This window comes from Odocoileus virginianus, chromosome 14 (assembly GCF_023699985.2).
Source record: "Odocoileus virginianus isolate 20LAN1187 ecotype Illinois chromosome 14, Ovbor_1.2, whole genome shotgun sequence".
Classification (NCBI taxonomy): domain Eukaryota; kingdom Metazoa; phylum Chordata; class Mammalia; order Artiodactyla; family Cervidae; genus Odocoileus; species Odocoileus virginianus.
In genome coordinates this window covers 31,445,731-31,589,909 of record NC_069687.1, presented here as the reverse complement: position 1 = coordinate 31,589,909, position 144,179 = coordinate 31,445,731, and the positions used below count along the sequence as shown (strand labels likewise).

The window sequence follows — 144,179 nt, the reverse complement described above, 5'->3', positions numbered from 1 at the left end:
TTTGGACAGAGGAGCCTGGAGGGCTACAGTCCATAGCATCACAAATAGTTAGATATGACTGAATGCTGGGTGCATGGGGAGGCATAAAATTTATCTTTTTAATTCACAGATCTTTCAGGTAGAGAGGGGCTTCACTGAATGTATTCAGGGAAATGCCTTAGGAGTTTTGTTCATATCTGAATTGACAAAATCCTGGCTCTTAGTCCTACGCCTGATGCCTTAATGAGATGAGATATTTGTAGGTCTTTGGAAAGAATAAGTGTATTTTGCATATGGAAGGATAAGTTAGGCCATAGGTTATTAAGAACTTCCCAGGTGACGCTAGTGTAAAGAACCCGCCTACCAATGCAGGAGCTGTAAAGTGATGTGGGTTCGATCCCTGGGTCTAGAAGATCCCCTGCAGGAGGGCATGGCAACCCACTCCAGTATTCTTGCCTGGAGAAACCCTTGGACAGAGGAGCCTGGTGGGCTACAGTCCATAGCATCACAAATAGTTATACATGACTGAAGTGACTTAGCATGCATAGGTTATTAAGATAACCACTAATTCTATGCTCTCTTTCCATCACAAGATAGAATTTATCTTCTCTCCTCTTGAATCTGGGTTGGCATTATGACTTGCTTTGTTCAACATAATGTGGCAGAAGTGATGCTAGTTTAGTTTAGGCTAAAATTTCTTTAAGGATTGTCATACTTTGCTCTCTCAGTCTTGAGCCACCATGTCAAGCAGTCCAGATACCTTGCTGGAGAGACCATGTGGCCAGATCCTAGCAACTCCAACCATCTCAACCAAAGTACCAGATCTGATGGAACCATCTTGGAATGCTGCCTTAAGACGACCATGCTGTGAGGAAGCCCAAGTTATCATATGGAGAGGCCACTTGGGGGAGAATAAAGGCATCACAGCTGACAGCCCCAGCCTAGCTGCCAACTGAATACACCCAAGACAAGGATAGACGAACTGTTTATTAAACCTATAAAAATCATAAAAAATAATAAATCATTGCTCTTTTAAACCATCAAGTCTTGGGGAAGTTTGTTTTCTAGAAATAAATAATTGACACCATTGTGAGCTATAATTGGAGCATTCTAGACATACAGAAATATCTTCAGAGAGTCCCATCTGGAAGTTTAGTTAAACTAGCTATTTTGTATTAGTAGTTTTTTAAGAACTGCATCTCAGGATGACATCAGCAAAAACAATTCCAGGATGCTTGAGAATAAATAAATTAGAGAGTAATGCAGCCTAAAGAAAATGCCTCAATTCCACATTTTTTTTTGTAATTATGTCTAAACAGGAAAACTGTTAGAAAAATTTACTCAATAGATATTTCTCAATACCTACTATGAGTGTCAAGATAACCTAAGGAGAAAAAACTTATCTTCAGTTTCTAAGGAATGACAGGGATTTAAACACCTAATATTTGCCAGACTCACATCTCTTTCTGAACATTAGGTAGGTGTTACCTCCTCCTCTATTTTTTGGAAGAGATTAAGTAAGATTGATGATAATTCTTGATTAAATATTTGGTACTGCTCTCCAGGGAAACTGTGTGTATCTGGAAATTTTTGATACTGTTGTTGGAGTTTTTAAATTATTATTTTCATTTCCTTAGTTGTTAAAGGACTATTCAAGTTATGTCTTTCATGTTGTGTAAGTTGTGATAATTTGTGCTTTTTCAAAGAACTGGTGAATTTTATCTATGGTGTCAAATTTATGTGTAGAATTGTTTGTAGTCCCTTATCCTTTTGAAATCTGCAGGATCTGTAGTATATCCTCTACTTCATTTTTGTATCAGTAATTTGCCTCCTCTTTCTCTTCGTTAGTCTTGAGTTTGCCAATTTTATTGATCTTTTTTGAAGAGCCAACTTCTTGATTTATTGAATTTTCTCTATTTTTTTCCCTGTTTTCCATTTTATTGATTATTACTCTTTGTTGCTTCCTTCCTTCTGTTTGATTTTGTATAATTTTGCCCTTATTTTTCTAGTTTCTTGATGCATTTTATTCTATGGGAAAATATTACTTAAGGTTATCTTATGTGTTTGTGTTTCACTAAGTGTAGTATATATATTAGATATGATGAGCTAATCATTATATACTTTCATGTAACTCATATGCTTTCCCCATGTTCATGTGAAGCCTCAGAGAATATCTGAAAACAGTGGCAAAACTCACAAAATGTGTACATATTAAAAAAAAAAAAAGTCACCAAACCATTAGTACCAGCTAATACAGTATATCCCTAGTGTTAGAGAGGCCAGTCAAGATGAATCATACCGGTAACAGGAGCAGACTACCAGTGTTTTTTCCTGTTGCTCTAAAATTTTCCCCTAAGCCAAAACCTAGCAGTGGAAAATCCCCAGCAAGAAGGTTCACAGAGGAAGTGGGGTAAATAGGGGCTGATCACTTGATTTATCTTTCAATGGTATGTTTCTATGAATACAGTCCTCAGAACACAAAAGAATCTGAGTGTGTAAGGGCTCAGGTTAGCAGCCAAGCTACAGAAAGAACAAAATATGGTTCAAAAGGGATGCTTGGTGTATTTTCTTTTATTTGTACTGGTGTTCATTTGAAATTACTTGGTATACTTTTGAGGGAAACAACAAACCGCTCAACTGAATTTTAAAATCCTACAATTATTTTTAGAGAGGTACAGACCTGAGATACCAACAAAGGTCCATCTAGATGCCAACAAAGGTCCATCTAGTCAAAGCTATGGTTTTTCCAGTAGTCATGTATGGATGTGAGAGTTGGACTATAAAGAAAGCTGAGGGCCGAAGAATTAATGCTTTGAGCTGTGGTGTTGGAAAAGACTCTTGAGAGTCTCTTGGACTGCAAGGAGATCCAACCAGTCCATCCTAAAGGAAATCAATCCTGAATATTCATTGGAAGAACTGAGGCTGAAGGTGAGACTCTAATACTTTGGCCACCTGATGTAAAGAACTGACCCATTTGAAAATACCCTGATGCTGGGAGAGATTGAAAGTGGGAGGAGAAGGGGGATGACGGATAATGAAATGGTTGAATGGCACCATTGACTCAATGGACATGAGTTTGAGCAAACTCCAGGAGCTGGTGATGGGCAGGGAGGCCTGGCGTGCTGCAGCCCATGGGGTTGCAAAGAGTTGGACACGACTGAGGGACTGAACTGAACTGAACAGACTTTAAGAGCAAACAGGGACCCAGAGAGATTAAGTGATTTGCCCAAAGTCACTCAACCACTTCCTAGTAGAGCCTAAGCTCAGACTGCTCAACCCTGTTCCACTAATTGATCAACAAGTATTTATCAATGGCCTATAATACCTCAGGAACTGTTTCAGGTGCTTAGGTGTGAAAGGCAAAAATCCTTGACCCCATAAAGCTGGCAGAGGGAGAGAGAGATAATAAATAGTTAATGAATTAACAAAGTGAATCACCAAGTATGTTAGGTGGTGATAAGTGCTATAAAAAGAGAAAGTGGAGCCGAGCAAGGGTAACTGGGAGTGCACATGGGGTGATGACAGTTCAATTCTAAGTAGTGTGGTTGGGGCAGGCTTCATCGAAAAGACATGAAGGAGGCAAGAAGTTAGGCACAGGCATAACTGTGTGGGGGAGAACATTTCTGCAGAGTGGAGAGCATTTCTGCAGAGGGGAGAGCCAGTGCAAAGACCTTAGGGCAGGACAGGGCCTAGAATCATTTCTGAGATACACTGGCCATATTTGAGAAGTCATCTATTACACTATCTGCAACTCAGCTTCTAATCATTACAGAGCTATAGGTGCTAGAGTTTGGAGGGCTTGAAAAATTGTGCAGCCCAACCTCCCAGCCACAGCAGGAATATTCAGTAAGGTGGCCCTGATCCCTGCGTGTCCAGGCTGCGAATGGACCCCTCCAGTCAAGGAGATCACTGGCTCACAAAGTGGCTCATGCAATTATTTTTCCTCCACCAATGGTTAGAAAGTCTTGTGTTGAGCTGAAGTTTGCCTCCCTTTGTCTTTACCCTGTGATTACACTTCCACTCTTTGGTGTAACACAAAACCCTTTCCCATCCCTCTGCTAGGACAGTCATTCTTTTGTCTTCTTTCCTTCAATTGTCTATTCTTTCTGGAGAGTTTTGAAGTTTTTCTCTAATGCTTTCTAAACATTTTTCATTACTCATCCTTATCAGTAAAAATAATGGTGAACATTTATTCCCCATATATGGCTATTAACTTCTTCACCTAGTTAGCTCCTATTCCTCTCAAGACCCCCTTCTCTCCACTTCAACTAAGGCACATTATCCTGGTTTTTTTTTGTTTTGTTTTGTTTTTGTTTTGATAAGAGAAGGTAGATTGCTGAGGTTAGCAGAAATCCTTCGTTCAACCAATGAATGTTATTTCTTTGTCAAGGACATCTCTGAGGCAGTCTGGCAAAGACACAAGAATGTGGGCTCTGAAGTCAGATGAGCTGGGTTCAAAGCCATTTACTAGCTGGGTGGCCTTGAGCAAACCTCTCAACCTGTGGGGCAAAATGAGAAAAATGACTTCATCCTAGAGGACTACTGGGGCCATTAGAGACTACACACATTTGTTCAATAAATGGTAGTTGCTGGAATATTTTCTATCTAGAGAGTAACTTATCTTTCTTCTATACTCCAGCTCTACTGCTAAAAAGGTTCACAGCACACAGTCCTAAGCTGCTGCTGCTGCTAAGTCGCTTCAGTCGTGTCTGACTCTGTGCAACCCCATAGACGGCAGCCCACCAGGCTCCGCCGTCCCTGGGATTCTCCAAGCAAGAATACTGGAGTGGGTTGCCATTTCCTTCTCCTAAGAAAAGCTAATTTATAGTTTAAAAGGCCCTGAACTCTTTCTCCTGGGCTCTTCATGCACTGGCTGACCTTAAAGAAAGGAAAATCAAACCACCTGTCCCAAGTAGATTATCTGTCATGAGAAACACATAAAGCCAACCAGTAAGTAGCCATGAATACTAGTTACTTGGTGCAAGAGTTCTGAAATAAGGAGCCAAAAATTAATGAAAGAGAAAAAGTCTCATAGTGTCAAAATGCTGGAAAGCAAACTGCCCTATTCCTAGCACATGCTAGGAATTTCGTAGGAGAAAAATGCAGGCAGCACCACTGGCTATGCCCAAACACTGAGATGGGCCAGAAGCATGAGGCATCAACCCAGACGCCCAGAGCAATGCCCTGCACATGTGGAAGGTATATCAGCTATCCCTGCTGCCTTTCAGAAACTCAGATGTGAAGTCTATTGAGCCACTTTAAAAGATAGGCTCTTAGCAGTGATGACACAATGAAAGATGATGCATCTGCCAAGAACAGATGTAAATATTAATACTATTTCCTGGTACTACCAGTATTCTGGGCACTATGCATATAATATTATCTCTCCTGAAAAAATAACATATCCCATACAGCTTTGGTTAAATTGTCCCTCTAAAAAGCAGAAGTTAGGAATCTTAACACAGGATTACTAATGATCACTCCATCCTCTTCTCTTTTTCCTAACTGCCCTCCAACCATTTCTCCACTGGGAAGGTTTCAAAATCAATAGAACAAGTCTGAATTCAGGCTGGATTCAATCAACCTATATAAAATTGTGTGGCATTAACAGACATGGCAAACACTTGCCATGTCTAAATATCACCTTTGAAAGATAATGCTAGATTTAAAAGCATATTCATTCTAGAGTTTTCTATGTGGTGTGTATGAATTGGAAATTCACAAAGCAGTGATGTGCAAACATGAATCTCATTCTATTTTCACATCTCTGTGTGTATTCCTTTGAGTAGCCCCCATATTTTCCTACAACAAGAAAACTAAACTCAAAATAGTTCAGATCAATCCTATAACTTTTGTAGTTTCTTTTAACTGAAACATATTCTTTCTCCAGGGATTTGTATTCAGTCAAATCCAAGGATTATTAGTACTATAGTTGATTTTCATCTAGTGCCATTCTGTCTCAAGTCTTTTACTCACCATTTCCTTATGTCTGAACTTTAAACTCGCATAGTCCTCCTCCTGACAATTCCTGGCAGCCTTGGCCTCAGAAAGGGAAGGGTGAGACCTCAGGGCATCTGGCTGAATGTTGGTGATGGGAGTGGTTCTGCATCTGGTTGTGGTCCGTCCTTAGCTGGGTTCTGCTGCTTGTGTCATGTGTGTATATATATACATATATATATATATATATATACACACACACAGACACACACACACACACATATATATACACACACACACAGTATATATAAAATGGAATACTGCTGCTGCTGCTGTTAAGTCGCTTCAGTCGTGTCCAACTCTGTGTGACCCCATAGACGGCAGCCCACCAGGCTCCCCCGTCCCTGGGATTCTCCAGGCAAGAACACTGGAGTGGGTTGCCATTGCCTTCTCCAATGTGTGAAAGTGAAAAGTGAAAGTGAAGTTGCTCAGTTGTGTCCGATTTGTAGCGATCCGATGGACTGCCGCCTACTAGGCTCCTCCATCCATGGGATTTTCCAGGCAAGAGGACTGCAGTGGGGTGCCATTGCCTTCTCCAACAATGGAATACTACTCAGCCATAAAAAGAAATTAAATAATGCTGCTTGCACCAACATGGAAAGATCTACAGATTATAATACAAATGAGGTAAGTCAGACAGAGAAAGACAAATATCATGTGATATCACTTATGTGTAGGATCTAAAATATGATCCAAATAAACTTATTTACAAAACAGAAACAGACTCAGACATAGAAAACAAACTATCATTACCAAAAGGGAAAGGGGGTGGGAGAGGGATAATTTAGGAGTTTGGGATTAACAGACACAAACTACTATATATAAAACAGATAAACACCAAGGCCCTACTATATAGCATAGGAAACTATATTCAATATCCTATAATAAGGTAAATTATGCATGAGAAATTACCAATTTCATGATGCAGTCATTAAAAGTGATGATGGCAGAAATTAAGTAGCAACCTAAAAACATACAACCTCCCCAGAATATAAATTGTGTTTCTGCTATGACTACAACTAAGTTAAAATTACGTATGTATTCCAGCATGAACTGGAAAAATATTTTATTTTAAGATGGTAGAATCTGAATCATTTTAAAAATTTCATTTCTTCATTTATTTCAAAAAGCATGATATAGGCAGTGGCTTTGTGGTATTGACTATGACACAGGGTGAAAAATATCTTCTATATCCTCTACTAGTGTGTGTCTGTACACACACACACACTCAGGTATGTAAATTGTATTTCATTATATTTTCATTATAGGCTTCCTCGGTGGCTCAGTGGTAAAGAACCTGCCTGCGGTGCAAGAGTCCCAGGAGACTCGAGTACGCTCCCTGGGTTGGGGAGATCCCCTGGAGGAGGGCATGGCAACCCACTCAAGTACTCTTGCCTGGAGAATCCCATGGACAGTGGAGTCTGGCAGCTTACAGTCCATAGTGTCACAAAGAGTTGGACACAGCTGAAGCAACTTAGCACTCACACATAACATGCTGATATATTCATATAACAAATATATATACACATATATATGTATTTTTTCTAAAATGATAGTAACCATATCTGAAAAATAAAGACACTAGTGGTAAAGAACCTGTCTGCCAATGCAGGAGACATAAGAGAAAAGGGTTCGATCCCTGGTTCAGGAAGATCCCCCTTGGAGGAGGGCATGGCAACCCACTCCAGTATTCTTGCCTAGAGAATCCCATGGACAGAGGAGCCTGGTGGACAGCAGTCCATAGGGTCGCACAGAGTTGGACACGACTGAAGCAACTTAGCACACACAGCACAAAAAGAAAGGATTATTCATATCCTCACCATCCTAATTCAACAATGAGCAAGAAATCTAAGGATTTCTTTTGTATGCTTTTAGAGTTTCTCTAAGTAAATAAGAATTTTAAAATTTTACCTGAGTCATTCATTTTAAAAAATAATTAAAATAAAAATTACCTTGTTTCCATTGTTTTGATATTCATGTCTTGCTTTAAAATCATCAGTTTAGAAACATCTTCCATGAGGTTATCTAATCTTTCTCACACTTACAGAAAATATGGTACTCAAGCCATCTGAAATATGTTCACCTGCTCCTGTATGTAGTTATTTCCAAGAAAGGGAAAGATGAGATTTACTTCTATCAGTTATTCCTTCTGTGTCTGCCTATCTCTTCCCTGACAATGGTTGCCTTCTTTTCTGACATATTTGGGGAAAGGGAAGTATGTTTCAAGTCTACATCTAAGTAAGCCTGTGCAGCCTTTTCCATTGCTCCTAGGGTCATCTTGGGCTCTATTCACTCCACTATTGGTCATGGCCAAGAATTCTGGGATGCAATGCCAATTGATTTTACCAGGGGGTGGGGTGTCAGGTGGAGGAGGCTACAGTTCCTTTATGATTATGCAGTAGAATTTTACTGGATGTTCATTGGTTTAAGAAAAAAAGATAAAGAAGAGAAATTCTCCTCTTCTTCAGTTCAGCCCCAAACAGGAAACAATATTAGATATTACTCTTTTTATAAGTTCAATGTCTTCATTATCCCTGGTAGTTTCATGGCCAGGTCTGCCGCCATGCTGCTAGGAGCTGCTTCTCCTTTTTTTCTCTTCCAAGATCTCAGCTTAACATCGCAAGTTGCTTCTACTTTCTAGTTCAAAGCAATTTATGTATCTAACAACCCAAGGTTCTTCGTTGGGGACAGTTTTGCCTCCCCTGCCTCAGGGGACATTTGTCAGTATTTGGAGACTTTTGATTGTCATGACTTAGCATCGAGTAATTCTCTTGGCATCTAATGGGTAGAAGCCATGTGCTGGGCTAAGTTGCTTCTGTCATGTCCAACTCTTTGTGACCCTATGGACTGTTAGCCTGACAGGTTCCTCTGTCCATGAGATTCTCCAGGCAAGAATGCTGGACTGGGTTGCCATTCCCTTCTCAGGGGATCTTCCCGACCCAGGGATTGAACCTGCCTCTCTTACGTCTCCTGTGCTGGCAGGCAGGTTCTTTACCACTAGCACCACCTGGGAAGTCCCAGGTGGCCATGGAGGCTGCTAAATACTGTACAGGACAAGTTCCCATAACGAAGAACTACCCAACCTAAAATGTCAGCATTGTGGATGCTGAGAAACCCTGATCTAACTTCAGACCAAGCCAACCAAACCAGAATCAGGGAGTCTGCAAATCCAGATTCTGATTAAGCTGTTCTGCTAAGCAATGGGACAATCACATCAAGACTTCACCCCTAGCAATATAAAGAATCTACAAACATTCTTTAGCATATCTTTATTTGATTTTAGAGCAGTTAAAATACCCATAATTCTTTTAAAGTGAAAGATCAGTAGAAACATTTTTACTTTTCCTGTTCAAAAAAAGTCCTTTAAGGTTGGGGATATTTTATTTCAGCTACAATTGCGTCTAAACTGCTTTTCTTTTGGGTAAGTATAAACATTCCTTTTTCTGAAGCATTATTAGAAGAGATGCTGAATCGAGCATCTGCTGGTGGCAGAAAACCACAGCCCATGCCCATGGCTGGGTGGCTCTGCAGGTGCACAAGTCAGGAAATTAGTACTGTGGTTAAAATTGCTTATTTTTGTAGTTTATTTCACTTGGGTATTGTGCACGTCTCATCATGATGCTTGCCCTAGTGTATCATAATTTCCTCGTTACCTATTTGATTTCAGTATTCCATCTGCCACACTTCTCAACTGTTAGGTCCTTAAAGGCATCTTCAATCCCAGCTGGGCCCGTAGAAGACCCTCAACAATTGTTTGCTGAATAAATACATGAGCAGTTGCTCAGGAGAATCAGGTAGAAATGAAATAACAAAGTCTAAGTTTAGGTATGAGGGCTTCCCAGGTGGCTCAATGGTAAAGAATCTGCCTGCCAGGGCAGAAGACACAGGTTCAATCCCAAGGTTGGGAAGACCCCTGGAGAAGGGAATGGCAACCCACTCCAGTTACCTTGTCTGGGAAATCCCTTGGACAGAGAAACCTGTTGGCCTACAGTCCTTGGAGTCACAAAAGAATTGGACACAACTTAGTGACTAAGCAACAACAAGAAGTTTAGGTATGAAGAAGGACTTGCATTAGTTATGCACATGTGGAAAAGATACATCCTTAAAGTTCCAGTCACACGAATGCAAACTTTCACAATACTAATTCTTTTAGAAAGTGAATTTTTTAAAGCAATTTCTTTAAATTTACTTCCTCTGGTCCCATTTACTCAGGGAAACAAAATGGCAAGTCTAAAAACTAATGTATGTAAGCATACAAATGTATTTTAATGGTTTCTGGGACCTGTAATGATCTAAAAGTGGAGTACATATCTGAAATGAATAGAGGTCCCAACTCTAGAGATTTTGAACAATATAATATGAGGCCCAGGAAACCGGCTTTTTAAAGAAATACAGCTTGTGATTCCTGTCTAGTTCATTTGGAGTCTCATCCTGAGAGACATTCTTTGTAACAATAGCTCATAAACTGAGGTTTGCCTTTGAGCTATTGGAAGAGTTTTCTAAAAGGAAAGACAACAATAGCAATAGTAATAACAATAACGCATATTCTCAGACCTCAGCCTAGTGCCATTTACTCTCATTTACCATAAAAATGACTTTTAGGAGAAGCATGGCTGGAATTCCTTACATCTTGTCCACCTATGGTCACATTGGTCAGTTGGTCACGTTCTGGACTGGAGAAGGCGTAACTCCAACCACGGTTAATTTAAGTGGTCCAGCTCAATGAACAGGGGAACATTGAGAGGCAGAGTTCATTAAATTATGATGCAAAGGCAGATGCAGGCTTCCTAAAGGAGAACCAGAAGTGCCTGTGAGGGCTTTGAAATTAAAAGATGCTTGCTTATTGGAAGAAAAGTTATCACTGACCTAGACAGCATATTAAAAAGCAGAGACATTACTTTGCTAACAAAGGTCTGTCTAGTCAAAGCTATGGTTTTTCCAGTAGTCACGTATGGATTGAGAGTTGGACTATAAAGAAAGTTGAGGGCCGAAGAATTGATGTTTTTGAACTGTGGTGTTGGAGAAGATTCTTGAGAGTCCCTTAGATTGCAAGGAGATCCTACCAGTCCATCCTAAAGGGAATCAGTCCTGAATATTCATTGGAAGGACTGTTTTGTTGAAGCTGAAATTCCAATACTTTGGCCACCTGATGTGAAGAACTGACTCATTTGAAAAGACCCTGATGCTGGGAAAGATTGAAGGTGGAAGGAGAAGGGGGTGACAGAGGATGAGATGGTTGGATGGCATCACTGACTCAATGGACATGAGTTTGAGTAAACTCTGGGAGGTGGTGATGGACAGGGAGACCTGGTGTGCTGCAGTCCATGGGGTCACAAAGAGTTGGTCACAAAGAGTTGGATACGACTGAGCAACTGAACTGAACTGTGAGGGCTTTGTAGCTAGGTTGCTGTCACCGTTTATTAATTTCCCGTGCACACTCAGTCATGTCCACCTCTTTGTGACCCCATGGATGTAGCCCGCCAGGCTCCCCAGGCCATGGAATTTTCCAGGTAAGAATACTGGAGTGGGTTGCCATTCCTTCTCCATGAGATTGTCCTGACCCAGGGATTAAACATGTGTCTCCTGGATTGCAGGCAGATTCTTTACTGCTGAGCCAGCAAGAGGAGACCTTTATTAATTTTAGTTCATTTTATTTCACACTGCAGTTTTTACTTGGGCTTATTAAAATGTTTTATTCTTATTATGTTCAAAATCATCAGTAGGCTTAATAAAATGAAATGAAGAATTTTTTTTAAAAAGGGAGAGAAGTTGTACTTCAGTTAAGTAGGCAAGGGCTGGTAGAAAGAAATGAAGGAGAAACACATTAGAGTCTTCTTAGAAGAGTCTGAGAGGAGGAGCCCAGATGGTCCATGTCATGGTCAAACCTCAGGAACGGAAACAGCACTGAGGATAGTGAGACACCAGCCTAAATCCAACTCATCAAGAGTTTATCTGCCAAACTCCCAAGAGCCCTGGATCTTTCCACTCTACAAGGCTCCCCAAGATAGAAAATGAACGGTCAAGGATCACTTTCTAACCTCCAATTCCTTACTTACAATTCCACTGCACACTCTGCATCCAGCACAGCTCTAAAGAACACGGACTTTGTCTGCTCACTTCTGTCTTCAGTTTTTTAATTTCCCAGAGATGTAGTTCTTGATGTTTTGAATGAAAGAACAAACACCAAGTCCAACATCTCAGAGTCTCACAGGCAGGAAGAAAAATGTTGTTCCAAGCACCAGGCAATAAGTTCTAAGAGGGACAGCTGGAAAAACAGTACAAAGATCATGGTCTTCCGATAAGCTTTATTATTCTTATTTCTGGTATAAACACTCTTAATTTGATAAAAGTTGAATCCTGGTAACCACTGATAAATTTCTGTGTAAGTTTAAAGGAACAGAGGTTGTGATATATGTTAAGAGCAAAGGAAACTTGCAAATGCCTCATTAGAATGCTGTCATGTCTTTAACTCTGGACAAGGGAAACATCAAAATAATAATATAAACTTCATAAAACAAAAACCCATAAAGTCATGATTCATTCAAATACTTCATCTTCAGAGATTATTTATAACTGAGTATGTTGATATTACTTCTCCTAGAGTGGTTTTTTTAGAGACTTCTTTGAGAAGGTGTGAGAGAAACTTTCTTAAATAAAATGAAGATTTATTTGGTCAAAAATAAGTCCTTCAAGCCATTTGTGTTGTCCCTTTCCTTAGGCATTAAAAATTAGTTAATTTTTAACTTAAAAAAATTTTCACGTACATCTGTATTTCTCGGTTCTGGTCAGCAGCAAGAAAAAGATGAAGAAAAAGATGTGGTCACATCCCAAGCAGAGGATGCTGGGTATTTTAAGCTATGTAAAGTTTACATTCTTGCACTATTTCTTAGTTTATTACTCAGGATCCAATTCATTGTATTTGCAGATAATGCAACAGCAGCAAAACTGGCATATTATACAGGCTTGCGCTTAATCCTAACAAAATAAGACAAAGGCAAAAATTAGGCTTATTTTTCCAGGAGAAGAAAACATCTGGAGAAAGTATACTTAAAGGCATAATGAAAAAAGTATTAATTAAAATTGTTTGGTTATCACAATTTAACTATTTAGTATTAACTAAAACTGGTAGCATTCAGGTCTGAATAGGTACATGCGTGTGCGCTTAGTCACTCAGTCATGTCTGACTCTTTGCAATTCTATGGACCGTAGCCCTCCAGGCTCCTCTTTCGTGGGGATTCTCCAGGCAAGAATACTGGAGTGGGTTGCCATGCCCTCCTCCAGGGGATCTTCCCAACCCTGGGATCAAATCCACAACTCCTGTGTTGCAGGCAGATTCTTCACCTACTGAGCTATCAGGGAAGCCATCCGAACAGTACACGGGGTGCTTTTTAGGATGGCACAAAGGACCTAACATTTTAAAACATATTCTTTCCAATAGAATTGACAGTGTAGAGTCCTTTATGGGTTTGTGATTGTTTTGTCATATGAATTAGCCAAAAGTTAAAAGTTGTCCTAGGTTCTACTTCCAGAACCCTTTACAATTCCATATCTTCTTTTGGGAGCATTGGTAGCTCAGCTGGTAAAGAATCTGCCTGCAATGTGGGACACCTGGGTTCTATCCCTGGGTTGGGAAGATGGAGACCTGGATTTGATCCCTGGGTTGGGACGATCCCCTGGAGAAGAGAATGGCTACCCACTCCAGTATTCTGGCCTGGAGAGTTCCATGGACTGTATAGTCCATGGGGTCGCAAAGAGTCAGACACAACTAAGCAACTTTCACTTCACTTCACTTCTTCACCTGATAATGATTCAATTCTGAGTCCAACAGCTTGCTATTCCTACATAGCTGCTTCTGAGATACACAAGCATGATCTGTGTGAAACTCTAGAAGCTTCATCAATAAAACAGTTGATGAAGATCTTAAAAAGTCCTTGTGTCACTGAAAAGCACAAGAGAAACAAGACCCTCCAGACCACTTAGTCCATTAATTGAAGATTACAACTTATCATGGATGCCCTAAGCAGTCATCAGTCCTGGCTAGACAGTTAGATTTTTGGCTTATTCGTTCATACTGTATGGATCCTTGAAATACATATTTAGATTGCCTTAGGGTTTTTATCATCATAAAATAATGCAAAGAATGCAAAGAATGGGTGATTAGGCCAAACATTCTCAGTAAAGATCTACCCTTGAAGTTGTTGATTTTTGGCTTTTGGACTATGTTTCACTATCTTGAGGATTTCTTAGCTATATATTGAGCACATCTTCACCCCTGCCACCACGAGAGCATAAGAGAGTAACAGTGAGAGAGAGAAGACTAGCTCAACAAGGATGTTTATCTCATTTCTAGACTCAGGAGGCAATTTGGAAGACTGAATTTAAATGTCAAGAAAGTGCAATTTTAATCTGTTTCTCATTGGCTTAAGAAGGTAAGATTAAAATATTTTTAATTTGGATTTTCTACAAGTCTAGTGATCTCTACAAGTGTTAGTCGTTCAGTTGTCTCCGACTCTTTGCAACCCCGTGGACTATAGCCCACCAGGTTCCTCTGTCCATGGGATTTTTCAGGCAATAATACTCAGTGGGTTGCCATTCCCTTCTTCAGGGGATCTCCCCAACTCAGGTATCAAACCCGGGTCTCCTACATTGCAGGCAGATTCTTTACTGTCTGAGCCACCAGGGTGATTTCTAAATGTTGTTTGTTTTTTTTTCCAAATAACTGTATAGATTTCAGTTTTTCAGCTGTTAGATCCCTGCATCTAAATATTAACTAGTTCACAGTCTTGCATACTCTCTCTCTCTAATCTCATTTCTTAATCACAACTTAAAAGTAAGGAAATGGGACAAAAACTAGGCAGCAATTGCTGAAATAGATTTTTAATTATAGTCTTCTGCTTAACTTTTGTTTTAGTGCTACAACTTCTAAATAATCTAATGGTTTGGGGAACAGGAAGAGAGTGAAAAATTTTTCATTTCAAATCTCTTTTCATTTCAAGGTCTGAGTGATTAAAAACTTGGCTGCAGGTTACTGGTATATGTAAAGTCTTGAGTCTATGCCAAGGCAACTTAGAATGCAGTACGTGCTGGAATGTTTGAAATGTATTTCTATGTATACTATATGATGATTCCAGTCTTCTCTACATTTTCCACTTCCCCATGGATGACTGACATCTTTCCTTCCCCAGCTCTCAGGAGATGACCTTTATGTTTTCATGAATAGGTAATAAGAGCATTGTGAAAACACAGGGAGCCCAGCCTGGTGTTCTGTGATGGCCTAGGGTATGGGGAGGGAATGGAAGTCCATGAATCCATCCAGGAGGAGGGGCTATATATACATATATATAAGCTATGGCTGTGTGGCAAAAACCAACACAACACTGTAAAACAATTATACTTCAATTAAAGAAAAAAAAAGCATGATGTGCAGTCCATCTGCCTTCCTCTACTCTTAAAAAAGTTTTTTTTGCATCAGGTTATTAAGTAGCCAAGAGTATAAGACACTGTTGAGTATATCTTAAGATCCAACTCATTTTATCAGTATTCTGAGAAACTCTTTGCAACTGACTTGGCTGAGTTTTATTTTAGTGAGTAATTATCTATTTGTTTATTAGTTTTAGTCCCAATTCTAGTTTAATACATATTCAATATTCAATTCAATATATTCAAGTATATATATATTATATATATAAATAAATATAAGTTTTATATATATCTGTCTTTTATAGCCACAGTGGTTTGGAAACTAAGGTAGAGTTTATCTCATAGAAATTCTGTTTATAAATTTTGTTTTTATAATTTATAAATTTGTAAATTATGTCTTTTCCTAATGACATTAAAAAAAGATTTGTTTTTCAAAATTGAAATTGATTCTAAAGCAATAAAAATTAGGTTTCTTTTTATTAACTTTGAGAGTTTGTTCTGCTCTGGATATGAGTCCTTTATTGATACATTATTTTAAATTTTTCTTCCAGTTTGCAGTTTGCCTTTTTAGTTTTCTAATAGTGTCCCTTGAGGAGCAGAGGTTTTTAATTTTGACAGTTGAATATATAAAATTTTCCTTTTATGACTCATGCTTATGAGTCATAACACGTATCATTTATTTTATGACTTATACCTGTGACCCTCTCATATCCTGTCTATGAAATCTTTGCCTAATCCAAGGTCACAAAGATATTTTTCCTGTATCTTCCACTAAAATTTTCACAGTTTTGGGGTTTTACATGTAGGTCATCTATTATTGAGTTTTAAGCACTCTTTATATCTTTCGGATGACAGTCTTTTAGCAGATATTTTTGAAATATTTTCTCCCAATCTTTGACTTGTCTTCTCATTCTCTTGAAGTATTTTATTACTATTACATTTTACCTCCCTTTTTGGTTTATTTCCTATAAATTTTTGTTTTATTTCAATAGTTGCTTTAAGGTTTATCAGCTACACCTTTCACTTATCACAGCTTAAAACCTTTAAGTATATTTTATCACTTACACTATGAGAGCCTTATGATAATATACTTTTATTTCTTCCCTCTTAATATTCGTGCCATTGTTGTCACAGATTTCATTTTTGAAAATATTATAAATCTCACACAAACTGTTACTATTTTTTTTAAAACAACTGTCCTTTAAATGCATTCAAGTAATGAAAAAAAAAACTTGTATATATACCCATGTAATTATCATCTCCAGTGGTAATCATTCCTTTGTATAGATCCATATTTCCAATATAATTAATATGATTTTCCAATGCCTAAAGGACTTCCTTTAGCATTTCATATAGTAAAAGTATGCTGATAATTAGTTCTTTTTCAGGTTTTTGTGTTTAAAATATTATTTATTTTGCCTTTAGTTTGAACAATATTTTTGCCTGTAGAAGAATTTTAGGTTGAAAGTGGTTTTGTTTTTCTTTTTCTTTTCTTTTCTTTTTATTTTTTAGTATTTTAAAGACATTGCTTCATTATCTAATTAGTTGTATTGTTCCCAATGTAGAATCTGCTATTATTCTTTTCTTTGTTATTCTGCATTCTGCGTGTATCATGTGATATGTACCCATGTTTGCTGACTGCTTAAAAAAAAATGTTCCCTTTACCATTGGTTTTGAGTATGATGTACCTTGGTGTAGTTTTATTTTTCTTGTGCTTGAATTTGTGGGTTTATAATTTTCATCAAACTTGGAAAAGTTTTGGTTATTATTTTTTCAAATATTTTTTCCTGCCTTCACCTCTCACACCTCTTGCTAGCTCAAATTATTAATACACATATATTAGTTCATTTGAAGTTAGTCCGACAGCTCACAGATAATCTGTTCATTTATTTTTAAATCTTGCTTTTTCTATACATTACATTTTCAATAATATCTGTTAGTCTACTTGAAAATTCACTAATTTTTTTACCTCCAACATTCAATCTTTTGCTAATTACACCCAGTGTATTTTTTTGTTTTAGACATTTTATTTCTATTTGGGTCTATTTTTATATCTTTCATGAAAGTTTCAGTTTAACTTTTTGAACATATGGAATATAGTTTTAATCACTATTTTGATATTTGTCATTGTTGTTTAGTCACTAACTCGTGTCTGACTCTTCTGTGACCCTGTGGACTGTAGCCCACCATGTTTCTCTGTCCATGGGATTTTCCTGGCAAGAATACTGGAGTGGGTTTCCATTTCCTGCTCTGGGGATCTTCCCGATCCAGGGATCAAACTCAAATCTCCTGCACTGGCAGGCAGATTCTTTACCACTGAGCCACCAGGGAAGCCCAGTTTGATATCCTTGTCTGCTAATCCTAACATCTACCTAATTCTGAGTTTATTTTGATTGATTGATTATTTCCTGATATCTAGTAATTATTTCTATGTTTGGTATTTTTACCAAGTGCCAGTCATTGTCAATTTTACCTTGTTGCATGTTTTACAATGTTTATATAAATATTCCTGCACTTTGTTCTGGGATACAGTTATGTTATGTGGAAAGAATTTTATTTTTTCAGATCTTGCTGTATGATTTATTAGGTGGGAACAGAACAGTCCTCTGTATAGAGCTATTAATAATTATTTCCCACTACCAAGATAGCACCCTTTTAAGTACTTCACCCACTGTCCCATGAATCAGGAGGTTTTCCAGTGTGATTTCTGACTATAAGAATGATTATGACCCTGTATGAGAGCCAGGCACTCTTCCTCTACCCATTCCAGGTGATTATGTCCCTGGTCTAAAGTAGTTTCCTCACAGGTATGTGCTAGTCGGCACTCAACTGAAGCGTCAAGGGAAACTTCAGATCTTCAGATATCTTTGTACAGCTCTTTCTTTCTCAGTGTTCTTTCCTATGAGCTCTAGTCACCTGGTTCACCCCAGGCTTTCAACTCCATCTCAAGTCAGAGAAAAGTCCAGGCTCCACCTGGGTTTGCCCTTTTCTGCATTATAGACTGGAATCTCTCTTAAGACAGCAAACAAAGATAAATAAAGGGCTCACCTCATTTGTCTCCTTTCTTTCAGGAATATATGATATCAAGTATCTTGAAAACTATGTTTCATATAATATTTTCTTTATGTATTGATTGGACTTCCTTGTGGCTCAACTGGTAAAGAATCCGCCTGCAATGTGGGAGACCTAGGTTCAATCCCTGGGTTGGGAAGATCCCCTGGAGAAGGGAACAGCTACCCACTCCAGTATTCTGGCCTGGAGAATTCCGTGGACTGTATAGTCCATGGGTTTGCAGAGTCAGACAGGACTGAGTGACTCTCACTTTCACTTTATTTACTGAGTGCTTAAGGTGGGAGAATAAATCTGGTCCTGTTATTTCATCTTGGTCAGAAGTATAATATAGTTCCTATATTTATTTAGAGAAGTTTAATGGATACTATTCACTATCAGGAAAGAAAGGAAAAAGAAAGTCAGTTATTTAGTTTTAACCAAATGTTGTGGATAAAGGTTATTGGGAGGTAGCAAAATTAGAAAAAAAAAATAGTGTAGAGGTTTTCCATGAAGTTAAATTTGTTTAATTTAAATGGCAGTTCCTTATGCTAAGATGAATTACTTGCTAAGTATTACTTCCATTTGATTTTTTTTTACCTTGTGAAATTAAAAATTGGTGAGTTTTCCAAATAAAGTACATGCCTATCAAATCCCATAGTCTAGAAAGGAGTGATGAATTTGATGAGTAAGAACAGGTCAGCTCCAGGTGCCTGAGGAATAATTGATTTCTGAGTTGACAAATGGAAAAACAGTTCTTTGAAGGTTAAGATTATATCATTATTCATCATTTTATTTCCAGTGTCTAGCATATAGTTGGTGCTCAATATATGCTTGTTGAATGAATGAATGAATGAACAAATGAATTTGGTGCCTAATCACATAATACCCAAGCACTGCTGGTCTGGGAGAGCCAGGAATTTTCCAGTTGCAGCCCTCTTAATTGATTTGCTTCATTAAAATAGAAACAGGAAAACTAATTGGCTTTGACACAGGCTTATTTCCCAGGTCATTGATCTGACTGTCACACACTCCTCAGTAAACAAGCTGTTGTGCAAGGCACCTGAGGCAAAGGACCTAATCAGTTGGCAGGATTTTTCACCATGACAACACAGATAGGGAGAAAAGAAAGAGTGCAGCATTAACTGGTGAACCTGACATGATTTGAGGACAGACATAAAACTGGCAAAGAGTTGACCAGGCAGACACCTGTCCTATGGGTTATAACACTGGCCACTTATGATTAATAGAGTCACTTGAGTTGCTTTTATAACATACAAATACTAAGTCCTAAATCCAGAAATTAAGATTCAATTAATCTGAGGTGGAGTGAGGAAACTGGCATATTTTTAAAGTCTGTAGGTAATTTTTTTGTACACCTAGGGTTACAAATTACTGTGACAAGCCAAGAAATCAATAATCCCCCATCCTTCTACGTTTGCTGATCTCTACCATTTAAAACTGTTCTAGTCTCCAGTAAGGTGCTACAGTAAGAGGTATGCACTGTTAAAGTGAAAATCAGATGTTGGCAAATATTAAACTCACTTTATTTTTGTATTGTTGCCCCTTTTCCATCTATGAGCTCCCATTTCTGTCTTGCCTGGTGGCTCAGATGGTAAAGAATCCACCTGCAATGCGGAAGACCTGGGTTTGATCCCTGGGTTGGGAAGATTCCCTGGAGAAGAGAATGGCTACCCACTTCAGTATTCTGGCCTGTAGAATACCATGGACAGGGGAGCCTAGCAGGCTATAGTCCACAGGGCCACAAAGAGTCGGACACACCTGAGTGGCTTTCACAGGTTCACAGCAGATTTCTGTTCTACAGCAGGAAAATAAAATATAGCACAATCAGGTAAGTTCTACCTGATATAGTATGTGCAATGCTCTGTCGCTCAGTCATGTCCAACTCTGTGATTCTATCAACTGTAGCCCGTCAGGCTCCTCTGTCCATGGGACTTTCAGGCAAGAATACTGTAGTGGGTTGCCTTCTTCTCCTCTAGGGGATCTTCCTGAACTGGGATCAAGCCCACATCTCTTGCATCTCCTGCATATCTGTATTATTTACAGATATATCTACTATTATTTCAATCACTATCCAGTTCAGAATTCTTTCTCCAAACTGCCTTCCCTCCTTAGGCTTACTCAAATTCCAGAGAAGGGATCTCATGCTTGACTTTTGTAAAGGCTTCAGGAAGGTGTGAAGATCAGAATGAGTAAGCTAACTGGTACAGGTCAGTGGATAGGAAACTGAATACCTGGGTACAGTTACTGCTCTGCTGATTCTAGCTGCCACAGTCAGCACCCAGTCTGGTAGTGGGTATGTTGCTGTTGTATGCTCCCAGCAATCCTGAGGTTCACTTCTGCTTCATCCCCAGAGAGGTGCTCTGCCATGAGCCTGTCTTGGTGGAATTTCTTCCCGCCTATCTAACCTTTACTGTTTACCAGGTGGTTCAGCATTAAAGAATCTTCCTCCCAACGCAGGAGATGTGGGTTCCATCCCTGGGTCAGGAAGATCCCCTGGAGGAGGAAATGGCAACTCACTCCAGTATTCTTGCCTGGTGAATCCCACGGACAGAGGAGGCTGGTGGGCTATAGTCCACTGGGATGCAGAATCAGATACGACTTAGCCACAGAGCATGCACACACCCAATCTTTACAAGTCCTGAGGCAAATGGAGGCCCACATACCTTAAGTCTATATATTAAGAATTATAAATCAAGTTAACTAAGTGTGAAATGAAATAGATTCTATTGTCCTAAGCTGAAAATATACTTTGTAAGAACAAGACAGAAACATATATATAAAGATTAGAGTTAGCAAAATATCAACTAAATTTAATTTGCATTATATATGCCTGGGCATTCTTTCAATGGGCTGGCTATGTTTGGGTTTGCATGAAGTTAAATATGCTTTTTTAACTTATATGCAGAGTACATCATGCAAAATGCTGGGCTTGATGAAGCACAAGCTGGAATCAAGATTGCTGGGAGAAATATCAATAACCTCAGATACGCAGATGACACCACCCTTATGGTAGAAAGGGAAGAACTAAAGAGCCTCTTGATGAAAGTGAAAGAGGACAGTGAAAAATCTGGCTTAAAACTCAACATTCAGAAAACTAAGATCATGGTATCTAGTCTCATCACTTCATGGCAAATAGATGGGGAAACAATGGAAACAGTGACAGAATTTTTTTTGGGGGGGGTTCCAAAATCACTGCAGATGGTGACTGTAGCCATGAAATTAAATGACGCTTGCTCTTTGGAAGAAAAGCTATGACAAACCTAGACAGCATATTAAAAAACAGAGACATTACTTTGCCAACAAAGGTTCATCTAGTCAAAGCTATGGTTTTTTCAGTAGTCATGTATGGTTGTGAGAGTTGGACTATGAAGAAAGCTGAACACTGAAGAATTGATGATTTTGTATTGTGATGCTGGAGAAGACTCTTGAGAGTCCCTTGGTCTGCAAGGAGATCACACCAGTCAATCCTAAAGGAAATCAATCCTGAATATTCATTGGGAGGACTGATGCTGAAGCTGAAACTGCAATACTTTGACCACCTGATGTGAAGAACTCCTTGGAAAAGACCCTGATGCTGGGAATGATTGAAGGCAGGAGGAGAAGGGAATGACAGAGGATGAGATGGTTGGATGGTATCACTCTCTCGATGGACAAGAGTTTGAGTAAGCTTTGGGAGTTGGTGATGGATAGGGAAGCCTGGCATGCTGCAGTCCGTGGGGTCACAAAGAGTTGGATATGACTGAGTGGCTGAACTGAACTGATGTTTGGGTAAGTAATCAATTAGAAATTGGTACATGTTTGTTTCCTAGAATCTAAGTTTTTGTCCGTGGTTTCAAGTAAAATCACTAATAATGTTGATATAATCAGAATTTTCACACAAAACTTGCATTCTTGTGTCTGTAATGATCAAATCAATTGAAAATATAACTATATTTAAACATAAAATTTGGATTAATTTTAAGAAAATTTCAAGTAGATGTTAGCAAATAAAACTATTTTTTTCCAATTTTACCTATTTAAAAAAAAATTTGGCAGCACAGCACCGTGTGTGGGTTCCTTGACCAGGGATCAAACCTGCATCCTGCAGTGGAAGCATGGAATCTTAACCACTGAACCACCAGAGAAGTTCTTATTTTTTTCTGATTTTAAAATAAGCAAGATTTCTTTTAAAATATTTAAAATTATTTATTAAAAGGCAAACTACAAAGTATCAGTTCAATTTTTCACCCAATTTTAAGTCAAAATGATTTCACTAAAGATGAAAATTAAAAATTTTAAACATTTAAATTAAATCTTATGAAATATTTTTAAAAAGCCAAACTATCTGTAATTCTAGAATTAATTCCCATGAAATTTCCAGTATAAAGGGAAGGAATCATGTTTCATGCACATTATAACTAGACCTGCATTTGTACACGTTTAACGATTACATGAACAATGCAGCAATTGTTTTTTGTGTTCGATAAGTTGCTTCAGTTTTGTCTGACTCTTTGTGATCCTGTGTACTGTAGCCCGCCATGCTCCTCTGTCCATGAGATTCTCCAGGCAACAATACTGGAGCGAGTTGCCCTCCTCCAGGGGAATCTTCCCAAGCCAGGGATCGAACTCAAGTCTCTTATGTCTCCTGTATTGACAGTGGGTTCTTCACTGCTAGCACCATTTGGGAAGCCCTAATTGTTTTTCACCTATCAGATTAATCATTGAAAATAAGGGGCAAATTCACCAGCATCTCTCGAAGTACAAACTAAAACAGAAAGAGGAAGAGGAAAATGTACAGTCAGCACTGTGAGGGAACGAATATCTCATCTTAAAGGAATCTGCATTCACACTATTTGAGAAAAAGGGTTTATAAAATAATTAATTTGTCTTTTTTCTCCCTGAAGCATTTTCATTGAATCCACTGCTAAAAACCCTCCTCATACTCCCAGGCAGACATTGCAAAAGCAGAGCCCACAAACCTTCAGGGCTTTGGACACAATTGCCTTTTGTTCAGAGTCTAAACCAGTGGAGAAGCTTTCCCTGCAGCCTAAACAGTGTCAGTCAGAGCGCAAGTGTTTAGGGTTGTAGGCTGGTCTGTGCCAGCTCTGATCTCAGATCCCTGGTGGCAGCATCACCATGTGTTTCTTGGCAAATGCATTTGTTGGCGGTATGCGGAGCCCCCTCAAGCTTGGGGTCCAGGACAGGGGCCTCTCTTGCCAGGAACAAAGTAAGGCTGGCACTGATCGCTTGAAAGTAGAAAGTGTTAGTCCCCGAGTTGTGTTCAACTCTTGGCGACCCCATGTACTATATCCTGCTGGGCTCCTCTGTCCGTGGAATTCTCCAGGCAAGAATACTGGAGTCGGTTGCCATTCCCTTCTCCAGGGGATCTTCCCCATCCAGGGATCGAGCCTGGGTCTCCTGCATTGTAGGTGGATTCTTTACTCTCTGAGCCAGTGGGGAGGCCCTTGGCTGCCTGTGTGTCTGGGGAATGGGGTATAGCTTAGCAAGCTGACTTATGCTTCCAATCATCTTGTGCGACTGCTGGGGTCCTGGGAAGCTTACACTTACCATTACAACCACCTTGGCTCTATCGGAAAACTGGGAGGTGATTTATGGCCTCTCCTGAGTTGTTCTGCCCCTTGCTGATGCCCTCTGCCTGTGTCCAAAGCCATCTGATGTCTTCTGCCTGTGCCCTGGCAGCCCCAGATGTGCCAGTGGGTTCTGCCACTCAGCCAGTCCCTACATTCAGGGGTCCCGCTGAACTTCACAGGATCTTCTTTGCAGATCCTCTTTATCAGGAATCATGACAAGTGATCTCCTTTCTGAAGAGAGAGTGTGAAAAGAAAAAGTGTTTCAACTCTAAGACTCCAGGGTTTCTTCAGGAAGTCACCCTGGCCTTTCTCTCCAATAGCTCCATAGATCATCCTCTAGGTCAGGTAGCTAATTCCTGGGCTGCGGACCAGTCTGCAGCCTGTTAGGTCTCCCCCTCCAGCTGAACAGGAGGAGGAGGTGAGGGGTGAGAGAGGTGGGAGAGTGTAGTTTCACCTGCCACTCCCCATCGATCGCATCACTTCCTGAACCATACGCATTACCCACTCCCACCCCACCCTATCCCCATCCACGGAAAAGTTGTCTTCTACAAAACAGATCCCTGGTGCCAAAAGGGGTGGGGACCACTGTTCTAGGTGGAGTAGGGTATCTCCTTGACTTCTGATACTCCCTCCCCCCCCAACCCCCCACCAATGTTTTTGTCTCACGTTTGATTAGTCCTTATTCAGTCTATCTATACATCTGTATTTATGTCTGTTCTCTGACCCAGGGAGGGGTCAGGAGTCCCTTTGTAGCAAAGGGAAAAAAGTAAGACTGATGTCTTACTTTCGTGAATTGACTTCTCAAGCTATCATCACAATTAACAGATTATCAACTTCCCCACTCCTCTCTTTGGTGGTAATAAGAGGGGAGGTAAAAATGGATAGTTTTAGCTTCCCAAAATAACTTTGAAAAGTCAGTCCAACTGGTTGACTGCTCTGAATCAATGACCACCTCTGATGTTATAAAACCCACCCTCCCATAAAACTCCTGGAAGGATACTGTTAAACATGATACTTTATTTCTATTTGTTTAAGTGAAAGAATCACTTAACACTCCCTAGGAAAATCTGTGCTCTATTTTGCAATCTTGCCACTAGCAGGAATCTTCCCTGTATTTACCACAAATGAAGACATTTAGAAACCAAAAGGACTGGAAGAGAAACCCTAATAACAAAGCATGTATCATTTAAATACAAATTCTGTTCTGAAAAATCAGAAGTTGAGACTCTTTGCTTCCCCCAAGCATCTATTTGATAGGATTGAAGACAAAAATAACTGAATATAATTTTTATCCCTGTGGCATTATGTTAATGCTCACTTTTGAAACACAAGGCTGAGAAATTGTACTTTTCACCTGCTTCAATATCTGTGGGGACACCAGGATTGTAGAAATTGCTGTCTGTCACATCCCTCTCTTGTGGTTAGAAGCTCCTGGAGGTAGGTATCTGGTTGAGCACACAGGCAAAATAGAGAGTGCAGAAACTACGGTTCGGCTCTGGGCACAGGGCACCACTCCAAGAGGGCACTGCCATTCTGGTCGATAACAGGCACTGGAAGAGACTTAGAAATTTTGAGGAAGCCCCTCCAAAGTATGGGCTCCACATTGCCAGGTCTAGGTAAGATACTGTACTAATGACTGCTATGGGGCCCACAGGTATGCATCAAGGTGTAGACGTAAACATAAAGGAGAACTGGCAACACTACTGATCTTGGGTTAGAAGAGAATCCTTTGTTTTTATTCTGTTTCACTTTTCCCAACAATATTTATCCTATGCCATGGACCAGGCATTACTGTAGATGATGAGTGTTGGTAGGAAATGTGCCCTCAAGGAGTTTACCATCTGGCACCATGTTTTAAAATCCTAGCTATTAATTAGAATCATTTTGGAGAGCTCTTGAAAAATATTTGCTCCCAAGTTCCACCCCAAATCAATTTACACTCTCAAAGGGCAGGGCCCAAGCACCAGAATGCTTTATAATTCCCCGGGGGACTCTAAGGTGCAGTCAGAATTGGAAACTACTGACATAGGAGATAAAAAATGATTCTGAAAGCTACTCTCTCCATGGCCTGTACTCTAACCCAGCCGACTGAATTCCTTTAAAAATGTGGACAGGCTCTGTTACAGGGCTGTTTGCTTGATGAGTTCTTTCAGCCACTGGAGGTGTATGAGGGCCCTCCTTTGCCATCATGAATCCATCCAAGGCTTGTTCACCAGCTGACTGTGGTGGACCAGGCTTTGTATGACATCTTTCATGGCTTCCATGCTTTGTGTTGGCCTAGAATATAATACCAGGTGGACTCCAAAGCCTATAAATCAGCTTCTCAAACCACACACAGACTTTCTCAAAATGTAATACTTCACTTGAATCAGTTATGAAACCAAATCTTGGCCATGTTCTCCTAGACAATTCAGATATCTTAATTATCTGTCAGCCTTTCGGAATTAAAGTGAAAAGGCCTTTTCAAACTACTAAATGCGCACCTACTTCGAAACTCAAAAGTTTATAGTTTGTTTCAAAGGAATTTTAGAAGGATGTACTCAGTCCTGTCTGACTCTTTGCATCTCCACGGACTGTAGCTCACCAGGTTCCTCTGTCCATGGAATTCTTCAGGCAAGAATACTGGAACGGGTTGCCATGCCCTTCTTCAGGGGATCTTCCTGAGAGGGAGATCAAACCCATGTCTCCTGCATCTCCTGCAGTGCAGGCAGATTCTTTACCACTGAGTTATTGGGGAAGGGACAATACTCAGAAGGGGAAGCCATACATATTTACTTAGTTGCTTTTAGACAGTTCTTACATATACATACTTCATTTTATTTCATAATTCTATTGACAATTCCCTCAAATAAAGTTGTCTGCTATAGGAAGTCTGGCTGACTCTCTGACATGTAGTACAGATATTTCCTCTTGTTATCTGCTATGTTTGTCCTTCACTGGGCTGCCAAACTCTGACTAAACAAATCATTAGTCAGCTCCCAGCAGGGTTTCTCCTCTTGTGTTCAAACTGGGCAGCTATCTCCATCTTTCCATCATATTTAGTTAGCATCTTTTGTGCTTTGTGTAACTGTAAACAGTATTTTTTATAAATCATAAAAAGTGACATAATTTTAAACATACAAGTTAATAACCCATGAAAATAGAGTCAGGAAAATAAAAAGAAAAAAATATCTGTTGTTTGGAGTCATCATTTCTTTTTATTTTCCTCTGGAGGGTGAGAGTGGAGATGATTTCTAATGAAGCTCTCTCATGCAATTGGAAAATTCCCACAGCCGAAAAGCTGGCTGTCTCAGACACCAAGCTGACAGAGATTTCCTTGCACTGAGGAAAGTCAAGAAGAACGAAGCCCTACTTCTTTCCAACTTGATATTATGCAGGCTTTAGAAAGATGTCATCAGAGAAAAACTTGGCAAGGACTTCTGGGTTCTGCTGTCGATGTCAGTCTCAGCAGTTAGGCTCGGATGGGACCCTAGTGTGATTTCATGAATTCATTATCCTTCCGATGAAATTCACGGCTGTCGCTGGTGTGCCAGTCTGTGTGCTCCATACTCATGGTTCTCTCTGGTGGGAGGCAAGAAGTGGTTGGGGTTCTAGCAGTAAGAAGTTAGTTAATATTCACTGAATACTGGTGGCCAGGCCTCTGAAGTCATGTATTTAGGAATACAAATAGCTCATAGACATTTTTCCTCAATGCCTCACTGAGGAGCTGAATTTGGATGAAAACTCTCTTCCATTGTTGCAAATACAACCTGTTATGGAAGGAATATTTGTGTTTTGCCAAGTTCATATGCTGTTAATCCCCTCAATATGATGGTGATAGAAGTAGGGCCTGTAGGGAGCAATTAGGTCATGAGGAAGGAACCCTTATAAATGGGATTTTGTGTGTGCTCAGTTGCTAAGTTGTGTCCAACTCTTTTGGACTCTTTTGGGAGTCACCATGTGACTCCCATGGACTGTAACCTGAGAGACTCCTCTGTCTATGAGATTTTCCAGGCAAGAATTCTGGAGTGGGCTGCCTCCTCCAGGATGAATGGGACTAGTGACCTTATAAGAGAGACCACTGAGGGCCCCTCACCCTCTTCCCACCAAGTGAGGACACAGTGGGAAGTCAGTTGTCTGCAACCTGGAAGAGGACACTCAACAGACCCTAAACATCTTAGTACCATGATCTTGGAAGTCTAGCTCCCAGAACTGTGACAAGAGATTTCTGTTGTGTTTAAGCCACTGGTCTACGATGCTTTATTTTAGCAGCCAAAGCTAAGACACAACCTAACTGAATTTTTAGAAATAGAAATAAAAAACTGGCATAGAAGGGAACTATACAGTTGAGAAGTCATGAGTCAAATGACTCTTTGGTTCTCTTTAAATGAGAGTGTCATTTTTACATGAATCTAGCCTTCTTTCTCTGCAATAAAGGTCTCTTGATGATCATGGCCCAGAGACTGGACCCCAGTATGGTTACCATTGTTTATAAATTGTATTCATGTACTGCCATATAAATAAATTATGAATATTAACATTTCATATATTTGTGCATGTTTTATAAAATGTGGAGTAAAAGATTAAATGGAAAATTTGAAGAGTTTCTCTCTACATCCTAATAAATTTAGCACATTGCCTATTTCTTGTACCCTTTCAATTAGATTCATTCAGTAATTATACTTTAAAACTTTTTATAGTGGAAATGTAAAAAAAATTATAGGCATGAAAGTACAATAAATCCCATGTACCCATCACTGAGTTTTAATGATTATCAATTTATGATCAATTTTATTTCATCTCTACCCCCATATCTCTCATCTAAATTATTTTGAGACAAATCCCACATATAAAAAATTTAATTAATTAAATTATATTATACTCCACATAGCATTAATAAAAATGAGTGAAAGAGAAATTGAGAAAGAAAGAGAAAATGAATGAAGAAAGGAAGGACGGAGGGAGAGGATGAGAAGCATAATTTGCTTATTATTTTATTCTTGCAAATGTAAATTCAAATGAATAACAAGAGTTTGATCTGGTGCAAGTTAGTTTGCTTTAATTTGGAAATGATCCCGATTAATGAGTATTTACCTTCAAGAGTTCAGTTCTGCTGAGAATCCACTGAGCCTGATGCCTGTGTACTTCAAATACTTTTAGATGGAATTAAGACTCTGTAAGAGTATGTGCTGTTACCTAGAATGGTGGACAATATGGAAACAGAACCACTATATTCTGAGTTTCCTTGCCACTTAAAACAAACAAACAAAATAAAATTCAGTATTTTTCTACCTATGGCTTTATTTTGTTGTGTTTTCATTTTGGCCAGAAGCCTTCAATAAAGATAGAAAAACATAAAATTACAGAGATTAAATATAGACATGCAGCAATGACCAAATCACATCCACAATCAGGTAACCTTCCTATAGTCTCAGATACGGGTGATCATTCCCTCAGCTCACAAATAAAAGACCCCATTCTTGTGGGCAGTGGGTAAAAACACATGGGTTTATCGCGGGTTTTACTAATTGACCTTGGACTCTGCTGACCTCCAGAGGGAGCCCTATGGCAGTCAAATCTGAGACTCACTCATGAAAGGTCCAAAATTAGTTTGAATTACCAAGGCAATGTTTATGGAGTGTGGCAACATTTCTGATAACCTAAGCTCACGTGTTGGCATTCAATAGTAGCAATTTTAGAATAGCAAGCAACTTAAGTAAGCAATTTGGTGCCACGCCATGTAGCCTCATGAACCTATTGACAAGAGCAAGTATTCAAGCAAAACAATCTCTAATACAACCATTTGCCTCTGTTTTGTTTTTCCAAATAGCAATCACAGGGTCAAACCAACTGTATTACTTGGGAAATTCTTTGAGCTAAAGACATGCAGTAACTTAGAGTAACACAACTCTGAACTGCTTCAAAATACTGCCTTGATGGTACATTAGGATGTGTGTGTTTGTCGCTCAGTCATGTCCGACTCTTTGTGACCCCACAGACTGTAGCCCACCAGGCTTCTCTGTCCATGGATTCTCCAGGCAAGAATACTGGAGTGGATTGCCAATCCCTTCTCCAGATAATCTTCCCGACCCAGGGTCCAAACCCTGGTCTCCTGCATTGCAGGCAGATTCTTGGATATACATGTTAAATAAGCCATTGTGAGATTCTGAAGCTCAACATTCTCATCCACACAATATCTTTGGTGGAAGGAAGAGTAATTTGGGAAAAAAAAAACAAAAAACTACCACCGGCTGATATAAAGGAGCAAGGATCTGTTATTTAAAATCATAGAAAATCTAAAGTCTTAACACTAGTTCAGACTTGAACTGCATTAAGCTTTCTGTGTCTCATAGTTTTCTGTGTCTGCATTCTATAATATTAAGGGTCTTGAGTCGTATGCTCTGACAATGAGAGTGATGAATACTACTGCTTTGTATTTATATGATACTTGTACTTCAGAAAACTCTAAAGACCCTCAAAGAGTAGGTAAACCTGTCAAGTAGATATCATACATACTTTATTATTATTAAAGAAGTAACTCACTTGTTAGCTAATGTACAAATGCATGTATAATGTATGATGCTTTTTAAATATGGCTCAATTGAAAGAAGGATAAAGAAATTTCTCCTATAACCTGAGAACCACTTAGATTATAAAACTGATATTTTATGGTTAGAATTCATAGCTTTCTGAGAATTCTAATCATAAAATATCAATTTTTCTAGTAGCACCCCAAAGCAATAAGATCAACTGTCTGATAAGATTGACAATATCAACTGTCCAAGTGTGACATGCCATTCTACTCTTTTCTTCTGGGAGTACAAAGCCACAGGATAGGCAGAAAAGATACAGGAGAGAAGAACCCAAACCAAGGAAACTGGTGGCATCATTGTGGCATCAGAGAGAGCTGATAAGTGAAGAATCTTGGCTTTCGGAGGATTCTAATTCATTTTTAAACAATCTGCAAGCAAAGACGCCAAATATCATTCACCTCTTTCTTGACCCAACCAGACTTCACCTCTTGTATTCTGACTTCTTGCTTTTTTTTTATAAGCAAAAAGCAAAGTACAACATGCCCATTATGAATGACTAACTTGGTGGTGTGTCTGGGCTTATGGCTGATACAGCTGGTGTTATCTCATATACTCCTATGACACGCTGCTTTCAGCGACACTGGCTTATTTCCAGTGGAAACTGGAGAGTCACAGTCCTCGGAGAGCAGAAGTGTAACTAAATACGCAGTGTAAGAGCATGCTCTTGACTCAACTGCAGGGCCATTGCCCAGGACTCACTCAATGATGCACGACAGTTGGACACAGAGAATCCAGGTTCAGAGTTACACAGTATGAGCTCTGGGGCTAGAAAGCTGGCTGATAGCCTCTATGGTCAGCTGAGCATTCCTTTTCTTGTGTTTTTTCCAGCTTTATATCCATTCATGAGTAAGAGTGATGGAGGCATCAAGGGGACTTCGTTGAAACACTAGACCTTACATTAGGATAAATGTAGATTCGAGTCCCCAAGCAACATTTCCCAGCGAGAAACCTACAGAATGAAAAAGATTTAAGAGACTTAGCAACCAAATACAATGGGTGGACTTTTGGGTCCCAATTTGAACAAAATAATACCTGGATATTTAATTTCACTAAGGAATCATGTTTAATTATTAAAAGGGTGACACTTTTATTATGGTTCCATTATTCAAAGTCCTAGCATTTTAGGATGGAGAAGGCAATGGCAACCCACTCTAGTACTCTTGCCTGGAGAATCACGTGGATGGAAGAGCCTGGCAGCCTGCAGTCCATAGGGTCACTAAGAGTCAGACACGACTAAGCGGCTCCACTTTCGCTTTTACTTTCATACACTGGAGAAGGAAATGGCAACCCACTCCAGTGTTCTTGCCTGGAGAATCCCAGGGACGGGGAAGCCTGGTGGGCTGCCGTTTATGGGGTCGCACAGAGTCGTACACAACTGAGGTGTCTTAGCAGCAGCAGCAGCATTTTAGGAAGACCTATTGAAATATGTATGAATGCAATGATGTCTGGGATGCTTCAAGTGGTGGAGTGAGGCAGAAGGAGGTTGTGATGAAACACAGATTTGCAACAAGATTATGCATGAGCTACTAATGACTAACTCTAACCAATGAGTGCATAGGACTTATGCTATATTCTTTTTTCTTATTCAGATAGATAGGTAGATAAAAAATTTCTCATTATAAAACACTTTTTAAAATATCAATTTTTCCCAAGGGCTTGCTTGTAGTTTTGTGGGGTATTTGATTTATTTATATAATAATATGTTTAGTGAGACCCAAAATCTGATAGAATATCAGTAGCTTTATGTAACTCAGCAAAACAATACCTCAGTCCCCTACCATGACCACTGTGAAGCAGGAAATAATACCAGCCATTTAAAGCAGAAACTATGGTTCTCTCATAACAAGAATCCTCTCTTTCAGTGTAGCTAAACACTCTATAAGCTGTTACACTCTGAGGTACTTAAAAAACTGCAATAGCTGAATAATATATTGGAATTATATATATATATAGTAAAAGCAGTTTGATAAAAAGCATAAGAATTATTAAAGAGCAATCATGCATTCCATAAAAGCTTTCATAGCTCAGAGTACTCTTGGGAAACTCTTGGGTACCTCAGAGTGAAATGAGGATTCCCACCAGGATCTGACTACAAGGTAAACTTCTAGTAGGGTGTCAATTAGATACCCTAGCTATTAGCACCAGTTTCCCTGGTGCCCTGGAAGATGCGGGTTCCAGACTCTGGCTAAACAGTTCTGCCTTTCCCTTCGTCCTGGCCCACAACCTCATTTCTGAATATGTAAGACCTGTGAGTCTTGAAGGGCAGGATCTACCAGCATTCATTAAAACTTCAGGGGTAGCAGCTCCCAAGTTCCATGAACGGTGTTCAGGATTTGTTTTCAAGCTGTAATGAAATATGCTTTTATATGCTATAATATAAACGATTTTCAACATTTCAGTAAAGTATGCTATTTCAGCACAAGAAAACACTGGAAATAGCTTTGTCTTATGATCTGAAAATAGTAATAGATAATCTAAGAGGAAACAGAGATAGATCTGTGGAAAGATAATGTTTTCTGTGTTTATTTTTCTTGCCGAACTCCAAATAATTGCTTTGGCAGCAGGCGGCTCTAAAGCTGCCCCCTTCTGAAGACTCAGAGGTGTTTACAGAAGTTGAAAGTTCTAGCAGTACATTTCCATGAGCTCATTAGCAGTTCCTTTAATTTTCACGTACACAAGTGAATAGCCACGTGGTAAAAACTCTTGCTTTGAGCTTTCCCTTTAATAACAAAGCAGCAGAAGTCAGATACGTGATTACTGCAGTATCGGGGCATCTTTTTAGAATCCTGCTTTGGTCACTACCATTCAAAGCAACTCTAATGCCATTTTTTGCCGGCCTCTTTATGCTAATCAGCCTAGTCCATTCGGCTCCTCCTTCTTCCAGCCTCCCTTAAGAACTGTTCACTTTCAGCTGTCACAGAGGGTAACTCAGACCAGCCTTAGAAATCACTTGATTTAGCTCAGTAGCACTTTTTTTCTCCTTTGTGTATGTGTTACTCTGCAGTCATCTCTAAATACTCAGGACATTAGCTTCACATCAGCAGAAGGAGTCGATAATTGCGAGACTATAATCTGTTAGAAAAGTGTTACTTTGCAGGATTTTACACTGTAAGGGGGGAAGTTCCAATGTGCTTTGAAATGAAAGAAGAATTAATTGTGCTTTTATCCAAATGAACTGACATCTTTATGTGCAGGAGAAGCTACAAGTTGGTAAATATTTATTTCAAGAATCATGACTACGAAGCACTTGGAAGTGCATTAGAGAAGTAAACGCTTTTCCAGGCAAGGACAGGATCTGCTTGTACCTCTGTGGCTGTGGGTAACGTGTGAACACCGTTCTTGGTGACCGGCCAAGGGAAGGGATACCCTACTATCCTGGAGCCACAGCCATACAGCCAGTACCATGTCTACCACACAAAGAAACGGCAGCAGCCACCTAGTCAACAGTTTGCACACCTGTAGACTGAAGCTTCCAGAGGAACAGCAACATCAAGGTGAGTCAGTCAAGCTAATGGGTGGTATGTTTTGTGACCTCCTGTCCATTTGCATTCTTGGAAGGATGGTGGGCTGGGGAAGTACCTGTTGTGAATCTCTGTTGTGAAATGCTTTGCAATCTTCCATTTTTAAACTCTGAGAATAGACATAACGGTGATGCCTAAGGGTGAGTTTACTTGTATTCACTGTTGGTTTTTAAAGGGCTACATAAGACCATAGAAAATGCCTAGTCCTTGGAGTTGTCATTCTGAAACATATGTGGTTACATCTCCAGGCACTGTCATTTTTCTAGAGTTTTCTGGATTTTGTGTAATTCAAAACACCTATCTAGGTAAGGCTGAATCAGCTACAGGGGGAATCTGCTAAGAATGGCTTTAAGTTAGCCTGGACATTCTCCCTTGTCCAATCACTAATGGTACCCTTTGGGATTAAGAGCCCAGTCTTGTATCAATCTCTGGCTCATTCATTTATAGGTGAAATAAATACATTCTTGGGTCTTTCCCTCTTATAGCTCTGGAACAGATGAAGACAGACAGGGGAAAGTGTCACATTTCACAAGATGGGCACTCATTCAGACTGAAGTATCTACCTTGCAGCCATTTTCACCATCAGTCTTAAAACTTCAGGTCCACTGCTCAGCCAGCTGCATCAGTTAGCAGCAGATGGTTGACATGAATAGACAGGATGATCCCTCAGTCCATTCTGTCAGGGACACCAAGGACAGCTGTAGAAAAGGCTGGGTGTCATGGATGACATCACCATCCAGATGTTAAGGATTTACCCCAGGTATTTCTAACTTCTCAATACCCTCACAGGCAGACAGATCTCGCTACAAGCTCTTTCTTTTTCTATAGACACAGTTTTAGATTTCAGTAGCATGGAGTGTGTTGTCTGAAGGGCTGAACCCTCCCATTTGTAAGGTGGCATCTGTGTGCTAGCATTCATGTGAACGTGTCAAGCTACCTTCCTGCTTCAGTCTCTGGACTTCATGCTGTCCAAGGCTTAGCACAGTGTGGGTAGAAAATACTTCCTATTAAATGAAAATAGCAAAAAATTTTAAGACCCTTATGAACCATCATGACTTGTATTAATCATTTTTAACTAACTGCCTTAGAATGTAAAGTCCTACGATGTGCCAGGGTTTAATCATAGCACTGTAAAATGTACTTGCTCCTCTATTAATGGACAATTCTAATTCATGTTAGGTTTTTTAGTTTGCTATTCATTTTGTTTGAAATGTTGAAAGCTACCTTCCACCTCTCGCAATTGTTGATGTAATATTTACTACAGAAATCTTGCTAGGGGAAGCATAAAGGAGATGGTAAAAATCACCTACAAAAATTACCACCTAAACAGATGCTATTAACATGCTAGCCTCTCTTACATGCACATGTACAGATCATTCTTTTACTTAATTTTTAAAGCAAATATAGACCTATTTTGTTCATAGAGTTTGCAAACTATTTTTTAACTCAACAATTGAGTATGAACAAATTCCCATGTCATCATATATTATTTTACAACCTTATTTTTAACAGTTGCATACTATTCCTTCACATGAATATAGTTAAATTCTTTCAGGTAATTCACTACTGCTGGATAGTTCAGTGATTTCTAATTTTTCACTATTACAAGCAACACTTGTTTAACATACACTAATGGATGAATTTTTGCTGAGATGAGATTATTCTCTTGGAAAACATTTTCAGAAGTAGAATTTTGGAGTCAAATGATATGTGTGTTTTTAAAGATTTCTTTTGGAGGGGGATAAATGGCCTTCTAGTCAGCAGTGTAGAGATATAGTCTCAGCAATACTGGGTATTATTTTCAAGTTGTTTTTTCCAATTTTGTAAGTGGAAAATAGTATCCCACTGTTGTCTTTATTTAAGGCAGACTGTCTTGATGGTCTCTCCCTTACTGGCCATATCCAGAGCAGCCTGGAAATATCACTGTGATGACATAATTCCCAAAATATCAACAAGATTAGAAGTCTGGTCTCATTTCTCAGACCAAAGCTTTTGCCTAGAATGTTTTGAAAGCAACCATATTCTTCCACAACTGAGTCTCAAAATATCTGCCCACATAAACCACAACCCATAAACTTGTGAAGCATGCTAGTTCAATTCAGACTGGCCATTGACTGCTACAAGTGTCATCTAGAGATCTGAGTTGACAAGTGACACTGGGCAGAGTTTGCCTTCCAGTTATAGCTCTGGAGTTTATAAGCATTTATTCAGTGTAATGGTTCTGACTTTTCCATCAAGCTATATTTGTACCTTGTTATTAAGCAAAGTTCAGCAAAGGCCCAAGGAAGCAAAGCCATTTGTTTCAGAGTGAGGGCTGGCTGTGGATTTATTCACTGAGGTATTCTGAGTGTGTGGCTTTGACCTATCCCAGCCAAACTAAGATTCCAGCATACAGACTAGGATTAATGGACCTTTAACTCATCAGCAGCATGAGCAGATTCAACACAGATGCACTTTCCAATAATCCTCCATGCTAGAGGCTAAGTAAGTTCTTTATGTTAAGTCTGAGGTATTTAGTGCTTTCCACCTAGTTACTCACAAAATGTGCTTTTTTGGGTGATCACATAAATAAAGTCACCTATCCTTCAGCAGTTATCTGGACAATGACTATCAAAACACTGTGCCAGATGCTAGGTAAGTACGCTGAACTAAGCTAACTAAGCCACGTGCTTTCCTGTCCACATAGACTTTATTTCCACTGTAAACCTGAAACAGGTGCTATACTAGTCCAGAATGGAAGGCCAGAAAACTACTCTTTCTGCTGTTGCTTCTTCTGTAATGGTTCAGATCCATCTGCCTGTAACATCCATCTGAGACCACATTTGTAGACATTAATTCATATGTCTGTAAAGACTCGACACAACGTTCAGTACACCTTACATGTCCTAGAGGGACTACATTTTACAATGCTTTGAAGTTCACAGAGTAGCATCACAGACATTATTTAATTATACACGTGTATATATATAAACGTGTGCATACATGTATGTAATGTGTCTGTATACATGCAGGAATGTGTGTCTTTGTGTGTGTGTACACATGTATGTATACATCTTATTGTACTGTTTCTCTGGAGAACCTTGACTAATACATTACCTCACCTGATTATTATGAGAATTAATTAAGATAAAGTCTGTGAAACTACCTTGTTAACCTCAAAGCATGTACATATATACATACTCTATGTGTGCATGCTGTGCTATGCCTAGTCACTCAGTCATGTCCGACTCTTTGCGACTCCATGGACTATAGCCTGCCAAGCTCCTCCATCCATGGGGATTCTCCAGGCAAGAATACTGGACTGGGTTGCTACCCTCCTCCAGAGGATCTTCCCAACCCAGGGATCGAACCCAGGTATCCCACATTGCAGGCAGATTCTTTACTGTCTCAGCCACTGGGGAAGCCCCTATATGCATATATGTGTGTGTATATTAGTATATGTATGTGTGTGTTAGTTGATCAGTTGTGTCCAACTCTGAGACACCAGAGACTGTAGCCCACAGTGCTCATCTGTCAATGGAATTCTCCAGACCACAATACTGGGATGGGTAGACTTTCCCTTCTACAGGGGTTCTTCCTGACCCAAGGATTCCTGCATTGCAGGGTCTCCTGCATGGCAGGCAGATTCTTTACTAACTAAGCCATCAGGGAAGCCCCATCAATCAATTTGTATATAGATGTAGATATAGATGGGTTTCCTTGGTGACTCAACTGGTAAAGAATCCACCTGCAGTGCGGGAGACCTGGGTTTGATCCCTGGGTTGGGAAGATACCCTGGAGAAGGGAAAGCCTACCCACTCCAGTATTTCAGCCTGGAGAATTCTATGAACTGTATAGTCCATGGGGTCGCAAAGAGCCAGACACGGCTGAGCAACTTCCACTTTGTACTTTTGTAGATGTAGATATAGATAAAGACACAGATATAGAGAGAGGGAGAGAGGTTATTTTTAAGGGACTGATTCACACAATTATGGAGGCTGGCAAGTCAAAAGTCTGTTGTGTGGGTCAGCAGGTTGGAGACCAACGTGAGGATCCAACCAATGTTTCAGTTGAAGTCCAAAGGTTGTCTGCTGGCAGAATTCCCTCTTCCTCAGGAGAGGTCAATCTTTTGGTTTAGTCAGGCTTTCAGCTGATTGGATGAGGCCCACCAAAATTATGGAGGCCAATCTACTTTACTCAAAGTTCACCAGTTTAAAAATAAGTCGCATTCAAAACACTCTCACAGAAATATTTGGAATAACATCTGACCAACTATCTGGCACTGTGGTGCAGCCAAGTAGACACAAAATTAACTACAGGAGAGCATCATTATCCTCAGTTTTAAAGATGTGGAAACTGAGAATCTTCAATGTCAAGTGATTTCTCCAAGGTCACCTGATTATTAAAAGCTACGTTAAATGTACTGTTTGCTCTATGTAGCTGTCTTATAAAATCCACAATTTCTAGTATTACAATATTTAATTTTTTTCATTGGTCCACATTAGAAAACCTCTGCAGATCCAAGAGGCATTGGGATACCTCCTGATTTTCTTTGTATGTTCTGATACCAATTTTTTGACACCAGCAGGGTGTCCTACAATTTAGTTCAATTCTAACTCTACCCAGAGTTAGCAAAAACATCAAGAGTTAGGGGCTCCGTCTCACAAGACTGCCACCCTTCAAATACTGGTTACAACTTTCAGGTATCTCCAAGATACTTACATTTCTGCCTGGCCCACTACACATTCAAGGTTTCTCACAACCCTCTCAGGTTTTAAAGTTTGCTAGAAAAATTCACAGAACTCAGGAGCGCTCTATACTCATGATTGCCATTTTATCACAAAGGCTACAAATAAATGGCCAAATGAAGAGATACATAGAGCAAGGTTAGGAAAGTCCAGAGCACAGGAATCTGAGTGCACCACTCTCCCAGGACATCAGTAAGTTCAACAACCAGGAAGCTCCACTGAACTCGGTGTCTGGAGTTTTTATATAGGATTTTATAGTGTGGGCAAGGTTGATTACATTATTGATCATTATTAAACTCAGTCTCCAGAAGATCTACATACATTTCTGTTTTCCTTTCACCAAAAAGGAACATCAAAGAGACAGTTTTGTTCTATCTGCAAGGCTTTAAAGTCACAGATTAGTAGTAATAGAAACAAATATAGACCATTTAAAAATTATCAGAAAGGGGAAAACTCGTATTCTGTTCATTTATCATGTTCAAACTCACACCCAGGACAGAAGCCTTTTCCCTAATAAGCCTTCCTAATAGATGGCACATATGTGGGGATTTGGAAAATAAATGTAGTGACTTAAACTTCATTTTCCCCACCTAATACACATTAGGATGGCTATTATTTAAAAAAAAGAAAAAACAGAAAACAACAGTGTGGTTAAGAGTGGAGTAATTAGAACGCTTATGCTCTGTTGGTGGGAAAGTAAAATCATGCATCTGCTGTGGAAAATAATGTGGTAGTTCCTTGAAATTTTAAAATAAAAGTATCCTATGAATCAGAAATTCTACTTCTGGGTATATACCTCAAAGATGTGAAAGCAGGGACTCAAACAGATACTTGCTCACACAAGAGCCAAAAGGTATAGGCAGCCTATGTGTTCATCAACACATGAATGGATAAACAGCATACATACATTGGATTATTCAGTTCAGTTCGGTTCCTCAGTCATATCCGACTCTTTGCGACCCCATGGACTGTAGCACGCCAGGCTTCCCTGTCCCTCACCGACTCCCAGAGCTTACTCAAACTCATGTCCATCGAGTTGGTGATGCTATCCAAGCATCTCATGCTCTGTCATCCCCTTCTTCTGCCTTCAATCTTTCCCAGCATCAGGGTCTTTCCCAATGAGTCAGTTCTTTACATCAGGTGGCCAAAGTATTGGAGTTTCAGCTTCAGCATCAGTCCTTCTAATGAATATTCAGGACTGATTTCCTTTAAGATGCACTGGTTGGATCTCCTTGCAGTCCAAGGGACTCTCAAGAGTCTTCTCCAACACTACAGTTCAAAAGCATCAATTCTTCAGTGCTCAGCTTTCTTTATGGTTCAACTCTCACATCCATACATGACCACTGGAAAAACCATAGCTTTGACTAGACAGACCTTTTATTGGCAAAGTAACATCTCTGTTTTTTAATATGCTGTCCAGGTTGGCCATAGCTTTTCTTCCAAGGAGGAAGCATCTTTTAATTTCATGGCTGCAGTCACCATCTGCAGTGATTTTGGAGCCCGGGAAAATAAAGTCTGTCACTGTTTCCATTGTTTCCCTATTTGCCATGAAGTGATGGGAGTGGTTGCCATGATCTTAGTTTTCTGAATGTTGAGCTTTAAGCCAGCTTTTTCACTCTCTTCTTTCACTTTCATCAAGAGGCTTTTTAGTTCCTCTTCACTTTCTGCCATAAGGGTGGTGTCATCTGCATACCTGAGGTTATTGATATTTCTCCCGACAATCTTGATTCCAGCTTGTGCTTCTTCCAGCCCAGCGTTTCTCATGATGTACTCTGCATATAAGTTAAATAAGCAGGGTGACAATATACAGCCTTGACATACTCCTTTCCCAATTTGGAACCAGTCTGTTGTTCCATGTCCAGTTCTAACTGTTGCTTCTTGACCTGCATACAGATTTCTCAAGAAGTAGGTCAGGTGGTCTGGTATTTCCATCTCTTGAAGAATTTTCCACAGCTTGTTGTGATTCACACAGTCAAAGGTTTTAGTATAGTCAATAAAGCAGAAGTAGATGTTTTTCTGGAACTCTCTTGCTTTTTCAATGATCCAACGAATGTTGGCAATTTGACCTCTGGTTCCTCTGCCTTTTCTAAATCCAGCTTAAACATCTGGAAGTTCATGGTTCACATACTGTAGAAGCCTGGCTTGGAGAATTTTGAGCATTACTTTGCTAGCGTGTGAAATGAGTGCAATTGTGTGGTAGTTTGAGCATTCTTTGGCATTGCCTTTCTTTGGGATTCGAATGAAAACTGACCTTTTCCAGTCCTGTGGCCACTGCCGAGTTTTCCAAATTTGCTGGCATCTTGACTGCAGCACTTTCACAGCATCATCTTTTAGGATTTGAAATAGCTCAAATGGAATTCCATCACCTCCCCTAGCTTTGTTCATAGTGAGGCTTCCTAAGGCCCACTTGACTTCACATTCCAGGATGTCTGGCTCTGGGTGAGTGATCACCCCATTGTGATTATCTGGGTTGTGAAGATCTTTTTTGTACAGCTCTTCTGTGTATTCTTGCCACCTCTTCTTAATACCTTCTGCTTCTGTTAGGTTCATACCGTTTCTGTCCTTTATTGTGCCCATCTTTGCATGAAATATTCTCTTGGTATCTCTAATTTTCTTGAAGAGATCTCTGGTCTTTCCCATTATATTGTTTTCCTCTATTTCTTTGCATTGATCACTGAGGAAGGCTTTCTTATCTCTCCTTGCTATTCTTTGGAACTTTGCATTCAAATGGTTATATCTTTCCTTTTCTCCTTTGCTTTTGGCTTCTCTTCTTTTCGCAGCTATTTGTAAGGCCTCCTCAGACAGCCATTTTGCCTTTTTGCATTTCTTTTTTCTTGGGGATGGTCTTGATCACTGCCTCCTGTACAATGTCACTAACCTCTGTTCACAGTTTTTCAGGTACTCTGTCTATCAGATCTAATCCCTTGAATCTGTTTGTCACGTCTACTGTATAATCATAAGGGTTTTTATTTAGATCATACCTGAGTGGTCTAGTGGTTTTCCCTACTTTCTTCAATTTCAGTCTGAATTTTGCAATAAGGAGTTCATGATCTGAGTCACAGTCAGCTCCCAGTCTTGTTTTTGCTGACTGTATAGAGTTTCCCCATCTTTGGCTGCAACGAATATAATCAATCTGATTTTGGTATTGACTATCTGGTGATGTCCATGTGTAGTCTTCTTTTGTGCTGTTGGAGTATTGTGGATTACTATTGTCATTGTGTATTATTATTATTTTGGATTTTATATAAGCTTGTGGGCTATTATTCAGACTGAAAGGGGAAGCAAATTCTGATACTTGCTACTACATGGATGATTCTTGAGGATATTATGCTAAGTGAAATAAACCAGTCACAAAAAGACAAATACTGTATGATTCCACTAATATGAGATTTGTAGAGTTGTTTAAATTCATAAAGACATGAAGTAGAATAGGAATTGCCAGAGGCTTGGGCAGCGGCAGGAGGACAGTTTAGCGGGAAGGCACTGAACTGAACTGATCATCATTAAGGACAGTCTCAACTTTGCAAGGCGAAAGAGTTCTGGAGATTGATTACACAACAATGTCAAAAAAGTTAAAACTACTGTACTATATACTTAAAACCAGTTAAGATGGTGCATTTTATGGTATGTGTATTTTGCCACAAGTTTTTAAAAAAACTATGACTTTTCAAAACCATCCCTAATTACATTTTTGAAGTTAGACTTTAAAAAAAGTAAGTTAAAATAAACAAACAAAAAAACCTCATTTTTCTACTTCTAAAACCAAAGTTAGGGGGAAATATTCCACTTCCCAAAAGTTATTTCTTTGAAAACATAAATACAGCTAATAAAATCCTAACTAGATTTATCAATAAAAAAGAGACAAAAACATATTAGGAATGATATGGAATGTCCTTATAGGTCCTTCAAATATTAGAAGGATAATAAGGGGATATTATAAACAACCCTGTGCCAAAAAGATGCAGAAAAAACATAAACAAAATTCAACATCAACTCATGTAAAAATTTTAAAAGGGTTTAGAATGGAAAGGAATTTCCTCAACCAAATAAAGAACTTTACAAAAACCAACAGCTAACATCATACTTTTAAGAGAAAGGCTGAACACCTTCCTGCTAAAATCAGAAGAAAACAAAGATACCCACTGTAATCCCTTCTACTCAGCATCATACTGAAGGTCCTAGACAGTGTACTAAGCTAAAAAGAAAACAAAGGCTTACATATTGGAAAGAAAGAGATAAAACATTTTTTATTCACAGACAAGTGATAGTCTATATAGAAAAATCCTTGGGAATCTACCTCTACCCCCCAAAATACTAGAATAAATGAGTTCACGAGGTCACAGGATAACAGGATAAAAGTCAGTATTTCTATATATTAGCCAAGAATAATTGGCTAAAAAAGGAATAATTGGCTAAACTTTGGTTGTCTGCAGAGAGATGAAATTGCAGATAAAGATTTGTGCATGTATGTTTTTATAAGCAGGGAATGGGCAAGACATATACCAGTGCCACAGACTATAAGGTTCTGTTTGTTCCACAAGACCGACTTTGCTTTAGGGACCTTCATTCTCAGTTTTTGGCATTAGGTGCCATTTTTCTTTTTGAAAATTGAGTAAGCTAAAATTAATTAGGAGAAGTGATTGTTTTGACAGTGGGGTGAAGCAAAGTGGGTTTAGAGGGATTTGTGGAAAACAAACTTAAAGATAAGGAAAGAAAAAAGAGAAAACAAATTATACCAAAAAAAGACCATAATAGATGCAGCAAACTTCTTTCTGTAATTGTGAACATTTCTCACATTTTAAGCCTAAAGCTCAAGATGTGGTTTGTTACCTTGTTTGTGTGACTCCACTTATATGAGGTGTAACTAGGCTCTGACCTGGTGTAGTCAGATCCACAGAATCAGAAAGTAGAACAGTGGTTACCAAGGGCTGGTGGGGGCAGTGGATGGGGACTTTGTGTTTAACAGATATGGAATCTCAATTTGGGGTGCTGAAAAATTTCTTGAGATGTATGGTGGTGATATTTTGAAAATACCTAATGCCACTGAACTGTATTTAAAATGACTAAGATGGTAAAATTTATGTTATGCATATTTTCCCACCATAAAAATGCTTCTAAAAAAGATGTCACATAATTATAATATTTCATCTGATCCTTTTATCTTGACTTGTCATAATAGCTCAATGATCATAAAAGCTTGAAGGAAAGAAAATGAATACATGTAAAAGACTGTTCTCAGTTTTTTTGTTTGTTTGTTTTTTAAGACTTTTGCAAGTCATATGCATTTGAAGAGTGGGAGGTTTTTCTTCTGTGATCTTCTTTAGCACGATGATCAAATGTTTCTGGGAAGGTTTACAAATTGCTACCTGGCCTTCACTTCTCTCAAACTAGTTCTGATACAGTGCAGTGAGACCTTGAGTGCTGAACCACCCACAGGCAGAGCCCAATATTTCTGCTCCATTTCTGTGCCCGAGGGCTCACAAGGCACTTCAGTTCTCACCAGGGGGAAGGTGAGGGTGAGTGCTGACCTTGGGGGTCGCTTCTGCCAGCTCCCAGGAGAATGGGGTCGGAGACGTCCAGGTTTGTGAGCGGGCTTGGTGGCAGCTGTGCTCCTTGCTTCCTGGTAGGCCTCTGAGGTCTTATTCTCAGTGGAATAAGATCCATTTATTCCTGTGAAGCTGGAAAACAACGAGCCTTTTCTCCTGCTAGCTCAAAGGCTCAGGGCAAAGAGACATACGTTTAAGGAAAAGAGTTTGGGAATTGTAAGAAGTTTCAGTCAAGCCTCTCTATGGGGGAATTTAAAAATAGGGTGCTTCTGTACTGAAGAGGAACAGCTTCAATTTATCTGGATTCAATCTATGAAGTGGCATTTCAGCTATGTTGACTTATTAATAGTCTTTGTGAAGAGTGATTTAATTACTACTAATAAAGTATTTTGTGTCAAAATCACCTATTCAATTTTAGCAGAGCAGCGAACACTAGAGAATTACTTAAAATTAACAGACACCATTTTAAACCTGTACAATACTTATCTTCAACATGCCATGAAACCCAGACTATATTTCCATTCCCTCCTCCCTCACCAAAATGGAGAGACCCACTTCTAACATATGGAAGCATTTTCACACTGCAAGTTATTCTGAGGGGAAAAGATGTGATTTATAAATGCTGTCAAATGCAATATGTATTTCCAAATGGCTCTGAGTGGACTAGGAACAGCACAGGACACGTTCTGCATCTTTATTACCCCACGGGCACAAAAGAAGGAACGGTGGAGAGGAAGCGCCAACAGCCCTTTCTAGCATTGTCAGTCCAGAGGGCTCATGTTTGCTGCTGACAAACATGTCCACGTCGTTGAAGATGACAGGTAACCTGATCACAAAAGCATACTTAGTTTATATTCTCTATGTAATATTTATAGATAAAATAACACCTTCAAATTATGGAGAAATTGGGTGTGTTTTGTCAAAAGCAATGCATTCTTCTGAGTCATTTTCACCAGTGGCTGAAAATAAAGGTTTTTTTAATTTAGGCTTATTAAACCATGTTTATTAAAACATGGAGGTTTTAAATTGCTAGGCTTACCATGCCATTTGCCTGCCCATATTCTCAAACAAACCTCTTAAAAGTCAGAATACAAACAGAAAATGGTAAGAGTAAGTGAAGCATCTTGCATGTCTACAGATGGCAAAACAGAAGTGCAGGAAGATACACATAGTCTGGGATGACATATCAACCTGTCTCGTATAGACTACAGAAGCAGGAGGGCTACTGCAACCCAGGTACATCACAGCATCAGAAGAAAAACTGTGAAGCAGACGTTTAACTAAGCCAAGAGGGAGCCTTCCTTAGAGGAAAAACCATGAAGTTTGGAGTCGGCTCTCATGTATTTTGGGGCTTCCTGGTTGATGCTAGTAGTAAAGAACTTGCCTGCCAATGCAGGAGACATAAGAGACCCAAGTTCAATCCCTGGGTCAGAAAGATTCCCTGGAGGAGGGCATGGCAACCCACTCCAGTGTTCTTGCCTGGAGAATTCCGTGGACAGAGGAGCCTGGTGGGCAATGGTCCATAGGGTTGCAAAGAGTTGGACACGACTGAAGTGGCTTAGCACGCACACACACTCGTGTGTTTTAGTCTAAGATTTCTAAGTACTAGCTGTGTGACCTTGTGTACCTTTTGTAATTCTGAAGCCTTAGCTGTCTCATGATCCAAGGGTCTAATAACTTACCTCTTGAGGATTATATCATGTAGTAAGAGCTGCAGTTTACTGAGCATTTCTCACATGCCAGGTACTGGGGCTTAGCATTTTATCTACATTACCTCATTTAATCCTTACAACTTTGTCAAGTCTTACTATTCCTATTTAATTACAGATGAGTAAATTTGGGCCCAGAGGGTCAAATGACCTGCCTTAGCTCACACAGTGAGTTGAGGAGATGGGATTTTAATTCAGTCTGGTTTTTGGCAAAGTTTAGGTTTTTGTTTTTGTTTTTTTTTAGTTTAGGTTTTTAAAACACACTTCCTGCCACTGGTAGTCATTTATTTAGTCACCAAGAGTAATATATTTAAAGATATTTTATAACAGGTGAAGTGTGATGCAAATATATATTTTCACTTTACACATATGCATAAAACAAGCACCACGGGAGATCAGCAAGGTCTAACTTTTAGGTCATGTAAAGTTAAATATTTCAAAAGGCAAAAGGTTAAAAAATAGTCATGATATGCATAAGCATGCCATATGGTACTGTTTTAAAAAGAAAGAAATAATTCGAAGAGTCATGTTTTGACAGTGAAACAATAGTAAAATTTAATGGAGTATGCTGTGTAGGCTGTTGAAAACATCTGTTGGAAAACAAGAAGGTCGTGAAACCGTTCAACTCACAGATCATTCCCCAGTATAAAGCACACTGCACATGACAACCATGTCTTTTGGGATCCATTACAGAACTCTCAAAAATATAAAGCCAGTTTCTTCCATCACACTGTGTTTTGATCAACAGTGATATTGCCAGGTGCTCTGTATCAAATGACTTAATGAAAGTTCTCTGTTTTTTAAAATCTGTGAACTTCCATATTTATGATGACATTATGCATGCATGTTTAGTCGTGTCCAACTCTTTGTGACCCGATGGACTGTAGCCCGCCAGGCTCCTCTGTCCAGGCAAGAATTGTGGAGTGATTTGCCATTTCCTTCTCCAGGGGAGCTTCCCGACCTAGGGATCGATCTTATGTCTCCCGCATCTTCTGCACTGCAGATGGATCTTTTACCAGGGAAGCCCTATAATGACATTAGTGAAGTAAATGGTTTTAAGAAATGAGAGTTTGCCTTCAACTGAATTGTTTCTACTGCAAATTTCCATATTCTAAAATGCAAATGAAACCAATTCACTGGCCATAGCCCACTGTCACCTATGACTGGATTATAAACTAAGCAGAATGATTTGGTGTTGAGGTTAGGGTGAGGTGTTTCAGGGCCTTGGTCCCACCTCCAGAAGGGTAGCAAGTTCTCTGTGTGATACGGCTTCTGGTTCTTTTTGGTTCTGGCTCACATCAGATACTTTATTTTTATGTCTTTGTTTTTCAAAATTGATCTGTGTCTAGATTTTAGACCAACATACAAACCAGGCAAAAGGAGAAGGGGGTGGCAGAGGATGAGATGGTTAGATAGTACCATCAACTCAATGGACACGAGTTTGAACAAACTCCGGGAGGTAGTGAAGGACAGGAAAGCCTAGTGTGCTGCAGTCCATGAGGTCACAGAAAGTCAAACATGACTTAGTGACTGAACAACAACAACAACACAAACCAGTGGAGAAAAGAATCTAAAGTCTTTGGAATTCACAATGAATGGATCTCGTGAAGATTAGCAGCATAAGAAGCAGATGAATTCAGAAAGTGGGATGGATTAGACAAAGTTCTTGGTGGTAATGGTTGTTTTCAGTGGGTTGAGAGAGAGTTTTCTCATCTTCTTCTACAATGTCCTTTTTAGAATGCCCCATTCTGAAAATGAGTTATTTATCAGCGTGGTATTGATGAGAAAAAGAATAGCTTCCTTTGTTTTATTCTTTTTATCTCAAGTGTGTGCTCACAATGAATCAAAAATGTTAGATTTCTTAGAGTAGGCAATTTATAACTCCATTTCCAACGAAAATCTAGAACAGTTCAAAAAATTCACAACTGGGTTGAAAAAAGTCAGTGTTTTCTCCTTTTACTTCATATAATAATATGCTCAGATGCTTAGTCGTGTCTGACTCTTTGTGACCCCATGGACTGTAGCCTGCCAGGCTCCTCTGTTGATGGATTCTCCAGGCAAGAATATTGGAGTGGGTAGCTATTTCCTTCCCCAGGTGATCTTCCCACCCAGGGATCAAACCTGGGTTTCCTGCATTGCAGGTGGATTCTTTACCAACTGAGCCACCAAGGAAGCTCCCTTTGACTTCATATACTGTATTTATTACAACATACTTGCATTCATAGTACACAATTGGCTATAATTTAAGCAGGGACGACCAGGCTGGAATTGTTCCAACAGCATCCATTTCTCTTATGTCTCAAGTTGAGCTGGTGCTTTGTGAGGTTCAACTTGGCAATTTCTGGTATGAATCGCCTGTTTCCCTCTGGGGTCCTGATTATTTTACCTTCAAGTCAGTCAGTACAAAGCATCTGATAAAGGAGAATCAAGAGTGTCCCATCATAGTTAACAATGACTGTGGCTTTACCATCTCCTTTTATAAAGACATATTTTTAAAAATATTTTGGTGGGTAATTTGTTATTCAGTTCATGGCTTTTGCATTTTTACAGAGTTCCTCCATAGATAGCTAGAGATGAGTACAGAATGTCTTATGTCTATAGTTCCATCATGAATTGGCACAGATTCCTTTTTCTTTTGGGGCTGTAAGTTGTCATTTGTTCAAACTATCTTATAATAATTTATTTAATATTTATAGATTTGAAGCTTTTTCAAAATCAAGATTGTGATTCAGACCTTCTACATCTCTTCTTCCTGAGGTTCCATAGAGAGATTAAGATCACCTGCCATAATTTATCTTTTTTCTACAAAATATTTTTATAGTTGAGACTTTAGATGTTTTAAATTCCTGTTGAAAAATCTTTGTACTCTGACAAAATGATGTAGTTTATGCTTTCAGGCTAAATTTTTGCTTTGCAGAAATAAGCATTTTAACATTTGGGATATTTAATAAACCCAAGCCAAAATATTTTCTAAAAAAAAATTTCCTTTACTCAAATTTCTGACATATTATTAAAACAGAAGAATGAAAATGCATCAGAGAGGAAATCATTCTTTGTTTCAAGCAGAATATCTGAATGACTGATTTCAATATCCTAACTATAGACATTTCTTTTTAGGTCTTCAGAGTAGCCCTTGACTTCATCTTATACTGAATCAAAATAATCATAGTATGTGGTTTGAGTAGAATTATTTTCTTATTCACTGTCAGTTTACTCAAAATGTCTGGAAGTTTAGCCACTAACTCCACAAGAGTCTCCACTTCCATCTTCCTAAATTTGGTCTCAGTGGGCAGACACCTAAAGATGCTCAAGAGGACTGTTCCTCAAACATGAACACAAACCAGCTGTGGATATTGCAAAATGCAGATTCTCAGGCAGTAGTCTGGGATGGGGCCCAAGAGACTGCATTTCTATCAAGTCCCAGTCAATGTTGCTGGTCTGTATGGACCACACTTTGAGGAGAAAGGACCTCTAAAACTATCAATGGACCATGACTATGGCCTGAATTCTGAAACTTTCTGATATTAAAAAATAAAAAGAAAGAGGAGTGCAACAAGGAGAAGTGAGAAGAAAACCAGGGATAAGAATAAGGTAATGAGTGAAAGGAAAAGGAAAGACCTTTGAGGCACAATGAGAAATTTTCCCTAGAGCTAACAGGGTAGCTAGGTGATGGCCGTGTCATAGGACTGGAGGGGAGGAGGGCAGGGACGCTAACTTTGAGTGTCTTCTGTGCAGACTGTGCTCTGACATATTGCCATATGTTTAGGCATGCATGTATCCATAAGGATGCATATACCTGGATATGTGTAGGTGGTTTAGTTGCTCAGTCGTGTCTGACTCTTGCAACTTCACGGACTGTAACCCGCCAGACTCCTCTGTTCATGGGATTTCCCAGGCAAAAATACTGGAGTGGGTTGCCATTCTCTTCTCCAGGGGATCCTCCCAACCTAGGGATCTAACCCGAGTCTCCTGCTTTGCAGGCGGATTCTTTACTGAGCCACCAGGGAAGCAGATATGTGTCGAGATGTGTGTGTATATGGCAGATGGACGGATAGAAATTCTGCCTTGCTCCAAAAAAGTTTGAAGAAGCTGTTCCAGGTAGTCATACATGCACACATGGCTTCCCTCTTCATTCATAACAAGCCTTTGAAAATATATACCAAGAGAGATAAGAGAGCTAAGCCTTGTGAAAGTGAAATTGCTCAGTCGTGTCTGACTCTTTGCGACCCCATGGACTGTAGCCTACCAGGCTCCTCCACCCATGGGATTTTCAAGGCAAGAGTACTGGAGTGGGTTGCCATTTTCTTCTCCAGGGGACCTTCCCAACCCAGGAATTGAACCCTGGTCTTCCACATTGTAGGCAGACACTTTTACCATCTGAGCCTCTGAGGGACAGGGATGTTCCTCTTTTTAAAGCACATCTCTAGGATTATCTGACTTCATAACTTCAAAATCCATGCTCTGAGCCGTTGAGAGAGCCAGACACGAGTGAAAGAAGAGAAGAGTACAGTGACATAAAGGACAGTACTGGAGCCTGGGGTGAGACTGCACAGAAGAAATGAGAAAAGAGGATGTGGCAGAGACACGTGGGAAGATCCAGGAGGAAAATGCAGGGCCCCAGTCCAAGTGGATAATTCTCCTAGTAGCAATTAGAGGTGACCCATTTGGCAATGCTCAGTCTTCCCAGGGGTACTGTTGCCACTGTCTTTCCTGCCAAGATTGTTTCCACAACCTTTTCAGCCCTAGTTGCATTAGCCATGTTCTATCCAATCTGGAGAACTGAATTTTCAACTTAACTATTCTAAACTACCAAGCAAGATGAAGCAGTCTGCCAGATTCTAGGTGGGAGAAGCTATATAGCAGAAACCGGGGGCCCCTGGAGCTGCCTGCGCCCATGCCCACTGGGACTCTCAGCCAAAGGCACTCCGTTCTGTCTCTTCCTTCTCTTCCAGATCTACTTTTGGCTCAGTGGATACTTTCAAACCTCCTCCTTCGAGATGGCTGAAAACCCATCACTTACTTTTCTACATGAAATAGCTTTTTCAGAGATTGAGTGCTAATTAAATATATTGGGGTGGGGGGGATGGTAGGAACAAGACCTTACAACTCACCCAAAATTTGGGGGGAAATGATGGTACACATTAGAACGGGGAGAAAAGGAGTGTATATTTACTGTTAACACTGACCAAACATTACCTTAGAATCCTGAAGGACAAAGCTCCATCATTAGGCATCATGCACAAGATTTCATTCTTGTTTGGAGAGGTGAAGGAGTGTTTTGAATGAAGGTGAAGGACAAGAACATAAAATGCCTTTCAATAGATTAGACAGCTTTATGAAGAGTAGATCTTTAGTCGTTCAGAGGTTTTCATTGCACTCTGAACCCAGTGAATCAGTCTTGCTGACACCTTTATTTCCATATATTTCTATGCAAAGAACGGTTAGATCCAAGAAATAAGATACTGGATGCTTGTTAAGCAATATAACTCAATTAGAAGTCTGTCATTGGTCAGGAGCATGAGAACTGTCCTTCAATCATGGCTGTTTGACACTATGGTAGAAAAAAATTATTTTTAAACTTAGTTTTTCTTTTTCCAAAAGCCCTGGTTATATGAAGGTTAATACAAAAGACAGCTGTGAGTTGGATGCTGTTACTTCTGGGGACCCAGAAAAAAGGCAGAGAAAGGAGCGAGGAGATTGCAACCACGTGATTTAAGGAACCAAATAGTCCTACAAGACTTTTCTAGAAAAAAATTGCAATCTCCTCCTTGCTCCTTTCTCTGCCTTTTTTCTGGGTCCCCAGAAGTAACAGCATCCAACTCAAAGCTGTCTTTTGTATTAACCTTCATATAACCAGGGCTTTCCTGATAACTCAGTTGGTAAAGAATCTGCCTGCAATGCAGGAGACCCTGGTTCAATTCCTGGGTTGGGAAGATCCCCTGGAGAAGGGATAGGCTACCCATTCTAGTATTCTTGGGCTTCCCTTGTGGCTCAGCTGGTAAAGAATCTGCCCGCAATGTGGGAGACCTGGGTTTGATCCCTGGGTTGGGAAGATCCCCTGGAGAAGGGAAAGGCTACCCACTCCAGTATTCTGGCCTATAACCAAGTACCAGGCATTTAGTGCTACCTCTTTATATTTACACATCTATTTTTAATACCTCTTTTTTAAATTTTAATACCCCTTTATATTTATGTTTAGGTGCTAGTGGTTTGGAACTATGGAAGAACTTAGGTTTCTTTCATAGATTCTCTGACCCCTTCAACTACTACCACCACCACATGTACACTTTTCATTCCCCCATCTTCCCAAAATCATTATATTAGAAGTATGATTACATCAATATTCAGTAATCATATCACTGTAACCATGTAATATATTTTGATTACTTTTCTTTTACTGCTCAAATTTTGTTTCTTCTGGATTTAGTGATTGTGTCATAGTTTTGTTTTGTTTTCTCAGTTCTCCACGTACTAGTTTCCAGTCAATCCCCAAACTTTCAAATGATCTAAATATCATTTCAAAATATTTAGTTACTTGAGATATTCAACTGCTTTTACTTCCATCTTTTGGGAGACTTCTTTTCTAGCATTTCTTCAGGGACCTCCCCCATGGTGGACTGGTTTTTCTCTGCCATTGGTGTACTGTGGTCGTCCTGGGCTATCCTCTCACTATTTTCCTAGAGGTTGCCTTCATCTCTTCTTGAGTGGGTGCCCCTGTTTCTTGGCTCCTTAGTTTACCAGCTCTTTTTGTAAAGCACATCCTTTAGAGGCATCCTGAGACTGGGTGTATACGGGATACATATTTTGAGAGTTCACTGTTGGAAATGTTTTTATCATGTCATTACACTTACTCAATACTTTATATTAGCCCATAGTTTTAGATTGGAAATCTTTTCCCTTCAGAGTGTTAAAAGCATTGCTCCTTTGATTTCTTATTTTAAAAAAATTTTATTGGAATATAGTTGCTTTACAATATGGTGTTAGTTGCTGCTGTAGAACAAAGTGAATCAGCTATGCATCTATGTATATCCCCTCTTTTTTAATTTCCTTCGCATTTAGGTCACCACAGAGCCTTGAGTAGAGTTCCCTGTGCAGCACAGTAGGTTCTCATTAGTTACCTATTTTATACATAGTGTCAAGTGTTTCTCTGGAGAAGAGAATGGCAACCCACTCCAGTATTCTTGCCTGGAGAATCCCATGGACAGAGGGGCCTGGGGGCTATAGTCCATGGGGTCACAAAGAGTCGGATATGACTAGCAACTAACACTACTACTGTCAAGGGTTTATATATCAATCCCAATCTACCAATTCATCCCATCCTCCTGCCTTTCCCCCTTGGTATCCATACATAGTCCTACATCTGTGTCTCTGTTTCTGCTTTGTAAATAAAATCATCTATACCAATTTTTTTCAGGATTGTTGTTGTGACTCCGAAAGCCATTCTGTCACCTGACTCTTTGTATGTGACTTTACTCCCTTTTCTGTGCTAATAGGACCTTTTCTTTGTAGTGTTCTAAGATTTCATAGGTATCGTTCTTTCTTCATGTATTGTTCTAAGTATTGTATTGGCTCTTTCAAACTGGAAACTTAGGTCTTTTGATTTGGGGGAATTTTAACGATTTATCTGTTGATGATTTAATCCCATCTTTTTCCTTTATTCTCTTTCTCTAGAGCTTCTATTCAGAGAAGGAAGTGGTAACCCACTCCAGTACTCTTGCCTGGAGAACCCCATGGATGGAGGAGCCTGGTAGGCTACAGTCCATGGGGTCGCTAAGAGTCAGACATGACTGAATGACTTCACTTTCACTTTTCACTTTCATGCACTGGAGAAGGAAATGGCAACCCACTCCAGCATTCTTGCCTGGAGAATCCCAGGGACAGAGGAGCCTGTTGGGCTGCTGTCTGTGGGGTTGCATAGAGTCGGACATGACTGATGTGACTTAGCAGCAGAGCTTCTATTAGGTATTGAAGTGGTTCTTGGATTGATCATCTGAGTTTTATATATTCTGAGTTTTATATATTTTATATATTCTCATATTTTTCATTTCTGTTCTTTTGCTTTGCTATCTGGGCTATTTACACAATTTTATTCTCCAAATCTATTGATTTTTTAAGCCAGTATTGATTCTTTTGATACATATTTTAAAGTCTAAATTTCTAAAAGCTTATTCTTGCTCTGTGTTGCTTTTTCTAAAAAAATAGTATTCTGATTTTGCTTCATGGATGTTTCATATTTGTGAAGATATTAATTATGTGCTTATTGCACATATAATTTTAATATATATATTATGTATGAAAATAAATTATATACATATAATTTTATAAAATATATCTTAAGCTCTCTGTATAGTCTTTTCCTTCAAATTTCCTTTCCTCCAGTTCACTCACTCAATCATTGAATTTTTATGTCTGGTGACCCTTGATTACCTGCTTGTATTTAAGAAAGGGGCACTCACTAAAAAGCTCATTGGCGGCTATGTGCACTTGAATTGGGGACTCATCATCTGGTTTGATCTTTCACCAATAAATCCCTTTGTCAGTATCTTTTGTTCCTCTTCTTTGGGACTGGCCAGACTATCCAGAGAAAAATCTTATAATTTCCTGCGTAAAGGAAGTAAACCTGGCTGCCACTGTTCTGTGCACTGAGTAGAGAGCGCTCAGAACTTTAATATTTTGTATGCATGATAGGCAGAATAACAGCTCCCTAAAGATGTCAATATCCTAATGCCCAGAACCTATAAATGTGTACTTTATATGGCAAAAGAAACCCAGTAGATGTTAAGGATCTGAGATGGGGGGATTATCTTAGATGATTTGCATAGGCACACTGCCTTCACAAAGGTCATCATAGGACAAAGAAGGAGGTGACTGTCAGAGTCCCAGAAGGAGATATGATAATAGAAGCAGACACTGGAGTGATGCGGGGCCATAGGTCAAGATATGAGGTGGCCTCTAGAAGCTAGAAAAGCAAAGGACATGGAGTCTTTCCTGAACTTCCAGAAGGAACACAAACCTGCTGGCCCAGTGTAGACTTCTGGCCTCCAGAACTTTAAGATTATAAATTTGTATTGTTTTAAAGAACCAGGCTTGTCCTAATTTGCTATAGCAACAGCAGGAAACTAACAGAGGATGTAAACTTTCACCTAATGCCCATCTTTTCATTATAGAACCTCCACTTTAAGCTTTGTCTGCTGTTTCATCTTTTCTAGGGAGGAACGCTTGAGTCTTCTGCTTGAGTGAGAGGGGGACAGTTGCTTGGTTCTCAAATAGACAAAACTACTTCCTATTTTCAGCCAGTCTTCACTTCTGCTTCCAGAAATACTCAGTGATACCCATCCTTGGACTTTTGGTGGCTCTGTGGGGAGTCAGCCAGCTTGCCTCTTTAGTAGCCCCACAGCTGGCTTAAGGGTATCACTTATTCTTCTACTTTATAGCTTCCAAAATTCTGTCACCATTATTTGCCTTCAGTTTTCATTGTCTTTGTAGTTCCTCTCTTCCCTGCTCTCTGGTTCCCCAACGAAAAAAAATTACCCAAGTATTTATTATTGCTTCATTGTGATTTTCTGACATAGTAGAGGTACATATGCATGATCAATCAACATTGACAAGGTTAAAAAAATGTTAAGTGCTATGATTTTATACTGATTTTTCCCTGGTGTGGTACTGGATGGTATGTATCATACACTGAGAACATAACATTATGCTGGTAGAGTTGTAGGTATGTTAGTATGACCTGTGGGAGCTAAGAAAATGGTTTTATAGGAGGGCGCTCTGGGTTTAAAGGCTTTTCTCACTTACTACTAGTGTGACTTTCAGCAAATTGCTTAACGGAGCCTCAGTTTCCTCATCTGAAAGTATCTGGAAACATGGTAGAAACCACATTTAATCCACAAATAAATTTAAAGAATGAATTTAGACAAGGTGACAGATAAAAGTGCGTGGCCACAGTATTCCTCCATTGTGGAGCAGAAATACAAGTGAACTGAGATGGACTCAGTTATATAGATGGTACTTTCTGTGCCCCTCCTGTATGTAACAGGCTTCCCAGGTGGCTCAGTAGTAAAGAATCTGCCTGCCAAGCAGGAGACATGGGTTTGATCCCTGAGTCAGGAAGATTCTTTGGAGCAGGAAGTGGCAACCCACTCCAGTATTCTTGCCTGGAGAATTTCATGGACAGAGGAGCCTGGCAGGCTACACAGTTCATGGGATCGCAAAGAGTCGGAGACAACTTTGGGACTAAACCATCACACTTCTACATTACAAGTACTTAATACAACATTTGTGGGATGAATGAATGTCTTCTCTTAATAAAGCATTTCAGAAAACAACAATGAATATAGCCATTCTTTAAATGCTACATGAACCTTAAAACAGGCAAAACAAAATTTTTTTAAGTCTTTAAAATTTTTCTTCCCCATCTCCTTATTTTCATTCCCTTTAACAGAAGACTGTATTTTAAGCTTTTAATTGTTCCATTTTCCTGAAAAAATCATGGATGTGAGATTAAGAAAGAGATAAAGAGCAATCTTATCAGTTCTCCTCTAGAATCTAGACTATCCTCCTAGGTTTCTTATTTCCTCTCCCTCATTCCCTTCCCCCTCTAAGCAATTTTCCACACAGCAGGCAGAGTGATCTTCAAAAACAAAATACATACCAGAGTGAATCACTCCCCAACTTAAACTCTCTTATTGGCTTTCTATCTTTCTTGGAATAAAAAAAAAACAACAACAACTCCTTGGCACAAACTGCAAGACTTTTCAAAACTCCATTTTCATCTTTAGCCTCATCTTATACCACTGTCCTCTCTCTCTTGCCTTGCAAAGTATCTTGGGTATAGTCATTCCTCAATACATATTTGTTGAATAAGAGGATTAATTAACAAGTGATCAATGAACATATTAGAAAGAAAAAGGGATAAAATTTAAAATATACCACTTTAAGGGCCATGATCTTATTTTCAAGTTTTCCTATTGGGTCAGGTTAGAAAATTGCTGTGAACCTAACAGCTTGATAAGTGTTTACTTTCAACTTTGTCTTTGGAGTCAAAGGATGGCCTTGGGAGAGAAGAGAAACTAGATGAGAGAGGAGATAACTAACCTCCTTTCTAACTAATAGATAACTAACTAACAGGTAACTAATCTGCTTTCTAACTAATGAGCTGGACAGTGTTAGGGAGAGAAGATGGCTACAGTGAGGCTAATAACCCTTCAGACAGACAATGTGTATCTAGTAAATATATATAATCAATAAATATTTGTTGATCTGATGAATAAAAATTGCCTTCTTACTTTACCATATGCTTTCCAAACTACAAGTAACCCTGTATAATTTCCTACTTAATGCTGCCACCGAAGATTACTTCTGCCTGTTCTTAGCCCTTTTTTTTTCTTTTTGATAGAGGAAAAGTCAACTTGCTATTTGTTTAGAGTTAGGTCAAGTCATACTACTTTAAGGATGACTATTCTAAGTCCAATTTAGAAGAGGACCATTTAGAATTCTAGTTTATAAGTATTTCACTACACATTCACAAAAACCATTTTCTTTCAAAGTCATTAGAGATCTCACTTCTTACATCCAATGTAATGGTTGAAAAAGGAGCCTGTTCTAAGAAAGAAGGAAGAGTTGAGCTACAGTTTAATCTAGATGGCAATGCCAATATGTTGTTGAGCATTTTCTGCTGTGGTTCACTTGGCTCCAAGGGCAGACAGCACAGGAAGCACTTACATAAAAAAAGATGAAACTGATCTCGCTGGACTGAAAGAAGGTGTCCAAGTCCACAGGGGCCCAGGAGCTGGCAGTGGGTGGTCTGGCAGAGTTTTGACACACTATTATGGGATAAGATTGTGAGTAACTGGAGAATCCCTTTTTGGCATATAAAAGATGTAATTATCTGGTAGTTCCTCGAAATTCTTCAGCTAGACTTCTATTTATTCAGCCAGTGATGGCAAATTACCTCAGCTTCTATACCAGGACAACACATCAGTAATGGCTGCGGGAAGTCTAAAATGAGAAAAGTTCTGAGGTCATATTTGGATTTATCCAGAAAGTGCAGTCATAAGTTAGCCTGTCAGCTGTGAGTTTTGGAATCAAGATTGGTATCACACCACATATTGAATATCTTTTCTTTCAGGCTTTTTTTTGGGTCTTGTCAAAATCTAGGTAATTATATCTAAAAATCCATTTAATTTTCACTTAAGCTCATAAGTAAGTACTGTTATAATCTTTTTTTTTGGGAGGGGGAGGAAAAAAACTAAAGGTATAGCCATATTGTTTCCAAAAGTATATTGTCAATTACTGGTGGAATTTATATTTGAACACACGCCTTCCTAACTCCAGAGCCCAAGCTTTTTACAACTATATAACCTTCCCCATGAATTTTAGAGTACTGATATTTAATGCTGTCATCACTCATTTACACCCTAGAGTGAATGAGCTCCTTTCTATCATTACCAAAGATAGAAAAATATGAAAGATTAATAAGTTTGGAAGGGCTGAAGACAAATTAGTTACTTTACAGCACTGTTTAAAACTGATTCTTAGTCTAAATACTGAAAACATGACTTAGTATATATCTACTCTAGTCAAGGAAATATGAATTAATTCTAGATCTTTTCTATACCATTTATATTTGAGATCCAACCCAAGTAGAAGTACTATTTTCAGATGTGATTTTTTATCCTTTGAAATGTTTTATTCAAAAAATTTAAAAATTTTTATTTTATTTTATTTTTTATTTTAAAAGTGTTAGTCACTGTGTCATGATGAGTTTCTAAATGCAGGTAATTGTATTTTGTTTTCCTTAAACACTTAAAGGATGTTCTTTTAATGGAGTGGTCTCTCTATTTATGGAAACATATTACTTCCCCCAAGTATTTCTTTCTGTAATTAACTGTTAAAATCATTTGTAAATATGCCAATTAAACCATTCATATAAAACAGTTTGGAGTTTGCCCAAAGGCAGGGGAAAATACAAAACCAAAATATCTCCAAGTATTTTTTGTTGGTGTTAGAAATGTCAGTGTGTTGTTTGATTTCTTGAATGTTCTTTTTCTTTTACAGAAAAATCTATCATTGCTCAACCAATATTTGTTTTTGAAAAGAGAGAACAAACTTTTAAGGTAAGGTCAAGTTACTTTTCTTTGTTTGATTTTTACTTTGACAAAGAAGACAGTATTTTGAGAAGTTAGCTGTACTAAATGATATCACTGCTGCATAAATTTATTCTTTTGCACATAGCAAGAGTTGGAACTCAGAATATTTACATAGTAGGGATTTACTGATAGCAATTTGGCTGAAATGGGAAGCCAGAGACCTTACCCCGAAACTATGGATAACATAATTTTTGCCAAAATTATCTGTTTTTTTTTTTTTTTTGAAGTGACTGGGAAGGGGGAGGGACTGAAAGAGATTAGATGAGTTAAGGCTCATCACGGGTCCTGACCACTGACCTAGCTTAAAATGGATATAAAATAAGCTCTAAACTGCAATATATGATTCAAAAGAAATCTTAAGGACTCCATTTGCTTTTTTCAGCCTCATACTAAAATCACTTACTTTGAAAGACATGATAGTATTAGTAGCATTTTAACCTCAGCTTAACTAGTATTTTGTTGTTACTCATTATTGCTTATGGAGACAATTTACCCTACTACGCCCAAAACTAAAGAAAAACCCAACCCCTAGTGAGCTGCTTTTCCTAGCCTAGCTGAAAAGACCTGGCTTTTGAGAACCCTCTTATGAAGCGACAGGGTGGAAATGTTATTTGAAAATAGCAAACACTCAGCTCTCATTGGCAGCTTTGCTTCCTTCCAGAGACCTGCAGAAGACATCCTGTACGAAGCAGCAGAATGTGGTAATGATTTGTATCTTATATTTCAAAAGCAATCTTTTTATCAAGAAACAAGTAGGGAAAAACATTTTGACATGTGGCACAGACTATATAAAATCGAATCATTTTTTCTTGTTTTTAAACACACAGATAGACTGGCTTTTGTTTTGAAAGATGACATACAGGGCCCTGAAAATATTATGTTAGCAATACTAAAAGCCTATGACTCTCCACTGCTTGTCCTCCAACCTTCCAAAAACATGCTCTATACAATTTCAGAATTTGTATACTATTTTTTGTCAAAGCCACTTGTGTCTAACTGTTTCACAGTACGATGATATGCCTGTCAGTTTATAATGACCAAGCTATTAACCCCAATATTTAAAACTGAGTTTCGGGAATTAACATGTTTTCAAACAATGATATATCTAGAGAAAAGGAAATTATATTTCTCCTCTAATATCATGGATTGAAACTAATTTGTTATTGCAATCAATTTTACCCTCCACATTGAATTTCTTACAGAATGCAATGAGTTTTCAAGAAAGCGTTTCCGGGCTTCATCTTTTACTTGGCATACTACAGCTTCTCAGAACCAAGGAGGTAGGTATAGCCTGGGCTGTTGAGCGTTCACTGCTGTGTGTACTCTGAGTGTGATACTACTAGGAAATTTTCAGACAGGCAATGTTTAAAAATATACCCATTGGATGGTGTTTCTAATATATTGTTATGTGAAAACAGCAGTCTAAAGAATACAGTGAGTTATTATTTAAAATTCAACTTAGCAACATCGGAAAAAAAGACCGAGAGGACATAAGCCACGATGTTAATGGTTATCTTAGATAAAATGGGACTACAAGGTATTTGAACACCCACCTCCCTTTGTATTTTGCTGTGTTCCTAAAGTTTCTGCATTACAGAAACTAGCTACAGAATTAACTTTACAATTAGGGCAAACTGCGATTTCCTTCTAAGGAAGCCTGGAAAATCCCATGGATGGAGGAGCCTGGTAGGCTGCAGTCCATGGGGTCGCTAAGAGTCAGACACAACTAAACGACTTCACATTCACTTTTCACTTTCATGCATTGGAGAAGGAAATGGCAACCCACCCCAGTGTTCCTGCCTGGAGAATCCCAGGGACGGGAGAGCCTGGTGGGCTGCCGTCTATGGGGTCGCACAGAGTCGGACACGACTGAAGCGACTTAGCAGCAGCAGCAGCAGCAAGCATCTCCTTAAACAGATGTCTGCCTTTTAAAAAGACACTTTTTTTTCCCTAAGAGCTTTATCATATGCTGTGTTTTGAATAAATCAGTAACTTGGTTAGCCTCTCTTCTACACTCCAAGCATTCTGGTGACTCCGATTATGATGCATCACAGGCCCTCTTCTTGCTATGCAACTGTTTAAATGCATGTCTGTCTCCTCCACTGAGAGCTCCTTGAGGTCATCTTCCTGCCTGACAGAGGGTCTCATACATGATGAGCATGCAAATATTTACGGAATTGATATCATCCTCACCAGAGGCACACTATTTTTAATCAATAAAAATACAAAGTTTTTTCTAAACTGATGATAAAGAAAATTTTCCAAAACAACAAAAATCCAAATGAAAAGATAAACAAAACCCTATTGACTTCAGCTTGCAATCTGTTTTTAGCATCACCCTTGTCCCAGAAGTGACTAACACTGTCATCCTTTCCGGACCTTCCAACCTTCCCTCCTTCTGGGCCAGATAATAAAGAACTTCTTAGAACCTCAAGTCTGACACTGTGACTTTTCAAGATCCATTCTCACTCATGATAAGCTTTCTTTTTCAGCTACTGCAAAACATTGACATTTTAGTGGCAAATAAACTAGGGGTCTTAGCAAAGTACGCATGGATGAATACCTTCTGAATTCTAGCCCCACAAATCCACACAGTATCTGTTTATTTTTGGTAGAAAATTTAAACTTGATAATGTTCTTTAGGGTTTCATGATTATGGTAACATTCTCTTACATAATGCAGCCCTATAAAATAACCTGCTTTATTTTTCTTATTATTGTCCATTTAAATGGTTTATAATATTTGTAGTACTCAAAATATATAGTGATGCTTAGATTCTCATTCTAAATTTTATGCTTTAAATTTATATTCTTAAGTTTAGGATATCATTCCTTTTGAATTTTTCACTAATTAAAATATTACTTCTTTTTATTTAAATTATAATGCTTTGCTAAGTAAAACTATTTTATCATAATAAAATATTTGAAATGATTGAAACATGCTCTATGTCAGGATTATGATTTTTTTTGGTCTTTTTTTTGAAAGTGTGCAGTTCAGAAGCATTAAGTATATTCACATTGTTGTAAAACCTATTTAATCTTTATATTAAAAAAAAAAACACCCTTAGTAACAGATTCATATAGCACCTGAAGGTATCAAATGAAAAATTAAAGTCTCATTGTCATTAGTTCCAAAAGAAATAAGATTTGAAGTCTTTCATATTTTTGTTTTTACTGAACAGCAAACTGCTTTTTCCAAGTTAAGCTTTTCCACAAGAAATAGAAAATACAAACTATTCACTTTCTTTTAAGGGATTCTACCCAGGAATCACATGAAACTAATGAATTTGTATTCTTATTAACAATGCCAAGTGTGACTGTGCATCAATATGTCAGACACCTTTCAGATACAGAAGAGAGAGGTCCTAGTTCAATAAGCCCCATCTATACCTGCCTGACAAGTTATAGACATTAAGAGGAATAGGGGTTCTAATGCCAGAGGATTTGTTTTGGTGCTATTTGTGCATAAAGCAAAGAGATGACTTTAAATTATCTGGATAATCACTTCAATTCATTTTCTAAAAATCAGACACACACATGAAAAGGATGAATAAAATATTACCAAGCACCATCACATTCTATGTTGTGCAGAATGTTGGTGGTGTTGGAAGGAGACAAATAGTACAATTAAATGGTTCATTCAATGTTATTTTTCAATTATAAAGATCATGCACGTGTGTGTGTGTGTGTGTGCTCAGTCACACAGTTATGTCTGATTCTTTGTGACCCCATGGACTGTAGCCCCCCAGGCTCCTCTGTTCACTGGGATTTTTCAGGGAAGAATGCTGGAGTGGGTTGCCATTTCCTTCTCCAGGGGATCTTTCTGACCCAGGGATTAAACTCACTTCTCCTGGGTCTCCTGCACTGGTAGGCGGAGTCTTTACTACTGAGCCACCTGGGAAGAAATAAAGATCATAAAAACCAGGTAACTGAACTTTGAATTAGAGAAGCAATTGTACCCCAACGTATATAACATCATAACACTTCAAAAAAGCAATTCTTATTCTTTTCTCATCTCCATTAATCCAATTCTCAAAGGCTGCTATCTTTGCAATTTGCCACCAAGAGGTAATCTCTTTGAGATTTGTAGTACAGGCATACCTCGTTTTATTGAGCTTCACAGATATTACATTTTTTACAGATTGAAAGTTTGTGGCAACCGCACCTCAAGCAAGCCTATGGGCTTCATTTTCTAAAAGCTTCTGCTCACCTGTGTCTCTGTGTCACATTTTGGTAATTCTTGCAGTATTCCAAAATTTTCAGTATTATTATACTTTTTATGGTGATCTGTGATCAGTGATCTTAGATGTTACTACTGTAATAGTAATTTGGGGGGGGCACTTTAAACTGTTCTTATGTAAGATGGCAAATTTAATAAATGTGTGTGTTCTGACTGCTCTACCAGCTAGTCCCTTCCGCCATCTCTCTCACTGTCTTCAGGCCTCCCTATTTTATGAGATAAAACAATATTGAAATTAGGCCAATCAATAGCCTTACAGTGGCCTCTAAGTATTCAAGTGAAAGAAAGAGTTGCATGTCTCTCACTTTAAATCAAAAGTTAGAAATGATTAAGTTTAGTGAGGGAAGAATGTCTAAAGCCAAGATAGGTCAAAAGCTAGGGCTCCTGCACTGAATGGTTAGCAAACGTGTAAATGCAAAGGAAAACTCCCCAAAGGAAATTGAAAATGCTTCTCCACTGAACACATAAATGATAAGAAGGTGAAACAGACTTATTGCTGATATGAAGAAGATCGAGTGGTCTGGATAGAAGATCCAACCAGCCACAATATTTCCTCAAGCCAAAGCCTAATCCAAAGCAAGGCCTTGACTCTTCTCAGTTCTGTATAGGCTGAGAGAGCCGAGGAAGCTGCAGAAGAAAAGTCTGAAGCTAGCAGAGGCTGGTTCATGTGGTTTAAGGAAAGAAGCTGTCTCTATGACATCATAGTACAAGGTGAAGCAGCAAGTGCTGATGTAGAAGCTGCAGCAAGTTATCCAGATGATCTAGCTAAGATCACTAAAGAAGGTGGCTAAGCTAAACCACAGATTTTCAATGTAGATGAGACAACCTTATACTGGAAGTAGATGCCATCTAGCACGTTCATAGCTAGAGAGAAGTCAATGCCTGACTTCAAAGTTTCAAAGGATAGGCTGACTCTCTTGTTAGGGACTAATGCAGCTGGAGACGTTGAATAGAAGCCAATGCTTATTTACCATTCTGAAAATTTAGGGCCACCAAGAATTATGATAAATCTACTCTGTGTGCTCTATAAATGGAACTACAAAGCCTGGATGTTAGCACATCTGTTTACAACATGATTTGATGAGTACTTTAAGCCCACCATTGCAACCCACTGCTCAGAAAAAGATTCCTTTCAAAATATTACTGTTCATTGACAATGTATCTGGTCACCCAAGAGTTCTGATGGACATGTACAGTGAGATTAATGTTGTTTTCATGCCTGCTAACACAACATTTGACCTTCCCAGGCAGCTCAGTGGTCAGTAAAGAATCTGCCTGCCAATACAAGAGACATAGGAGATGCGAGTTCAGTCCCTGGATTGGGAAGATCTCCTGGAGGAGGAAATGGCAACCCACTCCAGTATTCTTGCCTGGGAAATCCCATGGACAGAGGAACCTGGCAGGCTACAGTCCATGAGGTCCCTAAGAGTGGACATGTCTGATCAACTGAGCATAGACAGAGACAGAACACAGCATTTATTCTGCAGCCCATGGATCAAGGATTCATTTTGACTTTCAAATCTAACTATTTGACATGTACATTTTGTAAGCTTTTTGCTGCCATAGACAGTGATTCCTCTGATGGACCTGGACAAAGGCACTTGAAAACCTGGAAAGCATTCACCATTCTCGGCACCATTAAGAACATTTATGATTCAAGGAAAGAGATCAAAATATCAACATTAACAGGAGTTTAAAAGAAGTTGATTACAGTCCTTACAGATGACTTTGAGGTGTTCAGGACTTTAGGGGAGGAAGTAACTGCAGATGTGGTGGAAATAGAAAGAGGACTAAATTAGAAGTGGAGCCTGAATGTGTGACTGAATTGCTGCTATCTCAGGATGAAACCTGAGAGATGAGGAGTTGCTTCTTATGGACGAGTAAAGAAAGTTGTTACCTGAGACAGAATCTACTCCTGGTGAAGGTGCTGCAAAGACTGTTGAAATGACAACAAGGGACATAAACGTAATATTCATAAAGCAGGAGGGCTTGAGAGGATTGACTCTAATTTTGAAAGAAGTTCTGTGACTAAAAGGTAATCAACCAGCACTGCATGCTACAGTGAAATCATTCATGAAAGGAAAAGTGAATTGATGAAAACGTCATTGTTATTTTAAGAAGCTGCCACAGCCACCCCAGCCTTCAGCAATCACCACTCGGATCAATTAGCAGCCATTGACATCAAAGCAAGACTCTCCACCAGCAGAAACATTATGACTTGCTGAAAGTTCAGATGATGCTTAGCATTTTTCAGGGATAAAGCATTTTAAATGTAGGTATATTGCTTTTCATAGCAATAAAGTATTTTAAATTAAATTACATATATTGCTGTTGCACACTTAGTAGACTACGGTATAGTGTAAATGTAACTTTTATATGCACTGGGAAACCAATGAAGTGAGTGTGTGACTCAATTTATTGTGCCACTCACTTTATTAAAGTGGTCTGGAACACAATCAGCAACATCTCTTTGGTATGCCTGTAATTCTATTCTTGCAGCCAAGACCACAGTCTTAACCCATCAGTTCGCATTGATAACCTAGCATAATGGTCATCTTTACTTCTCTCTTCAGGTATCATTAAAGAGTGGGGAAGGGACAGAATTTATTAACAGTTTTATAACATTTTGTAAGAAATATATATTAATGCACATAGATGGTTCACTATCAATTAGGATTTTATTATCTGTAGAATTTCTCTCAGTACTCGATTTCATGATTCTGAAGAATGTCTATTTCATTAGTGACTTAATTTTCACTTATTTTCTGAGAGTAAAAAGACTGCAGCAAAGCTCATCTTGCTTTTACACTTTTTAGTAGAAATCAGCGCGGGCATGATTAGTGCCAACAGCGACATCTACTGGTGAGTTCAGTACAAGACTGTGAAAACAGAAACTTGTTCACAGGTTTAAAATTTTCTAAATATTTTTTACAGTGAAGAAAAACAATGTTTTTATGACATCAAACTCTGTGCAAAGGCATGCTGATCTGAACAGTGCAGAACAAGGTATGTAGCTTCCTTTATTACATGAAACTTGAAATGTCAATTTCAAGGTTGAGTGACAAAACATGAAGGAATATATTTAGTAAGCAAAGTCCCATGATCAAATTGAAAGTGAACTAAAAGTTACTCTGTCGTGTTTGACTCTTTGCAACCATATGGACTGTAGTCCATGGAATTCTCCAGGCCAGAATACTGGAGTGGGTAACCTTTCCCTTCTCCAGGGGATCTTCCCAACCCAGGGATTGAACCCAGGTCTATTGGGTAAAAGTTAGTCAGGAAGACAGAACCAGGCAACTCACTGGCTATTTTGACTATTTTGATTGGCTATTAGTTGACATTATGGAGAAGGAAATGGCAACCCACTCCAGTATTCTTACCCAGAGAATCCCGTGGACAGAGGAGCCTGGTGGACTGCAGTCCATACGGTCGCACAGAGTCGGACACGGCTGAAGTGACTTAGCATGCATGCGTGCATTGAAGAAGGAAATGGCAACCCACTCCAGTATTCTTGCCTGGAGAATCCCAGGGACAGAGGAGCCTGGTGGGCTGCCGTTTATGGGGTCGCACAGAGTTGGACATGACTGAAGCGACTTAGCAGCAGCAGCGGCAATTGACATTAACCCTTCATTTAATCATGACTTTAGAAAGTAAGCATTAAATTAGTAAGAAATTGAAAGAAAAATTATTTCACTAAAGATACATTGACCCTTTAATTCTGTTCTTTTAAGGTCCTGTGAAACATTCTGAGCTTGTTCTAAGACCTGCTATTTTGCAGCCTCCTCAAGCTCAAGGGTACATAAAAGTGAGAAAATCATTTGGACACAATGTGTTGGAATCCTGTAAGGTTAAAGAAAAAAACAAAAGTAAGGTAAGAAAACCTCCTACGGTAGGAGTGATCTCAATTTCCCATCCTTCTTTTGATAGGTTGTTGTGGGTCCCCACATCCAGAATTAGGGGCTACTTGATGCTGAAGCAGCTACCAGGCTGGAAGAAAAGCTGGACAAGATAGCCAGGAGCCCTCAGTGACTGTACTAAACTTGTCCTCCTAAATTGGAGGGTTGTTCCCAGGAGCAAGTCTTGTGGTCTCTCCTAAGCTGTAAAGATGAGTTCTGTGTGGTGGGGCCACTTGGGGTCTTGATCTGGGGCACTGACCCCACATGAGAATAGGGGAGCAGTGAGGTGGCAGGGGCCAGAAGTCAGAAATCAGAAAACGGAAATGAATTTTTTTTTTTGTATCCCCAACTGGTAGACATGCTGGTGTGGCTTTGCCAGTTTAGATCACACCATGGATCCGCTCCAGCCCATCTTCACAGAGAACAGGAGCAAGGAACTATCTCCACAGTGTAACTGGGAGGGCTTGGGAGGCTCCTGGAGACAGAAACCAATTTCTCTTCCATCTGAATCGCTCCTCGTGGGCCTTTCCAAGGAGATACTCACTTTACTAACATCATACAGATAAGGGTTGGGGATATTCTGTTGCTATAGTTCTGTGTCTTCCAGAAGCAGATCCTTGAGAGGAGAGGGATGCCAGCTCGACAGGTTGGAATTTGAGTTATTCCACCAGTCAGTTGCTTCCAGCTAAACTATTGAGGGTTGATCAAGTTTGGTTTTGTTTTCCCAGACTGAACATGAGAACAGTGACACCTGGAAGTGTTAAAATACCAATCATTTAGTCAAGTCATTGAAAAAAATCAGATCAGTACTAATTCTACCTCTACCACTATCTACTGTGTTTACATTCTTAGACAAAGTCCCAACCTTCTGTTTTTCATCAGTGAAGTGAGGGAGTTGAATCTGGTCGGCATTTGCCAACATTTTTATATTTCCAATTTTTTTCTTTGTAAGCTATGATTTTATGAGACTCATTGTGAATTTTAAAAATCATTTCATCATTTATGTGATATATGTGATTTTAAGTTAAAATATTAAAAAATTTTAAATCAGTATATTATTAAATATTTTCATTTAAGTATAATAATCACCATATTATATAAATTATTTACCTATTTTAAAAGTGATGCATGTTGTTTAATTTGTTTTAAAGTGTATAAGAAAACCTATGATGTGTTGACTAATTTCTGAAATGTTATATTGCATTTGATTTTGGAATAGCATGTTCTATAAATTATAGATGAAAATTTTTACTTACACACTATATCAAAAGCTGATTAATATTTATTCCTTGGCATGATTTTTTAAGATCTTGCATGGCATGGTTTTAAAATAAAATTTATTAACATATTTCCTGTATTTTCTTCCTCAATAATAAAACATTAGAGAAATTTCTAGACTATCATTTGCAAAAATTTCTTCTCAAATAACTTATTAAGGGCATGAATAGAATTTATTCCTAATTGGTGAGAAGTCTAATTGGATATGCCCATCACTGAATTTTCTCTGTTTAATGATGATTTTTGAAGACCTAAAGGTAAGCTATGTATAAGACACTATGTCAGAATTCTGACACAATGATATAATGTATAGATACAGTGAAAATGATCTCCAGGTAAATTTTATAGAATCCTTATTTTTATGTTCCTTTTAAAGTTGTATTTCAAAATTAGAGCAATTTTCTTTCATTCTGTCATTAATCAGTGGTTAGTTATTGTATATAACAAATAATATATTCCTAAAAAACTATTCCAAGAAACCTATAGAGTTTAAAACTACCATTTTGGTTGAGAGATAAATCATCTGAGTGACTGAGTCATAAGCATATACTTCATTCTTTGCTAACCGATGACACATACTCTCTTGACACACATTTCTCAGCTCTCAAAGTCTGTTATATATGGAAAACTACTCAAAATTATTTTTGATTGATATAAAATTAAAGTGGAAACAACCCTATTTAAAGACAAGACGTCCTTGCAACATCTTTGAAAATTCCTGGTGGAGGAAGGGATGTGTCCACAGACACTGAGGACACCAGATCAGATAACTGGGTTCCTTCCAGTTCTAAAACTGCACACTCCTTCATTTACGCATTAATGCAGATAAGGTGCATTTGTATATACACAGCAGATGGAATAACTGATTAAATTACCAAAAGTTTCTAGAGGAAGAGAAGGAATTTCCTCTCACTTTGGGTGGCAACGATGGTGAAGCTCTTAGAGGTTTCCATGGGCTAAATAGTCCTGAAATACATATTTACTAGTCTGGAAATGAGATTTAAGCCCACTGCCTAAAATGGTAAAAGTAACAAAAGAAGGTGGGATTTCTGAATGTTAGTGGTTTTAGGCAGACCCATGCTCCAATGTCAGCCCCCATCTGATTGCCCAGTTCCGGCCATTATCTAAGATTATTAGGTCAGTCTGCTCACCTGAAGTGCGGATAAGAGAAGTACAAAGTATAGAGAGTTGTTTTGCGGAGTATATGAGATAGTGTATAGAAGATGTTTAGGACTGTACTTGAACATAGTAAGTTTTCTATTCATTTAACTATAGCTATTGTTTCCTTATCTAATGCTTTTATATATATAGTAAGGCAGTTTAAATGAACTTTTTGATGGACTTTTTTTCTTTCAGATTTATGAGGGGAACTCCTATTTGCTAAGTGAAAACTTACCAAGTGCCAGAATTTCAATCCAGCTGTCTACTAACCAGAATGCTTTAGGTACTACATCACTACGGTAAGTTAACGATGAGGGAATAGAAATGTTCTTTCATTTTCTTTCTTTTGTCAATAAATTATTTATGGAAAATAATTTTCTGACATTGTACAGACAAACTGCTAAGATTTCTGCTTGAAAGGAGATTTTATAAAATACAAGTTTAAAATGCTTTTAAAAATGTCTCTAATATTTATATATTATCATCCTGGTATTGGATTGTCCCTACTGTCTCATTGACTTGGGTAAGAATGTCTCAATTAGGTAGAGCTAAACTTTTTATTTAGTTAGGCATTAAATATCTGGCTACTCAATCCTCCTCGTCCCCTGGTATTCTCTTTCCCCTCTTTTAAATTATTTCTGGCATTATTAGGTATTAACATAAATCGGACAGACAACAAAGAAAGCAGTAGAAATATGCAAAGTGAAAATGAATATTTAATAGCATTGCCAGTGATGGGGGCATGTTTGATCGGAGAGAGGAATACAACTAGCTGTGGACATACTGGTCTCATGATTGGAGCCCATGCAGGTACCTCAGCACTTAACTACGGTGCATGCTGTGGATGCAGTAGGGATCCTGAAGCATGTCTGCCAACAGACAGAGGGCTGCATGTCTTTGAGTTTGTCGTTATGCAAAACACTTTAAACATTCAAGTTTCTGGGAGGTAAAAATCAAACTAAATCACTGCACACTCAAGTGTAACTGAGAAGCGAGATCGGCTTTGCTGTTACCCTTAAACCTTGCATCACTAAAAACACTGGCTAGTTGGGGAAGAGGAGAGTGGAGACTGGAGACCAGACAGTCAGTGCTGGAAAAGCACAAAGATGAGGACTGGGCAGCTCCCCGGCTGATCACACGGCCTCTCTGCACTGGTCTTGGCCAGTGTTGTAACAGCTGTCAGATATTTTGACTTTGATCATCAGAAGTACCTATCTCATTTTTTCCTTCATTTCTCTTTAACTTCAAATAAGCAAAAGCTAGCAGATGTTTTTATGCTTTACATAAATCTATTAAATCATCTGATTATTTCACTAAGGTTTACTATGGCTATATCCATTGCTACTACATTTGAAATAGCAAGTGCTTATTTCTTTTCCGTAGATGTCAACCAAATGAAGATAAATATTCTATGAAAAGCTGCAGTTCTGATTTTGTTTTTGGAGAAAACATGGTAGAAAGAGTTTTGGTAAGATTTTGGCAAATGTTTCTGTTACTGTATAGAGAGCTGTAACTTCTAATTTCTAAAGGCAAATTAATTAAAACAATGTTAAACTGGAGCATACTTTTTAACTACTGAGTTCAAAGGCACATTTTCCTATCTTTAACTGGAAAGATTCTCCTGGGAAGCAAGTTCTAGTTGTTAGAATAATAGACAAGAACCCACAGAGGAAGGGAATTGTCTAATTATAACATTATTACTGATAAGAAATATTAAATACTTCTTTGATTTGCATTAAATCAAAGGTACCCAAGGAAATCCTAGAATTATCTGCAATAGTTAAGTAAGCTCAACTGGTCATGATATTTTAATATAGTTTTTCAATAGCATTTCCATAACAAGATGAATTTAAAATTATTTGCATTTTTTTCTCATTAATCACAACCTTCCCCTTCAAGTTTTTACACTGACAGATTTTTTTCTTGCTAGCTGTAGGAGGGAATCGTAGTATTTTACTTGCCTATGGGAGTATATTTGCCAAGTAGAACCGCCTGACTATTATTACCACCTTCCTTAAGTATGCTCCTACATGGGGCATCCCATGTGGTAAAGAATCCACCTGCCAATGCAGGAGACATGAGTTTGATCCCTGGGACAGGAAGATCCCCTGGAGGAGGAAATGGCAACCTACTGCAGTATTCTTGCCTGGAAATCTCCAAGGACAGAGGAGCCTGGCAGGGTACAGTACATGGGGTCAGCAGAGTCAGACACGACTGAGCAACTCAGCAACAATCCTCCTGTGTGAGGCAGTTGCTGCTTTGTCCTCCACAGGGTATGTTTCTAAAACAGAGCATGATCCACAGTGGGGAATTATATAGCCTAATGGAAGCTGTGGAGCAAATATGCCCATGGTTTTATTTGGCCCAACACATCTTAATACTCTTTGCACTTTCATCCAGACCAGAATCTTAGCTGAAATAAGACAAGGATGCTATCTTGTCTTAGGGCTATTAGCTACATGAAGAATCCCATGGAGAATGCACAGATTTTAAAACCTGTGCTATGACTCAGAATAACAAAAGGACCAACTCATGAGGTCTGTTTATTCCAAGATTTTAATCAAACCAGTCACTTTTAAGATCTTGCTTATTCTACACCTGCCTCAGGCTCAACCCCAATTCCAAGAGAATCATCACAGCTCTTCAGCTTAGCAGTGCCTTTCTGCCACTCCCAAGATGAAGGTTGGCTCCAGCAATCCTAGAGCTGATGACCCTCAACTTTGGATTTGAACCAGAATGGACCAACTTCCAAAGTGAAGTTGCAGGCAGTATATTTAAGCACATTTATTCTAGATTAGTCATAGCTTCTGTAAGATATCACAGACACAAATACAACACTCTTCAGACCTCATGGGATCAACTTTAACATTTGACTCACTTAACACATGGTTAACACACCGTCTGTGTTTTTATGATACATAAAGCATTGGCACTGGTCTCAAGTTTGGTGGCATATTACAATCATCTGGTGAGCATTCAGAGGACTTTTTATGCCTGGTCACCTCCCAAAACTGGTTAGATCAGGATCTCTGTGGGTGAGGTCAGATGTCAGGTGATTTGAGCGTACAGCCAGGATTGAAAACCACCTGGTTACACAAAGCTAAGGAAGACCCTGTCCTCTGGAGTTGTCTATTGTCTAAAACAGAGAGAGAGAGATATACCAGTACAAATGAACGACAATGGGGATTATGGATTTGGCATGAGGAGGTAGGTGCCTATGTGCGTTTCCTATGAGCACTTCAAGGCTGACTTACAAAGGAACCTGAGCTTCCTGTCTTCTTAAGTGGATAACATTCTAGGATGGCAGGAGCTGTACGAGATCACCTGTGTTTGTCCTTTAGTTAATCCTGTAATCCTGTGGCCCTATGATTTGAAGGCCACGATGCCTCCTGATTTGTTTGCCGGTTATGTGCTTTTAGAGTGAGTCATTAGATTTTCTGTGCTTTAGTTTCTGTTTTCTTAAAATGGAAATAATTATACCCATCTCTACCAATTTTAACAGGTTATCTTGAGACCCAGTTAAATAAAATGAAAGAATCTTGAATTCATAAGGGAAAAGATTTAAAACTAAGCTCTGAAGTATCCTCCAACTCTCCCTGTTCTGCAGGGAGCTATCTAAGCACCATGTGGGAGGTTGTAAATGTCCTGGCAATTACTTGGTCTTTTTTTCACACAGGTGTCGATTACAACACACGTGCAAAAGCCCAGGTGTGCAGCCTTAAAAGTGTTTGCTGTGTCAGAGGAAAAGTTGGGATTCATTCTGTAATGATGATCTGAGGAGACAGCCAGTGGGGTCTTTGGACAACTTTTTAACTCTTTACATTAAATGGATAGAAAGAATGGACGGTTGGGAATACTGAAATAATTTGAAAAAGTGACACTGGTTGCACTTCCTTCAAGGCACCAGGTAGTTTGAAGTGGTAGTTTGGAATAGCTGCTACCTCCTTGTGGGTCTCTAAAAGGTTTCCCGTTGTCCCTGGAACTAGATGCCACCTGAAGTAGGCTGGTGGTAACTAGATTGTTTCCTTAGATCAGAACCAAGATTTTCTAACAATGGGGAGGAGTTCCCGTTCAGCACAAGAGGATCCTAAAACAAAAACAGAGCTGTTGGGTTTGTTTGCCATATTGAGACAGAAGAACAAAAGTATCTCTTGGGTTACTGCAAATATATGGAGATAAAATTAAGCAATACATCTTTTTCTTCCACCCAGGGCACTCAAAAACTCACTCAGCCTCAACTCGAAAGTGATTTATACATCAAGGAAAAACCATTCAAATTCACTCTAAAAATTCCTATCAACTCTCCAAACTCAAGTAAGAATTATTTCATTTGTAAAACATCTGATTCAACTAGTATATTTCCTGTTTTTCCATGTCATTTGTTTAATATCTGTAAAATACAAAAAACCAAAATCCATTGTTTAGAATCTTTGGTAAAGATTAAAGCATATAAATTTGGTTACATGATATAAAAGCCTTAATAATTTTTGCACTTCATGATAGGGGGATCATTAAAGAGATATACCTAAACACAAGCAGTTTGATTTTTTGGAAACACTCATTGTTATAAAAAGCTAAGGAGACATGCATGTTAACAGGGGCAAAAAAGAACTTTCACAGTGGATAAAATGGGGCATTTTATGTGTTCTTTCCCTCTATTTTCTCTTAGGAACAGACACTATTGAAAATATATCCCTAATTGAATCAGCTACTGCTTTCTCTTTTAAACCATCACCAAAATGTTTGCTGGAGAAAATTGATGTTATAACTGGGGAGGAGGCAGAATACAATGTATTAGAGGTCTGTATATTGTGTATTGCTCTTTCTGGAATAAAGTTACCCTCAGCAGAGACATCTTTAAAGAAAAAGGCAGAAGTATAGTTTTCATAAAGACCTGGCTATTTAAATTAAAATGTTTGAGGCTTTCAAATATTAAACCAACATTTTGTTGTATTCTTACATTTGTATGTGTAACTTGCAGGAAAATGGATTACTGGCTTTACATTCATATTAGTCCCTCAGAAAGAAGACAGCCAAGGACCCAGTCTTAAAGTAACTGCAGACCTGTGTTTTATACTTTTCATGTCAGCTTGATTATCAGTTATTATCATATGGTTTAAAATTCTATTTACACTGAAAGTTAAAAATGCAGAGAGATAAACTGATTTCAGTTCAAGATAATAAAAATTTTCTTTTTCCTTTAAAAGCTCTTTTTTTAAATTGAAGTAAAGTTGGTTTACAATGTTGAGCTAATTTCTGCTGTATAGAAAAATGACTCATACATATATACACTTTCTTTTTTACATTCTTTTCTATTATGGTTTATCTCAGGATATTGACTATAGTTCTCTGTGCTATATAGTAGGACCTTGTTGTTAATCCTAAAAGTTCTTTTAAGTAAGTTTTGAATTGCACATGAATCAAGAATTTCAAAGATGTGGTATATAGTATCACAAACAGGATTTGAACAATGAGTGGTGTAGCTATCAGTCTTGGCATATGAAATGTAATTACTATACCTCAATCATGTTCAACAAAGCGCAGATTTCCCTTAGGCTTTCTCCATCTGCTTTACCCCAAACTCTCTTCATTCCTGTTTTCTTCTCCCTTGATCTACTGATATATTTACTGTACAAGTGTGTCTCACAGCATAACTCTCAGATCAGATTAATCCCAGATTCACTGAAGTAGTCACTTGAGGTGAGGCCCTGACATGCTATATTATTATCAAGTCATCTAGGGGATTCTTGTATGCAGTAGTATTTGAGAGCCACTGGTAAGCATTAAATTATAGTATGGTACTCTGTGGTATCACATCCAAGTTCTGATGTTATATTTATTAAAATTTTTAAAGCACACAAATAGTTCCATGATTCCTTAATTTTCAGATAAATCACCTGATTCAAATAACACTTTAATTTAAAAGTTGGTATACACAGATAAATCGTTAAGTGAAAAAGCAAGATGCAGATGTATGTATTCTACCAGTTATAGAAAAAAAACAGGAAAATATATACATATTGACATGTATATACATACAAATATCTCTAGAAGGATAAACAAAATATTTAGCAACAGTGATCAACTGTTGTAGGGGATGAAAGTTGGTAGATGGGAATTAGTATTGGTGGAGCTACTTTTCATTTTGTACGTCTTTTTGCTTTTTAATGTTTGAACTATTCAAAAATTGTATTGTTTTAGAAACTAAATAAAATTTTAAAGCTGGTTTAGAAATCATTAACAAAGGCTATTCTGATAAGATATCAGACAAAAGTGTTATAGCATAGGAAAGAAATCACTTTGAAAAATGTTTCATATTTTGACATTAAAAAAAATTTTTTTCCTTTAGATCAACTGCAAGCTTTTTATATTCAACAAAACAACACAATCCTGGACTGAAAGGGGCAGAGGAGCTTTGAGACTGAATGACACAGCAAGCAGTGATTGTGGAACGTTCCAGTCAAGATTAAGTAAGGAATCATTTTGTAAAGCAAGTCACTATTTTTCAGGGAAGATTTTCCAATATAGTTACACATCATTTTCTGGAGGTGTGTTATGTGTCAGTAGATTAGACTGCTGAACACAATATTATTTTTAAGGTACTATAGGAGCTTCCTGTTTAAAGTAGGCTCTGATGTCAGACCACACAGGTTCCAGGTCTGGCTCCATCACTAACTAGTGACCTTGGATAAATTACTTAATCTCCTTCTACTCTAGTTGCATCAGTTAAAAATGCAGATAACAGAAGTCCATGAATTAGTGAGTGAGTGTGAGAATTCAGTGAGAAAATGCACATAAAGCACCTTTGACTAGCCCAACACACACCTAAATAGTGATCTCATTATTATTTAAAGGAATATGATGGATTTAGTTTTGAAGTGGAATAGTTTTTCTAAAAGAGAGTATTTGTCCTGTAATTTATTCTTGGCGTTTTAAGTGCAGAATGTGGGTTGGGATGAAAGGTCAATTTCCAAGTAAATAAAGGTGTGTGGTTACTGAATCCTGCAGGCAGTGTTGGTCAGAATCTGGTCAGCCAAACTGCAAGGTTGAGGAGGTTTCTGGCATCCAAGAGACACACTGGGCATTGTTCAGAGGTCCAAACTGAATTTGTTGAGATTCAGATATCAAGCTCAAGAAGGGAGAAAGGAATAGAATTCAGACTAAGAGAGTAGGATCACAAGGAAACAGGTTTCTAAATGACCTAAGTATAATTCCCAAGGCAGGTATTAGTTGTTTTCTACTCTGGTTTAATTTCTCTCTTTCCACTACCTGCCAAAAAATGTACAAAACAACTTAAAAAAAAAAAAAAACAACTATACAGGTGATACATGTCCATTCAGAAGACAGAAAATACTGACTGACAAAAAGGAAAAAAAAATTAAATTACTCATAGGCCTGTCTTCCTGTAGTAGCTAGCCTCTGTTAACAAAATATATTCTTAAGGACTTTGTATACAATGAATGTGGGGCTCCCTGGGTGGCTCAAAGGGTAAAAAATCTGCCTGCAATGCAGGGGACCTGGGTTTGATCCCAGGGTTGGGAAGATCCCTTGGAGAAGGGCATAGCAATCCACTCCAGTATTCTTGCCTGGAGAATTCCAGGGACAGAGGAGCCTGGCGGGCTACAGTCCATGGAGTCGCAAAGAGTTGGACACAACTGAGTGACTAACACTACTACTAATGTATACAAAACACTGAAAAATTTGTGATACATGGTGTTTATATTCATCTCTAATCTGATTTTTTCTTTTATATAGTATACCATGGTCATCTTTCTACATTAATAATTACCTTTCTTCAGTATTCTTAATGAGGTCATAATATCTTCAATACCTGTACTATCATTTAAGTAATTTCATTTTTTGAATGCTTCAAGATTTTGTTTCCGTTTTCTCCATTGTGAGCAATTCTTGGGTAAATATTCTTCTGATCATTAGGTCCTCAATGGAATTCTAAAATTTAACCATTTAAAAATATTACAGTGAAAGAATATAGCATTTTTAGCACTTAAGCTAAAGAGTCCTCCAACAAAATAAAGCTCAGTTTTGAAACCAAATTATAATCTAGTCAATTAAATTGCAATTTAGTAATGAAAATAGAGTCTGAAAAACAACTACCAGATTTATTTGCTTTCATAATGGCAAATTCCTCTGAAAGGCTAAGGAATCAACTGTTCTAAAGCCTGATAAATTCACCTTCCTATTTTAGTTATGCGCAATCAAGGCAGCCTGAGGCTGATTCTCAACAGCAAACTCTGGGCTCAGATGCAGATTCAAAGAGCAAATCACAAAAATTTACAAATAACAGCTACCGATTTAGAAGACTATAACATCAAAGTGTTTTTAATTCAGGTAAGTGACAAATTTCAGTGATAGAGGATTATCCTACTATATTTATAGATTTCTGCAGTCACTAATTTTTTTTCCATTTTATTATACTAACCTGTACCACTGGCAAAAAATCAGTCATTTATTATGGTTGTTTATAGTCTAATCAGTCCAATTCAGTTCAGTTCAGTTGCTCAGTCGTGTCCAACTCTTTGCGACCCCATGGACTGCAGCATGCTAGTCTATACCAGACCTAAATTTGATATGAAGTTTAGAGATTAACTCTACTTTAAAGTAGTCAATTGGTACTGGTCTTAAGACAGCTGTATTGGTATATGCTGTCAAATGTCTCCATTTTTCTTTACTGTTAAAATTATGTCAGCAGTCTTACTAAATCATCAGAGATACTACTGTCAGGATTGGCTCCTAGGAGGTCAGCACAATCCACACCCCGATGCTTACACTGTGTGCTGAAATTGAGGTTTTGAGATCACTGGAAAGGAACCAGTGAGAAATGGAAAAACACAGGGCTAGCAAGTTAAAAGAACCAGTCCAATAGCAATTTCCAATTCTGGACTTGAGCCAATCTCCAAGGTAACAGGTTTGCAACTGCTTTAGCTATTCTGGCAGCAGGAATGCTTGACCTCAAGTATAAGATCCAGGCAAAAGAGACAAAGCTGACATGAGTCAGGTGAGAAAAAAGGGTGGATATCCCCCACATGCTGAGTATCAGAAGATGTGAGAAGCCTGAGTATCCAAGTGACTCAGGTAGAAGATGATGATACAAGTAAACTGGCTTCCACATAATAATGGTAAAAAAAAAGTTGGCAAGAGGCCACTGGTGAAAAACCAAAGATTTTAGTGCACTGTTAGGCATAAGTGATGTTGAGTATTAAAATCTTAGAGTAAAATGCCTAAACCCTGTTTACCATTTAGGCAGATAATATTAGATACTCTGCTAGACCAGATGCCCCTGGCTTTGAGTGGGTAAAGCACTCTGCCTGAGACCAAGTCTGATACTGAGACTATGATTAGATTAGATTAAACTATGACCAGATTCTGCTGCTCAATATCTGGCTCATTCTGACTTTTTAAACTGTAGGGTAATTTTTAGATATTAGCAAACAAAATGCAATAAAAATCATCCAAAATTCCACTCCTAGAGATGGTCACTATTAATATTTTGGTCATATTATATTTTAGTTTTAAAATATATATTTATATTATAATATATATATGTGTGGGTATGTTTATATATACATGTGTACCATATTATACATACTGTATGACTTTCAGACAAGTAATTTAGCCTTCCTCAACCTGATTTTACTCATCTACCAATGGAAGACAATAATAATGTACTTAATAAACTGATGGAGAAGATTAAATAGCTAACATTTGATTGTGAAATACACATATGTAACTTTTTCATTTATCAATGAAAATGAGTGTTTTCTGTTATTAAATTGTAGTCCATTCTTCAAGAATTCTTTTACAGGTGAAAATAATTTGTTCTATTATATACCATAATTATTTCCACTAATTCCATTTTGCTAAATACTTAGGTAATACAGTGTGTTCATTATCATAAATTCTGCAAAGAATCCTCTATGTACATACATGTTATTTTTCTTGGGAAAAGGTTTTGACTGTCTTGACAAATTTATCTCTATAAATACTGAAGCAATTTTTATTCTCACTAGCATTTTCTTATGGTACTTCCTGGAAAATTTTTTTTAAGCTTTGGAAATTTGTTGTTCAAAAAATACATATCATTGTGCTTTTACTTCTTGTTCTGAATTTCTTGAATGAAAATACCTGAATGAATTTGGCAATATGCATATATATGTATATATACACTCTATACCAGTGAAAGACATATTTAACTTTTAATGAAAAAAAAAAATCAAGGCAGCAGAACAGTATTTGTTTCAATTACAAATGCTCTCTCAATAATTTTTGTTAATTAACTTACTGAAGAAAAATTATACCTTTGTACATAATATAAAAAATTAAATTAGTGAAAAGTCAACAAATATTTACTCAACACCTGCTATATATCTAATACAATATGAGACACAAAAATATTTTATTTCATTTGTACTTTTTCCCTACAAATAATTAAGGCAGCTTAATAACATACTAACAAAAAACTATAAGACTCTTCTCCCAAAAAGTTGGCATGTAGTTGGTTCACTCCTCAGTCCTTGGCTTTGAAATATTTGGTAGCTCTTCGAAGGATTAGCAAAGAGAAAACTTTTCCCAGATTTTCTTTGAAACTGTGAAAAGATCCAAAAATGTAAGCCACTGACATGTTACCTTAAGGAGTGTTGACTTTGATGATGAAAACCAAGTCGCAGCCAATCCATCAACTAGCTGTGTAGACTCAGACAAGCTGTGCGTTTCTGAGCCATAATTTTCTTATCTGTAAGGGGAAAGCGAAACAAGTATTTATTTAATATATGTACTATATGCTTTCATTAATATAAAAATTAGCAGATAAATTATTGTTAAATAATTAACCTACAGTTTTATTATAAGGATTGAAAAAAATAAAAGATAACAACAGCAAATGTTATACCAATGCTATTCTCACCATTATTTTTTATGTTAATAGTAAAAGTAAAAATGGAAAAAGTATTGAAAAGGAGAAATAGAAAAGTAGAGAAAGCAAGGACCTCTGCTGTATTTATGGTAGAACATCATAGACCCTTTGAATGAGCTTTCTGTGGATCTGCGCAGCTTGCTTCCCTGGGGGCTGAGCCAGTAAAGAATCTGCCTGCAATGCCGGAAGCCCTGGTCCCAACCCTGGGTCAGGAAGATCCCCTGTATACCCTGGAGATGAAACTGGCAATCCACTCCAGTATTCTTGACTGGAAAATCCCATGGACAGAAGAGCCTGGCAGGTGACTTAGTGACTAAACCACCACATGCAGCTTTCAGGGCTGTCTAAGCAAGTGATGTAAAGGAAATGAAAGTTTTTTTCCCCCCTCTAACTCTCTGATTTTCTACACTGTAACATAGTTTGGAGGAAAAATGGTCTTAACACAAATTCAAATATAAACTTCAAATTACAAAATTTCATTTTCTCAGTTAAAAGGCACAGATTGGGACCTCTTATCAAATTATCTATGTTAGGATTCAATTTGGTTCAAGATGAATTGGCTCTTTACCCTTTTGTTTCTAGGGTTATTTACATTCTAGATTTATGCCATATAATTCTTTCCTTATTAAAAGTGAAAGATTACAAATTTGTAAAGTGTGGCTATCACTGAGTTACTTATATTCTTAACAAATTTAATTTACCTCTTGTAGGCCGGTGCCAAAGACACAGGACGTATGCATGCAGCCATCCATCACCGTCTTGTTGCACTTCGAAGCTTCGACAAGCAGACAGATGCAAATCAAACTGAAAGCCATTCAGAGACAGTTCTCCAACAGTTTAACTATGATAGCTGTGATGAGGATGAAGAGGATCTCATCCAAGCTACTAAAACTAGATCAGGTAAAGGACTTTTCTTCTGTTGGTTTGAGGTTTAAGAAGCAGATCTTATTCACAGCCCTTTATAGATACAGATTTTTAAAAAGTGGAACTTGTCTGTTCAAAGTGGTGGGGGTTAGAGCCCTAGATGTTTGGATCTGAGAAGCAGGTCTGAAAATCAGACTTCTACAGTGGCCTGTGTTGGGATTTCACCAAAAGTCAGTCTAATTGTAGTACCTGCATATCATGTGCATATACATCTCATAAAAAACCATATTTACAATGTAAAGTATCCATTGCTACACTGAAACTAATCATATATTCATATTTCTCTTCACTTGTTCTCATTCTCCTATTATTGGCCATAATAAGAGAAATTATAAATACTGGTAATGGAGCCAACAGGCAAATCTGGCTTGAAACACTGATAAACCCTGTTTATTCCCTTTTTGGAATTTGACTGTTTTATTCTCAAAGACTTTCTTTACGTAGGGCAAAAAGTGCTGTTTCTTTAATTACACCAGGATTGGTAAATTGAACAGGCAGTGGAACCACTGGTTAATGGATTTTTAGATTTTAGTGCTTGTCCTGATGAGTGAATTTAAAACTAAAATCCATCATTATACTTGGAGAAAAACCTTGTCAAGGAAACAATAAGCCCAGCTTTATTATACAGATAGAGCTATTCCAATAAAGTCATCCAAGTATTTTCAGTAATAGTTTCATTTAGCCCTGAATTTTGCTCTGAGGAGGACTGACAAAGGACTTACAAAAATAGTATATTAGCAGGCATTTCCCCAGTTTTTGATCATTTAAATCTTAAAGCTATTTTAATCATACATAATTTAAGAATCTATCAAAGAACACGTGAAAACTTGATGAAATAGCTTCCTTGGCCTAATACTAAAAATGTAATCAAAAGGAAGAATACATGAAGCATGCAGAGCAGGATCATAACATGCTAGACTCTGAGCCAAAGAACTAAGTGAATATGACTTTTCTTGTTACTATCAAGTAAAAGGTTTAATTATTTTTTAACTGTACAAAATTTGTAAATTAAAATCATTATAACATTTATATTGTCAACATTATAGAATGAGGTCTATTAGAAAATGAGCTGGTATCCATTAAAAGTGAAAGTCACTCAGTCGTGTCTGATTGTGATCCCATGGATTGTAACCTGCCGTGCTCCTCTGTCCATGGAATTCTCCAGGCAAGCATACTGGAGTGGGTAGCTATTCCCTTCTCCAGGGGATCTTCCCAACCCAGGAACTGAACTGGGGTCTCCTGCATTGCAGGTAGATTCTTTACTAGGTGAGTTACCAGGGAAGCCCATCTTAAAGGAAATCAGTCCTGAATATTCATTGGAAAGACTGATGCTGAAGTTAAAGCTCCAAAACTTTGGCCACCTGATGCAAAGAACTGACACATTGGAAAAGACCCTGATGCTGGGAAAGATTGAAGGCAGGAGAAGGGGATGACAGAGGATGAGATGGTTGGATGGCATCACTAACTCGATGGACATGAGTTTGAGCAGGATTCGGGAGTTGGTGATGGACAGAGCCTGGCAGGTTGTAGTAGTCATGGGGTTGCAAAGAGTTGGACATGACTGAATGCCTGAACTGATAAATTAAAAATGTTAACTTGTAATTAAGTGGCAAAATTATTTCATCAACAGATGTCATATTTATGAATAGATCCTATATTCTACCATATTTCATTTCAGGAAAGGGGTGATATGTGACTATCTTCAAACAAAATGAGAAACAATGGGAATAAGGGAAAGTAAATGTCAATCATATGAATCCATCTTTTCTTGCTAACTTTTCACTTAGCACTTTCTCCAGTAAGTGTTGTACATAAATGCTAAATGTAATGGAAGCAATAAAATGTCTGGATTTTTAAACTTGGTTGTCCATGAATCAAGGGAAGGCTTAATTATATGAAAATATTACATTTATAATTAGGAACATTTCCAAATGTTACTTAAAACATACAGATTCTATATGTTTCATTTCCTTGATAGCATGCATATTCATGAGTATTCATGTTCAGTTATATTCAATTTTAAATTTATATCACAGATTCTTCTAGGTGGACCCACAGACAGTCAGTTGCCTGTTCATGACTACTGCTATGAACATGACAACATCTGCAAAGAAAACACCTCACTGAGAAAAATCACCTTGCTGAAAAAAACTAAACCATCCTAATCACTAAATGAGAAGATCCTATTCATTCCATTCCTTGAATGATTTAACAGAAAAATTTAAGAAATATAATTTGTTGCAATTAAAATGTTTCTCTGATGTAGTATAGTAATTATGAGGTTTTATATTTTGATTATTGTGAAGAAAATGGAAGACTTTAAGAAACACATGGCCTATGAAAGTTCAAAATTTATCATTTTAAAAGAAGTTAATTTAGAATAATATTTGATTACTAATTTGGACTATTCATCACACTGATGGATACAATACTTAATACTGTAAATTGCTGGATTTGATAAATATCTCACTAAGGTATTTATTGTTCAGTAATATATTGTCTAGCCATAAAACATATTTTACAAAAGTTCCAGAGTCATTTCTTTGAAAAACATTATAACTGCATGATAACATGCTATTCTATCATGTTTTTTCTTCTGGGAAATGTATGTTTGCATTTAACCTTTGGATTCCCTAATTCTATAAGATTATTTATTCATGGTGTAAATTCTTTTAAAGAGAGTATCTATTCTTGCATTTATGTCTATTGCACTTTAATATATGCTTGACTCAAGGTCAGTATCCAATTTTTGTTGAAGGAATGAGCAAAATACATTAGCTATGTATTAAAATAGTAAGTATACAAAAAGTGAAATATGTTAATGTGTTCTTTGCTTTACTTATATAATTAAATTTCCATTAATATTCTAGTAGGTGTGGCTGTACAAAGACTTAAAAAAATATATCATATGTAGCCAAATTAATTTTTTTCTTAAATGCCATTATTAAGGTAAGCCACAGTAATTTCAATAATTTCACACAACAGAATTCTGATGCTTCTCCTTTGAGATGTGTTTCAGAGACACTTCAGGAGTTACACAAGAAAATCAGCATCACTACTTATGGCCACATGTCACTTTTCAATCCAGTATGATTGATCACCCCATGGCATCAAAATGACTTCTGATTATCTCCCCTAAACAATACTCCTTTAAGGGCATCTTAATCTCCTCAAGCTTCCATAACAAAATACCACAAATTGGGTGAGTTAGACAACAGAAATTTATTTTTCACTGTTTTAGAGGCTGGGAAGCCTAAAGTCAAGATGCTGGCAGGTTGGTTTCATCCTGAGACCTCTCCTCTTGGCTTGTAGAGTTACCTTGGTAGGATCTACCACCTCTAATGACCACTTTCTTGTGGGAGAACAGGGAGTGAGTGGGGAGAAAAAGAGAGCAAGTTCTTTGGTGTCCCTTTTTATAAGAACACTGATCACATTAGACCAGGGCCCTACTGTCATAATCTCTTCTAACCCTCATTACCTCCTAAAGCCTCATCTCCAAATATCACTACATTGTAAGTAGCCTTCAACAGATGAATTTTGAAAGAACACAAACATTTAGTCCATAATGAGAAATAATTCACACTTACAAAATTATTTCTTAAAATGTTCTAAACAAACATATTTGGAATAACATAACAGCTTCATTTCTTTGTTGGAGAATAATATTCGTTTGGAAATATACATTTGAATATACTTTTTTTTTAAAAGCTACATTATTTTATTATAGTGCCATATATAATAGTAAAAGCAATTATATATGTGCATTTGTTGTCAAATCTGAACTCAGGCTTGAAAGCTTAGCACATGAAACTTGAATTACTCTTTTAGACTATAATTTAGCTAGTATGTTACAACTGTTGCAAGGTTTACTCTTTCCCTGTAACTCTGTAACTACTAAAAGTATCTAACTTTCATTTATTCTTCCAGTGACTATAGAAGAAATATAGCATATAAAATCCTTTACGTCTAAATTAAGCAATGACTCAGGAACTGAAGAGAAGCTAATGCGAGAGAGGAAGAGAGAAAATGTCTAGAGAAGGAAAAAAACAATAAAGAAGAGCTCTAACATGAAGGAAGAATCAAAAGAATGGAAAATCAGGAGTTTTAAGTTTTTTTTTTTTTTAATTCTAAAAGAGTGACTCTGATGCAGAACAAATTCAGAGGAAATTTTTCTTTAGAAGCGTAACATAAATTGGGAGACATCTGAGAAGATATTAAAGAATTGGTTCTAAGATCTTAGCTGGTATGGGAACACTAGGATTATACTAAATTGTTAAAGTAAAGCAGAGAAACAGATTTTCTTTATCTTCCTGACATGTTCTTCCTTGCCCCGTGTTTAGTGTGAAGATGAACTTTCTCAATGCCTCAAACATTTTATCTGAAGATTATGGCATGGCTATTAAAAGTAGAAACACATTTATCTTATGATTTTCAACCCATTTCCACTCTACTATTCCTCCTTATACTCTCTATGCATATATTTAGTAATATTTTGGGGTGATAATAGAAATAGGAACATCTTATAGTTTCTCTTTGTCCTATATCTTCATCTCTGCTCTGTGAAAGTGCTAGTCACTCAGTCATGTCTGACTCTTTGCCACCTCATGGACTGTAGCCCACCAGGCTCCTCTGTCCATGGAATTCTTCAGGCAAGAATACTGGAGTGGGTTGCCATTCCCTTCGCTGGGGGGATCTTCCTGATATCTTCATCTAGCCTTCTTCTTTTTGACTTTTCTGTATCCTTTGTCCTCCTCCTCTTTAAAGTGAAGAGATCAATCATCTAATGATATTTATTTTTACAAGTTACTAGGTAGGTGACTTCAAAGCACACATCTTCTTTCACAGAGCCAGCTTTTATTAAAAGTTACTTAGATATTTTTGAGATTAATCCTTTGTCTGTTGCTTCGTTTGCTATTATTTTCTCCCAATCTGAGGGCTGTCTTTTCACCTTGCTTATAATTTCCTTTGTTGTGCAAAAGCTTTTAAGTTTCATTAGGTCCCATTTGTTTATTTTTGCTTTTATTTCTGAAATTCTGGGATGTGGGTCATAGAGGATCCTGCTGTGATTTATGTCGGAGAGTGTTTTGCCTATGTTCTCCTCTAGGAGTTTGATAGTTTCTGGTCTTACATTTAGATCTTTAATCCATTTTGAGTTTATTTTTGTGTATGGTGTTAGAAAGTGTTCTAGTTTCATTCTTTTACAGGTGGTTGACCAGTTTTCCCAGCACCATACTCTTCCAATATTTTAGAATATTGATTATGCTAAATACACTCTAGATATATTTAATATGACATCTAATTATATATTTAATCTAAACATTCTTTTCTAAATTTTCTAAATTTAGACTTCTAAATCTAACTTCTTTTCTTTTGATTTAAACATTCTGACAGAAAACATTCTTTTCTATCAATAGTACTGTTTAATTATTTAATTTTTTGGCTGTGCTGGGTCTTCATTGCTACCTGGGTTCTCTACAGTTGAGGCGAGCAGGGGCTATTCTCTACTTGAGGTGCATGGGCTTCTCATTGCAGTGGCTTCTCTTGCTGTGGAGCGTGGGCTCTAGGTGTGTGGGCTCAGCAGTTGCGGCTACTGAGCTCTAGAGGACAGGCTCATGGGCCACAGTGTAAGGGATCTTTCTGAACCAGAGCTCGAACCCATGTCTCCTGCATTAGCAGGTGAATTCTTTACCACTGAGCCACCAGGGAAGCCCCTCAAGTGTAATTTTATACCAAGTTATCAGCTTAATTATAAACCAGCAAAATATTCTCTCTCAAATATTTTACATCCATTACTGCCCAAGCCAGGAACCCTTAGTTGTCAAGGACTAATATCCTGTATTAGAGTATGTGGATGTCATGTTTCAGAAAGCCAGAGGGTGGTGGTATATATCTTTCAGAATTAGAACATACATGAAGTGAGCAGGAGGGGTTGTAATGATTGAGAAGGGTAAATCTTAACTTTTATAAACCTGCAAGTTGTGAACATCACAATTATAATTATTCCCCATAAAATGTTGAGAACAATAAAGCTTGCTTGAGATGTGGCTAACTGGGTAAGTTTATTCACTAGAAAATAACACCAGCCTTGTCATAGATGGGGTCTGAGTATGAAACTCAAACATTATTTTGGTTGTTTTAGGGTAGCTGAAACTGATATTAAATCCACAAATGCCAACACTTTAGTTTGTTTTGCATGGCCAGATTAAACCCACAGTACTGGTAATTTTTTACATCACACGTGAAATTCACAATGGTAATTTTTGACATCATATGTGGAATTCACAGACGTGAATATTTGAACATAGTTGACATTTCTAAGATGATATTTGGAAACTACAGCATTGGAGGAGTTACAGAATTAACTGGCAAATATTTAGCCTAATAAATACTTGATAGTATAATAGTTTCAAAAACAGGATCACTCAAATTTCTTGCTATCTAATGGACAATTAGATATATGGACAAATTGCTATCTGCCAATCTAATGGACATAAAAGACTATTTCATAATTAAAAAAAAGACTATTTCACTATTACTTTAATTTGCATTTTTCTGATTTCTAATAAGGCTGAGGATCCTTTAGATATGTACTCACTGCTTGTATTTCTTCTAATAAATTTGTTCATAATCTTTGCAAAGGCTTCCTAGCATACAGAAGATAAAAGTCAAGTTCCTAAGCATGGATATAAATTTCATGTCTTTCCCCTGTCTTAAATCTCTTGCCTCACCTCCCACCATTGCCTGCCTCCCTCTAAATGTTCTAGGTTTTAAGAATTGTTATTTTATTACTTCATACCTTTGCACACACTGTTTACTCTGTGGAATTCCTTTCTTACTCTTGCTGATTCTGCCTAATACCTAATTCATCCTTCACGACTTAGCTTGAGACATTCCCAGAAAGCTTTCCCTAACTCCACTTAGGCTAAGCTAAGACGTGTTCCTCCAAATTTCTATAACACCCTGTGTATAATTTTACCATTGCACAGACTGTATGTTTTTCAAGGGGAGAGACTACCTTTTATTTATCATTAGCACTTAGCAGGGTACCTCACCAATAGCAGGCAATCAAATATAATTTGATCTCCATTAACACGTGTTGTATATATAAGACTCAAGAGGTGTTATCCAACAGGAAGCTAGAAATAAGGATCTAAAGCTCTGGACATAGGCTGGGCTAAAGATACTAATAGTAGCTGAAGTTCATGGAAGATGAAGAGGGCTAAAATTTGCCAAGTGTATACCTCATAATGGGCATGTGGCTAGGCATTTGTACATATTATTTATAACTTTACAAGGAAGCTGTTTTCTTTTGTAAATGAAGAATTAGGCTCACAAAGGTTAAGGGAATATAGTTCAAGATTGACAAAAGTAATAAGTAGTAAAGCTGTGATTTGAACCAAGGTCTTTTAAAATCCTAAACCCAGGCTCTTTTCATTACACAAAAGTAAATAAGCTCGTGCAGAAGAGTGGAGAGGGGAAAAAAAAAAAGAAAAAAAAAGAAGAAGAGTGGAGAGGGAGAGAGAGACAGAGACAAAATGGAAGGAAAGGAAAGGGAAAGACAGGTCCTAAAGATGAGCTCGGGAATAACTCAGAAAGAGGACAGAGGGAGGGGCAGAACACCATTAGGGATTGGTGCACTGTCAACCAGAGTAAAAATTTCTAAAGGAAATGATAACCATTTCAAATGAAGGACCAAGTCATTTAAGGGCTGATAAATGTCTTACAAGTTACAGATATTTGGTCACCTTGGAAATAGCAGTAAAGTGGTTGGGAGAAACCAGATTACAACAGGATGATGGATAAGTAGGAGGCAGGGATGCTGACCAATAATGAACCAATGACTCATTCAAGAATCTTAGCTATAAAGAGAAGACATGTGTGTGAAAGTCACTTAGCCATGTTTGACTCTTTGTGGCTCCATGGACTGTAGCACAGCAGGGTCCTCTGTCCATGGGGATTGTCCAGGCAAGAGTAATGGAGTGGGTTGCCATTCCTTTCTCCAGGGGATCTTCCTGACCTGGGGATCGAACCCAGCTTTCCCACACTGCAGGCAGATTCTTTACCACCTGAGCCACCAGCAATATATAAAGAGCTAGGGCTTAGATGGCTGTTTGCTTTTTTTAATTTAAAGATGTATGAGACATGAGTATGTTTAAATAGTGAAGAGGAAAGTCCAATAGAGAAGGATAATTAAAGGTATAATAAAGGTGATAACTTGATGGAGTATTATTTTTGAGCAGGTGGAAGAAGATGGGATCCAAAAATAACAATGGACAAAGGGACAGATATATCAAATGAGAAGACGTCAGTGTAGACAAGTTTGTAGCTGGAAACGGGGGAGATCTAAAAATTTGAGTACTTAATGGTGAAATCGGAAGAAACGGGGTTTGAAATTTTGCATATGCATAACAAAACTCATAGACTTTGATCCAAAAGGTTTTCTAGATTCATTTTTTTCCTATCAAATGGATCAACTGGCTTTCTGCTAGTCACCCAAGCTTCAAACTGCAGTCTAATCTGTGACCTCTCCCTTTTCTTCCTTCCTGATAGCTAAGGAATTATAAAGTATTGAAATAGTATGACTAGAAAGGACCTTGAGAATGTTCAAAGTTACAAATGAGTAACACATCCTACAGAAGTTAAGAGGTATGCTTAAGTGTGCCCTGTAAATCACTATTAGCAGCTGCTATGAGGCAAAGCTTCTGGTCAGAAGGGGTAAGTGACCTATTAAAAGCAAACATCTATCAGACTCCATTGTGTATTTCAGTCTAATATACTATGTGGCACATAGTAGGGACTCAGTAAGTATTCAGTGAACCCATGAATGAATGCTGGCGGTAGTGGCTAGCTGAAAACTAAAAGTCACAGATTTGGAATCAATTTGGGCTTGGCAGAACCTTGGAATCACTCTAGCTCAACTCCCTCATTTTGATGAGGAATCCGAGGCCCAGAAAGATGAAGCAACCTGCTCAAAGTCCAGGAGCTAGTTACCGATAGTGCTAGGACTACAAAGAAGCAAAGAGGGTGCCAAAACAAATAGATCTAAAGAGCAGGAGGGATGAACACCAGGATCTGCACTGCCACTTGACTCTCTTGTAATAGGTGCATTTTCTTCCATTTTCATTACTTTTACTCTGTAGCTCGGATTTAAGTGTTAACTATGCCAACAGTGCCCACGTCGCCCTTCCTTCTCTTGCCTCCTAGTTTGTTCCACATTCCAAAGCCAGATCAGTAATCATCAAACATTGCTCTCAGGACTCACTTCATTTCAGTTAAAAGCCTCCAAAAGGTCAACTACTGCCTACTAGGCTTTCCTGGTGCCTCAACTGGTAAAGAATCCGCCTGCAATGCGGGAGACCTGGGTTCCATCTCTGGGTTGGGAAGATGCCCTGGAGAAGGGAACTACCCACTCTAGTATTCTGACCTGGAGAATTCCATGGACTATTCCATGGGGTCGCAAAGAGTCGGACATGACTGAGCGACTTTCACTGCCTACAGAGTAAGATCCAAATTATTAACATTCTTAACCCTTCACTTTTTTCCTACTTACTTTTACAACCGTATCTCTCCATCTAGAAATGTTCCACTTGCCCAGACTCGTCTATCCATCAGCCTCTTTCTCAAAGGCTAACCCCGCCCCCGCCTCCCCCCGGGGGAAGGTAGAGGGAAGTTACATTTTTTGTAGGTTAGCAGTAGCTGCCACCTGCGCAGCCCCATGGGGCCCCATGCTTAGCCGTGCCTGGTACTCGGCTAACTGCTCTCTTTCTCCCTTGCAATTCTTAACAATTTCTGAACAAGGGACTCTGCGGTTTCATTCTGCAGTAGGCCCCGCAAATAGGGGAGCGAATGATTCCTAAGTCGGTCTCCTCAGACCCTATCCCGGAGCCGGACACATCAGCCACTCAATATGCAGGAAGGAACAAAGGGTCTATCTACACTAACTAAAAAGAATGCAGAGCAAGGAGTGGCGGCCGCACGTGCTTTCCCGCCAGGCGCTTAAAACCGCACTCACAGGCCCAGCGCCACCTCTGACCAGTTCCAGCCGGGTGCAGCTCCTACACCAAATAGAATTCCAGCCCTTCCCCCGGCCTCAGCCAATCCCTGAAGCTCCTCGGCCTCCAAAACCGCTGCGGGTTCTGATTGGCTCACAGAGTCGGCCTGGGGGCGGGTGCAGACGCGGGGGAAAGGGGTGGAGCTGGAGGTCGGTCCCCGGGCGGGGAAGTGGCCACTGCGCAGGCGTGGATGGAAAAGGATACCCAAACAAACACAGCCTCACCACTGGGAGGCTTCCCGCTTTTCCCCGCCCACCTTTTTCTTGGGCTCTCCGGACTCCCAATCGCCCGGCTTTCCCCGCCCCCGTCAACGTCTGGGCACGTCCTCCTCGCGGCGCGGGCCACGCACTGCTGTGCACTTAACCTCTGCCAGCCTGGCGGGAACCCGGAGGCCGGAGCGGTGCGGACGGCACGCAGTGCTGCCGGCGGGGAGCCGAGGCCTGCAGCCGCTGCCGGGCCGACGATGACTTGTTACCGAGGCTTCCTGCTGGGCAGCTGTCGTCGCGTGGCTGGGGGCCGGGCAGCGGCGCTCAGGGGGCCGGGCGCGGGAGGGCCCGCCGCGCGGCCGTGGCTTGGCGGTGAAGGCGGCGGCCGGCGGCACCTGGGGCACGGGCAGCCGCGCGAGCTGGCGGGCTGTGGTAGTCGCCCCGACGGCGGCTTCCGCCCGTCGCGGGTGGTGGTGGTGGCCAAAACCACCCGGTACGAGTTCGAGCAGCAGCGATACCGTTACGCGGAGCTCTCGGAGGAGGACCTGAAGCAGCTGGTGGGTCCCGGCGGCCCCCGCTCTTGTGTCTCGGCCCGGGCGTGGGCCGCGACTTTGGGGGGCCTGCCGCGCCCACTCGGGCGAGACCTCTCGGGACAATCCTCCTTCCCGGGGCATCTTAGATGACAGGCCTGCCCTACAGGCTACCCTCCATTCTCTCCGGCTTCGCTCGTAGGCGCCCCTCTCCAGCGTTCGTGCGTGTGTGTTTAGAGAGAGAGAGGGACAGGTTCACTGTTAGTGTGAAGACCCCCGCCCCCAAGCCGGGGGCGTCTGGAGGAACCTTGGGTGAGAGAAGGACTCCCACTGTGGGAGAGGTTTGGGGATTCATTTGCGCCCTCGCCACCCACACCCCCTTTAAACAACCCGGAGCGAGGTAGGTCTGAAGCTTGGATGCTCTGAGACTCTCTCCCCAGGCCTCCCCGAGGGCAAAGGGGGCCCTTGGGTGCCGCTGCGGGCAGCGGAAAAGAGGCTCTGGAACCGCGGACACACCCCCTTTTCCTGGGCACGACTGCCAGGCCTGGGGCACTCCGGAGAGCCAGTTGGCCTCAGCCTTTTCTGTGCTGGAACGTGCTTCTCAGACAAGGTTCTAGGAGTTTGCTTTAAAAGCTCACGTGTCTCCGGTGCTAGGAAGAGCAAGGGAGAAATTTGACTTTGAATGTATGTTATTAAATAGAAACGTCCAAACGAAGGCAGGTAAATACAGCGCCTATGTCTATAGTGTCGTAATGCCTCCACAGCAGACAGTCTGGTATAGATGTTTATTAATATCTTTGCAAAGTATATAAATACACCTAAGGTGGTGAATATTACCTAGTTTCACTCTTATTTTTGAAGCGTTTGATCCCATGCCCACACCCACTTTAGGAAAAGGAGAATGTTTCTAGATGAACAGTATATCCGGAAAAATCTCCGTTGGAAATCTCTTAATTGTTGACACCACCCCAAAAGACTTTGGAATTAATTGCCTATAACCATAATTCTGTAGCATTCTGTACCAGAATAGACACTCTGGTCCTGAACTTGTGGTTGGCAATCATCAGCAATTTTTTGGTAATGTTTTGTGGAGTTATCAAAATGAAGGGCTTCCCTGGTGGCTTAGTTGGTAAAGAATCCTGCTGCAATGCAAGAGACCCAGGTTCATTCCCTGGGTGGAGAAGAACCCCTGGAGAAGGAAAATGGCAATCTGCTCCAGAAAGTGAGTGTTAGTTGGTTAGGCCTGTTGGACTCCTTTGCTACCCCATAGACTGTAGCCCAAGCTATAAGTACTGTTTTCAGTATTTAGCTTCATTGTTTAATGAGTTAATTGAGGAGGGCCTCTGTATTCATCTGATGGCAATGCTAGGTGTACATGTCTCTCCTTAAAGTGTTTGAAGGTAGCAGTTTATAGAAAACATTTGCATCATTTAAAGAGTAAATCAAACAGTTTGAGCAAGAGGTTGGAGTTTGTGTTAAAGGAATGAAGCTGAGGGTGAGGCAGGAAATAAAAAAGTGTTTCTGATTTGGGAAAGAGGTGGTGCCCTTTGGGTCCTGCTTCTAGTTCTGTAGATGTTATGCTTTTTAGAAGCTGTGAAGTGCTGTATATGCATAAATATGTTCTTCATAACAATTTTATGTCAGCCTCCCACAACAGTTAAAAACAATACACTTGGTTGGCATGATCAGTGTGTGGGATTGGGGGTCAGGAGCCTGGAGCCAGGCCCAGGTCCTGTGTGGTCAGATTCCTCTGCTGCTTTTTAACTTCTCTGGGGCTCCTTGGTTACAGTGGTACTTTTGGTGAGGCGCTGTCAGTTTTCAGGGTGCGTCTACCTAGTTCACTGTGTGAAATACTAGGATTGGACTAGAGAGCCTCCAAGGCCCTTTCTGATATTTTAAGACTCTAAATAACCTGTATAAGGCCTCAAGATGTGAGTGGCATCTGAATTAGATTAATTCTTGGGTCTCTGAACTAGATTACCACTAATCAAAACTTTTTAAAATGTAAGGCAAATCAAGTCTTTCAAAATCGAACTACCTGGTACACCCACTTTGAGTATCTGAAGAGAAATCTGTAATGGGTAAATATTTGCCTATTGCTTGAGTATGCTGTCTGGAATAAGAACACTTTTGAAGTAACACTTCTGGACTGTGGAACAGAGTTTTGAAATAGCTGCTGTTGGTATCATTTCAACTAAGTTTTATTGGATTTGTCTGTAACTGATGTGAGGTATTTATATTAAGGCCAGTATTCAAAATGAAGGGCTTCCCAGGTGACTGAGTGGTAAAGAATCCTCCTGCCAAGCAAGAGACATGGATTCGAACCCTGGGTCAAGAAGATGCCCTGGAGAAGGAAATGGCAACCCACTCAAGTATCCTTGCCTGGGAAATCTCATGGACAGAGGAGCCTGACAGACTACAGTCTGTGGGGTCACAAAGAATTGGGACTTAGCGACTAAACCACAACACATTTGAAATGGAACAGTATTAGGTGGAGCCCGTACCAGAGTTCAGGGACAGGCCAAACAATACTGGACTGTGTGAAATTGTTCTAAAATGGGATTCTGTGATAGGAATGATATGGTTAATATTGTTTGCTATTTTGCTGGGGTAAAAGATACTGAGGGATATGAATCATGTGAATTGGGTATAAAAGAAAGTCACCAAGTGCTTCCATGAGTGTTCTGGCACCGTGGCTGGCTGTGTCTATGGAGTCTTGGTAACCTGAAGTTTTATAGCAGATGGTTCTCTTTTGTGGTGGTGGTGGTGGTTGTTCTGTGGCAAAATAGATCTCTATTAGGGTATTTGTTAAAATGAAAATGAAAGATGAGGGATAGAATGCAAGTATAATTTCATACCCTGAAGCTTCATGGTTCTCTAACCTTGTGGAAACATAAACAATTAAAGGAAATATTTCTTAGTTGATAAAGCATAAACAGACTGGGTGAAAGTTTGACTTTTCATTGCTCATTCATATTGGTTTTACTTTGGTTTATTTTCAGTTCTTGCATATCCGTTTCTCCTAACTGATAAGTGACTTTTCTTGTGAATAAATTTATAGTCAGTGATTTTACCTTTACTGGCTCAAAACTTTGCAAGGACTAATTAAACTATTTTATTACACTTGCCTCATAAGTGATGTAGCTGTCAGTGGATGTGGAGCTTATATTAACGGGGTTGATGCCACTCACAAACTAAATCTTTGGGTGAATCAAAACTGATTGGAAAGGATTTTGCCATTGTAAACACACCTATTGGCCAAAGAGAATGTTTTATTTCAGAGTATTTTAATATATGCCAAGTAACAAATGAACCATTTCCACCTTTCTCTGGCTCCGCTCCAAGTCATACAACCCCAGAATCAACTCCTTTTAATGGTTTCCATTTTTAATTTCTTTTTAAATTAGTGTCCTAATGGGATAGCATTATTTCATTTAGTAGTCCCTCTGTCACTGGCTTAAGTTCTTCCTAGTTACTGCCTTCTTAGCAGATTTGGGAGATGCAGCACCTTGGATTTTGTTCTCCTTACTCTGAAAACAGTGGTGTAACTTGTAGTTCTTGGGCAGATAACATTTCTGCCACATGTGCAGTGAGTGTAGTGTATGCACCAGGAGTATTTATCAAATGAATGAACACGATCTGGAGTCATGCCAGAGCCTTCAACGGAACCTCACTCCTTTCACATCTTCCAGACTCAGGAACCTGAGTAGTCTATCCAAAGTGAACATCTGGCCACTTTATCCCTCTGCTTAGAACACCTCAAAAGCTCCCTGTAACCCATAGAGACACCCAGGGAATTTGTTAGAATGCAGGTACCTGAACCTTCCTTTCTTCCCCTCAAATGTAAAGATTCAGTTTGTGGAGAACTCCCAGACTCGGGGCTCTGAACCATAGCCTTAAGACTGCTGATGCTCAAGGGATTCACATTTTTTTTTTTTTTTTTTTTGCCTGCCCTTCCCCGGATTCACATTTTTAACAAGCTCTCCAGGTTTGCAGTTGGTCCCCAGATCACACTTTGAGAAACGTTATTGTAGGTGAGCCTTTATTATCCTTCGTGTGCTAAAAACAAGGTCTTTTAGGAACTGACTTGGGTCCACCTCTTAAGCTTCATTTCCCATCAGTTCTTGTCTAGAACTTCATTTTCCATTGATTTCAAACTGCTTTAATTTCCATTAGATGTTGTGCTTATTAATTTCTTTATGTATCAGTAACACATTAAAATGGTTCAAAATGTAAAAGATACAGAAGAGTATACAGTGAAAACTCTTATTCTTGTCAATGGACACTCAGTTTTTGTCCCTGAAAGTAACCAATGTTAATTTCTTGTGTTTTCTTTCAGAAATAATCTGTACATACAAACCCACAGAGTGAAATGTTTTTTCTTTATCCCATCTCCCTTTACTCAGTGCTAGCATATTGTTTAAGTTATTCTGCCCCTTCTTTTAGTATGTACATAGTACTTATTGTGTGCAAATACCTTAGTTTTAAAAAATATACTATGTAATGAATAATAATTTGTGTTATTGAATGACACAAATAATAATTTGTGTTAATGAATCAAGCTCTAAATACTTAAAAGTGAAATTGCTAAGTGAGAAAAATTTGAAATTTTAATTGGTATTGCCAAATTGCTTCCCTTAGAGGCTGTACCAGTGTATACCTTCACCAGCAATATATGAAGGTACTTATTTTTTCATAAACAGCTTAGCACATTTTGGGGTTTTTGTTAACCTGTAGGTGAAAAATGGTATTTCAGGGTAGTTTGATTTGCGTTCACCAATGTCTTTACCTTTGTAGCCCCTTTTGCTTAGAATCCTCCTTCATCCTTTAGCCCAGGGATCCCTAACCCTACCCCACTCCGCCCTCCCCCACCCGCCTGGCCAAGGACCTCTGTTGGCTGGTGGTCTGTTAGGAACCCTGCCCCACAGTGGGAGGTGAGGAGCAGGCCAATGAGAGGAGCTTGGTCTGTATTTACAGCCCTCCCTATTGCCCTGATTACTGACTAGTCTCTGCCTCCTGCTCAAGGAACTCAGTAAATGTAATGTGCTTGAATCATTCTGAAACCATCACACCCTGCCCTCATCTGTGGAAAAATTGTCTTCTGTGAAATGTTCTTGTTGCCAAAAAGGTTGGGGACCACTGTTCTTGCCGTAGGATGAGGTTTACACATTCCTCTCACAGGAAGCCATCCTTGATAAACTTGCTGGGCCCTGCTCTGGCCGTCAAGGTTGTGTTAGGTATTCTTCACTGTATTTTCATTATGCATATCCTTTTGAGTTTTCCACTTTAGCATATGATCTGTGGTTATTTTTTCCTCTGGAGTTGAGGTCAAGAACTGTATTTTATTCCTCATCTTCTCTGCCTTTCCATCTCCACTAAATAAAGGTAGGGAAATGTTTCTGAATTAAAAATGTTTTTTTTTTTTTTTAGTTCTTTTTACCCTGAGTCTGCCAGTCCAGAGTGTTATTTCCAGTGTCAGTCTTAAGAAAGATGTTAGTTGCTGAAAACTTAAGGTAGAGATTACTGATGTGAGTTCCCTGAAAGAGGCTTCATGGTTAAATATGTGTGAGAACCATAAGCCTAAACAGACATTGCCTTTATTTGACCACGAAATTTTGGGTGGAGGCAGAAAATGTTTTTAATTTTGTGGAACACAACTTGGAAAATAGAGGCTTACAATATATTCCAGTAAGTACTTACCGTTAAATAAGAGACTCATAAAGGTGTGAAAGGGTTGAATGTCACAGTAGCTGAAATTCCATTAACAGAATTCTTGGTCAGTATGCTTTAGAGCCCTGGTTTTCAACCTGCAGAAGCCTGTAGCCAGCCATGAAATTGTAAATAACTGAATTTTTTTTTTTTACTATCATCACTTTTTCTATATTTTTATTTATATGACTTAAACTTTGAGTATAGAAAGGTATTTATTGATGCACATTAATAACTTCTCAACCAATAAACTATAAGTTGACTGTGTTTTAGCCTTTTTTTGTCTTTAAAAACTTAACATCAGTAATATATTCTTTACAATGTATCTTTTTTTAGAAATTTGCTTTTCTTATTCACTATTGGTTATAAATTCTATGTTGATATATGTTAATTCATTTTAACTGCTGTATATAGTATTCCATTATTTGAATAATTAGGTTGTTTTGAGTTTTTCCACTATTTAAAAAAATGCTTCAAATAAAAATACAAGTAATTTTTCCATAAGCATTGAATGGCTCCCTGCTTCCAGTGTTCTCATCAGCACTTGGTAGACTTTAACATTTTTGCCAATGTGATGAGGGTGAAAATCTTTTAAGCTACTTAAATATTGAAGAATAATAAAAATAAATGAAAAAAAAAATCCTTTCTGAAAAACAAGTATTGAAGAATAAGGAAGAATTTATATGTGAAGGGAAGGGAACAGTACTAGCAAGATAGCAGGGAAGGTCATCTCTTTGCCAGTAAAAAAACCCTCAAACTTGGTGACTAATTCACAATCAGAAAAATCTCGTGTCATGATGTACTCATATTTGATACAGAAGATAACATGAAGCAGTTTACTCTTGTTACATGCAGTATAGTTTATTTTTTCTTGACTATTAATTCTGATTGTGACCACTAGATTGATGTGGCACCCTAAGGGCAATTTGAAAATCACTGCTCAAGAGGGAGTATTATTGACACTAAACAGGTAAGTGGGCTTCAAGTGAAAGTGAAAGTCGCTCAGTCTGTGTCGACTCACTGTGACCATGTCCGTGGAATTCTTTAGGCCAGAATACTGGAGTGGGTAGCTGTTCCCTCCTCCAGGGGATCTTCCCTACCCAGGGATGGAACCCAGGTCTCCCACATTGCAGGCAGATTCTTCACCAGCTGAGTCGTAAGGGAAGCCCAAGAGGGCTTTATAAAGCTGTTAGATGCCGTGGTTTTAGCTCATGGTGGTTTTCTGTCTTTTAACAGCAGAACACAACCCTTGCTCAGTCCCGCTGTCTTCCCCACGGGAGTGGGGGGATGGCTCAGTTTTTCTGAGATGTCACACTTCTGGGACTGGTATGAAAGCAGGCTTCTGGTGGGAGTGGTTAGACGATGAGGGGAGTAGGAAGTATTTTTAAGGAAGAAACTCTTTAGAAACTCAAGAGGCAAGCTATTACAAGAGACCAGATAAGAGTTGATGTTGTCCAGAAGTCAAGCAGTGGCAGCATGAATGATTGGAGAAAGAGGTCACAGGTATAATTACTGGACTTTACCACTGGCTGGCTGTGGAGATTCGGGAGAATTAAAGCTGACACCCGGGATTTACTCTGTTGACTAGGTAAATGGAAGTATTATTAACTATTATATGGGATTCAGAAAAGCAAATTAGGAGGAATATATAATCAGATTTAGATGGTTTTGGGGACAAGTACTTGATCTACTGGGTGGATATAAAGGTAGACATTTAAAAAGTGGAGCCTGTAACTCAAGAAACAGGCTTGAGCTAGCAGTTAACTTCTTAGGTGCTGGTGTATACTGGGTAGATCAAGTCCATGGAGTGGGGAGATAATGAAAGTGAAATGGAAACAGATAAGAATGCCAAAGATAGAACCTGGTGCCATCCCATTGTATAAGGGAGTAGGTAACAGAATTAATGGCACCCCACTCCAGTACTCTTGCCTGGAAAATCCCATGGACAGAGGAGCCTGGTAGGCTGCAGTCCATGGGGTTGCGAAGAGTCAGACACGACTGAGCGACTTCACTCTCACTTTTCACTTTCCTGCATTGGAGAAGGAAATGGCAACCCACTCCAGTGTTCTTGCTTGGAGAATCCCAGGGACGGGGGAGCCTGGTGGGCTGCCGTCTCTGGGGTCACATAGAGTTGGACATGACTGAAGTGACTTAGCAACAGAATTAAGGAGAATGCAGAAGCAGGAATAGAGCAATGAGGAAAATAAAGGTGAGAGCCTGAGATAAAGAGTAAATGGAATAGAAAGAATTGAAGATAAATACTAAATATAGCTGAAGAAATAGTTTTCTGCGGCTGGCTTGATCTGGCTTAGATAAATAGTTTACTTTCTCTAGCTGTTAGGTGCCACTAATCCTTTTAAGGCAGTTTTGAATGGTAGTTGGTGTACTATTTAGTTAAGTGTATTCTTCTAAGAATGCTTAAATTATGCCTAGTGAGTTTACGTACCAGCTGTCATTGTCTCACAAGTTTGTGCATTTCTTACATGTTAAATTTGAAAAGACATATTTCCTTCCCTTACTGGAGTACAAAATAGTAAACACTCATCTGACTAGTAAAACAACTTAAAATTTTAATTCAGTTTTGGTCAAGTAAAGATGTCTGTGATACTTTAATGGAAGTGTTTGGGTCATTTGGAAAATAGCATGACTCTCACATCTGGCCTTAAGGTGTGGTTAATTTCTATCCTTTCAGAATCCTTCCCCCTGCCCCCTTTAATGTTGTGTTGTGTTTTGTTTTAACCTCAGAGCATGTGGGGAGAAGTGTTGTTGGCTTCAGGAGATTTTATAGGGGAAGTTCTGTTGTTTATGTTAAGTGTGTCTGCTGTAGAACTTTTAAGTTCACACCAGTTTTTCCATTTTAGTGGATAATCTTTAAAAACATTTTTGTTAATGCTGATGAGAACTAACAAGCTTTTGGAGAAAAAAAGGAAAAAACATTAAGAACTTTGTCACTAATGCTGATACCTTAAGTGTAGCATTCTCAGAGTTGAGAATGTATTATAAATTTCAGTAATTTCTTTAGTTTCTTAATTTTAAAACGTTTTACAGAGAATTCCTGGGTTCCTATTTTTGTCTGATTGAAGTATGTTTTTAAATCTTTGAAGTGTTGTTATTTTCCAAGTGGGTAGCTAGAAATTCTTACTATCCTTTGAGTATTAAATAGAATTGTTTTTTAATATAAGAGCAAGTTGAATAGTGATATAAGACTTTCTAACTGATGCTTTTTATTAGTGATTTTTTAAAATGCCTTATCTCTTAGTTGCCTAGTTAGCCACTCTATGCTAGTACAACTTAGTAGGCCAACCAGCTACATTGTTTATGAAAATAATTAATGAAAGAACTTGTATTCCCTAAATAAATGTATCAAGCATGAGTTATTAAAGAATTACAGTAATTCACAAGAAGAAATTCTACTCTTGAGATGTAAGTTTTACACAGTATCATATAAGTTTAAGGTGTACAGCCTAATGCTTTGATGTTTATACATCATGAAATGATTATCACAATAAGTTTAGTAAACATCTGTCATCTCATATAGATATAAAATTAAAGAAATAGAAATTTTTTTTCTTGTGATGAGACCTGTCAGGATTTACTCTCTTAATAGCTTTTATATATAACATACTGCAGTGTTAATTATAATTATCATGTTGTACATCTCTAATATTTATCTTAAAACTGGGAGTTTGTGCCTTTTGACTGCTTTCATCCAACTCTCCCTTCCTTCTAGTAACCATAAATCTTATCTCTTTTTCTATGAGTGAGTTTGTTTTGAAGTATAATTGACCCTGTGTTAGTTCTTGTTATAGAACATAGTGATTGGTGTTTCTGACATTTCAGAATGATCACCACATAATCATTTCATACTTGTGACTCATTTATTTTGCAACTGTTGTCCCAGAGGTCTCTTAAACTGTCCTTATTTCTTTTTATTCTTTTTTTACTTTTTCTGTTCATCTTCAGTGATTTCCACTACTATATCTTTCATCTCGCTGATGCATCCCTTTATATCATCTAATGTAATGTCGAGTCCTTCTTGTGTATTTTTCATTTCAGTTATTGTTCTTCATCTCTGTTTGGTCATCTTTATATTTTCGAAGTGCAAATATTAGTTGCTCAGTCGTGTCCAACTCTCTGCAACCCCATGACCGTCAGGCTTCTCTGTCCATGGAATTCTCCAGGCAAGAATACTGGAGTGAGTAGCCATTCCATTCTCCAAGGGATTCTTCCAGACCCAGGGATTGAACCTTGGTCTCCTGCATTGCAGGCAAATTCTTTAATGTCTGAGCCACCAGGGAAGCCCCTTATATTTTCTCTTTTTTTAAAACCTTTTAACTTCTCACTCTTCTCATTTAATCTCCAGAGTTCTTTGATCATTACCTTGAACTCTTTATCAGGTTTAGATTTCCTGTCTCCATTTCAGTTAATTCTTCTGCGATTTTATCTTGTTCACTTATTTGGAACGTATTCCTCCCTGCTCCATTATTCCTGATTTGCTGTTTTTGTTTCTGTGTGTTTGGTAGGCTGGTTATGTTTTCTAGCCTTGGAGAAGCAGGCTTTTTTAGGAGATGTCCTTTGCATGTCAGCAACTTACATGCTGGTCACCAGACTTGCATGCTCTAGGGACGCCTCCTGTGTGGGCTGCATGGGCCCTCCCGTGCCAGCTGACAACTGTGGGGCGTCTGGTTGGTTGTCAGGCCCCGCCTGGTGTGCTGGCTGCTGTGGGATGGGGTTGGGTCATGAGGCTGCTGGCTCTGTGGCCCTGGGATCCCTTGACCTGGTGCTGGCCCACTCGTGGGTGGAGCTGAGTTCTGGAATAGGTGGTTGCATGTAGGGGTTCCACATCTAGTATTGGCCTGCTGATGGGCAGGGCTGGCTTTTGACATGACTGGTTGTGGGTTCAGGGATGTCGCCAAGCTGGTGTCAGCCTAATGGTGGGTGGGGCCGGATCCTGGCAGCTGGTTGAGAGCACAAGCTGCCCTAGAGCTGCTGTTGGCCCACTGGTGGGTGGGGCTGGGGTCAACAGGATCCCCAGGCTGGTGCCTGCCCTCTGGTGGGAGAGCTGGGTCCTGGGGTTAGCACCATCCCACTGGTGGGCAGAGGCAGTCCTGGAGTCTCTGGTTGCAGGGTCCTGGAGGACCTGGAGTTGGGGTCAGCCCACTGGTAGCTGACCGCAGGTAGGGTCAGCTGGGGTCCAGGCCCAGGGGGCCCTGGACTGGTGCCTCCCCACTCTCCAGTGAGTGAAGCCAGCTTCCAGGCTGTTACAGGTCCACTGATAGGCAGAGCTGGGTCCTGGGGATCCGGGGCCTACTGTGAGCGTGCTGGTGTGTGGGCTGGGTCTCGGGCTGTCTGGTGGACAGGGGTAGGTCCGGGGTTATCTATGGGCTCAGGAGGTCTTTAGGCGGCAGGCCTGTGGGTTCACATCCCAGCAGTAATAAGCTAGAGAGGGGATTCCACAGTGGTGTTTGCCAGCGCCAGCATGCCCGTGGTGGAAGGGGCTTCCCATGGTGGCCGTCACCACCATGGTGGTGTCATGGTGAGCACTAGCTCCCTCCTGCCTCCTCAAGAATGTCTCCGAGATCAGCAGATGGGTCTGACCCAGGAGTTTTTCAAATGGCTGCTTCTGCACTGGGTCCTGGAGTGTGTGGAGTTTTGTGTGCGCCCTTTATTTCCCACAGCCCTGGTTCTCCTAGAAGCCCCGCTGGCCTTCACAGCCGATGTTCGGGGACTCGTCTTCCCAGAGCAGGGCCTCTGGGCTGGGGAGCCAGTGAGGGGCTCTGGCCCTTGCTCCCTGGGAAGCAGCTCTGCAGTTGTGAATTAGTCCTTCCCCGCCTTTGGGGGTTGTCCACCCAGGAGTGTGGGCCTTAACTGTGCTGCATCTCATACCTCTTACCTGTCTTGCTGTGGCTCCCTCTTATATCCTTAATTGTAGGAGATCTTTTCTGCTGGTCTTCTGTTTTGTTTGTTTTTCTTTAATAGTTTCTCTGTAAGTAGTTGTAATTTTGTTGTTCCCCCAAAATAACATGCTTTTTGACTCTAGCATTCACTCTAGTGAACTTATTTCCTACTTGATGATTAAATGAATGTTTCTAAACTTCCCTCTCAACATTTTACTTTGTGGATGATTTAGAAAACATATATACCTTAGAAGAATATTAGTGGTAAGATAGTGACATTCTAAAGTATTCTAAACAACTAGCAAAAACAATTATTGAAGACTTTTATGCATTGGAGAAGGAAATGGCAACCCACTCCAGTGTTCCTGCCTGAAGAATCCCAGGGATGGAGTTGCACAGAGTTGGACATGACTGAAGTGACTTAGCAGCAGCAGCATATGTCCTTATATCTAGAAGTTATCCACTCTCAAGTAGCCAGCAAGCCCTTTGTTTGGATTGTGTAAATTCCAGATAGAGTTCAGAAATTGGAATACAAGAGAGCTACAAGTCCAAGTAGAACAGAGGTCATTGGATGACCTTTAGATGACTGCCTTCTAAAATAATTGTTCATCGTTGGTCTTCAGTAGCCAAATTCAGTATGTTAAAAAATCCACTTGGGAAAGAAAAAGACACTGAAGCTGTAAAGCATGCAGTTTTGAAATCCCGTTGACTACATTCAGGATTCAGCATATACTGATTCAGGAAACTTAATACTGTACTTGGTATTAAAACCACGTTATGATTTTCTGGAACCAGACTTTCTAATCAAGTTTGTACTTGTGGGTTTCACAGATAGCCATTAAAATGTATGTTCAAAAAAACCCCAAAACAACCCAGTCTGTCTTATACAGGGCTTTTTAAAGAAATACAATATGTAAAACATATTATGTGATAAGGCAAAATTTGTTTTATTTTGATACAGCTCGCGCTGAAAGGCTCTAGCTACAGTGGACTGCTTGAGCGGCATCATATTCACACCAAAAATGTAGAGCACATTCTCGATAGTTTACGGTAAGTCTGTGGGATCAGGTGTTAAGTGGGCTTCTGTATTGATGACTTTCAATTTTTTAATTTTTACTAGCAGCTGATACTTAGATTTTTAGGACAGACGGCCATTATAGAATTATTTTAAGAAAATTATGTTGTGGCTAATGGACCTGGTATTAGAGTACTTTTAAGGAAATTTTAATTTTACTCTGAAAATTTCAGATTGTCAGTTATTATTTGGTCTGCCCAAGAAGTGCCTTTTCTACACAGTTAATTTTGTACACAGCAGGCTTCAACTGTAGGATAATGTTTTATTTCTTAAACAGAATAGTGGATTATATAGGTGTTCATTTATAATAGTTTTTGAATGTCTAAAAATTATGACTATAGAAACTTCTTTAATTAAAGGCTAAATGAGTCAGTGAATAAGTGTGTGTGTATACAAGAGAATCAATGTGAGGACACACAAATTAGGAAGTGTTTTAGTCACTCTTTTTATCTGGCAGTCGATATTTGTTGAATTTAAAATAATAGCTATTCGCTCTTATTTTAAAAAATTGTCAAAGTGTTGGTCTTTTGGACCATTTTGTATTAATGAATTTTAGTGTAAGGAAGAGTAGAGAAAATAAAAGGAAATTCTAATTAATATTGCTATTCATCAAGGGCTTTAAAAGATGTTTTTAAAGCACATTGGAGATTTGGGATAGTTTATTCATATGCTTCCTATAGTTAATGGTTGATTGGTTGTTGTGGTTAAATGAAAATGAAGCTGACCTTCCAAAGCTAAACATAAATTTGTTTATTTTACATCTCTGTTGTAATAATCTGCCTCTCAAAAAACATACTCCTTTATGTTAGTGGACATTTTATATACCCTTTACTTTTTTTTAATCTTAGGAATGAGGGAATTGAGGTTCGTCTCGTAAAGAGGAGAGAATATGATGAGGAAACTGTTCGATGGGCAGATGCTGTCATAGCGGCAGGAGGTAATAGTTTTGCAGAGGTAAAGGTGTTGAAATATGGAAATGCTCTTTAACAGTCATATTTCCAAATAATCCTGTGAGCTAGCTGTAATGAAGCTTTCAGAGTCCTACCATAAGACAAAGTTTTGGATTTTTAGGATCAGGTTTTAAAAGATGTGCTTTATACAACATTTTACTTTTTTAGTGGATGATGTTACTGTGAGGTTCTGTGTGTGTGTGTTTCTGTGTGTATACTTAAGGTGTTCATTTAACTTTAAATATGATTCATAGGATTGTTTATAATTGTATTTTAGTTTAGTTATGCCAGTCTTTCAAAAAAAGTTGAATTTAAGAATTTAATGAGATTAGATCCCATCCCTCTTTGATCCCAGTATACTTGTTTTTTTCCTGAGCTGTATTATTAAGTTAGTGACCATTCTTTATAAACCTTTACGGGTTTGTTTTTGGTAGGGAGAAAGATGCAAAGCTGGACACTTTGTATGTATTCTCATTAAAATAATATGTGAATTTGGACTGATGGTATGAGAGAGGGAGAGGATTGGTTAAAAGAAGTGATAGGGTTAGAATTGTGGCTCCCACCTGGGGGCTACTATTGGCATCTAATGGGTAGAGGCCAGGGATACTGCCCATCACCCTACAGGCTCAGGACAACCCCAAAACAGAAAAATTACCTGGCCTAAAGTGTCACTCTTGCCACTGTTGAGAATTCTGAATTAGAGTTGGAGAGAGAATACAAAAGAATAGTGGGTAGAAAGGACGTGGAGGAGACTGCCAACCAACAGGATGGGGTGGGGTGTGATCACTGAAAGGACTAATGTCCACAGTGTTGTCAATCAGACTTGTTGCAAAACTAGTGGTTAATGCTTTATGTCCTTTAGGGGATGGCACAATGCTTTTGGCAGCAAGTAAAGTCTTGGACAGACTTAAACCAGTTATTGGTGTAAACACCGACCCAGAACGGTAAGGAAAAAGAATTTTTTTAACCTGTTACACATACAAACATTTATTCTTTGCTTTGCATAGTATCTGTTCATGACAAATCTTAAAGTTTGGAAGCTCTTTATCCTCTTGGTACAGGGTGTCTGCCGTGGTGCATGCTGTGTGAGTGGAAACATCAGCCTTCCTGGCCATCACGAATGTTAGAACTATGTAACAACCATTTTGGTAATGAAATCTAGGCATGTAGAATTGATCTCTACCTTTAGCAGATTTCTCTTCTTTGTAGTTATTCTCAAAGTCTTAGCTCTCTTTTTTAGCTTAGGCATGAGAAATACATATGCATTGCGTTAGCACTGGTGGTAGAAAATTATGATACGGATGGACAGGTTCTCACATCTGATTTCCCAGGTAGTTTGGGAGTAGTGTCTGTAGTCGAATATACCTGAGTCCTTGACTGAGGTCAGTACTGGTGACCTTTGGTGTTGCTGGTGATGGATGAGTTAATGATGTTGCATCTTCTACCCTTACTTAGGCTCTCATCTACATTCCTAAGTATGCCTCCACTGATTTCCTGGGTAACTTCATTGACATAATAAATAAATCAAACCCTGTTAGCACTTTTTTCCCCTTTCCTCAGCTTCTCTGACATGTAACCTTATTCTGTTCCAGCCACTCACAACCATGATCATATCTGGACTTTGCAGTCATCTAGAATTTCCCCATCTCTCAAATCACTCTGACTATAGTCTCCTTCCTTGGTAGAAGACCTATTTCCTCAATTCTAATAAATCTGCCCCTTGATTTTCAGTGTGTTGATCCCCTCTGTTTTTTTTTTCTTAATTCTCTCTTCATTCACTTTCCTGAAAAATTTCTTAAAATATTTTCTACCATTATCATTCTGCTCAGTCATAGATAAGTCTTTTCTATTCCTTTTCTGTACTATCTCCAGAATAACTGAATAACATTTGTCATTTTAACTAAGATTCTGGTGACTCCAGAATCTTCATATCCAGCACTGATCTTACCTTATTTTAGTCTCTTCTGTCTGCTGCAGTCACAGAGACTGTTTATAAAGTTTGGTGATATTAGGTAGACTTCTCTGTTCAAAGTCTTACTGTGGGTCTCCATCTAACTCAGAATAAAATTAATTTTACAATGACTAGAATGACCAGTTCCTTCTCATCCTGGTTTGCTTGGGATTTTCTCAGTTTTAGTACTGAAAGTCCTTCATCCTAGGAAAATTGTCCGTCTTGGGCAAATGGGGATGGTTGATCACCTTCACTGTGACATTCAAGACTCTACGTTATCTAGCCTCTGACTATTCTGTATCCTTATGTCCTGTTATTTTCCCTTTCTTCATGCTGTTGTAGCCATACTGGCTTCCCCTTGAATGTGTCTGGTGGCAGTTAAAAGTAATGTATCTACAAATGGACTTGTCTGCTTTCCCTGCTGCCATACTTGATGAATGGAATTGTAATGGGTGCTAAAGCTGTGGCGACTCATCCTCACCCCCTTCCCTCACTCCCTTCATCATATTGACCGGGTATTTAGTATGAAGTTTTAGGGTTCCTGCCTTTGAGTCCATCTTTTGCCCTCCTCACTGTTACTAAACAGCTCAGGCCTTTGTAGTGTGAGTTAAATTACTGCAATAATCTCCATTCTTGCTCTTTCCAACTCATCCTTCACACTTTACCTTAGTATTTTTTCGAAAGTGCAAATTTGATTGTATCCATTCCTTAGTTAAAGTCTTTCAGGGTTTCCTTTTGACCTTCAGTTCAGTTCAGTTCAGTCGCTCAGTTGTGTCCGACTCTTTGCAACCCCATGGAACACAGTACGCCAGGCCTCCCTGTCCATCACCAACTCCCGGAGTGTACCCAAACCCATGTCCATTGAGTCGGTGATGCCATCCAACCATCTTATCCTCTGTCATCCCCTTCTCCTGCCTTCAATCTTTCCCAGCATCAGGGTCTTTTTCAATGAGTCAGCTCTTTGCATCAGGTGGCCAAAGTATTGGAGTTTCAGCTTCAACTGAAACTGAAGTTTCAGTCCTTCCAGTGAACACCCAGGACTGATCTCCTTTAGGATGGACTGGTTGGATCTCCTTGCAGTCCAAGGGACTCTCAAGATTCTTCTCCAACACCACAGTTCAAAAGCATCAATTCTTCTGTGCTCAGCTTTCTTTGTAGTCCAACTCTCACATCCATACATGACTACTGCAAAAACCATAGCCTTGATTAGACAGACCTTTGTTGGCAAAGTAATGTCTCTGCTTTTTAATATGCTGTCTAGGTTGGTCATAACTTTCCTTCCAAGGAGTAAGCATCTTTTAATTTCATGGATTAACCTTTCATTGACCTTCAGGATGCCTTGCAAATTCCTTAGCATAATGTATATGATGTTTTACCACCTGTTGCTTATCCGCTTTTCTAGTTTCATCTATCTTCATTTACCCACAGGCAGTACACATTCTTCAGCTTAAAAAAAGGACTGATGCCTCTCTAGGAACATTCTAGGATCCTTCCTGAAATCTGTTCTTTGGGGTTTTTTAATTGTATTTTTGCCCAGTTTTATTGAGATATAATGGACATACAGCACTGTATAAGTTTAGGGTGTACAACATAATGACTGGATGTAACATGTATTGTGAAATCATTACCACAATAAGTTCTTAAAGTTTGTTATCTGATATAGCTAAATAAATAAATAAATAAAAGACTGGAAAGATTTTTTTTCTTATGATGAGAACTCTTAGGAGTTCCCGTCTTTAATAACTTTCAAGTATACCATACGCCAGTGTTAACTTTAGCCAGCATGTGGTACATTGCTTCTCTAGTACTTTCTTATCTCTTAAATGGAAGTTTATACCTTCATTCAGTATCCCCACCCCGCAACCTGAAGCTGTTCTTAAGAACAGTGTAATGGATGAACATCCTAACGTCTTGATTAGAGGCTCACTTGTGGGAGCTTTTGCTCTGGTGATGAACTTTGTTGATAGCAAGATAGCAGGGCTGGAAACAGTAAGTGAAAGAGTTCTCCAGAGGTTCTTTTCATGCCTTTATTTGTGCTTTCGCCTGGAGTGCCCTTAGATCACTGACTCAATTGTGTAGTTCTTTTTAATTCAAGACTGGTTCCTGTCGTGAGCTCTGACTATGATTCCTTCTACAGAGAGCACTTATCTCTCCTTATTATTTTCTGCTTGATTGTTTGTCTCTTCCATCAGACTACAAATTCGCTGAGTATAGGACTAAATTTCTCTACCACTAGCATACTATTATTATATGTAATCAGTAGGCAATAAACACTTGAAAAATGAATGATCAGTTAAATGATTTTAGGGAGCAGAGCTAGGACCCTGACCGAGCTGAGCAAATATTTCCTAAGCATAAGTAACTGATATTATTGCTTCAATAATTATTTTTTAATTGCCTTTAGTGATTGTACACATGTATTTTAGAAAAACTTTGTAATGATATGTAATGTAATGATATGTAATGTAATGATTTTTGTATCATTAAAGTAAGAGATTGTTTAGTGATCATATTTTATACAGTTTGTTGAAATATATTCTCCTTTAAAAACTGGCTTAATATTCATTAGCTTGTGAAGATTTTGAAACTGGTAAGCAGAAGGTGTTGTTTCTCTAATTTTTCAGTTCAGTTCAGTCGCTCAGCTGTGTCCGACTCTTTGTGACCCCATGAACTGCAGCACACCAGGCCTCCCTGTCCATCACCAACTCCCGGAGTTTACTCAAACTCCTATCCATCGAGTCGGTGACGCCATCCAACCTGGAATAATGTATTCTAGAAGTCTTTTGGTTTTTCTTTTTGCCCCCAGGCAGAAATGTGTAAGGCCTCTAGCTTGTTCTGTAATTCAGGTTGCCCGACTTATATTTCTTATAAGTGTGAGGTGTCTCAACAATCCTTAAATAAGCCCAGAAGTTAATGTTCAATTAAGTTTCTTCTTCTCTGCAGTAGTTATCAAACGCAGCATAACAAATCATCCGCAAACTGGAGGCTTAAAACAACAGTAATAATAATGTATTATCTCCCATGGTTTCTGTGTGTCAGGAATCCGGGATCTTTAATGAGGTTATAGGCAGATGTCAGCTGGGACTGCAGGCACCCAAAGGTTTGACTTGGGCTTCAGGATCTTCTTCTCTAAGATGTCTCATTGGTGGACTCAACTAAATTAAACAGACAATTTCAATTTTCTGTTTGGTATTCTGTACTCACTCTGCTGACCCCTGTATATAATTATGACATTTAAATGCTTAATAATGAAAATGGGATAGACAGCATGTGATAGTCGACCTTTAAGGTAGCCTCTTGTTATTTACACCTTTATGTAGTTCCCTTCCCACTTCAAGTAGGGCTGGCCCGTAGGATCAAAAGAATATGGTACAACAGTGTGTGCATTCCAAGGCCAGGTCATAAACGGTACTGTAGCTTCTGTGTTGGTCTCTTGGGTTGCTCATTCTTGAGTAAGTCAGCCACCATGATGTGAGGATACCAATGCCACCCTGTGGGGAGACTCACATGGAGACAGATTTGAGGACCTTGCCAGCAGTTAGCACTAGTGAGTGAGCCACACTGAAATTGAATCCTCCAGGCCAGGCCTAGATTTTTCTCTCTTGAGTGTTTTAGACCTGCAGGTGACCTCCGTAGGTATTCTATCAAATAAATGACTGTTGATAACTTTTATATAAGGGGCTTCCCTTGTGACTCAGCTAGTAAAGAATCCGCCTTCAGTGCAGATGACCTGGGTTCAATCCCTGGGTTGGGAAGATCCCCTGGAGAAGGGAAAGTTTACCCATTCCAGTGTTGTGGCCTGGTGAAGTCCATGGGGTCACAAAGAGTCGGACAGGACTGAGCGACTTATACGTTCACTTTCAACTTTTATATTCTTAGCACTGTATACTATTCTTAGCACTTAGTACTGCAGTAAATATAAAAATTAAAAAAATCTAGTCCCTAAGTTTCTTAGCTAAATTGATCTCAGATAAATTGACTAGTTACAGCTTTGTAAAAGCCTTTTATGTGGCTCTTCGCATCTGTGGTAATTTACAGTTATTGTTAAGGGTTTGTTTTGCCAGGCCAGCTGTCAACCTTTCCTTTGAGATTGAAGCGTCATGTGAATGAGGATGATTGAACTATCTGGACACCTTTCCTCATGTTAGGGTGTCATAGCCTCTTATCTTTCTGTATCAGCCGATAGGCAGTTAACAATTTGCGATTTGCAATTTTTTTAAAAAAATATTCTGTCCTTCACGAAAGCTGTTAACTCCTTGAAGTTAGATTAGATTAAGCTATGAGTTCTCTTTTAGTAAGAGATTATCTTAAAAGATATTTATAAGGGGTTTATGGTTCAAAAAACTTTCACATAAATAGTTTGATTCCTCAGAATAACCTTTTGAGATTTGGTGGTTTTATGGCCCTTTTAGAGATGAAGAAGCTGATGCTAAAGTGACTTGCCCAAAGTGAGTAGTTAAGTAATATAGATGTTAAGATGCAAACATCACTACACCATTAGATAATTTGCAGGGATATCAATCAGTGGCAAATTTGCTGTTAGTTTTACTGTAATGTGGAAACTTAAGTTGTATTATGGCATTAAACCTAGGTGTAAACTACTATTTCTATTTGGTCTTTTTTTTTTTTGTTCTTGTTAAAAATATAAATAATATGTGGCAAAAATGAATTATAGGGTAGAAATTCAAAAAAATTCATGTCTGATTTTTGTAGTTTAATGATACCTTTTGAATTGAGTACTTTTATTTTTCTTCTTCCCTTTATATCACCCAAATCCCTTTAAAATAAGGTCTGAGGGTCATTTATGTCTTCCTGTTCGATATACGCATTCCTTCCCAGAAGCCTTACAGAAGTTCTATCGTGGTGAGTTCAGGTAGGAAGTTCTTACTATTGCTCTATAATTACCTTGTTAAGATAATCTTATTATTATATAATTATTTTATTAATGTGTGCCATTAAAAATGTTAAACAGAACACATTAGATAATATTTGGATTAGTCCATAGTTGTAGCCATAAAAAAGAATTCAAATAATACATAAAAAATAATATGTTAGCTGAGTCACAAACACATCTAACTTGGCTTCTCCCAGCCCTATTGGAACTATATGGAGAAACCTTGCCAAATGCCACTTGGCCTGTAACGTAAGTAGACGTTTTTCTCCCTCAGTGAGATAGAGGCCATGTCTCTACTTTAACCTTACATGTTTTTAGCAGTTTTGTAAAAAGACTGTCGGTGAAAACTAAATGTTCAAGTTCTCTGAAATTTTGTATTTTTCATCCTCATCTTCTCCCATCCAGAGTGTCTGAGGGTTGTATTTATTCTAACTATGCTGAGATTCCTGGTATCTCTGTCTTACATGTTAAGTATTTCCTAACCAATGGAGATTTTTTTTTTTAATATTCCTTTCACTTAATTTGTTTAGTAGTCAGACTGCCCTGAAAAGAGAAGGGTAGAGGGAAGAGTTAAGATAAGGTAGACCAATTAATTAGAGAGAGCTAAGTTGGACTACTTTTTTTCACTGACTTAGCCTAGATTTTATAGTTTGAGAAAACCTTTTCTCTAGGTGTTTGTGAAATTGTATTAAATCTTCTTGACTTCTGAAATCTTTTTTTTTAGTAGTGATTCCAGTTTCTGCTCATCTCAGAAGTTTAGTACCTTACAGATGACTAATATACTCAAGTAGGAGTATATTTTTGTGTACTTATCTAGTAGAATCTGTCCCATTGGCCTTTTGCTATGTCAGTTTTTGATTTTAAAATCAATTAAACTTGATTCCTTTTTTTTTTCCCACTAAAAAGTCATTGAAATTTTAGGTGTAATCTTAAGTGTTACAGTATTTGTTGTTGAACTCTAATTGTAAAAAACAGAAAAACATTATTACAGAATTTTAGGGGAGGGATTTTTATGTAATCTGACCACCTTAATATAATGGTGTTTTAATTTCAGAATGTTTTCTTTTTTGTATATATTATACTTTTTGATAAGTAAAACACAACTACATTAGCTCTGTATATGGGATTTAATGGATACTTGATAAATAATTTGACTTTAATTCATGTTATTTGAAGGGTCTTATAGATACAGTAGATATTGCCATTTAAATCTGTTTTTGAGCAGGAATCGGTGGTGGGTTTTAGGTATTTCTGGTGTAATTAGTTTATGGGATAACTAGTTTTTTAATATGAATTTTTTTAATTTGGAGAAATTATGATGTCTAATCCTTTGTTTAACTTATTCTATTTTAATATAACTTGACTTTTCTTCACTCTAAGGTGGTTGTGGAGGCAGCGAATTAGGTTATATCTTGAAGGAACTGGCATCAACCCTGTTCCTGTGGACCTCCATGAACAGCAGCTGAGTTTGAATCAGCATAGTAGAGCCTTCAACATTGAAAGAGTTCATGATGAAAGTAGGTGGATTGGGAATCAAGTGTGTTTGGGGCAATATGTAATTTACAGTTCCTTTGATCTCTAATTTCTAGAAGTAATCATTTATAATTAACTTACTTGGGGATTTCAGTGCCACTGACTACATTTAAGGAAGTACAGTTAACTGCTTGAGTTGTAAAATTTTTATGATTAGATTCTGAAATAAGAAATATAGCCTATTTCCATAACAATTTTTTTCTTATTGAAAAAAATCTGAGGGTGAGTTTGAAAACTCATTGATAAGGGAAGGACTATAAAATGTCCAAAAGGGTACTTGATATTTAAGGAAAGAGTCTTGGTCTTAATCTTTGAAATGTCAAAAAGGAAAAAGAAAGTGGTTGAAAGAAAATGAACTAATCTGTGGAAGACTTCATAATAATTATACATTTATATATTTGCATTTACATATATTTACCATGGGTCTAGTTATTGATTAAAAAATCTTTTTGTTAGGAAATTTTTGCATCTCACCTTTAAGATTTGTATTTCAAATATTTGTGTAACATGCTAAGGGAATATTAGCATGAAATGATATGCAGCTTTTTTTTAAGATGAATTCTCAGTTTTGAGCTAATTTGGGGATTATATTTAGCAGTATTTTCCCACTTTGTCCCATAACTGTAAGATTTTCATGATGCAAGAAGATCCCAAGAGATATCCTAAATATCTGTGGACTGTATAAAAGGATATTATTTCCTTTTGCATTTCATTTCTTGAGTAAACTTTATTAGGAAAAGCTATCTTTATATAACTGTTTTCTGGCTTTGTTTCTGTCTGGTTGTGATATTTGATGTTTACTTATATTTATTTTTTTCAGTTTTTCATGGTGATTTATAGCTTTATAGGTTAGATGTTCCTAAACTGTGAGTTAATGCCATGTTTTAAAGATGGTTTTTATTCTCCTGAAAAAGTCATTTGATTTTATTGCTCTGATTTTAGAAAATTTTTAAATAACTAGTTTTTAAAAATCTAGAAATCTTTCAAGTCATTCATAAGCAGATGATTTCCTATTATCATTTTTGAAAGACTGCAGTAACTATTAAGATTTTAATTTTTTTTAAAGATTTTGAAATCTTAATTAGAAATTTTACTTTATACTTCACCAAAACAAGTTATTGTTGTCACCAAAAGATGTTCAGGATTTTGTTGTTTTCACAAACAGTATATAAGAAAGATGTAGATTCATTGCTCAGATTCACTGGTTTTAGCTTATAAATTAAATATATATAGAAACAAATTACATATAAACTTAGTAATATTCAGGATATTTACAGCTGGTTAGTGGTAGTTCTAGTAAAAGCACAGGAAATACTCAAAAAGAATTTTTAAAAAAATTTCTCAAAACTTAGGTACCAGTCTCTGAATGAAAGAAAACACAAAATACTTAATATAATCAATGGTGAAAGGTCCCACACTGAGGTATGTTAGTATATTAGGGATAAAGCAAACCTCTTGCAAGCTTCCAGAAAGGAAGTAGTGATGGTGGGTGATTGTGGTTGGAACAGGTTATTTTATACATGAAGAATCTGGAATCTGAGTAGCTTCAGATTTCTCAATAATAACACTGAAAACTGTTATATTAATTATTAATATTATTGTTATTAGCAATTATGTAACATTTACAATGTTGGCACAATTTTAGAGAACTTTTTTGTTAGAGGGTTTTTTCTTGATAAAGAGCTTTATTTTCTGAGAAAAAATTTTGGAGGATTTCAAGATTTATCTCATGTTTCCTATTTAAATTCTCTTCAAGTTGGCAGGGAACATTTCCCAAGAAACTGCCATTTGGGATTTTTGAATATAGGAGTAGGTTTGAGATTATAAATATACCACCATGTTTGATCCCTGATTTAGCTTTTTAATTTGGAACACAGGATTAAGGAGAAAAAAATCCTAGTTTTTTTGTAAGAAGGATGATTTAACTTTAATCAAATAAAATTTTCTATTCAGTGTTATCTGTCCTTAACTAGATTATGTATATGGTGTGCTCAGTCATGCCTGACTCTGTGACCACATGGACTGTAGCCCACCAGGCTCCCCTGTCCATGGGGTTTTCCAGGCAAGTATACTGGAGTGGGTTGCCATTTCCTTCTCCAGCGCATCTTCCTGATCCGGGGATTGAGCCAGGCTCCCCTGCATTGCAGGCATATTCTTTACCACCTGAACCACTTGGGTTGTATACAAATTAATGAAAAGGAGTTCATTTTTATTGCCATTATACCCTCAAGGGAAGGTGTGTGCGTGCTGAGTCGCTTCAGTTGTGTCCGACTATTTGCGACCCCATGGACTGCAGCCCAGCAGGCCCCTCTGTCTATGGAATTCTCTAGGCAAGAATACTGGAGTGGGTTGCCATACCCTCCTCCGGAGGATCTTCCTGACCGAGGGAGCGAACCCCGGACTCCCGCATTTCAGGCAGATTCTTTACTGTATGTACCACCAGGAAAGCCCAAGAACATAATGATGTGCATACATACCAAGTCAAGGGAAGGCAGAGTTTATTTATTTGTTAAAGAAAACTTTTAATCACATAAACTCGTAACTTTCTTATTTGCAAGCCTAGTTGTATTAATTTGGATAAGTGAATTGGTTTGATAAACAATCCTAGAATCTCAGTGACTTAGCATACTGAAGTTTTATTTATAGTTCAGCTCACTGTCCAAGGGTTGTTGAGGCAACCTCCAGACAGTGGCTCCTACCATCTTCTGAGGCCTTTGACCTTCTGTTTGGCCCTTCAGAGCTTATGGGGGAAGGCAGTGAGAGCGTGGGGGATTCTTAGGGAAGTTTTAGGAGCCAGGCCTTTCCACTACTTTTGCTCGTATTCCATTAGCCATTACTAGTTCCATGGGTATACCCAAGGTGGGTAGATCCAGAAGCATAGTCTAATAGTCTGACAGTGTGAGAGGATTGCATAGGACTGTGGTCTCTGTCCCTAGTATCACAATTCTGTACTTAAAAATATAAATTAATGATTAATTTTGTAATGGATTCTCTTGGATAGAAAACTGTCAATTGCTATTGAGTCCATCTTTTTGTGTTTTGTTGAAGCAAGGTGTATATGAACAGTTTTATGATTAAATAATGTTTGGTAGTCAATTAGCATGAAAGAAATATAAGCAGAATTAAGATGATTAATGAGACTTGAAGCAATTTTATGTATTCTCTTCCTCCTTTGATAAAAGATTTCAGGTAAAATTCAGCAAGCACACATAGTAAAATTGCTATACAGAAAGGAAAATTAGGGTGAGGAGAAACAGGAATATAGATAAAAAGTTAAGACTATTCAAAAGAAAAACATACGGTTACACTTTGGTGAGATTTCAGATTTATCAGTTACTATTATATCTGAAAGAGATGGTAATACCAGACCACCTGACCTGCCTCTTGACAAACCTGTATGCAGGTCAGGAAGCAACAGTTAGAACTGGACATGGAACAACAGACTGGTTCCAAATAGGAAAAGGAGTACGTCAAGGCTGTATATTGTCACCCTGCTTATTTAATTTATATGCAGAGTACATCATGAGAAACGCTGGGCTGAAAGAAGCACAAGCTGGAATCAAGATTGCCAGAGAAATATCAATAACCTCAGAAATGTAGATGGCACCACCCTTATGGCAGAGAGTGAAGAAGAAGTAAAAAGCCTCTTGATGAAAGTGAAAGAGGAGAGTGAAAAGTTGGCTTAAAGCTCAACATTCAGAAAACTAAGATCATGGCATCTGGTCCCATCACCTCATGGGAAATAGATGGGGAGACAGTGAAAACAGTGTCAGACTTTATTTCTTTGGGCTCCAAAATCACTGCAGATGGTGACTGCAGTCATGAAATTAAAAGATGCTTACTCCTTGGAAGGAAAGTTATGACCAACCTAGACAGCATATTAAAAAGCAGAGACATTACTTTGCCAACAAAGGTCTGTCTAGTCAAAGCTATGGTTTTTCCAGTGGTCATGTATGGATGTGAGAGTTGGACTGTGAAGAAAGCTGAGCACTGAAAAATTGATGCTTTTGAACTGTGGTGTTGGAGAAGACTCTTGAGAGTCCCTTGGACTGCAAGGAGATCCAACCAGTCCATCCTAAGGGAGATCAGTCCTGGGTGTTCACAGGAAGGACTGATGCTGAAGCTGAAACTCCAATACTTTGGCCACCTCATGCAAAGAGTTCACTCATTGGGAAAGACCCTGATGCTTGGAGGGATTGGGGGCAGGAGGAGGAGGGGTCGACAGAGGATGAGATGGCTGGATGGCATCACCAACTCGATGGGCATGAGTTTGAGTCAACTCCGGGAGTTGGTGATGGACAGAGAGGCCTGGCGTGCTGCAATTCATGGGGTCGCAAAGAGTCGGACACGACTGAGCAACTGAACTGAACTGAACTGACTGAATATATAGTGATGGCTTCTTTGGTGGCTCAGCAGTAAAGAACCTGCCTCCCAGTGCAGGAGACAGAGGTTCGATCCCTGGATTGGGAGGATCCCCTGAAGAAGGAAATGGCAACCCATTCCAGTATTCTTGCCTCAGACATGACTTGGCAACTGAGTACAAAGCAATATTTAGTGAGTACTTACTGTTAGTGAACATTTGCAGAAAATCTGTGAGGAGATATAAAACATTCCATTAGGAATTACACTATGTAAAGAAAAATAAACTACAAATTTAAACTTTTTATGTTGTAAAACTTTAGTTGTAAAAATGTGAATATATTTAGTACCAAATTAAGACAATATCAGAAGTTAAGTATGCAGTCTTAAGTACAATCAAATTTGATCAAACACATCATTCTTATGTACCTTTTTGTATCAAGTTCCTTCTGTGTTATGAGATCTAGCTCATAATGTTAGCCCATTATATAATTTCGTCAAATGAGTTTTTAAAGATTCCATGGTATTGTAATAGCAACTTGTGGTAATTGAAAGAATAGTTGGGTCACTTTAGACAGTTACAATCCAAAAGAAATTATACATATAATTAATATTCAATAAGCATATAAACAAATAGGCTACAAGTCAGAGGAGAATTTAAATTGGTGGTTGTGTTGGTGACAGTGGTGGAAAGTTTTATAGAGTATTAAGTGTCTAATGTGTATTAGATATCTGTACACATTAACCTGGAACACAGAATCTTAAAACATAGCAAATTACCCCAGAGTTTACCATCTTAATACAAAATACTTGTGATTTCACAGAGATTATGAAAGTCAAGAATCCAAGAGAAGCTTAGCTTGTTAGTTCAGGTTTAGGGTCTCTGAGGAGGTGACAGTTAAGCTGTTGGCCGGGACACGTAACTGGACTGGAAGGTCTAAACCACAACTTGGCACGTGGCCATTAGCAGGCGGCTTCGGGTCCTCACTATGTTGGCTCCTCCATTGGACTGCTTGTGAAACATCTTCCCCCAGAACAAGTGATCTGGGAGAGAGAGTGACCAAGGTAGAAGCTAGGGTATCATTTTAAACCAAATCTCGGAAGTGACATACCATCATTTCCGCCTTATGTTGGTCACAGAGACTAATTCTGGTGTGATGTGAAAGGAAGAGCTATACAAGAATGTGAATACCAGGAGGCAGGCATCAGGGGGCACCATTTTTAGAGGCTAGCTGCTGCCACAGTTGAAGTTAATGTTTAGCTTTGACTAAAAAAAAAGGTGGAGGAGACAGAAAAGGTATCTTGTTCCATAGTGCAAGCCCAGCAGGAGACACTTGGGTGCAGTGAACCTACCATTGGTGACGTTGAGAAGAAACTGCTGGCATCTCAAGCTGGGGACTGGTTAAAGATAAAAAAGTAAAAGGGAACATTTGAAGGTGAAAATCACACTTTGATTCAGAAAGCAGTGGGATTCTTTGGTGGTTTTCGTGATAAAGTGCTGTTTAAGTAATCATCAAGGAAGGTTATGTAAGCTGTGCACAGAACCTTAAAGAGTAAAATAAAGGTGATGTTGTTTTAGGAGTCACATAAGGAGATGTGGCACTGTTTCTCCAGTGCTGCCGTTGCTGAAAAGCACTCTCCGTTTTCTGTTTGAAAAATAATCTGACTTCTGATATAACTGATTTGGCTTCCTACATGAGCCATCCGTGTAATTTGCTGCTTGAATCCAGAATGGCTCTCCCTTGGAAGTACTCGATCGTCTCTACTTCTGAAGCAGGTTGTGGTTGGAGCAAAACTTAGCCAAGTGTGACAGCTTGAATCTTATGCTGTGAATAAATATCAATATATTTCCTCACTCTTGAAAAATTGTTTCAAGAACTCAGGTTTACTCATTGCAGCTATAATGTTTAGATGATTTTGTGGTTCTATATTATGAATACTTTAAAATTTAATTCATATGTTAATGTTAAGGTATAGATGGCTATTGAGACAAATATTTTAATATTTTATAAAATTTATATGATAATATTTCTGAAGTTTTAAGGTGCTCTCTTGGATTTTTCTTTCATTCTCTGCAGGGTTCGAGGCTTCTGGACCCCAGCTTTTACCAGTCAGAGCACTTAATGAAGTCTTCATTGGGGAGAGTTTATCATCCAGGTACTTTTAAACTTGTCATCTTGAGTTTGAAGTTTAATATTTTAGAAATTTTAAGCTATTTATTAAATTTCTACCACCTAAGATTTGTGAGGAATTAATCCTATATAAGAAAAATGAATTATTAAATGAAATGTTTCCACACCTTTGTACACATTAATACATGGTAAGAAGAAAGAAAGTTTCACTATCAAAAATGCTTGTGAAGCCCTACATTAAATAAAGTTACTCAGATTTCTTTACTGCAGTATTTCCCTGAGCCTTTCATCTGTTATATAGGTGCTTTATAAATGTTTAAGAGAATGATATATAAGCATATATTTGCAGTTGATATAAAACTCTGATCTTATAGACTGTTCATATTAAAATTTCCCTACCGATTATCTTAATGTTTCATAAAGCTGATTTATTTATTTGCTTGTTTTGATCCAGAATCCAGTTAAGGAGAACACAAAAATATTACTTATTTTTTAAATAAATCTTGTTTATTTGGCTATCATAGCCCTTTAGATTAAATTAAGAATAGCTTCTAGTCCCATCCCTGTTTTGTCATTTATGATTTTTACACTTTTGAATGGTCTAAGCCAATTGCAGAATATTGGCAGAATATTCCTTAATTTAGATTTGTATGATTTTTTTTCCTCTGCATGATAAAATTCAGACTAAGCATTTTTGACAAGAATGCTGCATAAGTAATGTTGATCCTTTTCAGTGCAACATCATAAGGCAAGAGTATTGACAGTTTAAGATTTGTAACCATTATTACCAAAAACTAAGATTAGTGAACTTCTTCAGTAGGAATATAAAAACATAGTGTATGTTTTATTACTGATAAAATCTATTTTGTGAGTGTTGAATATAACTTAGGCTTAAATTGTCAGTAGAATTTTTTTGCAGAAAATTTATTGTGTGACACTAGTTACCAGTTGTAAAATGACTGCCATAATGTAAAGTTAATTTAACTCTTGGTGGTACATTTAGAACTTTCTTTCTCATTTTTGTTGTTGTTGTAAGGGAGTTAGGGATGGAAGATTAGAGATAAATCTATATTCTACTCTCCTGCTACCAGAACCATGTGATCTTTTGAAGGTCATGTAATTGATTCCCTGAGAGTTTCAAATTTTCTGAAATTCTCTTCATTATAAGTCATATCCTTTTATAGTAAGTTTAATTATGGTAAGAATAAGTTGTCTTAAAAAAACCACATTTTAGCCATTAACTTACTACTGGAGGTAGTATTGAAGAGAACAAAGCCTGATTCAACAGAATGATTTGAATTATCTTTTTGAGTTGTAATTATTTTGATTAATATAATTTTAAATTTATGCAGTGAGATATATTGCACACCTACTGTGTGAACTAGGAATATAAAAACAAATAAGATAAAAGTAGCTGTGTCTTAATGTTTTAGAAGCTGGTAAAATACATAATTAAAAATTATTAAAAATAAAATGTATTCTTCAAGAAATCAAATAAAAATATATACTTTAAAGAACTTAAAAATATGGTAAAGTGTAAAGATGTGCTTATTTTAATATAGTAAGACTTAGGCAGCAACAGAAAAAACTATAGCATATCAAGTTTGAAGCAATATGGAAATGAGTAATGGATACATTTATGTCATAAGAGAGAAGGAAGAGAATATAACAGTGATATAATCTCATCACTATTGCTAAAGACAGGCAGAAGAGAACAACCTTAAAATGAGATTGGAAAAAGTCTCCATTAAAATAAATAGATGACAAAGGTAAAGATGTTTTGTGAGTTTATGCTTATTCGAGGGAAGCCATTTAAAGGCTTACATTATTCTGTTTGTATATTTTGAAGGTCATAACTTCTGAGAGCTTCTACTAGCGTTGCTTTATGATTTGTACTTACTAAAAAATAACTTACAAAAGGAGGAAAATTGGGATCAATGACTGACTTATGGAAATTCAGTGAAGTCCCATTAGGAGGTGTTAGATTGAATGCTTCTATTTTCTGTGGTGGCAGTGCTTTGGTTGGTTTACCCCTGATGTCCGATGCTGGTTCTTTTTGTGATCTTTGATGCCTCACCTGATTATCTTTACTAAGATTAAGGACAGCAGTGGGTGGGCTTCTGATGCTATTGAGAAAGCCTTAACTACTGGAAATATTAGAAATTACTTGGAAAGATTCTATGACACAGACCCTTAGGCAGAAAAGAAATGAACACTTACTGAATGCCTGCTGCCTGTCAGGCACTGTGCATGTTGTGTATGTTGTCACATGTATGCTCATAGCAACTCTGTGGGAAAAGTGGTTGTATTTCTCAGTGAAAAAACTGAGATTTGGAGAATTCAAATCACTTGGCCAAGCTCATATATTTAATTTAGCATCAGAACCATCATGTAAACCCAGCATTTCTAATTCCGGATCCAGTATTGAGTTGTCATGAGAACTTACTACTTATTTTTTGAACTGCCCTGCCTATACATGCCTTCCTCCTGGCAGTGCTGTTTCAAGGCCATCTTGTATTATTTCTTATATAGTGTCTTGTTTATTGCTTAAAGCAGTAAGCAACACTCTAAATAGTTGGTAATTATTACTGTAAAATTTCTGACCTGCATACTAGAATATAAGCTTCTAGAAGATTGTGTCTATTACATTTACTATTAAATCCCTAGGACCTTGCACAGTGCTTATTAAAACATATTAGGCACTTAATAAATATTTATAGATTGAATAAATATTGATGCTATCATTATCTCCATTTTATAGGGCAGTCTGTGGCTCAGAGAGGTGAAGTAAATTGCCCCAAGTCACACAATTAATAAACAACAGAGCCGGGCTAAGCCTGTGCTCTTCTTCAGTGTGTGCAGGAGAATTGTAATCTTCCTGAAAACTGAAGTGCTTTGCTTGGAAAATGTGAAGTGTGGCAATATTATTCCTGCCTCATTTATAATGTTCTTAAACTTAAGAACATTTTAAAAGCCCAATTTTTTTTCTTTTCTCCTATTTGTTCTAACCTAGAATGTCTTATTCTTGGGCTGTAGCAGTGGACAATTTAAGAAGAAGTATACCCACTCTAAAGGGACTGTGAGTTTTATTGCTGCCTTAAAAAAATAATTTCCCTGAAACCAAAATTCTGAGTTGACTAATCTTGATAAACTTGCATGTAAGAATGACACTAAATTTGCTCTTTGTTTTGGACTCAACATCTCTCTCCTGACTTTTCTTTCTCTACACCTCTGCTTTTTTTTCTGTCCCCACTTACCTCTAATCTCTGGTTTCTACGTGATTCTGGAATAATAGCAGCCATTCCAATGGATTTGGCTGACTTGTCTGTATTGTATATAGTAGACTAATATACCTAAAATTCTTAATTTTCTAGGAAGACATAACAAAGCTATGAAGTAGATTAAATGTGAATATTAGACTTGCTGTCTTTTATTTTTAAAGAGAATGCTGACTTCAGAGAAAAAACGACTTGGAGTTATATGATATGAAGCGTTCATAAACCACGAGCTTGGCAGGAGAAAATGAAAGGGTTAGAATAAGAGATAAATTATCCATTGAATGTTAATATTTGCAGGCATGTCTAATAATTGTTATTGTTTTGAAAAGCTATATTTTGTTAAGTGTTTATTTTAGCTTTTTTATTTGCTGGATAAAAGTAACTCAGTGTTGACTGTTGACACCATTATTTTAAGACATAGTTCACAAAATTGTTTCAGAAGCTCTTTGAATAGTTACAAATCACTTAAACATTCATGCAGTTAAAAAGTGGTGTCATTTTGTTTTCTTTTTTTTTGCTGGTGTCAGAAAACCCAGTTGATTCCATGTTTATTAAATAATCTGAGAAATGTAAATCTTTAAAAAAAAATTACAGTTCTTATTTTATCCCTAGTTTTGTTCACTGGTCCAGGACTGGTTGAGATTTTTCTTTAGAACCTCATTGTCTCTGCTAGCTTACTGTCAATTCAAAAGGCACATTAGTACATAACTTGAGAAACAAGAGTTAAGTAGAAATGGTTGGTAACTTGAAGGATTAGATGCAGACTTAGATGTGTCAAGGACTAGCTCCTGAGAATAAAACTCCCCTAGGAACGGTATTTTCTTTTTGAATTCTGAAATCATCTTCTGTATGTTTCCATAGCAGTGCTAGGTAAAAATTTATAAGAAGCTCTTGTTTGAAATCTTAAAGGAAGGAGGCACATATAGGTCAGAGAAGGATGTAGACACATAGATATTTTTTAATTTTTTTCACTTAATCAGTATTGGAATTAGCATCATGATATGTGTCCCTACTAAGTCAGGTATGTCTAAGTCAGGATGACCCACTTAGATTTCATCAGCTTTGAAAAAGATACTTTATCTCATTTACCATGAGACATAAGTTCCACAAATCCAGTTTTATATTCTCAATTCATAGGGCTTCCTACTACGAGATTTCAGTTGATGATGGTCCATGGGAAAAACAGAAGAGCTCTGGGCTCAATTTGTGTACTGGAACAGGATCAAAGGCCTGGTGAGTAACTTCGAATGTTGCTTATCAACTTTTGTGAAATACTTTAAGTAATATAATTTGCTTGCTGTCTCACATTGGTGTATCTGAGGCCTCTGATACGCAGGAAGGAGCCTGGCGTTGATTTATTGGTTGGCTCAGTTTCTGTTTCACTCATCGATTGGGTCCAAGAGTCCAGCCCTGACTTATAGCTCAGCCTGGATCTGGTCATTCTTTATCTTCCTGCCCTAGGTTTGTAAAGAGAAAAAAGAAAATGAATGTTTTTAGGGAATGTATATCTTAAAAATGAATATTTTAAGTTATAAAGAAATGAAAACAAACTACAGTACCAAAAAATATGCCAGAAGTTTGTGCATTCAAGACCTAATTGGAGATAATCTGGGACATCCTGAAGCCTGCTTACCCTATGACCCCTCTCTGGGAAGTCTCTTCCACTTCTTAGCACGCACATGCCTATGCCTCCCTGACTTTTATCTGTGGCCATCGTCTCTCTTGAGTTCAGGCTCATATTGTAAAATTACCTGCTAACTACATAAGGGTGGGAATAGCACTTCAGATTCAACATGTTCAACACTGAATCTATTGTCTTCAGTTGTTCTCCTGGGTTCCCTGTCTTGCTGAATAATCACTGTTACCCTTGAGTTCATAGTCTCAGGAAAACACATTATTCCTTAAAGCCTGGTCTTAACTCTGGGTCTTCCTGTTCTCCCTCTATACTTAGCAGTCTCTGAATCCTGTCAGATGTACTTCAGAAATTCTAGCCTCTGCTTTTCAGTTTCTATGGCTGTTTCTTGGTGTCGGCCCCCATCTTTTCAGTGAACATTCTTTGTGCATCACCTTGCTTTTTCAGACTGTTATTCATAACTCCTACCACAGAGTAATATTTCCATAATGTAGATAGATCTCACTATTTCCCTTCTGTGCTTTAAAACTTTCTTGACTGTGTTCACATTATTCAGACTGTCATATGAAGCCCTTTAAGTATGAGCTAAGGTTCCTTGCCAGCCTCCTGCGGCCTGACCCTAACCCGCTACACTGGAGGCTCTGCAGGCTGCTTGCAATTCTCAGCACAAGCCTTGTTCTCTCTGGGGTTTTTGTTTTTGCTCAATGTACCTTCTTCTTGCATTGGCCGCCTGAACATTTTCCACTTTCCATCTACGGGCTAAAAATCCCAGTCTTCAAATGTCAGTTAAATGGCAAAATCTTTGCTTAAGACATTGTTCTTTTCATAAGCCTAATTAATCAGTCCCTTTTTTTGCCCTTACCCAGCACTTTTTCCTCATGGCATTCTTATAGCATTTAGCACATAATTAGTTTCTAGTAAGTTCATACCCAGTTAGTTTGAGCAACTTGAGGCACATGGGATGGTGACTAGTGACTTTTTTTTCTGCTTAATTTTTTATTTGCTTAGCACAGTACTTCATACTTATTCACTTAAAATGCTTTTTTTGAATAAATGACTACATGCTCACAAATACAGCTAAAACAGTGCTTATCAAACTAAATTTGAATTCTTTAAAATTGAGTTTTATTTCTTCTACCACTCACCTTATAGTTGAGTCCTGTGTTGATGTTGCATTTGAATAAGTATGGCTTAGATTAGAAGTTCTGTCTTTTCTGTGTGGCTTATTAAAATCTGCTTTGCGCTCGGTGCTCTAGTGCAGAGCCAGTTCTCTCTCTCTCTAACCATATCCTGTCCCTGCCACCTTGGTCACTTAGGCCCTTTTCTTTTCTACTCAGCCTTATGCAGCTTGCTTGCTTCTGACGTGTTCTATTCTCCTGTTATTACCGATAATTCTTTCATTATGATTGCATTTCCCCTGTATCATTTGATCCTTTTTCTCTTCAGAGAGTAAGGGGAGAAAAGAGAAGCATTGGGGGAGAAGAGAGAAGGCTAGGGATCAGAGATACTGAGGGAAAGCTTATACGTTCTATACATTACATTAATAATTTCAACTTACTGCAGTACCATCTTTGAGCACTTTCTTTGTCCCAAGTAAGTATATCATCTTACTTAAATTCTCAAGAATACTCTGAGATTAGTTAATTTTATTTTCACTGATAGAGTATAAAAAGTCTCAAAAGTTAACTGACTTGCCCAAAGCCATGTGGCTTATAAATGGAGGAGGTAGGATTTAATTTCAGGGCTTAACTGTAAACCATAGACTTTCTGAGCCACAGAAGGAGGAAAAGCTTGGAGGGTCCCCTGTGGGAGGTTATGAGAAGTGTTGCCCATGATCAGTTCAGTTCAGTTGCTCAGTCCTGTCCAACTCTTTGTGATCCCATGAATTGCAGCATGCCAGGCCTCCCTGTCCATCACCAACTCCCGGAGTCTACCCAAACCCATGTCCATTGAGTCGGTGATGCCATCCAGACATCTCATCCTCTGTCGTCCTCTTCTCCTCCTGCCCTCAATCCCTCCCAGCATCAGGGTCTTTTCCAGTGAGTCAGCTCTTCATATGAGGTGGCCAAAGTATTGGAGTTTCAGCATCAGTCCTTCCAATGAACACCCAGGACTGATCTCCTTTAGGATGGACTGGTTGGATCTTCTTGCAGTCCAAGGGACTCTCAAGAGTCTTCTCCAACACCACAGTTCAGAAGCATCAATTCCTCAGCGCTCAGCTTTCTTCACAGTCCAACTCTCACATCCATACATGACCACTGGAAAAAACATAACTTTAACTAGACGGACCTTTGTTGGCAAAGTAATGTCTCTGCTTTTTAATATGCTATCTAGGTTGATCATAACTTATTTTGGGGGGCTCCAAAATCACTGCAGATGGTGACTGCAGCCATGAAATTTAAAGACGCTTACTCCTTGGAAGGAGAGTTGCCTGTGATAGTCACTCTTATTCCTTTAGCTGGAATGTAGTTACATGCTGTGTGGCTAGAGGGGTGGGAAATACAGCCTAATCACGTGTCTGGGAGGGTGGGGGGAAGAGCTCAGGGATTAGCTGTCCCATCTTTGCATTTCCAGAAATTCTTGCACAAGACATAGGATGTGGTGGTTCTGTTGCACAACAAGCGGCTGTGCATCATCGCAGTGTCAGTCACCTCGGTCCTCTTCCCGGTTGGAATGTGTTTGCAGCACACGGTAGAGAAGTACCACGGAGCAGGATCATTTATGTTTCCATGAGTTCTTAAGCCTGTTCCCAGTCCTTCTCCTTTGTACATTCTGTCCCAGAAGGCCTAATTAAGGATGAAGAGGTGTTCTTAAGTAAAAAGAGAGTTTTACTAGCTGATGAAGATATGAGACTGTCTGCCTTTCAATTCGGTTGTCTTTAGTAGAAGTTATGTCTGATTTCACATCAGCACTCTTAAGTGGTAAAGGTTGTAGATCTAAGGAAAAAGTTGTTGTTTGCTGGGTCACACCTGCTTTGGCATATAGTTTGTCTTTGATGTAGAATGTAAACCACTCCTAAGGGTAGATTGAATTGGCTGAGATTTAGATTACGCCCACAGGGAATTAGTTTTAATTTGACCCCAACTCAGATAACTTAGTTTGTATTGACTTGTGGTGTTCCTAATAAGTCATAGTTCTAGGAGTGTTAGAACATGTCTTGTAAGACTTCTGTTCTCTTAAACTAATTCTTAACTATAGTAAAGATATATGAATCACTATTATCTTTTGCCCTTTACATATTTTATTTCAGTGGAACCCTATTAACAGCTTATTTTTCTGTGACTTTAAAATAGAATCCTAAAACAGTAATGAGGAATTAAGAGTGTAACTCATACAGATTTCCTTGTACTTGACATTTTCGTTGAGTTCTTGCCAAGAGCCAGATACTGCCCCCAGTGCCTTATGGCTTATAGTGTGTGACAGTAGTAATGCTAATGAGATGGGTCTTGTGAACCTCATGCCGAACAAGAAGGAAGTCACAGCACTTGAAGTATTTTGCCTTCTACCACATAGTAAGTGTGAGCAAGAGGTGAGAACAGAGCTTAGGGTGTCTGGAATGTGAAGTTGGAGGGTGAGTAATGGTGAAATAGGTTAGGCAAGGGCCATATTTTAGATTTATTTTTTTTTAGCATAAGGCTATGGTCTGTGAATGACTCCAGTTTTTTAATGTAAAATTTTTTATATATCTGCATTTTTCTTAAGAGAATGTCCAAAGTGTTTTCACATTTTTCAAAATACAGAGAGTATAGGATTAGAGCAGGTATATGGAGCATCTCTTATTCTTCCTCCCTGAAAATGTTAAGAGCCCCTGAGTTAGGTTTAGAGTTGTGTGACTATGCAGTACTGTTCCTTTTTGAAGGAGCATCTACTGGGAAGAGGTAGAGGCAGGAGGAGAATTCTAAATTAGCTGGAAGAGTTGTGTTTTTTTTTTTTTTTTTTAAAAAAAAAAACCTTTCCTTAACCACCTTTTTAGACCCTAAGTGGTTAAGGGTCTAACCACCTTTTAAAAGTTGCTGCTTTTACAATAAATGCTGGAGAGGGTGTGGAGAAAAGGGAACCCTCTTACACTGTTGCTGGGAATGCAAATTAGTACAGCCACTATGGAAAACAGTGTGGAGATTTCTTAAAAAGCTGGAAATAGAATTGCCGTATGACCCAGCAATCCCACTTCTGGGCATACACACCAAGGAAACCAGATCTGAAAGAGACACATGCACCCCAATGTTCATCGCAGCACTGTTTATAATAGCCAGGGCATGGAAGCAACCCAGATGCCCATCAGCAGACGAATGGATGAGGAAGCTGTGGTACATATACACCATGGAATATTACTCAGCCATTAAAAAGAATTCATTTGAATCAGTTCTAATGAGATGGATGAAACTGGAGCCCATTATACAGAGCGAAGTAAGCCAGAAAGATAAAGACCATTACAGTATACTAACACATATATATGGAATTTAGAAAGATGGTAACGATAACCCTATATGCAAAACAGAAAAAGAGACTCAGATGTATGGAACAGACTTGTGGACTCTGGGAGAAGGCGAGGGTGGGATGTTTCAGGAGAACAGCATTGAAACATGTATATTATCTAGGGTGAAATGGATAACCAGCTCAGGTTGGGTACATGAGACAAGTGCTCGGGCCTGGTGCACTGGGAAGACCCAGAGGGATCGGGTGGAGAGGGAGGTGGGAGGGGGGACTGGGATGGGGAGTACATGTAAATCCATGGCTAATTCATATCAATGTATAACAAAAACTACTGTAATGATGTAAAGTAATTAGCCTCCAACTAATAAAAATTAAAAATAAATAAATAAATAAATAAAAGTTGCTGCTTTTAAAAGTTACTTATGTTTGTGGTAATGTTTGTTCTTAAGTGGTTACTCATGGCATCTTGCTAAAACTTTCTCACCTTCAGAAATGATTTTATAATTTAAAGAAACACATGTTTAAAACCTGTGTTAGGACTTCCCTGGTGGTCCAGTGGTTAAGAATCTGCCTGCCAGTACAGGGGACACAGGTTTGATCCTTCATCTGGGAAGATTAAACATGCTGTGGAGCAACTAAGCCCGTGTGCCACAGCGACTGAGCCTGTATCTAGGGCCCCGGAGCCGCAGCTACCGAAGCCTGCGTGCCCTAGAAACCCGTGCTCCGCGACAAGAGAAGTCACCATAGTGAGAAGCCCACATACCACAGAGTAGCCCCCACTTGGCATAAATAGAGAAAAGCCCACAAGCAACAAGGAAGACTCAGCGCAGCCAAAAAGTAAAAAATAAATAAAAATTAAAAAAATAAAAAATATGTTAAATAATACAAAGGGGATACAATGAAAAGCTGGTTTCTTTCATTTTATATTCTAGTACTAATCTCCAGCTATAACCACTCTATATATTTTTTAATATAAGTAACACAAGGAAATTCTGTATTACATATAAAGAACAGCTGACTCATTGGAAAAGTCCCTGATGCTGGGAAGGATTGAGGGCAGAGGGAGAAAAGGGTGTCAGAGGATGAGATGGCTGGACAGCATCACTGATGCAGTGGACGTGGATTGGGCAAACTTCGAGAGATGGTGAAGCCAGAGAGACTTGGTGCAGTCCATGGGGTTGCAGAGTCGAACACAGCTGAGCGACTAAACAACAAAACACATACACATACGCACACTGTATAATGCTTTTGGTTTTTTAACTTAAGATGTTGATCTCTTTCCACATTGGTATTATACATATGGCTGTAGTTAGTCTTTTTAATATCTATGTGGTATTCAACTGAGTAGCTATATTTACCCAGCTTTCTGTGGTTTTGCTATTACTATAAACAATGCTTCTGTAAATATCCTTATACTTGTCTTTGTGTATTATATGTGCAAATATATTTTAGGGTAAACTACTAGATTGAAGAATATGTTCATATTAAATCTTAACAGAATTGTCTAATTGCAATTTTTATAATGCCATTAGTATATGGTCATACTTCTCTTCCCATACCCATGTCAATACATTATCAGTTTTTAACCTTTAAAATCTGAGAAGAATCTTGTTTTAATATCTCCTCAGGTATGAGTGAGACTGAACATATTTTCATATGACCCCTGGACCGTTAACCCATGTACTTTGCCTACTTTTAAAAACTATATGAGGTGGCTATTGTATTTTTGGGTATTTTTTTTGCCTGATAATTTCTAAGAGTTTTTTATACATTAAGTAGATTATTCCTTTTTCATTTTTAGTATGTTTTTAGAACTAAAACAAGGAAAAATGTTTGTGGTATTTATTTGTAGGTCATTCAATATTAATAGAGTGGCACCTCAGGCTGTGGAAGATGTTCTAAATATTGGTGAGTACCAAATAGTTCTTATGTTACAATTATAATATGCTATATAATGTGTAGATTTTATTGTATGTAAGCTATATAGTATGTTACAAAATATTTTATTTAATCAAGATATTTTCCCCCTTTCTTTTTCCAATAGCAAACCGACAAGGAAATTTAAGTCTTCCATTGAACAGAGAATTGGTAGAGAAAGGTCAGTGACAAATGATCATAATCACTGACATTTTTAGTTAAGTTCTGTATATATTTTGAGGATGTTATCATGAAATGTACTTGTCTAATTAAGCAAAGCATAGTACTTTTTTGACTCCAACAATATAATACCCCTTAAAATATATTGAATCAGTAGAAAGTTAAAGTTGAAATTTTATGATTTTTATCAACCATGGAAATCTAACTTCTGTGTCAAAACAGTGTGATTGCAAACTTTTCCTGGGGAATAGGAAAATGTAGAAAAATACACATCAGGCAAGTAGGAAATGTACACCTAAATTTGGTGTGCCATTAGTATCCTCCGAATGAGAAGGAATTCATTGAGCCGTGAATGCTTACCTTGACATTCACTGAAATGTCATCTATCCTTTCGCTGCGTACTCCTGCCTAGTTACTTCAGCATTCCTTCAAGAGAACCAGCAGTGCTGGCGAGAGGATACTTAGCAGGGAATCTGAAGAGCTGGGCTCCAGTCCAGACCAGCCAGTCACTCACTGAGACTGGGCAAGGCTGTTTCTCTGCCCTTCTGCTTCCTCAGCAGTGGGGTGAGGGAGTGGACTTAGATTGCTGGGGAATTCTTCAAATTTGTTAAAAATTATTTAAAAAAATATTTAAATTAATAAATTGGAAACCACATTCATTTGATTGGCATGTGAAATTTTAACACACTAAGGTCTATTCATCTACCAGGATCATTTTCGAAGGTATGGACCACAAACTAAAGCTAAATAGTGTTGTCTCTGTTTAGTTGAAGAGTATCCTAAGATTTCAAGGGTAAATTATTAAAAAAAAAAACACACAAAAATCCAGACTCTTCATAGTTGCCTTTACTTACCTATGCTGCAGTTGTCATCTGTAAACATTTGAATTTGAGAGTTATCGTAACGTATGTTCATATTGGTTGCCTTCAAAGTGATATAGCAATACATGGTAAAGTATATTAACAGAGTCAATTCATTTTATTTGTGTGTTTTGGATTCCCGTAAGACTTTCTTTGTTGAGATGGTTTGCCTTTAAAATAGTTTGTAAACAGGACTAAATCTCTGTGGTTACTTTCAGGTCTCTAAAATGGATTATTTTCTCCCTCTCTGATTTTGAGACCTAAAATATTATTTTAATCATGGCTTTGAGTTGGAATTAGTGTTAAATTTGTACCAAAAGAAGGAAAGTGAGGCATTTATAGTAATTGATTCTTCATTAGATAATTTCACTTAAAACAATGTATATACTGAAATTTGTATCAGTTATATAAAGTAATTTAAGGGTATATATAAAATAGTGATTTTTCTTTTAATAAACATACTGCTTTACTGAATGAATATTATTCCTTTGAAGATTTGACTTATCTTCAGAAGCAATAGTGAATGCCAATGGTGCAGTCACTGTTACAGACACTTCATTTAATTCAAATGAAATTTTGGTATATAAGGTAGATTATCTGATAGTCTTGTGATGTCTTTTAATGTGGTGTTCAACTAAATGCTTTTTTCAAGCCCAGTTTCTTTGTACGGTTGTCTTTAACCAGTTTGTGCTCTGCATGCCAACTTTGTGTGCCTCTTGGTTAGGGAGAAAGTAGATCTCAAAGACTTGTAGAAATACCTCATGAACCTTTTGGCATGATGTTTTGGAAAGGAACTTATTAGCAAGGGATTATGTCAACTCAAGTTCTATTTTTGAGTGCTTCAAACTAGTTTCTCTTTGTTTACTGACTTTACAGTCCTCCCTTCCCCCACCAAAGGTACCTATTTCTGCTATCCTGTGGGTGATATAGGCTTCTGTGGGCTAATCTGGGAACATACTCCCTGTTTATAAGCATTTTTTTAAATGGAGTTTGTCATGAGTTCCAAGAAACTTGCTGCCAAACAGACTTTTGGAATAGAACTGCCTTTAAATTGGGGATGGCATCCATTCTCATTTTGCACTTCTCAGAAGTGACTGTTTTTCATTGAATGTGCTAATATTTGGCTTTTTTCCTTTATAGTAACAAACGAATATAATGAATCATTGCTCTACAGTCCAGAAGAACCAAAAATACTTTTCAGTATTCGAGAACCAATAGCAAACAGAATTTTCTCGAGCAGTCGTCAGCGTTGTTTCACCTCAAAGTAAGCTTCCACGGTCTTCTTGTATCTGTTTTCCTCCCTTGTAATTAATTATAAAGCACATTTGGCTGTGAAAGTATTCAGTTTCATTAAATCACTGCTTCAAACTTAATCATGCAGGAAAAGTAGAACCTGTGGAGTTAAGCGGTATCATGCTAATAACCTGGGTAAAGTGATATTTTCTTTAAAATTTAGTTTCACTTTAGAGAAACTAAAATTTAACTGAATAGAAAGGACATGGTTATTTAATTGGGTAATGTGTGCTTGTCTGTTTTTACTTTATTAAGTAAGACACAGTAAGATCGGATTGTCACTTCAAAAGAAACTGGAAAACAACTTTTTTTTTCATATACTATGGAATAAAAGCAGGACATACATTCATATAAAGCCTAAATTGTGTAGCAACATAAAGGACTCATTTCTCTCAGCTTTTCCCTACAGCTGAATCTCCCACCCATGCCCACATCTGTTAAATTTGCCACAGATTTTTTGTTTTGAGGGGAAGAAGATATACAAAAATGTTTATAATTTTTGTAAAGGTTGCCCAGTCTTCCAGACTGACAAGAAAACTTAACTATAGTTAGGGCTTCCCTGATACTTCGTCTGGTGGGGAATCCTTCTGCAATGCAGGAGACCCCAGTTTGATTCTTGGCTCAGGAAGATCCCCTGGAGAAGGGATAGGCTACCCACTCCAGTGTTCTTGGGCTTCCCTGGTAGCTCGGATGAAAAAGAATTCACCTGTAATGCAGGGGACCTGGGTTCGATCCCTGGGTTGGGAAGATCCCCTTGGAGTAGGGAATGGCTACCCACTCCAGTATTCTTGCCTGGATAATTCCATGGACAGAGGAGCCTGGCAGGCTATAGTCCACTAAAAAAGAGTCAGATACAACTAAGTGACTTTCACTTTCACTTTTCATCTCATGGCAAGCAAAGAATAGTTCAATTACAAATTGCTTCTTACAGTGTGCATGTACTTTTTTGAAAATGCATAATTGATTTTTTTTCTAGGAAAGACATTAAAAAGGATAGTGATCATATTTTAAAATCACTTAATCATTTGAGAATTAATTTTGATTAATCAACAAATCTGTACTCAGATTGGGTAAGACTAAAAGATTCATTTAAATGTTTGCTCATATAAGTAGGAGAATAGCTTTATGACTTTGGTTGGAAACTATTTCTTAGCAACAGATTGGCAAGTTGAACTAAATTAGAGTTATTAACTTATGTTAATCAAGATACCATCAAGAAAATAGAGGCAAGCCACAGAGTGAAATAGTATCTATGTCTAGCAATGGATTCATATCCAGAATATATTACAAAAATTCTTACAAGTCAGTAAGAAAGAAGGCAGGTAACCCCTTAGAAAAATGGCTGAAAGTCTTGGACAGGCATTTCGCAAAAGAGAATATCCAAATGGCTGATAAGTGTATGGAGAAACATCCTTGACCTTATTCATCTGAGAAATATAAATTAAAACTATATCATATAATACGACAGTCATGTAAGGATGTGAGAGATGGACCTTAAAAAAGGCTGAGTGCCAAAGAATTTATGCTTTTGAATTGTGGTGCTGGAGAAAACTCTTGAGAGTCCCTTGGACTGCAAGGAGATCAAACCAGTCAATCCTAAAGGAGATCAGTCCTGAATATTCATTGGAGGGACTGATGCTGAAGCTGAAGCTCCAGTACTTTGGCCACCTGGTGTGAAGAGCTGACTGATTGGAAAATACCCTGATGTTGGGAAAGACTGAGGGCAGGAGGAGAAGGGGGCGACAGAGAATGAGATGGTTGGATGGCATCATTGACTCACTGGCATGAGTTTGAGCAAACTCCAAGAGATAGTGAAGGACAGAGGAACCTGGCGTGTTGCAGTTCATGGGGTCACTTAGAGTCAGATATGATGGAGCGACTGAACAAATACAATGCCACACACACTCACCAGCCTAGCTAAAATACCAGTTGTTGATAAGGTGGAGCAACTACAACTTTTATATAAAAGTGGAGCAACTAGAACTTTTATATGAAACTTTTATACTGTTAGGAATAATATGGAAAATTGTTCGGCAGTTACCTACCAAAGCTGAATATAGGACGTGCAGTGACTCCGTGATTCTGCTCCAAGATATATATCCAGCAGAAGTATATACCCTGACAGATATGTAGGCACCAAAGGACATACTCAAGAATATTCAGAGCAGCAATGTTCCCAATAGATCAAAACCCTAATGTCCATGCATAGTAGAAGGGATAGTTAAATTTTGGTATTTTCGTACAATGCAGGCGTTTTCAGACAACAATGAAAATGAACCCAGTGCTGCTACATATGGTAACATGGATGATCACAAGCATACTATTGAGCAAAAGAAGCCAGATATAGGCATATCTATTGTATTCTTCCATTTATATAGAGTTTCAAGAATAGACAAAGCTATTATTACTGTGGTAATTGAAATTAGGATAGTGGATATGCTTGGGAAGGAGGGGCTGGGAGTAGAGACTGGGAGATGGGTTAAGAACAATGAGGGAACTTCCCAGGAACTGAGTGTAACATTCAGTTCCTAATTTGGGTGATGATAACACAAGTGTGTTCATTGAGCTGTATGCTGATAATTTGTGCCTTTTCTGTATATAAGTAAAAATTTTACATGACAGTAGTTACATTCTTGCTCAACATTTAAAATACTTGTAATGGTAATAATGTTCAAAAAGCTCCTAAGAGTTCCATCAAGTCTGAATTTGTTCACTTTTAAGTGTTTGGGTAAATGGAACTATCCTGAACATTTCGAGATTTTCTTGGGTAATGTACTCATATTGACATAGTCACTAATTTTCTCATAACAAAGGGCAGGGCAACTTGATTTTAAAAATCAAGGCCAAATGATCTACCTGCCAGTTTAGATGAAAACTCAGTGTTTTAAAGGAATTGCAGTTTAAGCAAAGTGTTGATATTTAACAAGATGTCTCTCTCTGCCTAGGGTGTGTGTGCGTTCTCGGTGTTGGGATGCATGCATGGTTGTGGATGGAGGAACTTCCTTTGAATTTAATGACGGAGCCATTGCTTCAATGTTGATCGAGAAAGAAGATGAGCTTCGAACTGTGCTTCTAGAGCAGTGAAGGATTGCCTCAGATGACCATTTTGATTGCCAGAGAAATAGTTTTACTGCAGAAACAGCCTACCAGTCATAAAGCTACAGTTTTTGGTTGTTGTTCAGACTGCTTGGCCTTGGGCTGAAAGGCAACCAAGAAAGTGAGATTTGCATTATTCTTCTGATGGATTCTGATGGAAAAGATGTTCACTGTGTAAGAAAATGGAGGACTAAACTGATGAGAATTCATAACAGTGAAATTTTGATACTGCTTGCAGTTGGTTTCCAAGAGTGCTGGTATCTTTATAAATTGAGAGAGGTAGGGCGCAAATAAAAGATTTAATGTTTAGGATTTGAAATTTAACTGTACAAGTTTTTTTTTTTTTCCTTCCTTTTCCTCCTCACTTTGTGGAATTGGTCAGACCAAACACATCTCATTTGATTAGTATTTTTTTTATAGTACCTAAAGATCAAGATTTTTTAAAAAAACTTTGATGGAGAATTTTGATAAATCCTGACATTGACCTAATTGAAGTAGGTAAATGTGTTTTTATATATCTGCCAAGAGTTTTCTAATTTCAGAACACAATGATATTGTTATGACTATTGATTTAAAAAGTTCAATCATTTTTGAAGTTATTTATGGATGTTTTCATTTAATTGACTATCAGGTTAATTTTGAAAATGTTGGGTGAAATATATACGGACAAAATCATGGCTCTATTACAAATGTATTAGCCAATAATTATTTTAGGTCTTTGGTAATTTTTTTGTAATGATTTGAGGCTGGTAAAGTTCTTCCATATTTAAAACTCTCTAACATGGATTTAAAGACTAAAAGGATGAACTGATTAGGCACATTCTATTATGAGTTTGGTAAAACCTATAAAAATTTTCATCTAGTGTTAGGAGTATTGTCAGAAAGAAAGTGGACTGTTTAATAAATATGCAAAACATTTTAGTTTTGGACTTGCCTTACTTATTATCATGGTAGTTTTCACCTAGCTCATATTCCAAGTTTTACACATTAGATTTGGAGGATAAAATGTTGTGGCTTTTCTTTTTTTCCCATTATGACAGTTTCTTTACCTAATTCCCACTTTACTTATAAGTAATCCTAGAATTATCACAAAAAGTTCCTCTTGCTGCATCATGAGACAATTGGTATTCTTATTCCAGTTATTCAAAATTGTATTTTTTTTTCCCACTTGCTGTTAAAAATTTGTCTTCAATCACTGAAATATTTATTGAACACCGACTCTGTGCCATATACTGTGTCGGGTGCTGGATGTACACTGGTGATCTGAACAGCCGCTATCCTGATAGAACTGAATCTGGTGAGCTCAGAAGTAGCTTCTGTGAAAACTAGGATGTGTAATTAAACCAAGTGCTCTTAGTTTTGGCAACATTTATCATGTTCTTGTCAGATTTTTTTAAGTACTATTATTATACAAAGATAATCTTAGGTTTTGATGTATATCCAGAACAAGAATTTGTTTTTCTTAGTTGAGAGTAACTGCATAGATACTACTCACGAGGAGTTTACATCATGCGTACAATAAAAATTGGTGTTTTCCCAGAGATGGATCTAGTTTCTGGTTTGATTTAATAATGATATACTTAAGATACCACTTTAAAAGAAGTAAAATTCCACACTATAGAAACTCCCTAACAGGTTTAAAATACCTTTTTGACAAAAATGCCAGCTCCATCTTTAATATCATGGAAATCTGATTGTCCAAAATGGTACATAGATCTGTTTAATATGTAATATATTAATAGGTAACCTGCTGTGTAAAATTGTTTATAAGCCATAATTTAAAGGTTTAAAAACTACTTAATGTGCTCCATTTGTGATAGAACCTCTAACATTTCTGACCAGTTGTGGGATTTATTTGTACGAGATGACGAGAGGCAAAGGTTGTTAGAATAGCAAAAATGTTCTTATGAATGAGTTCCTTTTAATGGCAACTACATGTGAATAAAAGTAAACCATTGTTATCTTTTCTTTTTTAGTTCATTTATTTCTTCAGCTCTTATGGGTCATTATTTGAAAACCAGATTGCCCCAAAATATTATATTTCATGTCTTTTTTCCACACTATTATTTTTTTCCCTGTTGACTTCATTCACTGCTAATATGTGACACAGTGCTTCCTGGTAAATGTAGATTCTTCAGATATTTTTGAGTTAATGTTTTTGATGTTCCATATGTATTTATATTCATGGACCCAGTAAATCAAAATCATATTACATGAACTGCTGAACTGGAAAGAAGAATTATTTTAAATGCAGTTTATTCCTTAACATTAAAGTAACCATGAAGGATTAGGGTGTAAGTCAACAAGAAGGCTTATATATAAGTTTTCTACATGAAGAAACGTATAAAGAATATTTTTTTAAGTGTCATAGGCTTTATTTTATGATAGATTTTTTTAGAAAATTTTAATAATCATCAGTGGTTAAAAAAAATTCAAAACTTGGGATCCTGAAGAGACTGTTGAAGAGCTCTATCTGAACAATACACACCTTTTTATACCAGAAGATTGTGAGCTCACTGGGAGTAGGGATTGTGTGTTCTGATTTGTACAAAGAATACGTGAAAACCTGCATAGCTAGAGAAGAAATCTATTATAATAAATGATGGTTTTACATGCTGAAACAACACTGTTAGGGAGTCTCTGTATGTCAGGGGGTGATGTATTGATAGTTGCAGTGAGTAGGACAGTATTTGAGGAACTTTTTTTTTTAACCATTCTTTTAAAATGTCTTCCCCAACTGCAACTTTTCTTTTCCCCCCTACACCTATTCTCTTTAAATGATTGAAGAGAACTTGAATGATTTGTGAGGCTGTCATCATACTAGACTGGTTTTTTGCTTTCACAAGTGGCTTCCCTGGTGGCTCAGATGGGAAAGAATCCGTCTGCAATGCAGGAGACCTGGGTTTGATCCCTGGGTTGGGAAGATCCCCCTGGAGAAGGGAAGGACTGCCCACTCCAGTATACTGGCCTGGAGAGTTCCATGGACTATATAGTCCACAGGGTCACAAGCAGTCAGATACAACTGAGCGACTTTCACAAGAAAATCTATTTAAAATACCTTTGGTAACTAAGCTTTGTTAAATAGCTATTTCCTCCTGCTTCAGAACTTTCCTTCAAAGCATCATTTTATGATGAGTGATTTTTCACAAAATCATTCTATTCATCTTTGAAGTATTTCCACTAGTCTTTGAAATGGGTTGTTGTGGATTATCCACTTACCATGTAGTTTTGGATTAAAATATCACCAGATACTAACCCCTCTATTTTCTGGTTCTTGCAGCAATACCACTGCAAGTTAACTTACAGTTACTATCCTGAGTAGTAAAGTAATAGTTTTGAATAAAAAGACATTTTAAGAGCCAATGTAAATGACCAGGTTTTGTTTAAAACACATGAAATGCATGGTGATGGTTGGGATATGATCAATTCCAGTGTGCCTGTTAATTTAAAATGTGTATCTGTGGAAAAAAGTCTGCCTTCTTGTCTCTCATCAGTCACAGCCCCTGCCATCTGAAGACCTTAAATATAATGATTTTACTGCTCAAATGTACAAGGTAGATATTTTGATATTTGGTTTAAGGAATACCAAAATATCAGCATCTTGATATTTAGATTCACTAAAAAGTAACTCAAACACTAAAGGAAAACAAATCTCTAAAATGAGTTTAGGCTTTAGGGTTTCAACCTGTATAAGGAGTTAGGGTCTTGGTGGAGAGAGCTTTTTGACTTTCTGGGAACTTTGGCCAGGTAGGGATGGGAAGAGGAGAGGTAACGAGAGAGAAGGTTGCCTTCTGTTTGTTCCAAGGTTAGGTTATCCAATGGAAAGGTGTTTCCAGTTTTCCTGGACCAGTTAGTGCCTTTCCTCATGTTCTAGACCTTGCCCTGTCCTCTACATTGTAGATCATTAGTCAGTGTTGGATTGTAATTAAGTTCACCATGATAGAAGGGACAGAGTCACTTTATTCAGAAATAAATATTTTGCATTTGGCTAGAGTTTACCTAATAATCTTGGGAACTTGCAGCTAGGGTATAGAAGAGGAATCAAGAGCCACAGGCAGACTGCTAACATCGTTGTTCAGTCTCTTAAATCATGTCCAACTCCTTGTGACCCCATGGACTACAACACACCAGGCTTCCCTGTCCTTCAGTCTCCCGGAGTTTGCTCAAACTCATGTCCATTGAGTCAGTGATGCCATCCAACCATCTCATCCTCTGCTGCCCTCTTCTTTTGCCTTCAGTCTTTCCCAGTATCAGGGTCTTTTACAATGAGTCAGCTCCTTGCATTAGGTGGCCAAAGTACTGGAGCTTCAGCATCAGTCCTTTCCAATGAATATTCAGGGCTGATTTCCTTTAGAATTGACTGGTTTGATCTCCTTGCTGTCTGAAGGGACTCTCAAGAGTCTTCTCCAACACCACAGTTCGAAAGCATCAGTTCTTCAACGCTCAGCTTACTTTATGGTCCACGTCTCAAATCCATAATGACTACTGGAAAATCCATAGCTTTGACTATATAGACAAAGTGATGTCTTCTTTTGAATATGCTGTCTAGGTTTGTCATAGCTTTCCTTCCAAAGAGCAAGTATCTTTTAATTTCATGGCTGCAGTCACCATCTGTAGTCATTCTGAAGCCCAAGAAAATAAAATCTGTCACTGCTTCTTTTTCCCCTTCTATTTGCCATAAAGTGATGGGAACAGATGCCATGATCTTAAGTTTTCTGAATGTTGAGTTTTAAGTCAGCTTTTTCACTCTCAAGAGGTTCTTTAGTTCTTCATTTTCTGCCATTAGTGATATCATCTGCATATCTGAGGTTATAGATATTTCTCCTGGCAATCTTGATTTGTAAAAAGAATGAAAAGCATATGGTGTGTGCCTCTTGATGGAAGACAGTATACCACCTATCCTGTCTCCTTGCTGTGATGTTCAAAAAAACCTTGACAAACTAAGCCTCTAGATCAGGGTTTCTCAACACTGGCACTGAGGTTTTAGATCAGATGATTCTTTATTGTGGGGAGTTGTCTTAGCTATTGTGGGATGATTAGCAGCATCCTTGGTATGTACCTGCTGGAGGCCAATAGCTCCTCTCCACTTGTGACAATCAAAGCCATTTTCAGATGTTACCAGTGTCTCTTGGGTGCAAGCTCACTCTTGGTTAGGAGCTTTTTGCTGCTAGATCTAACCACCAGTTTATGGAAATAGGGGACACATGAACCTGTTAAACATTATTCCAGGGATGGATCACATCAGTAAAATCCAGAATGGAGAACACTGGACAAGCAACCTAGTTTCTTCCATACATAAATTGTAAGGATAATAAAGAAAAGGAACACTAAGATTAAGAAACTAAAGAAAATGTCACTGTCAACCAAATTCAAAGTATGATCTGTGTTTGGAGCCTGAGCAAAACAAATCTATGTAAGAAAACAGCTTTTAGATAGCAAGGGTACTTTCAACATCATCTTGATATTTAATGTTTCAGAATTAAATCAGAAGACTATTTTTCAGGTAGATACTGAGCTATTCATGAAGTCATGGGTCTCAGTTTTGCCTCAAAAGTGATCTTGTGAGCATGTGATGTCTATGGGATGGGAGCTGCTGCTGCTGCTAAGTCGCTTCAGTCGTGTCCGACTCTGTGCGACCCCATAGACAGCAGCCCACCAGGCTCTGCCATCTCTGGAATTCTCCAGGCAAGAACACTGGAGCGGGCTGCCACTTCCTTCTCCAATGCATGAAAGTGAAAAGTGAAAGTGAAGTCGCTCAGTCATGTCTGACTCTTTGCGACCCCATGGACTGCAGCCTACCAAGCTCCTCCGTCCATGGGATTTTCCAGGCAAGAATACTGGAGTGGGTTTCCATTGCCTTCTTTGTATTGGATGCGAGAGATGGATGAAATGAGATTGGTCATGAGTTAATGACCTTTGAAAGCAGGAAATGAAGTTCACCATCTTTACCTTTTGCATTTGACATTTTTGATAAAATGAAGCATGGTATTGATATTAAAAAGGAAGCAGAAAACTGGGTAATATTCAGGAAGAAATCACCATTCTACCATTTGAATGTGTTCAAAAGGAGTTAATTCCTAGAAGATCTCTGGATATAGGGTAAACTATTCAAAGAGTTTGCTAATGAGAATAAAATGCACAGCATAAGCTGATCAAGTCTGTATTTAAAAAGTGCTATGAGCTGATTTTTATCCATAGTACTTGATACTTTATTGATAGTACTTATCACTTAATCTCAAATGTCTTATAAAATATGTTAATACTTTAAGAAGCACTTTAACCATAACAAGCCTGTATTTACTACCTTGTCAAAGAATTATAAACATTTTAATTTGACAACACATGAAGTAGATGAAGCAAAAGGGACCATGTTACGGCTTGTTTTAAAGTGCCTTGTTCAGAGGGTTGGGGCTTCCCTGGTGGCTGGCTCCGTGATAAAGAATCTGCCTGCAACGCAGGAGATGCAGGTTTGATCCCTGGGTCAGGAAGATCTCCTGCAGAAGGAAAT

The 144,179-nt window shown here is 38.3% G+C and overlaps 2 protein-coding genes across 7 annotated transcripts; both read left to right on the top strand.

The window, feature by feature from the left end:
- Positions 1 to 33,366: 33,366 nt before the first annotated feature.
- Positions 33,367 to 87,736, top strand: RANBP3L (RAN binding protein 3 like). Of its 5 annotated transcripts, none has more exons than XM_070476590.1 (14): positions 33,367 to 34,104; positions 59,173 to 59,231; positions 59,926 to 59,965; positions 60,467 to 60,544; positions 66,438 to 66,509; positions 67,235 to 67,374; positions 70,034 to 70,137; positions 71,222 to 71,306; positions 74,050 to 74,152; positions 74,508 to 74,638; positions 76,188 to 76,308; positions 78,045 to 78,187; positions 81,479 to 81,668; positions 84,712 to 85,613. In XM_070476590.1, the coding sequence occupies exons 1-14, from the start codon at positions 34,014 to 34,016 to the stop codon at positions 84,783 to 84,785; spliced, it is 1,431 nt and encodes a 476-aa protein (XP_070332691.1). In that variant the 5' UTR covers positions 33,367 to 34,013; the 3' UTR covers positions 84,786 to 85,613. The 5 variants fall into 5 exon arrangements, with proteins under 5 accessions (XP_070332691.1, XP_070332687.1, XP_070332688.1 ...); XM_070476586.1 differs by lacking the exon at positions 84,712 to 85,613 and adding an exon at positions 85,620 to 87,736 and having other exon boundaries at positions 33,368 to 34,104; XM_070476587.1 differs by lacking the exon at positions 84,712 to 85,613 and adding an exon at positions 83,371 to 83,708 and having other exon boundaries at positions 33,368 to 34,104.
- Positions 87,737 to 92,047: 4,311 nt separating this feature from the next.
- Positions 92,048 to 139,639, top strand: NADK2 (NAD kinase 2, mitochondrial). 2 transcript variants are annotated; one of them, XM_070476584.1, is made up of 13 exons: positions 92,048 to 92,507; positions 105,048 to 105,136; positions 106,010 to 106,098; positions 106,974 to 107,055; positions 112,852 to 112,935; positions 114,337 to 114,473; positions 120,927 to 121,005; positions 123,994 to 124,059; positions 125,396 to 125,491; positions 132,178 to 132,233; positions 132,370 to 132,423; positions 134,423 to 134,546; positions 137,521 to 139,639. In XM_070476584.1, the coding sequence occupies exons 1-13, from the start codon at positions 92,208 to 92,210 to the stop codon at positions 137,657 to 137,659; spliced, it is 1,395 nt and encodes a 464-aa protein (XP_070332685.1). In that variant the 5' UTR covers positions 92,048 to 92,207; the 3' UTR covers positions 137,660 to 139,639. The 2 variants fall into 2 exon arrangements, with proteins under 2 accessions (XP_070332685.1, XP_070332686.1); XM_070476585.1 differs by lacking the exon at positions 123,994 to 124,059 and having other exon boundaries at positions 92,054 to 92,507.
- Positions 139,640 to 144,179: the final 4,540 nt, after the last annotated feature.

What these genes read in the sequence shown, in the direction of transcription:
- RANBP3L (XM_070476590.1), top strand. Translation starts at nt 34,014, where the DNA reads ATGTCTACCACACAAAGAAACGGCAGCAGCCACCTAGTCAACAGTTTG. An exon ending in CAGAATACAATGTATTAGAG is followed by an intron (nt 74,639 to 76,187) that starts GTCTGTATATTG and finishes TTTTTCCTTTAG; the next exon opens with ATCAACTGCAAGCTTTTTAT. An exon ending in AGCTACTAAAACTAGATCAG is followed by an intron (nt 81,669 to 84,711) that starts GTAAAGGACTTT and finishes GATGTGTTTCAG; the next exon opens with AGACACTTCAGGAGTTACAC.
- NADK2 (XM_070476584.1), top strand. Translation starts at nt 92,208, where the DNA reads ATGACTTGTTACCGAGGCTTCCTGCTGGGCAGCTGTCGTCGCGTGGCT. An exon ending in TGAAAGAGTTCATGATGAAA is followed by an intron (nt 114,474 to 120,926) that starts GTAGGTGGATTG and finishes CATTCTCTGCAG; the next exon opens with GGTTCGAGGCTTCTGGACCC. An exon ending in GGAACAGGATCAAAGGCCTG is followed by an intron (nt 125,492 to 132,177) that starts GTGAGTAACTTC and finishes ATTTATTTGTAG; the next exon opens with GTCATTCAATATTAATAGAG.